Raw genomic sequence first — 103,985 nt, 5'->3', positions numbered from 1 at the left:
TCCCGCGCTTTGAAAAATCTAGTATAACATATAAGCAATGGTGGATCTACAAATATAATATTTATCGGTGGCAAACTTATAAACACAGTTTAATAACTTTATACAAAATTATACTAATTAAAAAGTATTTGGTGCACCCCTTCTACACTGAACATAGTTTCACCAAATAGGCCCGGTTTAAAAAATTAACTCGCCCTATGCATATTTTTTTTTCTCTTTCTAACAATGGTAAGCGAATTTTAAAATTGGACTCTCAGGGGGGTGTATTGAATCATGGATTTTAAAGTGTTTTGGTTTTGTTTTAAAATCCCCTGTTATTCAACTAATGATTTCTATTTTTTTTTCCAAATCATGTGTTATTGAATATGACATTTATCTAAAGTCACTAAAAGTTACATGTCATATACTGTTATTCAATTAACAATTTACAAAAACAAAATCAAATCTACTGTTATTCAAAAATAAACAATTTTGAAAGAAAAACCTATGAAAAGGATTTGAAGCAAACTTTTTATTATTATTTTCAGTCATAACTAGTTTAACTCAAATCCCACCTCTGTACCTGTTATTTGGAAAGACCCAAATTCAATATTAAAAATTGGCCAAAGGAAAAAACGATCCATATCCTTGACCACAACAATGACGATGAAGCTCACACCTCTGTACCTGTTACTCCGCCACCGTCTCTCCAAAATCAGTGGTGGCCAGGATTCAGCGTGATTTGGACTAGTATAAGATTCAATGCTGCCTAATTCTGTCTACAATGGAGCTAGTGTAAGATTCAATGTTTCTCAGTATTTATACACATAGTCCGATTAATGTTTATGTAGCAGCTTTGTTATTGTGCCATATCTACGGGCTACCACTCGTTGTATTACGAGGAAGATACACTGCTTCTGATCTTGTTAACATACAAGAGGTTTAAGATCACTATTTTTATGTCTTTACTATTTTTACGGCATTGACAAAGAAGACTAAAAAAGTTTGTTGTGGGGAAGTGTTGATGGCAGGTCTCTGTTTTGTATTGTTGGAATCACAGTTTCTATGTTTCTTTTTGTTGCAGGATATAGAAATTAGATTACTCGAACTCAATGTGTTTATCTCACCAAATAAGAAACTCTTTCTTATTAATCACTCTTAAGGAAAACTATCTCAAAAACCTTAAGCTCTCAAAACTCATAAGTTATGCTACATCTTAGCATCTCCTTATATATCAACTTATAAATCCTAAACTCATTAGGTATAACACTTTATTAGATATTTCCTAATCCCTTTAGATAAACACAAACTTAATGGGATTAGGTAGCTTAATCCTCAAGCTATCTTTAAGCTTATTCCAACATTCTCCCCTTTAAGCTTAAAGTTCTTCATCTCCAAATCTTTCATGCCAATGAACTCTCTCATTTCCTTGAATCGAATTCTCCCAAGAGCCTTTGTAAGTATGTCCGCCTTTTGTCTCTCTCCAGGAACATGCTCTACTTCAATTTGCTCCTTCTCTACACATTCTCTTATGAAATGGTATCTCTTATGAATGTGTTTACTTCTTCCATGGAACACTGGATTCTTTGTTAATGCAATTACCGATTGATTGTCGATCTTTATCACTACCTTCTCACATGGCCGTCCTGTAATCTCGCTTAACAGATCTTGCAACCAAATCGCTTGTCTTGCAGCTTCTGTCCCGGCCATAAATTCAGCTTCACATGATGATAATGCCACTGTATCTTGTTTCTGTGAACACCATGAGATTGGACTCTCACCAAGATAGAAGATGTGGCCTGTTGTACTTCTCCCGTCGTCTGGATCAGATACATAACTACTATCACTGTACCCGACGATCTTCGGTACCTTTGATGTTGAACGCTCGAATGTTAATCCATATCCAGTGCTTCCACGTAAATAGCGCATGATCTGCTTCATTGCGACTCCATGTGACTCCCTTGGACTCTGCATGTACCGACTAAGAACTCCCACAGCGAAAGAGAGATCAGGTCGTGTATGTAAAAGATATCGAAGACAGCCGATGTTTTTTCTAAACCGTGTTGCGTCTATCTCCTTCTCGTTCTCTGCTTTACTCAACTTCAGACCTTGTTCCATTGGTGTTTGAACCGAATTACACTTGTCCATTCCATCCTCTTCCAATATCTTTGATGCATATTGCCTCTGAACTAACGTGATTCCATTCTCATGTTGGCACACCTCTATGCCAAGATAATACGTTAATTTGCCTAGGTCGCTCATATCAAACTTTGTTGCCATGTTTTCTTTAAACTCTTTAATCAGCTTGATGTTTGTGCCGGTTACAAACAAGTCGTCTACGTACACTGCGACCACAAGTAACTCGCCACCAACTGACTTTCGATACACAGATGGTTCTTTTGAGCATTTCTTAAACTGAAGCTCACACAAAATCTGATTGAGTTTGTTGTTCCATGCCCTCGGCGCTTGTCTCAGACCATACAACGCTTTGTTGAGCCTATAGACCTTACTTTCTTCACCCCTCCTTTCGAATCCTTCTGGTTGTGTGACGTACACAATCTCTTTTAACTCACCGTGCAGAAACGCGGTCTTTACATCCAGGTGATGTACTTCCCATCCGTGTGTTGCAGCGAGATTAACAAGTAGTCGTATTGTCTCAAGTCTAGCCACAGGTGCGAACACCTCGTCAAAGTCAATTCCGTGTCGTTGTACGTAGCCTTTCGCGACAAGTCTGCTTTTGTACTTATTGATACTGCCATCGGAGTTGCGTTTGATTTTGAACACCCACTTTAGTCCAATTGGTTTTGCTCCATATGGTAGATCAACTAATATCCACGTATTGTTCTTCTCTATGGAGAGTATTTCGTCCTCACATGCCCGTGTCCACTCTTTTGACTGCTTCGCCTCGTTGAAATTTCTTGGTTCGTTGTTGAGATACAACAAAAATTCTTCTCCAAGTTCTTCAGCCAATAGTATGTAGTCCTCGAGGTACTTCGGCTTGACTCGTTCACGCTCTGATCTTCTCAGGTTTTGTTGTTCAGGTTCTGTTATCTCATCATCTTCTTCATTATACTCTGTTTCTTCAACCTCGGTTTCTTGTGCGTCACTTGCCTCTCCTTCATGCGATTGTTGCTCTGTTTCTATAACGATGCCTCTGTTTCCAAACCTTCCAAGTGTGACAGTAAAGCTTTCACTCTGTTTTGTTTTATCTGAGCTCCAGTTCCAGCCCTTTGATTCGTCGAAAACAACATCCCGATTTACTATGATCTTGCGTGTGCGAGGGTCTAATAGTCGATATGCTTTCGAGCCTGGTTCTGTTCCCAAGTGCACTAGTATCCTTGCTTGATCGTCAAGTTTCTTTAACAATTTCCCTTCTATCTTTGCATATGCCGTGCAGCCGAAGACTCGTATATGATCGACTCTTGGCTTCTTCATGCGATACCCTTCATATGGTGTCAACTCATTCAGAGCTCGAGTCGCGACGCGGTTCAGGATATAGGTAGAATGTCGTGTTGCCTCCCCCCAGAGCCAGTTCGGACAGTGCATGTGTTTCATAATACTTCTCGTCATCTCCATCAATGTTCGGTTCCTTCGTTCAACCACCCCATTCTGCTGGGGCGTGTATGGTGCAGTAAGATGTCTTCGTATCCCAACGTTATCACAATAATCATTGAACTCTTTGGAACAGAATTCGCCACCTCTATCTGTCCTGAAAGTGATGATCTTCTTTCTTGCTTCCTGCTCCACTATTTTTTTCAATTTTTTAAATTTGGAGAAGGCTTCGTTCTTCTCTTTCATTAACATACTCCACATATATCTCGTATGATCGTCGACAACAACAAATATATATTTGTTCCCCGCTGGAGTACTTGGACTTATAGGTCCACAGAGGTCTCCGTGCAAAAGTTCTAGAGCCTCGTTGGCTCGATATGTAGTTGCCTTAGGGAACGTTTTCCTCGCTTGTTTACCCAGTAGGCACGAGCTGCACACCTCTGTCTCAATACTTATGTTTGGAATGCCGAGCACTAGCTCCTTTTGCATCATTGCTTTCAAGCTATCACGATTTATATGGCCTAGCCGTAAGTGCCACTTTCTTGACTCGTTCTCTGTTGACGCTTGGAGGCACGTAGTTGGTTTTATTCCCATGTGAACTTTGTACAATCTGTTTCTTGATCTTCTAGCTTTTACTAGTAACTTCCCAAACTGATCGTGCATTGTTAGTTCTTCCCCTTTCAACCTAATATCACAACCTGCTTCTGTAGCCTGACCTAGGCTTATGATGTTACTTTTTAGGTCAGGAATGTAATATACATCCGTCATCATCCTGGAGTCTCCGTTTATATCAGTAAAGGCTATCGTGCCTTTTCCTTTGATGTCTATACGAGAGTCATCACCAAAACGTACTTTTCCAGTGATAGTATTGTCAATCTGAGAAAAATACCTTCGATCTCCGGTCATATGGTTGCTAGCTCCGTTATCAAGACACCATATGTTTTCTCCTTTTGTATTTGTCTCATAATTCTCAGGTAGAATATTCTTCTCGTTTAAGAACACTACCTCATGCATCATAAGTTCATCCGCCTCTTGTGTTTCGGTGTTATCATTCTCTTGAGCTTCTTGCAGCTTGAGTTTAAGCTCTGGACATTGAGCCACGAAGTGACCAATTTTATCACACCGAAAACAAGTAATTCTTGATGCATCTCGTCCTCCGTTAAAACGTCCTCGGCCCCGTCCTCTGTAGTAACTAGATCGACCACCTCTGCCTCGTCCTCTGTATGCTTCTCCATAATAGTCACGATTGGATTGGTCTTGGTATGGTCGATTAGATTGATCCTGTGAAGGACGGTTTGACTGTTGTGATTGTCCATCTGCCGTTGCATACATTAGCTTCCCTTGATCTTCTTCCACTTCTTCATCTTCCCGAATTCGTTCCTCATATGCTTTCAAGCGTCCCATGATATCTTCGAAACTTGTTATATTGAGGTCTAACACTTGCTCGAGTGAAGCAACTATGTGTATGTATTTCTTTCGAGGGAGACTAGTAAGAAACTTCTTTACGAGTTTCACCTCCTCGATGGTGACTCCAAGTGCAGCAGATTTTGCTGCAAGTTCCGATAGCTTGCCTCCAAAATCATCAATACTTTCAGTATCCTTCATCTTCAATCGATCAAATTCACTCATTAAGGTTTGAAGTCTGGCCTCTTTTACTCGCTCGGCTCCTACATGTCTAGTTCTGATTGCTTCCCATACTTGCTTAGCCGTGACAAGCTCCCCTACTTGTAGTATAAGCGCTTCCGGTATTGATTGGAACAGTAGCGCCAAGGCTATGTCATTCTTCTCATTATTTGTTGTCTCTGTCTCGATCACTTCCCATACCTTATGAACTCGAAGAGTAACTCTCATCCTCATAGCCCATACGGTGTAATTTGTTGTGTTGAGCATAGGGCACTTTATCGACGAAGAGCCTCCTCCTTCTTTCATCTTCAAGGTCGCGGGTATGATGTCACTCATGATATCGTTTTGCTCTGATACCAAATATAGAAATTAGATTACTCGAACTCAATGTGTTTATCTCACCAAATAAGAAACTCTTTCTTATTAATCACTCTTAAGGAAAACTATCTCAAAAACCTTAAGCTCTCAAAACTCATAAGTTATGCTACATCTTAGCATCTCCTTATATATCAACTTATAAATCCTAAACTCATTAGGTATAACACTTTATTAGATATTTCCTAATCCCTTTAGATAAACACAAACTTAATGGGATTAGGTAGCTTAATCCTCAAGCTATCTTTAAGCTTATTCCAACACAGGATATCTAACAAACTTATTTACATGAGTTAAACCTATTTGCGTAAATCCTTGCCTCTTAAGAGAGAAAAAGCTACAAGAAATTAGAGGTTTGGTTCACCCAACTTTGTCAAGTGCAGTTGAAACACTTTGCTTCAACTCTCAAAACTCAAAAGCTTGAGGAAGTATTCTTCTATGAGACTACTTGCTCCAAATATGCAAGCTAAGGTAGTAGATTAGAGCTTTCATTTTGTCCTTCCACCATAAAAGCGAGGAAGTCTCTGAATGTAACATGTAAGGTACACAGGCTAGCAATGCTGATTTTTATTTTTGTTTTGGATAAATATATATCTTGTTGATATCTTTAGGGGCTGCTCCTTAGAAATATATGACGGACTTCTTTTACGTTTAGTTGTTTAATTAGAGTTAGAAGCTATGAATATATATCAAAATAATATGATCGTTTGCAGAGATTCTTGGTCACTAAGTTATTAATATTAAGTATTGCTAAATTGCTATTTACCATTTATTTACCATATTTCTTCATCACATTAAGTTACATACATTAATAAGCTATAGTTAAGAGAAAATTATCATTTATTATATCACGCTCGCTAATAACTTGGATAAACCCTATAATTTGAACAAGAATGCAACACACCTTCTCCTAAAAATAGGGAGACAGAATAGGTAGAGGGCCGGTCCTAGGCTAAAGCCCATAAAGCAAGGGGTTTAGGGACCAAAATTTATATATTTTCTTGGGACGCCAAATGTTGACAATTTAATCATTTTAGCTTAGTGGTTCGCGTACTTGTTCTGTATTGTTTCAGGTAGCGAGTTCGGTTCTGGTTCTTTTTTACTACTTCTTTTGTTTTTGGAAAATAATAGCAATAAATTTACCCAATTTAAAGATATGACGATTTACTTACCATTTCTAATAAATTTGGTCTCTTTTATCCTAAATTTTATATTAAATGACATTAAATAAACAATTTAATAAAGCAAACGGTAGTTTTTGTTTGGATAGCAAACTTTAGTTATTTATTTTAAGTAGACGTTTTTCTTTTTTTTGAAAGAATGTAAAATTTTATTCAGTCAAAACTTTGTACATCTAGTGCATCTGATTTGTATAGAGATAATCTATACTCTAAAAAAAATTTCCTCATGGTGATTACTCCCTAGTAGCAAACCAAGTGGTCAAACTCTCTTCCAAGTATTTGTGTCCCAGCCCTTTCACCGATAGCAACTTAAGCCTGATGGTTTTATCTACAAACTTGATGAGGGTAGTAGCAGGCTGTGGCTGCTCTCCATTCCTGCGAGCGTTCCTTTCTCTCCACAACGCATGAACTGTCGCTTGGAAAGCGCAGCGAATAAGAAACTTCTCTGTGGGTGGCATCCTTGCGCTCGAGATGATCTCTACTAGGTCATTCCATGATGTAGTAAATGCTCTCTGAAGAATCCCTCCTACTAAGGCCTTCCAAATCTGCTTTGAGTAGTCGCAACTAAAGAAGAGATGGTGGCAAGTTTCATTTGTTACCTCGCAGAGTACGCAAGTTGCATCAACTGCCCCATTCCATTGTTGTATCCTGTCATAGGTCTGCAGACGTTGGCGGAGTGCAACCCAAACAAGAAAGGAGTATTTTGGTGTGGATTGCGTGAACCAAATACCCTTACTCCATTCGCAGATTTGTTGTGTAGATCGTATCTGTAGCCAGGTTTTCTTTGATGAAAAAACACTAGCATACTTCCCTTCTTTCTGTTTCCAAAGAGGTGTGTCTTCTTCTTCACTGGAATCAGCTTGAAGAAGTGCAATCTCATTTTCTATCTCGTTTAGGAGGCTCAGCCTGTGTCTTCTTCTCCGATGATTACCAAGAACATCAGCCATCACCGCATTTTCAGAGATGCCCATAGCAATGTATCCTCGTTCTCCCAACACGTCCTTTAGACATCCAAGTGGTGACCACACATCAAACCAGAATGATGTTACTTTCCCATTTCGGACTTCTCTTTTGAAGAACTGCTTTGCAAGCTCACGGAGTTTCAGTAGCTTTCGCCAAACCCATGATCCAGATGTAGCAGTTTCTTTTACCGACCACAGTGATCCCTTCCTGATCAGATAACAATGCACCCATCGAATCCAAAGCGAGTTACGCGCAGAGTGAATCCTCCAGATTATTTTCAAACCATGAACCACGTTTACTTCTTTTAGTGGCCTGAGCCCCAACCCCCCTTCCTGTTTCGGTAAGCAGACATCTTTCCAGCTTACTTTGGCTTTGCTTGTTTTCAGTTCAGGTCCTGACCACAAGAAAGCTGAGCAAAGCCGCTCAATTTCTTTCAGACAGCTGCTAGGGAGTCTAAACGCTTGCATCCAGAAGTTTGTGAGGCTTGCGATAACAGATTTGATAAGTTGTAAACGACCACCGTGTGATAAGAACCTGCCCGTCCATGCTTCATTCTTTTGCGGATTTTCTCGACCAATGGTAGGTAATCTTGAACTGTCATACGTTTAGTCAAGAGGGGGAGCCCCAGATAGCGGACAGGCAACTGTCCCGAGGCCAGAGGGAAGGTGCTTAGGATGTCTTCTTCTTCATTTTGAGTGGTACCCGCTGTGTAGAGTGTAGACTTCTCAAGGCTGATCTTCAGACCTGATATCGCTGCAAAATCATCAAGTACTCGAAGTATACCTTCAATAGAGCGTTTTGTGCCGTCCGTAAACACCATGAGATCGTCTGCAAAGCTCAAATGTGTTAGAAGGATGTTCTTACACCGAGGATGATAGCCGACCAAGCCCCTTTCAGCCGCTTTATCAATCATGTGAGAGAGAACATTCATGCAGATGACAGTGAGGTAGGGGGACAGAGCACACCCTTGCCTTAAACCTCTCTTGCTCTGAAAAATCCGGCTAACTCCCCGTTGATCTGCACGGAGAAGGAGGCCGTGCAGACACAAAGCTCAATCCAATGAATAAATTCCTCTGGTATGTTTAGTGCTCTCAATGTGTTCAAGAGGAAATTCCAATGAACTGTGTCGAAAGCTTTAGCAATATCGATCTTCAGAGCACATCTCGGCGTGATGTCTTCCTTGTGATAGTCTTTCACAATTTCAGTTGCCAGTAGAAGGTTCTCCACCAGTAGCCTATCCTTCACGAATGCTGATTGGTTTGGAGAGATGCATCGAGGAAGAGTGCCTTTTAGCCTGTTAGCTATGATCTTTGAGATCACCTTGTACAAGACATTGCAGCAAGAGATCGGTCTATAATCCTTCATCTCAGTCACAGATTCCTTCTTGGGTATGAGAGCTAGAATTGTTGAGTTCAGGCCCTTTGGAAGAAACCCTTTACTGAAGAAGGATTGTACTGCGATGGTGAAGTCCTTTGCAATTACACTCCAAGAGGCTTTGAAGAACTCAACTGAGTATCCGTCGGGGCCTGGAGATTTATTGCTCTGCATATGAAAGAGAACTTCTCGGATCTCCTCCTCAGTTACCGGCCTGATAAGCGAGGACCTCTCTTCATTACTGCACCGGAAGGGAACAATTTCTTGCAATTCTGAAACTGTCTTGTTTTGGATATCAGTCGGTTCAGAACTGAGAAACTCTTTGAAAAATCTCTCGGCCTCTGTTTTAATGTCATCTTGCGATGTCACCACTCTTCCAGAAGGACATTTGATTTCTCTGATGCCATTCCGGACTTCTCTGGCCTTGGCAGCATTATGGAAAGCCTTTTTGTTATTGTCGCCCACTTGAAGCCAGTGAAGTTTCGATCGCTGCTTCAGAACCTTTTCCTCAATGGCTGATACTCTCTGCCATCTTTCATTTGCCACCATCTCTGCATGAACATTGTCTGATGTTGGGTCTCGAAACAATTTCTCCTGTTTTTCACAGAGGTCCAGGTAGGCTTCCTTAACCTTTCTCGTTAGTTCTCCCAATTTGGCTTTACTCAGGTTTCGAATCAGGGGCTTTAGAGCTTTAAGAGACTTTGAAAATCTATAAAGCGCTGAGGTAGAATCAAACAGCGGTTGAGTATCTCTCCAGAAGTCCTGAACCACTGCAAGGAGTTCTGGCATATCAGCAAGGGCGTTTGAGAACTTGAACGGTTTCCTTTTGCAGGACAAGAGAGTTGAGGCACACTTGATTCATATGGTTTCATGATTCATAAGAGGATGTGTTTGCATGTGCAGCACAATAATCTCAAACCACATAGATTTATTGTTCAATATTGTTTACTCTCTGTTTCTCCACATGTTAAGCTGCCAAGTGATTTTTAATCTCCACATTTTAGTGTCTTTTCATGTCATGTACGAATTCATCTCTTAGGATTTGCTTCTCAATCCAAGTATCATGTTATGTGTCTTTTGTATTCCAGTCTCAGGGTTAAGCTATTCCAAAGTTATGATACTCTTCTCTACTATTGCTAACCATAGTTTAAGATAGTTTGCAAGTTATTGTAAATTTGTTAATTACTTAACAGATAACCCTCTACGTAAAATACATACTTTTCACAAAGAAAAACAAAAAGATGAAAATTTATTATAATATTATTTAATTTTTTTATCAAACTCAAGACAACTAAAATATATATGAATTTAAGCTGACATAACTTTCCCATTTTAATCACTAAACTCAAGTTTTGAAAAATGAATAAAAGGTAACAAAATTTCAATAAATGACTGATATATAATCAAAATAAAAATTAAAAAATAGTTTTAGAGACAAAAAAATAAAATAATAAAATTATCGAAAATACATAATAAATCCAAAACATACATAATATGACACTGAATACATAAATTTTAAGAAAAGATTAGAGAAATTCATAACAACAAAGAATAGATGAATTAATTTACCATAATGTTTTTTTTTGTGTTGCATCAAACCAAAGTGAACAAAAATTAAAATTAAAATTAAAATAGTTTAACTCATCGATTTTTCTTTTTCTTAGGTATAAAATAAGGCAAAGAAAAACTAATAAGAAATTATTGAAAACCATCACCAAAAATAATACATAACTAAAACAAAACTTTCCAGAAAGTCAGAAACAAGCAATAAAAATATAAAAATATATTTCCGTGAATAGTGAAAAACTCTAGAAATAGAAAAATATAATAGTGTAAAGTGCTAATCTAAAGTTATTTTTTCCATTTAACTATCTAAAACATACCACCATTTATTTATTCAAAAATATAAATATATAACTTAAGTTATGTTTTCCTTAATCAAATAAACATGATGCTAATGCATGACAATAAATAAAAAGAGTTTATATAAGAATAATTGATTGATAAATTGTTTTAAAAAAAATCCATATTAAACATTTGTGAAATGTAAAACTTAAATAATTAATTAATTTTCGTCCAAAGAGTGGACATATCCCTAGATACAATAATAACATTCATCATGTTTGATCATCCTAAACAAATTCAGTGTAAAATTCACATAATGTTTGTATATTTCATTTGAAACGTTTTAGTTTAGTATAATTTCAGTAATAAAATTTAAAATGTAGTAAATGTTATGTGTTATCCAAATGATACTTAATAGTATATTTATGTTCTCTAAATTAAATATATATTCACTACTCAAACCACAACGAGCTCATCATCAACATGGATGGCAAAATGTTGGCTGCTAATTTCATGAAGAATTAAAACACAAAATACTAATTTCCATAATAAACAATTGTACAATATAAACAAAATATTTATAAAAATAATAGGCAATTGTTCTCTGCGTAGCGCGGACACACTACTAGTAAGTTAATAAATTATCAAAAGGACAAATTTTTAAAATAGCACATTTCTAAGTTTATATCACAAAAATAGCACTCAAAAACTAAAATGACCAAAATAACATTTTATCTTTTGAAAAATTTAATTTTTTTTATTTTTCAAATTTGAAATCTTATCCCCAAAACCTCAATTCTCAACTCTAAACCCTAAAACCTAAACTCTAAATCCTAAACCCTAAATTCTAAATCCTAAACCCCACCCCTTGAGTGCTATTTTTGTGACTTTTGACTTTGAGTGCTAGTTTGGGAATAGAAACTTGATTTAATGCTATTTTGGTCTTTTTCTAAAATCAAAATCGCAAAACTATTAATTTAGGAAGGGGATCATATTTTAAATATTTAGAGTAGCAGATCTACAAGAGTTTTCCAAAGCAACCCCTCGAAACAAATTTGTTCGATGTAGTGGACCTTTTCTTTAATTTATTTTTGTGGACACCCAACCCTAATTCGTTTCTTCCCCACAACTCTCATCTTCTCGCGGCCCCAACCCTAGTCTTTCCAATCCCTCAGCTCTTCGATTTTTTGGTAAGCTAATCTCTCCCATCTTCGCGTTTAGCCAAATACCCCCCCCCCCCCCCCCCCCCCAATACTTTTTTTTGATTTACCGATTCAAAAAGTCGCAGACGACATAGTTTTGCGAATTGAGGGATTGTCTTTGTGTTTTATGAATTGCTGTTAGAGTTTTGAGGATCTGAATCTTACAATTGTTCTATTGCCCTTTTGTATTTTGTTTTCAATTCAAAGACAAAAAATTGCTTCTCTCTTTATCCCTTTAGTGAATGAGCAACACTGTAATAAAAAAAATGAATTTGTTAATGTTCATCATCTTAAAACGCTGTATTTATTAACATTAACTTTTGCTGTAATTTTACTAAAAAATGAATCAAGACAACACAATGTGCTTGTTGTGTGTGTATTCTTATGTAATTTTTTTCTGTTGTTTCGTCAGGATTTTATTTTTTGTGGGTATGGGAAAAGGTAAGCTTATACTGATCTGTCAATCTGGCGGCAAGTTTGTGACGGACGATGATGGGACAATGACTTATACTGGAGGAGAGGCAGAAGCTATAGATATTAATCATGAAACTTCTTTTCATGACTTTAAGCTCAAACTGGCCAAACTATGGAACTTGGACTTTGATTCTTTGTCCCTCAAGTATTTTCTCCCCGGAAACCGAACAACCCTTATCACCATGAGACAAGAGAAAGACATGAAGAGGATGTATGATTTTCATCTGAGCTCCGTCAGCGCTGAAGTTTTTGTAACAGGACAAGAAGGCTTCCACTCTCAAGCACCTGCTAACTGGTATGTTCTTATATGACCCATGTTCTGTTTCAATGGTTGCATAATCCATTTGATGAATTTAATTGCAGGTCTGATAATATAGCAGTGAGAGCAGACACTACACTTATAGCATATGGGAATGTAGCTAATGTACCCATTGAAGTTGCCACAGAAGACAACAGCCTCGTTGATGTTAGTTTGATATCTAGAAAGGTCGTCGCCCCCGGGTTTACTTCTGAATCCAGTGGTCTTGTTGAGATTCCTGTAACCGTATCGACTGGTCCAGTGGTACCAGCCAAATCAACTTCGAAGAAACCCAAGCGGAAAGGGAAGACGACCAGTCTTGCTTCCAGTAACTATAAACTGACTCCCAGAAGTTCCAAACAAACAGTGATGGGTTCAAAAAGCTCCTCTCCGATGTCCCCTGCGAGTGTTAGTAAACGAAGACGTGTGATGGAAGAACCCAGCATGTTGCTCCAGGATGAAAACGCCGGCGAGACAAGGAGAAGATCCTTAAGAAACAGGGGAGAAATTCGAAAGCCTGTAATAGAAACTGATGAGGATGAATATCTCTTAAGTGACGAAGATGATGCTCACGATAATCTTGATGTAGATGATGACAAGGACTACGTGCAGGATATTGATGCCTATTACCCTGAAACCGAGGATGTTGACTCTGAACCCCAGATGATGAATTATTCCATCGCTGGTGTTAAGGATGGTTCTGTAGAGAGCTTGGTAGCCTCATGGAAACTTTGCATTACCGGCGTGGGTCAGGGATTCGAGAGTGTCGTTGAGTTTCGTGACGCGTTGCAGAAGTACGCCGTTGCTTGTCGTTTTGGGTACAGGTTAAGGAAGAATGAATCGAACCGAGCGTGTGGGGTTTGTTTGGTTGGAGGCTGTCCTTGGAAGATTTATGCATCATGGGTACCATCAGAAAGCATGTTTAGGATAAAGAAGTTTAACAGGAGGCATACATGTGGGGGAGAATCTTGGAAGTCTGCTCATCCAAAAAAGAACTGGGTGGTGAGTATCATCAAGGAGAGGCTGCAGGAGAATCCAAATCAGAAGACTAAGAACATCGCCGACTCCATCTTTCAAGATTTTGGTATTGAGCTGAGTTATTGCACCATTAGACGAGGCATTGATGAAGCCAAAGGAGGGCTTCACACATCATTCAAAGACGCATATAAGCATTTGCCTCTTTTTGTGAATAAGGTTGTTGAGACAAACCCTGGAAGTATAGTTGATCTTGTGGTTGGTGAGGACAAGAGATTTCAGCGGCTTTTTCTGTCTTTCCGGTCTTGTATAAATGGGTTTCTAACTGGTTGCAGGCCGCTTCTTTTCCTTGATGCCATTCCCTTTAAGTCGAGGTATCATGAGATTTTGTTAACAGCTTCTGCCTTGGATGGAGATGATGGTGTGCTTCCAGTGGCATTAGCCCTTGTTGATGTGGAAACTGACGAAACTTGGCGTTGGTTTCTTGAACAAGTAAAGGTAGCTGTGCCAAGTTTACGACCCCTTACCTTCGTCTCTGACCGTGAGAAAGGCCTAGTGAGTTCTGTGTTGGAGATTTTCGAGAACGCACATCATGGTTATTCCATTCATTACTTGATGGAGGATTTTATGAGAAGCCTGAGAGGTCCGTTTCTTGGAGACGGGAAGCCATCCTTATCGTACTATCTACTGGCTGCAGCACGTGCTGATCGACTTGATGGGTTTAAGGTATACACTGAGCAGATAAAACGAGTGTCTCCGAAAGCTTATGATTGGGTAATGGAGATTGAAGGAAAGCACTGGGCCAATGCGTTGTTTGAAGGTGAACCATACAGCCACATAACCTCAGATGTGGGAGAGATCTACTCGAAATGGATTGAAGAAATTCAGGAGACATCAATCGTCCTGAAGCTTGTGGTGTTTGTGAGTAGAATCGTGGAGTTGGTTAACAGTAGCCAGGAGAAGTCAAGAGAGTGGTTCAGCCACCTTGTGCCATCTAAGGAGGAAAGTCTAGTGGAAGAATGCAAGAAAGCAAGCACGCTTAAAGTTTTCTTTTGCTCCGACACACTTTTCGAGGTTCACGATGGGTCTGTTCAGCTCGTGGACATGAGTAACCAAACATGCAGCTGCTTCGGGTGGAAGCCCACTGGTCTTCCTTGCCAGCATGCGATTGCTGTCCTAAACACCAAAGGCAGAAATGTTTATGAGTACTGTTCAAGTTTCTTTACAGTTGAGAGTTACCGTTCAACGTATTCAGAGGCTCTGGGGCCAGTTGCGATCGACTTACCTTCAGTGGAGAATGAAGGGAGCAGCAAGGAAGAGGAAGAACAAGTACTTCCGCCTCTGTTTTCGCGGGTTCAGGGAGTGGACAAAAGAATCAAGGACAGGAAAAGAGGACGATCCGTGTGCTGTACAAAGTGTGGAGGAGTAGGACATAACAAGGCTACTTGCAAGGATGATTGATCATTCTTGTGTTTGGCCTGTTTCTGGTCATTACATTTGTACAGAGGTTTGCATCTTTCTTCATAGATTTTGTTTGGAACCACAAGAAGATCCGGTAAGGATTTCTCTCTCCCTTTTCTTGCTCTCACCTTTATTTAGTGTATAAAGTAATAAACTCAGGAAAGTGTTATGCTTTGTGGTTATGTGTTGCTTTGGATACACTAATACCTTTTTATAGTCTTTCTAACAGTTATTTGACTACAGCTAAATTTTCTTTCTTCCCTTTGTATCATTGCTGATGCCAAACCTTAATTGTAATCCATAGCTAGCATCTGTTATTTCACAGAAGTAAAGAGAAGGCAAAATAACTTAGGAATTTCTAAAATATTATTTTAAAAAGATTTTCTGATCTTTAAATTTAAAGTTTGGAGACATTCCAAACTCACAACCTCAAATTTAATTTAAATGAATATATTTAGTGTTTTTTTTAAGTAAACTACATATTATACTTTTTTGTGCGACTACAGACTATATGAAAACTTCGTGAACCAATTTAGGAATTTTATGTCTATCTGGACAACATAAATTGTTGATTTGAATATTTCCCGTACAAAATTGCCCGCTTTTGAGTTCGGAACACATGTGTAATTTCACATGTTTTGATTTTTTTTTACTTTGTTGAAACTTTTTTAGATATATTGCAAAAGTGTATTATTTTTTTTAGTTTAGAAATCATCTTCACCATTTCAGTGTAATATGTTGCAAATGTCACATATATCTGCGGGAAAGTTATCATGCTTTATGTAGCTCATATAGTATTTGAATTCCAGATGTAGAGGTGACATGCAACTCTTTGTATTTCTTACTCTTATTAGAGCAAATTTTTTTTGTAATGTACTATATCATCATTGTCCGAAAAAATCTATGCTTTTCTATGAGTCATCAGCGTAACACCATCGATGTTCCCAATGCATTGGTTCTGACCCAACATCAGTTTGCAGAATGTGAACTTCGTTCTATAGCAACTATTATGTTTTCGCTAATACAAGTGCATCCCGAAGATTTCAGTCGATATTAATAAACAACTTATCATTCCTACCTTTAGTATTTAATATTTTAAAGTAATTTTTTCTATTTGGGATGAAACTTAATTATCAAATCCCGTTATGTAGCTGAATGCTATGGCTTTTGGTTTTATTGTGCCAATAATTATATAATCATACTAGCCCAAGATTGTTTAGGGTATCTTTATTTAGAGTCTGATTGGTAATGATTGTAGTTTTAAAAAATTCGTGCAGAAAAAATCTGTAGATTTTTTTACTGTGGTTTTAGATTTTATTGCTGTAGAATTTTATAAAAAGCCCCAAAAAATTGTTGTGGATATTTAGCTCTATAGAGCACTCGTATAGCTGTAGGTTATTTCAAAAGCTGTGATTTTAATTTTTTTTTACTAAAGCTTGATTACTGTAAATTTAGCGCTGTAAAATAAATGGGACTGTGGACAGCACCTACAACCATTACCAATCACACCTTTAGATTATGGCGATCGAGAGTTGAGTCACCGTGATCGGAACTCACCAAATCCGATCAACTTCTGTAAGACTAAAACCATTGACCATCTATCCACTTACATCTCTAACAAAGTACAATGATCTCATGACCTAATGTTTATCCGCCAGAAATTTAGAAGTTCACTATGTCAAAAGTATTCAAGAATATATATTTCTTAAACAATGCCCACGTTGGTCTCCAACGTCTACAAACATCAACATAAGTTTTATATCTAGATGCAATTTATTTATACGTTATAACCATGCTATGCAGAAGAGAGAAAGATTGGAAAATATACATTGATAGAATTGGTTGGAAGCAAGACTATGATGCGGAGGATCAATGTTGGAACCACATTAAAAAAAAGTATTGCATAGAATATGAGTTAAAAGACTTGGTTGTTAACTCACCGTTCTACAAATAAATGCTAGAATTTTATGTCACCCGAACAACATTAACAAGGGATGCGACCGCTACTATTTGTACAAGCAAATAAATAAGTTCGTCTACTTCATTAAAGATATGTTTATTAAATATTTAAATCTTAATAAGCTCGCAAGAACTATTATGTACTATCCAAATAATATTTAATAGTAGATTAGTTCACCGCAATTAAAAAAATATTATTCTTCAAGGATAACAATTTAGTTGCATTCTTTGTCTCCAATATATAAAATTCATAATGTCATACATTAAAAAAAATTACACTTTACCTTAGTCAATCACATCACATTATTTGAATACATATCCATCAACACTAACAGCTAAGTTTTTATGCTACAAACCAGCAAAATTTTTTTTTATAAATTTGCTGCACGTAACGCGGACACACCACTAGTATACCATAATATTCAAGTAATTGATGGTAATTCATATGTTCTTGAATTTACCAAAAAAATAATTCATATTAGCGAAGATTAAAAATATAAAAAATTTTCAAGGATTTGTCAAAGTTTTAAGAGGGCCCATATCTGTATTGTCAGAAGACATTTAAAAAGACATGACTAGCCATATAGTTGTCTTTGTGCTATAATGTATTATTAACTTCAAACTAACCATTGTTTGGTTGTTTGGTGTTAATTCTTTAGGTTCTTTGGGTTTTTTAAAAACTTTTTGCGGCCCCTTAAACCTTATCAGCTAAAAAATCATTTTTGGTTCCAATCACTTGTAACTGAATCTTCATTAACCTTCTTAATGATATTTACCATTTAGCAAACAAAAGCCAAAAAAACATGACTAATAGTTTATTCCTCCACCCATAACATGCATATTGTGTGTCACATTTTATTCTTTTTGATATTAATTATTTTTAACCACCAAGTTATCCAAAATTCTTTACCACAAGAATTGTTTTATTTTTTGTGGACATTTTATTTTTATAAATGGGCTTGTAAGTATTTGACTAATAGACCAAAAGGAGTAGCAAGTCTTTCTTTATCTACACATTAATATTCTGTGTGATTTCTTAATTTAACCATATATTTTTCGACTTTGTGAAATACCAACCGATCATTATTTGACATCACAATTCATTTGAAGACTCAATCAATACATTAATCATCTGTGTATTCTATATTGGATCAATTAGCTGATCAACCGTAAGAGTAGGTTTCCAATTTGTATTTTACAATTTGCTGGTTTTGGGTGAGTATCTTGGATCCATCAGCGAAAAGTAAACATCAAATCGGTTTATATAATAAACATAATTTAATTTTTTTAAAAAAATATTATATATTTTAGAAGTGCAGGCGAAAATCCCCTATATATTAGAAACATTTTTAATAATTAATCTTTAAAGTGTAAATTATTCACAAAATTTTTATTATGTTGATGCGCTATCACAAGAGACCTTCTCATATCCCACATTAAAAAAAGATTTCTCTGACTAAATTAATTACATGATATGCTGTGAGACCTCTTTTTTATTATTATTATAATAACTAGAAGTATCACCGCGCTACGCGCGGTTTGTTTGTCTATAAAACTTGCATGTATATTTTTAATATTAAACTTAAATGGCAAAAATTAATTATATAACTTATTTGTTTTGATATAATATTTAACAAATTAGAAGGAATGTTTTGAAAATATAAGTTTTTTCTTCGAAATATTGTTAATTTATATTTCAATATATATTTTAGATTTAAACATAGTTAAAAATTCTATTAATTTTTTAGTAATCATGTTAAATTTTATTAAAAGTTCAAATACTCTATATTTAATAAATTTTAAATAGTTTCTATTATTTTATGTTTCATATATTTCTTTATAAGTAATCTGATTTAATTTTTAAACTATTATTTGAAGAATAGGTAAATGGCCTTCATTTCATAAATGTATATATATATATTCATAAATTTGTAATCATTTTGAATATTTAAATCTGTAAAGTTTGATAACCAATAAAAATTATTTAATAATCTTGAATTTGAAACTATGGTTTTTCAATATTAAAATTTGTTTGGTATTTACTATTTTTAAATGATAATTTATTTAAAAAATGTGAAATCTGGAGATTTCATGTAGAATGATTCATACTACGTAAAAGTACTTTGGATAGATTATGTGTATTTCAAATATGCAGATGTTATTAGTCATTGTTGTTGTGTAGAAAATAATATATATATAACATTACAATATTGTTGGTATGTTAGAGTAGAAACATACTTCCATTATTATTTTACACTCTTAAATTAATTATTAATTATTAAACAGTTTAAAATGGAGTTAAAATAGCGAAATCAGAATAAATTTTTCGAGATTTGAAAAACTTTCTCATTTTGCATCGATTGGTGATATTCTAACCTAAATTGATCTTTAAGGAAATTTTTTTGATAATGCATTGATTGTTGACTAAATTGAACTTTACACAAAATTATTTGGTATAACATTATAAATAAATGATGAAAAATTAATCTAATGGTATATATATATATATAATGTATATATATGATAGACTGGAAATAACAACTAAAAGAATTACGGTAAATTTCTCAAATTACTCTTTTAAGATTTAATAACTCACAAAGATGAGCATGACTAAAACATGTTTCGTTAAAGAAGTAAAAGACCATTCTACCTTTGTTTTTATAGATTTAAATATAATAATTATTTAAATAAAAATACAATAATACTTTTTAGTTTTGACTAATACAGTTTTGAATTCAAAATTTTTTATTTTTTCATATTTTTCAATATTTTAACTTGAAATCCCAAATTATTACTGAAACTAAAAAAGTTTATGTTGAAATTGTGTAGTTTGTTTTAAAGAAAAATCATGTACACACCCCTCTAATTTAAACCATAATTCTATATTAGTTAACCATAGAAGTATAAATGTCTATTTATCTTTCAATGAAATCTCTTTTTGTCATTGTGACCCTTAAATGCTATATTTGTAACAAAAAAAAAAATTAGGTCATCCTAAAAAACTTCTCAGAAAAATATTTGTAATGAGCTAATCAAAAGCCACAAACATATTTTAATTTTTACTTTAATAGTATATGATGATTTGTTTCAGTGGTACACACCAAAAGCCACAAAGTTTCATTAATTATTTATTTTATTTAGTATATACAAATCTTGTATGTTCTGACAAACGTTTTACATAACTTTATTTTAACTTATTTTGATATCAATTTTACAAAACATTTAGAGTAAACATCAAAGTAACCCTTAAGATAATTTTTAATTTTATTTTTACTGAATTTTAATTTTTATTTATAAATATGATTTTTTTTTAACAAATTAAACACAATGTATTCATTTAGTTAGTTAAACGTTTTATGCTGTTTATCTGAAAATATCATATGAAGTACACTCTAAAAGAATGCTAAAATTGGCTTAAATCGTACAGATTTTCTTGCGCTACACCCAACTGCTAACTTATATATTTTATTTTGTTGCAAATGTGTTATGTATGTTTTTTATTTTCTGTTCCTCTTTTCTACAACATTAACTTAATAAGTTATTTTTTTCCGTAAGTGTTCTTACATGTAAATGTTAATTACTTTATCAATATTGAGGTTTGAGAGTATAATGTTATTCTATAAGAGTGGTGATTATATATTATGAATCTCAAAAGGTGTATTAAAGGAGAATATGGAAAATAAGGAGATGAAGATATGTAAGATATATAGTGAGTTGATAAAAAAAAAGATATATAGTGAAACGCCTGACGTTCTGGTTTTCTTTTAACCAGCGAAGTGGAGATCGAAGGAAGGAGGAGTATCGTATACGTCGGCTATGGTTTAATAAATTAATAATCAAAGTTTGTATTTTTTTTTTGCAAAGGAATATGACATGGCAATTTGAAAACATATGGTTAGCTGATTTTCTTTGCTGATGTGGACAGCCTCTCCTTTCAAATTATTCTCCTTTTAGTATAGTATAGATTTCATGTCAGACTATATGCAATGGTTTTTTTTATTCAACACTCGCTTTTTTACTTTTTAATTATCCATATCACCTGTTCTTTTATCTACCTAATCATTCAGTATTTATTCAACATTTGAATCCTACAATGGTTTATTTATAAAACAATTCAACACCCTCTTTAACTATTTTTATTGCAATTTTTTTCCTATTTTTTGTATATACATAAAACTATTTACTATACTTTTTTTGTAACACATAATATTTACTTATACAAAAAAAATAATTTAACATAAAATAATATAAAATAATAGGAAAAAAGTTTCCTACCTACACGAAGTTTACACTAATATGGTGGAAACCATCCAATATATGACAATGTGTCAACAACTACACGAAGTTTATGTTAAAACATGTCACATGTACGAAGTAAATAATAATATGGTGGCAACATCACAATCGGCTTTAACTGATTTTAAGCTAAGTTAATATGGTCAATCCGTAATTTACTAAACTTAATAAACTTAATGATTTTTCAAGTTTAATAAACTTAATTGATTTTATTAATAAACTAAGTAATTTAATAAACTTTAACTAAAAAAATTAATAATTTATAATAAATTATTAAACTTAATAAACTTAATAATTTAATAAACTTAATAAATTTAAACTTAATAAAATTAAGGGTTTATTAAGTTTAATAAACTTAATTGATTTATTAATAAACTTAGTAATTTAATAAACTTTAACTTAATAAACTTAATAATTTATTATACTTAATAAATTATTTAACTTAATAATTTATTATACTTAATAAATTATTAAACTTAATAAATTATTAAACTTAATAAACTTAATAATTTAATAAACTTAATAAACTTAAACTTAATAAACTTAATAAATTTATTAAACTTAATAAACTTAATAAATTAATTAAACTTAATAAACTTAATAAATTTATTTAACTTAATAAATTTAATAAATTTATTAAGTTTATTAAGTTTGTTAAAAGATTAAGTTTATTAATAAATGATTAATTTTTATAAGTTTAATAAATTTATTAATTTTTATAAGTTTAATAAATTTATTAATTTTTATAAGTTTAATAAATTTATTAAGTTTATTAAGTAAGTTTAATAAATTATTAAGTTTATTAACAAAATCAATTAAGTTTATTAAACTTAATAAATCATTAAGTTTATTAAGTTTAGTAAACTATAGATTGACTCTATTAACTTGATTTAAAATTAATTAAACCCGATTGTGATGTTGCCACCATATTATTATTTACTTCGTACATGTGACATGTATTAACATAAACTTCGTGTATTTGTTGACACATTCTCATACACCGGATGGTTTCCACCTTATATGGTAAACTTCGTGTAGCTATGAAACTTTTTTCCAAAATAATAATAAAAAATATGTTGATATAAAAATATTATTTTGAAACTAAATAAACCAAGTCTCTATTTATAGAGTATAAAAATGATGAATTTTGATATAATTATATTTATTAAAAAATTATGTATTATAAAATAATTGATCTATAAAAATTGAAACTAAACTTTCATCCACGAGTTATAATTTATAACGTGTACCAATTATTGAAGAAATTGTCCACAACGTTAATATGGACCCCATTTCTGCCCTTTCAACGGTGTTGAATATATTCAACCGATAGTAATCCATATAGATCTTTTGATTTCTTCAACACCACCACTGTGGGGATTCAGCAGTTGAATACCTTATTCAACAGGCTCATTGCACTTACCCTAAGATTAGGAGCAATGAGGTTGTTGATGAAAAATTCAACTACTTAATCCTTAGAATTAGGCTGTTGAATTCAAATAAAATCCAACATGGATTAATACATGTTGAAAAGTTTCAACTGGTTGAATACCAAATGAGTGCGTCATGCAGGAACATGTGTTGAAATGTGAAGAGAGAAAATGATGAGAGAGTGAATTCACACGTTAAATACATAGTGAATGGGTTCCAAGAAACAATTTGATTGGTTGTCAAAAACTATAAAATTTTTATTTATTTCAAATTACTGAAACTCAATTATTTTTTAGTAAATATTATTTTAAAAAAATTAAAATTTATATCAAACTTTATGATTTTTTATGATCTATAAATAGAGATTAGTCTCACTTCATTTGGATATAGAAAAAATAATTATCAATTTTATTATAATTTCTTTTATTTTTTAAAAAATTAGTTAAATATAATTAAATTTATTAAAAATATTTTATTTAATTATTTAAGTTAATTAAAATATAAACTACTATTAATACATTGTTATTAATTTGTAAAACATAAAAATATGAATTAAAATGGTAGGATATGGTGTTGATTTTTATTAAACAAAACTATTGTAGAATTAAAAAATGAGGTGGACGAGAGATAAGATGATGTGTAGTGTTAAGAAAAAAAATTAGGGTGTTGAATTTAGTAACTTTTTTTTAGTAACCATTGTAGATAGTCTAATGCATAAATGGATGATTCCCTTGCTATAGGAAATCATTGAAATCACACAAAATCTTTTCAAATAATAACTTCCGACCTCATGAAAATACCATTTTTCACAAACCTCATGAAAATTACATGTACTATACTATTATAAATATAATAACTTCACACAAGATAAAGTTTTCGAATAATAACTTCCCTTAAAAGTACAAACTTTGTTTCATGATAACATTATAGAAATTACTACATTCAAAAACAGAGAATTATGTAACAAATAATATAAGCATCACAAAGATTGAAAATTTAAACTTTGTATTCGCACATATAACAATTACATATTGTTTGTTCAAATGAAAGCTTTATAATATTTGATCTGCTATATGGTTTGCGAGAGTTAAATGTGATGATTCTTAATAGTTTTTATTATGAAATATGTGTTTAAACTCTAGACAATTACTCAAGGTTTCAAGTCATTTTATGCATCTAAAAGTAACTCTCTGCCATCGAAACTATTATACTCATATATATTAGTTTTATTTATTATTGATAGTGTTTTATATATTTTATTAAAATAACTATACACTAATATACTAAGCGTATTTATTATTGATAGTGTCCAAATATATATATATATATACGGGGACTGGATGAATACAATTAATTTACATATCAGATATTCCATTTATTTACAATTTAGACTTTGATTGGTAACTTTGCGGAATGGCGTATGAAACGTGATTCCGCAACTATTTAAGCAAACAAAAAAATATCGTGAAATGAAAAAAAAAACGCAAAAATGCAGGTTTGGGTTTTTGCTCACAAAAAAATATTAAGAGAGATTCTATTAAGTAGAAAAGTTAGTTTTAGTAGATTATAGCGGAAAAAATTACAAAATCAACATTTTCATATTGATACATTATATGCTAATACTATCTTAAATTTTAAAATACATAGCAATATTTTTTTATAATGGTAAATAGTTATGTCGTAAATAAAGTTATAATATAATTTGTATATTATTAAATGTCAATATATTATTAAAACATATTGAAAGATAAGCTAGATATTTATAATAAGAATTAAAATATTTTAAATAAATTTTATTTAGTTTCGCATTTTGTAATAACTAGTTTAATTATTGATATTTTTTATTATTATAAAAAATTGAATACCATATAAAATAGTTTAATCATTTTAATATGTATTCCACAATTCCACAACTTTTAAATTTTTCTATGGCTTAATTTTTTTTCGCAGCTTAATTATTTTTTCCGCGATTAAGCGATAGTTACCAATCAGAGTTTTAGCTGGAATATTGGCCAAATTTTTTAAATACACGTATATAATATACTTGGAGGAACGGTTATAGTTGCAATATACTAAACATGTAATATAATCTATGTATTAATGATAATGAATATATAAGCTAAAAATTTATATGTAATAATTGATTTTATATTCTAAAATTTTATATGTAATAATTGATTTTATATTCTTATACGCAGTATTTCAAAAGAAAAATTCTTATATGGCAATTTAATTTACATGTAACCACTAATTTAATCTATTCAAACGATAAAATTTGTTATAAACCAAAATAACTAAAATTTATTAACTAAAAAATCCATAATATAAAATAAATTTTTTTAACAAAATTTTATTTATGTAATATTAATATATTTTTTAAAGTATTTCATCGTGCGCAGGTCACCTAGTATATAGTTATTATATAAAGTATTAAGACAAGTATATTAGAAAATATATGTGGAATAGTTACGGACATTCTGATCTATATAATCTAAATCACATGGATTCCAAATAAATAGCCAATATTCTGATCCGGATCGAATCAAGAAGCCAAATAAAATAGGGACCTACATTCAAATGATATCGAGAAGACTTTTTCTTCCATATCTGTATTTGCTTCAAAAGAGGAAGGAGGCTTTTGCTTAGTCCGGAATAATAATCTCTCAACTTGGTGAACATTGGTTAAATGTTACGTTTATTATGCTTAAGAGTTAAGAGATCCAAATCCAGTCTGGGTGCATAAAAGAAATAAGCCAATGAGAAAGGTCCACGTATGTAGATAGAGATAGTTGATAAATGTGAGGGACACAATGCAGTGCATCATCATCGAGATCATCTCTCCTTCAACTTTACTTTGGTGGTATCAATCAATCACTTCCCCCTCCCCCCCACCTCGACTTTTTCTCAATCACGTCTCTTCCTCATTATCTTCGGATCGTAGAATAGAAAACGTGTTTCTCAGATCGATGTTTTGATTTTGCGACAGGTAGAACGAGTGATGATTCGGGGTATGGAGATTCATCATTTGCTGGTGGTGGTAGTCTCTGTGTTGTTGAGCTTAGTTTTACAAGGAGAAGGCGGGATCACAAGTAGCTATGTCCGGTCCGAATGGCCCGCCGTTGATATTCCACTCGACCACAAAGTTTTCAAAGTCCCTAAAGGCTACAACGCTCCACAACAAGTGAGTCCTCTTACCCACTGTTTTTCTTTTATTTGAATCGAGAAACTAAAGGTGATAATTAATTAAATTAAATTAAATTAGCGGATTTAGCGGTACGAGACAAGCGGTTCAACTGCTATGGGGTTTTTACAGTTATAAAAACGTATAGATATATGGTATAAGTAAAGATTTTTGTTACTGTTTCGGTGCGGGGCGGTTTATAACATTCAAAGCCTAACTAACAAACATGTAATAATTAATTTAATTAAATTAAATTAGGTACATATAACACAAGGTGATTATGATGGAAAGGCAGTTATCGTCTCTTGGGTGACTCCTGATGAGCCTGGCTCCAGCACAGTCCATTACGGCGCCGTCCAGGGCAAATACGACTTTGTGGCTAAAGGCACTTTCTCAAACTACACTTTCTACAAATACAAGTCTGGCTACACCCATCACTGCCTTCTCTCTGGCCTTGAGGTGACAACAGTACCCACATGGAACTGCATATTTTTATCTGATCTTAGTTTATATATCATTCAAATGCAAATTATTGGGGGTTAATATTGCAGTATAATACAAAGTACTATTACAAGATTGAAAGTGGTGAATCTTCTAGGGAGTTTTGGTTTGTTACACCACCCCATGTACATCCAGATGCATCTTACAAGTTTGGTATCATAGGTATGTCACTTATTGTCTCTCAACTGAGTTGATCTTCTGCTACTGCTGCTCTTTCTTATAAGATTTCATTGTTAGGCGACCTGGGCCAAACGTTCAACTCCTTGTCCACGTTGGAACACTACATGCGGAGTGGAGCTCAGGCCGTCTTATTCCTTGGAGATCTCTCTTACGCTGACAGATATCAATATAACGATGTTGGTGTCAGATGGGATACTTGGGGCCGTTTCGTGGAGCCCAGTACCGCTTATCAACCCTGGCTCTGGTCTGCAGGCAATCACGAAGTCGATTACATGCCATACATGGTAACATATATATCTTGAGACTCATCTTAGTACTCTCTTAGTTAGTTGTAACTTGTTACTCTATTCTGTCTTTTTTTACAGGGGGAAGTGACACCTTTCAAGAATTACCTTGAGCGTTACACTACGCCATACTTGGCTTCAAAAAGTAGCAATCCTCTCTGGTATGCTGTTAGGCGTGCCTCCGCGCATATCATTGTCCTCTCCAGTTATTCTCCTTTTGGTAATATCATCATCCTCTCTGCTTCTAACACTTGTCTTATAAATAAAAGGTTGGTTTATACCACTGAGTAGATGTGACTGTTGTGCAGTGAAGTATACCCCGCAGTGGAGATGGCTTGATGCAGAGTTCAAAAGAGTTGACAGGGAGAAAACTCCTTGGCTAATTGTTCTGATGCATTCCCCTATTTACAACAGTAATGAAGCACACTTCAAGGAGGGTGAAAGCATGCGAGCAGCTTTTGAGGAATGGTTTGTCGAATACAGAGTTGATGTAGTCTTTGCTGGACATGTTCATGCCTACGAGAGATCGGTAACATAAACTTCATTTAACTTAAAACTCTCCTTAGTGTTTTTTTTTGTGTATGCTTCATTATAAAATCTTTGTTTGTTTTAAATCATCAGTACCGAGTATCAAATGTGCGGTATAATGTGTCAAGTGGAGATCGTTTCCCGGTTCCTGATACGTCAGCTCCTGTTTATATCACAGTTGGAGACGGAGGAAATCAAGAAGGTCTTGCGGGAAGGTGCGTGACATGATCATATCTGACAATGAGCCTTGGAATGTGATACAGTTAACCTACAACTAAAAGACTAAAACTTGAGCTGAGCCTCTTTTGGTTTCAGGTTTATGGAACCACAGCCAGATTATTCTGCATTTAGAGAAGCTAGCTACGGGCACTCCACTCTGGACATAAAAAACCGAACACATGCGGTATACCACTGGAACCGCAATGATGATGGGAAGAAAGTAGCAACAGATGAGTTTGTGTTATACAACCAGTACTGGTGAGTTTGCTAGTTCACTTCTTTACTAACGCTTAAAGTAGTAACTGCAGAGCTAAGTGAAAACAAAAATGCGCATGAATGCAGGGGAAAGAACATTAGACGGAGAAAGTTGAAGAAGCATTATATCAAGAGTGTTGTGGTTGACTGGATTGCCAGTTGATTTGCTTACTAAGTATAGGCGAAGATATTCGTCCAACTCTTTGCTCTTTTTCTTTACTACCTAAACCAGATCTTGATTACTTATATGCTTCTAATATTTGTTTGTGCTTATTCATCCATGAACTTAAATATTTAATATAAACGGGCTAAAACGTATACACTTGCCTGTAACATTGTTAGTTAAACTGTCAACAGTTGTAGAGCCAGTGATGTGCTCAGAGGTTTACGCTTGAATATTCAAGCAAGTGCACAGCAAAATGCATTAGTATGGTTAGGTAACTTTGCTATTTTCCTGTGTTTTTTCCTTAACATGCAAACATAAAAGCACTGACGTAAATAGCTTCTAAAAGGCTCAAAAAGGTTTATAATTTATCTATGGATAACCTATTTGCTGTATAACGCTCTTTGATGCTTTCTAGGAATGAAGAATATTAGTTAAGAGAGTTACTTCTCCAACAACCTCATTAATGTTCGTTCTAACGAAGAACACAATAAATTTTACATGGGGAGAAGTCGCTGTGGCTTTGGTGACGAGAAGAAGCTTTTCTTGTAGCTTCGTTCTAACTCTCTAGTGGGACCGTCTGTACAGTCCCAACCAGTTTGAAACTGTTAAAACAGAAATAAATTTTTGAAAAAGAAGTGTTTGGAAATTATTTCATTGCGTTTATTTGGTCTATAAAGTTTGTTCTGAAAGATAGGTACACTTCTTTTTCTAATCAAATAATTGAATGGAGCTGTCATAAAAGTCCAACATGCAGCAGCTCCCCTAAGCACATGCAGGTACAACAACGTTGGGCATATGCACAAACACAATAGAATATGGAGCTATTGTTATTGGATCTGTTGAGTTTACATGTATCGGTTCCAGTGGAGGTATGTCACCTATCGAGTTAACCTGCAGTGCATGACCGTTGAGTAGCATAGTCTGGCTGTGTAAATTTGCGTCCTTTGCTGTCAAATGGTACTCTTCTCTTTGGGTTTCACCATTAGAGACCCAAGGCATCTGGGAAGTCCTTGCTATTTTCTGAGACGTCTTCCTGTGTCTTAGTTTGTAAGTGTTATTTAGCTCTACGTTCGCCACAACTGTTGTAGTGTTGTCCAGGTTCATCAGTAACACTGTGATCCCTTTCTGCATGATTAAAAATTAAATAGTTACTTCAAGAAGAAATAATGCGTTTTTTTTTTCTGAGTTACATGTATGGAAACTATGACTTACCGATTGTCTTGCACAATGGGTGTATGAACGTATCTTTTTGGTTCCGGAAAAGGTTGTGAACAATGCATTTCTTCCCATAAGTCGTCGCCAGATCAGAGCACTGCAGTTTGACAAGCAGCATCACTTGGTTAAAATTTTAAAATTTGTTCACAGGTTTCATCTTTTATACTCCCTCCGTTTCAATATAGATGATGTTTTAGGTGATTGTTTTTGTTTCATAATAGATGATGTTTTCAAACATATCTATGTAATTTTAACTTTATAAAAAACTGTGTAACCAATTGTGTTTTTATAATTTTTGTTTATAATTAAATAAAATAGTTTAAAATTATATTTTATTGATTTTTTGTTTAGAAAATATAATTTCTTAATATGTGTGCAAAGAACCAAAACTTCATCTATTATGAAACAGAGGGAGTATTAATTACCTGTAATAGTCAGGATTGGGAGTGAAATTAGTAGTATTTAGCAGACCATAGTTTCCTCCGATCAGAGACTGTCTACAATAAGTTTTTGTATCATAAACTGATGCCATACCAAGCTGGTCCAGGTACCTACCATCGTGCAATATAATATCATTTTTGAGTAAAAGTCAAGCTAATATGTTTATCTTCTTCTTCTTCTGGTATGATGTCCTTTTCTTACCAGAAACTATAAACGAACGCATTAGAGACAAGATTACGACCGCTGTTGTAAGCGCCACCAGCCTCACCAACCCATGCCACAGCCTTTGTTGAGGAGTTGTTAATTATGTTCTTTAGGCTGCGGAACGTTATTGCCTCTTGGTCCAGGTACGAAGGGTTTAGAATCTTTTCTATCAGATGCTGGTCCACTCCTAATCCATCATTAATGTAATTCTTTCTTTTTTTTCATTCAGAAGATAAAAAAAAGGGAAAATGGAGAAGCTAAGCTGCTTGATGATGTGAAGCCTTTACCTGGACCGAGGTCGTAGATGTGACGAGTGGTGGCATTGAGAGAGTTTTCAGTTTTGCTCAAGTATTCTGTGAACCAAGCAGCGTCAAAGAAACCACCAGGGCCTATCACCAGTGGCATGGGACTCACATCCTTATAAACCCGGTTCACAATGTCTCGAAGAGCTATGGTGTCCGTAGCATACTGACTTGCTGCAACTCTTGTACCAACACCACTTCCACACAGCTCATTGCCTATTGAGGAATTTTTTAAAAAAAGATTAGAAAATGTAAAGATATTTGCATATTGTTATGTCAGGTGACATACCGAGCTCCCAACCATCGACCGTGTGGTTGTTCTGTACTATATATTGGATGAATGATTCAGCATTGGTGTAATCCCAGGCTCCTACGGCTTCGCCATTAGATTGTATGCTCCGACCAGAGAGTGCATTCAGCCCGAAGATGACTTTAGCTCTGATTGAGACCACACAAGAATGTAAGAGAGGATGTAAACACATAGTCGAAAGAAAGAGAGAATTTAAAGGTTACCCGGTTTTGCTAAAGAAGTCATTAAGCTGGTTCCATCGGCGCATGGGCAGACATCCTTGTGTGTAGCCAAAGAGAAGGGAAGTGTTTTGGGTGAAAGGAAGACAAGGCTGTTTCTGATCTGGTGTCTCATATATCACCAAGTCTTGTAATGTTCCTCCTATTCTTATTTTCAATGGAGCAAATTCTGTTTTTTTTTTTTGAAATTGAAAAATGTCAAATTTTGAACATTAAGATTTAGAATTATCAGAAATATGATATGGTTACATACCTCTGATTGCATTCTGAAAAATAGTGTTATTCAGGTCCTGCAAGAAAGATCAACATATATCCAAGTTAAAGTACGCTTCATTTTACTAAAATGGCATTGGATTTGGATCTTGGTACATAATGATATTTGACTTCACGTTCCATAAATGGTAAAAAGAGTAATAAATGGAGTTCTATAAAATATCTACAATGTTCTTTTCTATTTTATTAATTCCATTTCTAAAAGAAACAAACAAACAAAAAAAAATCGTCTCAAACAACAGAAAAGAGACCACATCAAGATCTTAGCTAATAGTCGGCAGATATATGATTTCCAGAGATAAAGCCAGAAGGTTAATCACCCAACATCCCAAAAACATGAAAAAACTGCAAATCCACCTCTTAAAGCTATACTAGCTCAAAAAAGCTATACTAGCTCACCATACAGAGTGAACCTCTACTAAAATAAAATAAAATAAAAATAAACTTCTACTGTTTTATTTCTTGGTAAAAGATTTTCAACAGAAAGTAAAGATTTTCAAGAAAAAGCCTGCTACACACCGACTTATAATACACGTGAAGTGTTTTTCTTTTTCTTTTTTTCTTTTTAAAATACACAAGTTGCATTGTTTTCGACGGAAACAAGACGGAAAAAATTGTAAAAGAGAGGGAGAAGAAAACCAGGTTAAGAATCGAAGCATGGTCCCAAGCACAAGTTCCGTAGTCACATTTCTGAGGTGGCCACCAATCCAAAGTGGCGCAGATGAAGTCTTCGTCTACTGTTCCCACGGCCGCTCTTCCGTACACAAACACCGTTCCTTTCTCTTCTACGGCCGAGCTTACGACGGTCTTGTCTGCAAACTGGAACACCCAAAGGAATAAAACTATCACTGATATTTGACGGCAACCCATTTTTCTCTTCCTTATTTTTTCAAATAATAAAATGGGATCTGGTTTGGTGTTTTTATATATATATGCAAATGGAAGACAGAGACCTTACTGAAAAAGTAAAATTGTTTTAATTTTTTTTAATTTAAGTTATTTTATGTATTTGCTTTTGTTGTTTGAGTTGTTTACTTTGAAGTTGTTAAGAAAAAGAGAGTTGTTTACTTGACCTTTCATAAAGTAAATACATAAAAAGATGATCTAATTAATAAAGTATATTGAGCCAAAAGTTTAATAATAAATAAATAATAATAAAGGATACAATCTACCTGCATCTACCTGCACAACTTTGATATATTATTGCTTTAAGTTACATGAATATTTTGCTTACATGCAAAGGGTTTCCACCAAATCAAACTCTTAATAAAGCCAAAATATAAAGGACATAGCCTAACCACCTTAGATTACGAATCATCCGAAAGGGATGTTTAATCTAATAACTACTCGTGTCCTGGTGGTGCGAGCATGGGTCAGTGTCCAATACTCGAGTAGTTGCACCGAACTTATATTATAAGCACTTCAACATAGAGGGCATGTCAATTGGCATTACAACGCAACTCGTAATTAAGAAGAGAGATAAATTCCCTTATTATCAAAGGTTCTGAAGCCAATAGGGATGACCAAAGCCATATCCGACTCAAAAAAATCAAGCCAAGTGAAGCTTGAGCAATGATATGTTGGATATTCTATCATTTAACCCAAAACAAGCGATGGGAATGGTTTACCTATATAACCTATGGCCCAAATTAAAAACCCAAAAAGATGTTGAAGAAAACTTTAAAGTTATGAAGAAGTGGAGCTGTGAAGATGAATTATCATCATAAATATTAAGACAAGGGGATACTAGTACATATTATCTAGACAAATAGACTTGAGAAATAATCTAGAAATGCTAAAATGTATATATAATGTTTAGAGATTATTTTATAATAAGTTTAGCCTTTCACTAGTATAAATATAGGTGTTTGATGGCATTTGTATTCATCCATCCAAGAAGCAAAACATATAAGAGTGTACCCAAATAACTACTCCCGTGATAATCCATTTCTTAATATAAAATATTTTACTTAAACTTTTAGTTGCCTACTTCCCTCTTAATCACTAGAAAAAGTATTATTGAATAGTTTTTTCAACAATGGAAATTTCAAATTCTTTTGCAAATTCAATCAATTCACACAAACATTAAGAATATGTTTATTTTGTTCATCCCTAATATTTTACTCGGAACCAAGCATCACCAAACTAAAATCCTTTGCTTAGAAAGTTCATATGTCACATAAGATGCGTAATCTTATATGACAGTTGATAACTAGACATATGACTGTGACAAAGAACTTGACACTACGTCATATGCGAGGTGATAATTATTATCTAAGATTTCGAAAACAAGATGAATCTGCTAATCATGCCACTTTTAGTGTCCCTCAGCATTATAGGCATGGACCTTATCAGCTACTCTTTCTAGCACATAAATTTTCCTAGTTTCAAATATCTTCACAAATACGGATTACTTTTTATGGAGGAAAAACAATATTAAAGATTCGACATTAGATGAAGATCCAAATCCGTAGATAATTTGATATTTCTGGAAAGTTTGGAATGATAAATTATTTCGAGCGATTGACATGGATCCGTCATAAATAATCAGACATGCGAAAGGGGAATTTCATGCTTGGTATGCAGCGAACGAAATATGTTCTCAAACCCAATAACCAGAATGTGTGACAAGCCATATGCTTGCAAAACATATGTTTAGTGGATGGTGCTTGAACTTCTACAACGCAATTTAGTGGTTATGAATGGGTGAAAAAAACATGACATGACAAACCTAATTAATGGGCATAAATAATCAGATAAGAAGAGAGTCTTCATTGCACTTTGAGCTCAAACCACTTTCTTGGTATTCTACATGTCAAAATTTTGAAACAAATTACAAGAATTTGATTGCCATGATACTGGAGCCTAAAACATGGCAAACATTTTAATAGAGCTAAAGGAGATAGAGGCGCGACAACAAAGATTCCACAGCTTTAAGATTTTTTACATTCCTAAAAGACAAAACGTTATTTCTGATTTTTAGCTAGAACTGCAAGAGTTTTTCATAGGATTTTATATTTTGTTGGTTGTTTTATTCCGATCTTGTTACCCAAATTATCTCAAGCGTGAGTAATAAAATGATTTTTGATGACAAAAAACTTTATAGTTATGTTTTTTTTTATAATTTGGAGTATGCTCATCGAATGTGGGGGATGGGAAATCATCTTTGCATAGATGTTTTCTTATTTTCTGCAAACATATGTTAATAAATAAGAATTTGAAAGTTGAAAACATTCTTTTTATTCTCAAATCTCTTAAGATATATTTTAATTATTTCATATATTTTCCTCAAATCCCATATTTCTTAAATTTTTCTTGAATTCAAGATATATTAAAAAAAAAATCATCAAAGCAAAGTAAAATACTATTTCCAATAGCCAAATAGAGATAGTTTGATATTCAAAAGTTAAAGGAGATGATCTCTAACTGAAACCACAAAATACCTTAATTTGTTTAACATATAAAAACATAATTTTTTTACCTTTTCATTTTTTGGTTTCTTTTTTTGACACTAAACAATTATTCTATTATTCAAATTTGAGGTGATCCAATAACCATACCGGAATAAAACAATCAACCAAATACATATCCCTATGAAATGTTCTTGTTATTTTTCTAATGAATATGCCAAACTGCTCTCTGATTAGGGTGTTATAAAATTGTGAAGTCTTGGAAATTTTCTTTTAAATCTGATAATTGAAAAACTGGTCATACTTCTTGGTCTTCAATCATCTATATGAGCTCCATGCTATTACTCATTCTAAAAGGCTGACATATTGAAAATTCAAACATACTTTCCCTTATCCCGTGGTACTGCGTCTAGCTCTACTTGTAGGGATGCCACTCATTGTCTTTGGTTCTTAATAACGTAAATTGGACTGAACCTATCAAGTCTTTCCAAGTCCAGCTATAACCACTAAAGAATGAATCATAAGTCTAACTAGACTTTGACCCGCACGCCCGTGCGGGTATATTTTATAAAAAAATATGATGTTATTTGATTTTTATGTCACTATTTAGGGTTGGGCAAAAAACTCGAATTCGAAGAATTGAACCGATCTCAATCCGAATAAGTAGTACTAAATCCGAATCGGAATTGATTAAATATCTGAATTATTCAAAATTTTGGTATTTAAAGAACTGAAGTATTTTGGATATCCAAAATAGATTTATATACTTATATATATTAATTATTTTTAGATTTAATATATATAAAAACATCCAGAATATATATGATACTTTTAAGTTTGCTTAAATGCTTGAAAATATATACAAATAATCAAACGTAAATATCTTAAATAGTTAAAATATACTCAAAACTCCAAAAATACTTAAATTATTATTTATCCTCTATCCAACTATTTAAACCAAACCTACTTCAATTGATTATCCAAATCCGAATCAAATCTTCAAAGATTTAAACTGAAGACGAAATCCAAAAAAAACCCGAAAACAAACCCGAACGCCCACCCTTAATCACTATTTTATATATCCTATATGTGTCATCATAGGTTACAAAATACGTGTTATCGTATAATTAATCGAATTTTATGCGTACCATCAGATACGTTTTTTTATAATTAATAATATTTTATACGTACAATCATATAAATAATCTCATATATTTTATTTTAAAATTTAATGTGAAATATAAAAACCGTAATTTAAGTTGGTGTTTGAAATTGGACTTTGTATTGTATTTTTCTTATATATATTGAAAATATTTTTATAATAGTTATTGGAAAATATGTTAGTAAAAATCAAATTTTGAATATATGTATATTTTTGAATGAATTTTTGATATAAATCAATTTTAAATTATTATTTTGATTTGAATATATATATCAAGTAACATAGACTCATTAATTTTTAATATAATGTAATGGACTTTCAATTTTTTAGTAGCATAAACCCATTATCTTTTTTCCTAATTTACTGCTATTCATGTTTCCAAACAATACTATTTTTTTTAACTACTATCCATATTGCCAAACAATCTCAATGTGTACTTCAACTTTAATAATATAGATATCCATCCACCATTCATATTGGCTGAAAGCTTACGTCTTATGTAGGTTGTGAAGCTTGTTGTGTTTCTGCTTACAGCTTGTGTAGGTTGTGAAGCTAGGCACTCGCTCTCCGCCTCCTCAAAATTTCTAAAAGATCTTTGTTGATTGAGTTGGTTACACTAAAGGACACTTTTTGTCTTTCCTTTACAATGAGAGACACTTCTCACATTTGACACACTTTCTGGTGAAAACTATGTGATTTTTTGACAATTTTACCCTTTAATGAGAAGGAAGAGATGTTTGTGGACATGGATGAATGATATATAAATATTTGTGGACATAGATATATAAATGTTTTTGTTTGTGGAGAGAGTAAGTTATGGACAAACAATTTTAACGTACATATCTTTTATATCTATATTTTGTATAAATGATATTGATTAAATAGTAAGAGTGATATTGTTTGAATCAATGAATTGTAGATATACAAACTGTGGATGGATTAATCGTGGATATCATAGATCCACTATCAATAGATTGATAAAACTATTTTTGTGGAGTAGCAAAAACAAAGTACATTAATAAAGCAACAATTTGAGATGATCATTCATTATATTTGTACAATAAGAACCAATGAAACAAGAAGCACAACAAAAGATGAACATATTTTACATCACCTCTTAACTGAATCAATAAAGGTGGAGTACGGGTATCAAATCAACAACACATAAGCATGACATTGGTTGTGGACGGCTCACCTGCAACCACTTCACCAAGCAAGACATCACTAGAAGTCATCTAGTCACCAGAGATCTATTCAACCATCTATACATAACCCATCCACGCTCCAGCTATCCACACACCGCCTATCCACGCAACCCCCATCCACACGCTACCAGTACACATCTTTTGCAGATCTGGATTTTGAAATAAGACTTTCCAGATCTGGATTTTGAAATCCACAACAACACTAAAAATCTAACAAAACAAAAACGAGAATTGATTAACAGAATTTTGAAATCAAACTCATAACAACAAAAAGATCCTAACTTTTTTAACAGAGAAAATGTATAGACGGAGAAAGAGAAAGAGGTTACTGGAAAAATGAGGAGAAGAGAACCATGAGGCGGAGCCGTTCGTGGAAGAGTAAATGACAAAGAATACATAAAAAGAGGAGATGAGAGTGCCGATGATTACGTCGTGTAGATCGTCACGAACAGAGGTTTCAAATTCACCGCCTCTCGAAACCCATTTCGCCAAGCCTCCACCATTAATCTCTCAATTTTTAAATATCTCCTTCAAATCTTCATTACAAAAGATTTGTATTTGTCATAATTCTTTCCTTTTCAAATCTCAATAAAATAGAAAAGAAATGTTTCGGAGAGAAACTTGAGAATGATGAAGACATGATGAAGAGAGGAAAGAAGAAGGTTTGTTTAGGTTGATGCCACTTAGGGATAGTATTCTTGATTCAGTAATTTGTATACCCAGTTTATTTATTGATAACGACAGATGCATCCAGACTTAGAGAGACAAGAGAAAAAGTAATTTTTGAGTTGAAAGAAGGGTATGATGGACAAACAATACTAAGAATGTGCCTCTCAAGTGGAAAGTGTCTTTTATTGTAAATCTAAAGTCATAAAGTGTCTTAGGGAGTAAAAAATTCTTCTTCTAATAGTTTTTCATTACGGGCTTTCCTAACTTAACAGACTATCTTTCTTTCTTTTTTCGTCGATAACAGACTATCTATGAGTAAAGATCATACATGTATTTTCAAAATAATTCATATTGGTATACACATTTATATCGAATTTTAGGTTCATCTTAGCATATGGATTTTTTAACATATGCACACAATAAATATGTGTTATAAACTCAAATACAAATTCTATAATAATCAAAAATTAATAAAATAAAATCTATGAAAAATCTAGTCTTATGAAATGATTGCGAAATCATCCACCAATTCCATAAGATTAAAGGATACGTTTCAAAAAGTTTAATCCCAAATATTCCCTTACTAGCAAATGTAATATTCGAATTCAAACAAAAAAAAACCTCATTTTAATTGGAAACTTTAATACCCGTAAATAGTAAATTTTCAACTTCTTCTCCGAAGTTTTAGTTTAACATTTGATTTGTTCTTCTTTTAACATTTCCTTCTTTTCTTTTGGCTGTGTTTCAATGTCTCTCCTTTCTCATTCTATTCTCTTTGCATAGATCATAAGCCAAACTAAAAAAAAAAAAACAATGAGCGAATCAATGAACCATCATCACATGTCTTTTACAAAGAAACTCAAATCAACGTTTTCCATCGCCGGGTGTTTCCGAACGACCAACCATCCCCAAAGTCTCCCTGAACAACCACCATCTCCGACAACTCCAAATGAGACATCTACACAAAGCCCCACCAAGACCAAATCTCCTAGACTCACTCGAACCTTGTCCAAATCGCACGAAAAATGCAAAAATCTGATCCACCGGATCGGGGAAGGCGGACACGGTAAGCACATTAGACGTCACACGACGGATTTTCACTATGATCCGTCGAGCTATGCGCTTAACTTTGACAGGGGAGACGAGGATCAAAATGTTAATCGTTTTCCACGTTACAATTTCTCCTCTAGGCTGCCTCGTTCACCGCCTTCCTCCGCCACGGCAACAGAATCGTCGTTCACTATTCATAACCTTTTGCGGTGATCATTGTTTGACTCAGATTTTTTATTTCGTTGTGTTGTTTTTGTTCTTCCAAAATTGTGGATTCTTTTATGTTTCAAGAAAGAAAAACTTACGAGAACTGAGCAATGATATCGTAGGCCTAATAAAAACAAATTTGTAAATATTGTATTTTATTTTTATCAGTTTCAGCGGGTTTCAAAAACTTTTGATTGATATCCTATCTCTCTCTTATGTAACTTGAGTAAAAACTTCTTTGTAGTAATAACTCATAATCTTATGGTATGGAGAACTCCACGCGGCTTATCAGTACGCGTACGTTCGTAGTCTGTTTTGAACAGGAGACCTGCTCCGGTTAGCAACATGTTCTAATCAGCTCCGCAACTCAAACTTTGTAATAAGGGAACAACATGTGTTCCTTTACTTTCCGTTGCCCACATAGCGCCGATTTTTTTTTGTTCCCAAGCTCTACTTTTCTGATTTCAAGAATTTTCTCCAGAGGACTGTTCTTTGGCTTCTTTGAAAACGCAGAACCTGTACAGAAAGACCCTGAACACGATTACTCAAACCGCAAACAGTCATTTCCCGTTCGTGGTTTTCGTCTTTTTGACCATTACATTTTTTGTTTCTTTGTAACTTACTTTATTTATCATTTAGCAAAAAAAAACAAACTTACTTTAGTATTTTCTATATTCACTAAGATAAAAACAAACTTACTATAGTATTTTCTATATTCACTAAGAGTTTTAATTTTTGACAATTATATACGCATTTAAGTAGTTTTAAAAATGCGTATATGGCTGGATATTCACTAAAGTTGCTACACATGACAATATTCTTTGAAGATAGATTATTTCAAATTTACAACCATGCGTCTTCCACTAGCAGGTTAATTCCAGAGAATAAGTCAGAACCCCCATAAGCTCTTAATCTTAAGCTACTAGCTGATGAAGAACTTGAGTAGGATTAAATAATAATGGTTTAGAGTACAAGCATGATTGTGGAGGATTACTATATGTGCAATGCAATGAAGGCTTAGTTATGCTCAAGTGAGGTTAGTGAAAGTAGAAAACAAACATAAAATCTGAATATCTCATTCAACAAGGAAACTAGAATAGAACCAGTGCCATGTGCGGCTAAATTTCATTTGAACATTTATTTTGTTCTATAGATTGTTTGAGTTCGTTTTTTCTATCTTCTAGAAGTATCGTAAGTTGTCACTGGGATCTGAAAACCGAATATAAGTCTTTGTATATGAAGTGTCAGCCAGAAGTCGATACCAACTCTAACTCTAAATTAGTCATCTTAAACTACTAGTCCTAATCTTAATTTTCCATCCAGTTTTAAATAGTTTGAAATCTGTTAAAAATATTTTATATAATAAAATTTAGATGATTTAGATGAACTCGTGTTTGATAGTTCAAAATTAAAATATAATATATGAGGTCCAAAATATGAGTCTAATTTAATAGATTAGATATTTTTTAATTTTTTTCAAATACAAATGAATATTTTTTAAAAAATTCTAACAAAATAGTTTAAAAATTTATTTCCAAAAAGCAATCAATTTGAATTTAAATTATCAGTAAAATATAATGAAATATTTTATGTGATTTTAATTTCAATTTTTAAATCAAAATTAAATTAATTTTAATTTTAATTATATTTTAATGATAATCAGAATTTTAATTAATTAATTACGAAAATAAATTGCAATAAATATTTAAGATTTTGTTAGAATTTTTGAAGGAAAGCTGTTTATTTGTATTTCAGATAAAAGATTAAGATATTAAAAGGTATTGTAATTAAATTATGTGTAATTTGATAAAAAATTTAAGGAATGGTCAAAATAAAAAATCACACGTAAAAAATCGTAAGACTCTAATTTAATAGATTATATATAAAAAAAAATTAAGTTTGTCTTCAAGAAATGAAAATACCGAGTGGTTAATTAATGAATATTCTTGAGAAATGTGCTCTTCTCCATGCCGGCAAACAATTGAAGTATTCAATGAACATCCTTGCTGAACAACTCTTGCCAAAATTCACTAAGAAAATGTATCTCGATCACTGACAGTTGACCTCAAAAATTCATGTAGCTAGTAACCTTGATCCAATAACATTTGAACAAAACAATAGATGTAACAATATAAGGATCCAAATCCATGAGATGAGCAGCCTTGCTCAGCCAATCTCCATGTATTATCTTTCTTTTTAACCAGGACCACCGATGAAGCATATGGATAAGCAGTATGCTGAATTGTCCCTTCAATAACTCTTGAGCCATGCAATCAATTTCATCTTCTAATACACAAAATATATATAGGGTTTTGGTTCAGTGGGTTAGCTCCATCCATGAGTTGTATCTTGTGATTGTGGTTATTCCTGAATCGAGGCAACTGTACTAGTTCCTCAAAGCTATCCTTAAACTGCATGGTTAATTCATCCAATGGGTCATTATGATATTGATTGTCGTTGTTACCATCGATTGACGGGTTAATATTGTTCATATGTAACTGAGCATCTCATTCCTTGATATTTTCCAATGATATGGACTTACCTCATGTATTGATCCTACCTTAATGTCATGTAGTTATTCTTTTGTTCGCCCACTGTATTTCCAATTCGTAAAAATTACTAGTTATGCGGCCAAACTTAACTTGTGCAACCATTGTATTTTCAAAACAATGCCATGACATCCTCAATGGTATTACCATCATGAAATCTTGAAATTGATAATTTCGGAACTTCCATTTGAACTACTCCACACACTGCAATCTTACTGCCATCAGATATTGATACCTGAGACACTTTCTTTTCTATAAAGTTATGTGTTGACTCAAAAATTTTGAGGATATACGACGTCTTATTCTCATACATTACTATTACTCTCATAGTAGTTTAATCATTGACACCTACAATTTGGTTCACTGAAATATGAGTATATCACACTCTTCCAACACCTCATATGTTCCTTCTGCATCCTTAGTCACATTGCTTTTTTCATACTCCTCACACTCCATTAAGAACAATTGTTGTTTTTTTTTTTATTCAAGAAGTGTTCCGGTGCATACTTCTCGTCACAGTAGTAACACATTCCTTCTAAAATGAATTCACTCATTTTGCATTGAAAAAAAAATTTCCTTAAAGGTTGTCATTGCTCTTTAGGCTTCACTATATCTCTAGTGTTATCGACTTTCATATCCTTCTTTCAAGGTAGCAGATCTTTGCCCTGTGAAACAACTGTCTGGCCCTTATTAAATGATTATCAAAATTGAAAAGGCTTTTGTGAAGATGAGCTTACTCATCATATAAACGCCCCAAAAACTAATCATTGTCTTGTCGTTTCAGGTCTAAAGGTACGAATGTGCATTTGAGTATCACTTCTCAACAACGTCAAGTATGCACTCATCAAAAAATCATATGACATATGAATATGTGACTTAATCAGCTCAAATTTAGCATGATACTATAGTATTCCTTATGTCTCTTTTAACTATTTCAACTCTGCAATCAGATAATCAAGAATTTCATCGGATCTCCTCTAATCAACCATTTATATATGTTCTCCAACTACACATCTCTTTGTTCATCATCATGTATCACATAGTGATGCCAAGTAGCTCCATCTAAATGTAAGGATGTGATTCCTACCTCAAATTCTTCTTGAGTATTATCAACACAAAAATGTTAGCTTTGTTTACCATTTCTCACTATCAAATCTCAGAAAATCAATTTTTGTTAATTGTGTTAACTTGTATAATGATTAGGCATTATTCCTTGAAAATTCTAATGAAGAAGATGTTCACTTTGGATATTCCGTGTCGCTGTTATTGCCGACAATTATTCTGATCCTTAGTGTTAGATGTATTCCTCACACTATGTGACATCATCTTGATCGCTTCAACCATATCAGCAATTCTCGAGCAATTAAATAGTTATGTGATGCTACTGTTCTATCCAGTGACAGAGCTTGATCCATAATTTGATTGAATCAGTGCACCATTGCTTTCTCTGCTTTGTGCATCACTTTTTTCTCAAAAGAGCTTGTGCTTGTGTTTCTACAATGGAATTCGCCAAGATCGTTGCCTCTAATACAGTGACAGAGGTAAACACAATCTCCATATATGAAGATCAAATTTCTGTTCGTAAAACAACAGCTCGTAGCTCAAACATAAAAGGTTACAAATTAAGAAGAGCCTTCAAACAAAATGAAACGAAGTACGGATTGTATTAGATTTCAAGAGAAGAACTACGATGGATATTTCTGATTGAATCTATGTACAAAAATGAATCTACTATTTATCTTCTTTGAACGAGTTGTAGTCATTCAGTTATGTTATAGCCACATTTTGACCAAATGTTGGTTGCTCCCAACTGCCTCAACCGGCATACGGCTAATACCAACAAAACCACTCAACTTCCTTCTTTTTATTTACTCTATCAAATTACCATACTTAAGAAGACTCACAAGAGTTGAAAAAATGATATTGTATGCGTAATTGATAAACTGTACATGTGTATTTTATTTGAATCAGTTACAGTAATGTTTTGAAAAACTTTTGATTAATCTCTTATCTCTCCCTTATGTAACTTCAATTAAACTTCTTTGTAGTAATAACTCATAATCTTATGGAGAACTCAACATGGCTTATACCTTCGTCTGTTTTGCACCAAATATTTGATCATCCGTCAGCAGCTCTGTTAAAGTAAGCTCCACAACTCTATCTTTGTAATAAGGTAACATATGTTCTTTTGCCCACATCAAGACAAAGATTGGTTGCAAGTTCTATTTTAGTTATGAAGAATATTCTTTGGCTGCTTTAAAACACATAATCTGTAATCAAAGACCATGAACACATCACTTAAACTGGAAATGGTTATACTTTTCCTTAGTCTATTTTGCACCTAATACATGATCATTAGTTAGCAGCTATGTTCAAGTTAGCTCCACGACTATATCTTTGTCATAAGTAACCATGTGTTATTTTGCCCACATAACGTTTAAGTTTGGTTACAGCTCTAAGAAATGTTCTCTTGCTCCTTTGAAAACGTAGAATATGTAACCAAAGACCCTGAACATATCACTCAATCCGGAAACGGTCTTTTTTCCTTTTTTTTCCATTTGTGGTTTTCAATTGGCAATTACATTCTTTGCAAATGTTTACAAATTTACAACCATGCACTTGAACTAAATTAGATTTTCATCTTCATTTGAAAACACAAGATTATGTAAATTATAACTACATTCATAATTTATATACTTTGAGTTTCTTATAATTTTATTTAAATTTGCGCATTTTTATATTAATTTTTTTTAAAGTTTAAGCTTTAAATTTGAAGGAAATTATAATTACTACTCTATGTGGATTTTATTAATTTAAATATATAAATTATATGAAAATAATTTATGAGAAATGTTAACTTTCAGTTTTATTACATGTGTATAAATTTAGATTTCAATTTTTGAAATAAACCAAAATCGTTAATTTGAGATGTTAATATATATTAAATGTTTAGATTTGATGAAGAGTAATTTTTAATATAGAATGCAAAAATATTTGTAATTATTATATTAGCTAACCCATATTATTACACTATATCATAATTTAAAAATATTTTGCTTTTATAAAGTAGTCATTAGAAGTTTAATATGTATTGCGTTAATTTATAATATTTCTCTTTTATGGAATAACATATGTTCACACTAAATTTTATTTATGTATTTAATATTTTATAGTCTAGTTACATTTATATATATAGAAACTATATAATAATAATAAAAAAAGAATAATAATTGGTTTCTTAGTGTGTCTGGCATTGTTTGAAACAGAAAAGTACCCCCTTTTAATGTCTTAATTCGTCAATATTTGGTTCTATTAATATAAATGAGTAAATGTATTTGCTAAATCGTTTTATATTTGATTAATGTATTGTATGATTGATGAAGTGATCCGTAAAAATCTATAATTGTAAGAATATCAACTTTAATCCGTTTCACTATACTATAAAATAATATAAATAAAAGTTAAATCTTAAATATTTTACTTTTACAAAGTGAATATATATTTATCTAATTTTTAATATCTAATTTTTTTAAAAAAAATATTTTATAAATTATAGTTAATTATCATAGATTTAAATTTTAATTTTTAACTAAATTTATAAATGAAAGTATATTGTAGGGCTTTTGTTATTTTGTGCGTATATGTAATTTAATTTTAAAAAGTGTAATTTAATTTAGTTTTATAATTTACAAATTAATTAAGAAGTTAAATTAGTTTATTTTATTTATTATTTAATTTTATATTTTATAACAGAATAAAGTTATATATAATATAATAAATTTTATATTGCATATATAAGTCAAAGTTAAAATAATATTAATGTATAATAATTAGAGTTTTATCCAAATCAAATTTATACCATTATTGAATATCATGTTATTCCAAATAAACATCAACCAAACCTACCCTTGTTTATTCTATTTATTATTTGGAGAAGAGTATCTACGAAGACTCACACCGGAGGAGTAGAGTATCTACGAAGACCCACACCGGAGGATCTTTAATGACTGCTCGATATTGGAGAGAAACGCGGGTTTCCTGGCATGGTCGGAAGCATTGACTGTATGCATTGAGAGTGGAAGAATTGTCCAACCGCTTGGAAAGGACAGTACGCACGTGGATCAGGAAAACCGACTATTGTCTTAGAGGCTGTGGCTTCACAAGATCTTTGGATTTTGCACGCTTTTTTTGGTCCTCCAGGTACCTTAAACGATATCAATGTCCTCGATCAATCTCTTGTTTTTTATGACATTTTAGAAGGTCGGGCCCCAGGGTAAAGTACGTGGTCAACGGACACACGTATAAGTTGGCGTACTACCTCACAGACGGTATATATCCAAAATGGTCAACATTTATCCAATCTATCACACTCCCTCAAAGTCCTAAACAAGAGTTATTTGCTAAAGTTCAAGAAGCAACCCGAAAAGATGTGGAGCGGGCTTTTGGAGTACTACAATCCCGGTTTGCGATCGTGAGAAACCCGGCTCTTACAATGAACAAAGCAAAGATAGGAAAGATTATGAGAGCATGTATCATACTACACAATATGGTAGTCGAAAATGAACGAGATGGATACATTCATTACGATATATCTGAATTTGAAGAAGGAGACGTCAACAGAAGTTCAGAGGTCGAAACCGAGAGGCCTACAAATCTGAATAATATGTTTCCCAATCGGAATGATCTTCGTGATAGGCATATGCATGAACGATTGAAGAATGATTTAATCGAAAATATTTGGAACAAATTTGGTGATGAAGATTAATAATTAGTGTTTCTTGATTTCTTTATATTTATCATTGTATCTTTTTTTTATCATGCAATTAATAAAATTTAAATTTCAATTTATAAAAAAAAAAAAATTTTGATTCGAATCCTTAACTATTCAAACAAAAACCAAAAAAACAAAAAATTACTATAATATTCTTAAGGATTAATTTTGTGAGATGTTTTTGTGGGAAATTGTTTCTTATATTTCAGGACGAACCGGGATAATGTCTTCTTTCTCATTTGACTACTGGTTTTTGGCTGAAGTCACTGCTTCAAATCTAAAAGAAGACAAATTTGTGAGTCAATTTAGTTAGTAAAATAAATGGTTTAATCTATTATGTGTCTTTACGTTATTTGTTTGCAGTATCTTCCTGTGGGAGCTACGAGTTCTACTGCTTTGCACAAACAATGCCAAGAGACGATACTGGTGAACAAAGAGGGAGATTCATGGAACGTGAGTTTGCGATTTAGCGAATCAGGCGGCAAGTATTACATCACAAGAGGCTGGAGAAAGTTCTGTCTCGATAACAGATGCGAGATAGGAAACTTATTTGCGTTCAATGTGGTTGGAGATGGAAAAACTACTCCATTGATGTGTGTATGTCCGGAAAGAAAATAGTGCTCTGAAATACTGAGCAAATACTTGAGCAGAAAGAGTGGTGAGTCTTCATTAGGTGGTGATTCATAATCATGTTGTATTTTAATATTTAATCATCTTATAAACTCTTATGTGTAATCTTTATATTTAATCATGTTTTTATTTAGGAATTTTTCTATCTTTATGTAAAATTATTGTTTTTATCTTTAATTGTTATATTTTTATGTTTAATTATTGTTTTTATGTTTATTTCTTGTATTTTATGTTAAGTTATTCTATTTAATCATCCAATATATGAAAATTATATTTCACTAAACAAAAAAAAAAAAATTATTCCTAAAGATTCCTACTTCGAGATCATCATTGTACACACATTTTTCACAAGAGTCCTTAGCTATTCAAAAAAAAAATAATAATACTAATCTAATCCTAAAGACTCCGCAATGGGTATCACCATGGAATAAAACGACATCAATAGTTCTCTTTTTTTTTTTGTAACACAGACTAACAATAGTTCAATTACAAGAAGACAGCAAAAAAAACATGAATTTTAGCAAAAAAACAAACAAACAAAACCATGTAGAATCAAAAGGTAAAAAGCATAACAATTCTGGAAAAAGCTATGATTTTGATTCTTCACGGGTTTTCCCGATAAATTTGTCATGATAATATAATAATATAATAGCAGACACCAAGTAAGAACCACCACAACATCAAAGGTTAATACTAAATTCAGATTTTATATGACAAGGTGTTTCAGGTATATTTCTCAGTGTTTTAACTATAAGTTCTTGTATATTTTAATCTTTAGCAACCAGCAGAAGAACTCTCGAGTAGAATTGAATTATAATTGTTGAGAGTAGAAGAAGCAGAGGATTACTATAAACACAAAATAAGAAAAGATTTGACACAAACAACATATATACTCAAGGCAGAGACGGAGAGAGAGAAGGCTTAGTGACCTTAAGCTCTCCACAGTCACTAATGAAAACCGTCTTGAGAGGTCTGTTCCACAATGATCTTGCGTTCTGAGCTCTTTCATCTCCCAGAAACTCTGCAAAATCGTTGAACTGTCGAATCTTCTCCGACGGCTTAAACGTTGGCACTGCAGCTATACTCGTCACCACATCTAACCCTGCACAGAGATTTTGATTTCTTGAAATTAAACTCTAACATTAAGAAAAATGTCAACTTAATTATATACCTTCAAGCACAGTTCCGAAGACAATGTTGCCACCGTCGAGCTGCGGACAAGGACCAGGTCCTGTAGTGATCAAGAACTCGACATTTCTGTACTCAGGATCGAGTCTGGTTTCATCGTCGTCGTCGTTTTCAGACAAGCAAAGAGAGACGAGTCCAGGACGAGCGTGAGGGAGGAGGAACGACTTGGAATTGACGACGTCGGTGTTTCGAGGCAAACTAAGAGGACCAACCTCCGCCGTGTCTCGCCGCAATCCTTGCCTTCCGGCGAGGAAAAACTGACCGGGGAAGATTTTGTGGATGGGAGTGTTTTTGTAAGAGGTAGAGGAGGAAGTGCACATGAGCTTGAAAGAGGAGACAGTGAGGGGAACATGACGGCCGTAGAGACCGAGAACGACGCGGCCGAGAGGAGTGGAGTCGGGGCAAGGCGTGGTGGAGGAGAGTGTGGCGGAGGGATCGGAGCGGAAGTAAGTGGGACAGAGGGAGAAATCGAGGAAGACGCGGTCGGTGATTGTTACGTCGGGGGAAGGAATCTGAGGGGACGGGGAGACGGTGGCGATTGTGGTGGAGAGGAGGAGGTTGCGACGGCTGATGGAAGCGGAGAGAATCGGAGGGATGAGAATGGATGATGATGATGCCATTGGTGGAATGATTGCAACGTCTCTCTCTCTCTCCTCTGATATTTAGCTTTCTTCCACGACGCCGTTTAAACAAGGTACCGTATGATTGATTACTGGACCGGGCCGACACGCTTCGTTCGCTCTTTCTTTTTTCTTTCTCTTCTAACCCGCATTTCTTATGGGATTCGCCTGATTTGTATTTTAACTATTTGGATCATATTCCAATCAGAATTTTATATTTTTTATCATATATCAAAATACTTGTAGACATCGAATTTTTCCTTTCAATATGGAAATAGTAATATCATTAAAATAAAATATAAAATTATATAAATATATATTACGAAATATAATGCAATATTATAAATGATTTAATATATATATTAAAATTATTAATGATATGAAATTATATATTTTAAAATTATATTCTGATTTTAGATGTTGGAAAAGACCTAAATCAAATTTTTAATGATCCACATTCTACCATTAAAATTATAGTCTGGAAATTTATATATCTGAAATTTGGAAGCCCCCCCCCCAGCCATCTTCCCTAAACTTCATGGCTCTGTTGTTGAGAGACGGCTGTGAGAATGGAATGACCCGCTTGGTGGCCCATGTCTCCACCACTCCCCGTCTAAAACCTATTCATAAACTGATTTTCCAAAATCAAAAGCTCTTGGAAATTAAAGTTCTAATGTCATTCATTTCTCACCCTTGGTTGATTTTCAGGAAAGAGTTGTGAATATGGAATTGTCAGAGAAGATTTTGTTAAGACTCTGAACCATTATGGTCAGCGTATATTATGGGACATTTTGTGGGACGTACTCTCCATGTAGGTAATTAGGATTTAGTCCTTACCAGACAAACCTGTTAAGATCGATGATGTAGTCCTTAGTTTGAGAAGGAGAATGAGAAATGTCAATCCAAGTTCCACATCAGAAGTTAAAAAAGAGAGTATCTGATATATAAATAAAAGTTCAACTATAATTAGCACAAAGCCTTTAGAAAAGGAAGCCAAAAAGTAAATCCAAGTGGGCTAGTCTCTTAGTGCCAAAATGGACAATATCGTACTAATCAGACATTAAAGAGTTGGACATGGAATTTCACAGTCCTAACAATTAGTATTAGAACACCAAGTTTGACGAAGATCTGCAAGAAGACAAAAATACCCTTCAGGTAGGAATGAAACCCTTCAAATCGAAAGAGGAGGTCTGTGGCAGAAACGTTTGTGGGAAAAACATTCTCAAAGGAAACCCTGCGATTACTGGTACAAGGTGGTACCAAGATGATTCACTAAAGCAAAAACACACAAGATGTGTATAGTCCTAAGTTTGAGGAGAATAATGAGAGATGTCTTCCAAGTTTCACATCGGAAGTTTAGACAAGGAGTGTCTAATATATAAAGAGAAGTCTAACTCTAATTTGTACGAGACATTTTGGGAAAGACACCAAAATATAAATCCATGCGGGCCAGCCTCTTATGTCCAAAGTGGACAATATTACACTAATCGGATAATAAAGAGTTGGACATAATCCCAAACAATCACAACAGATGCATAGTTCATCAGCCTTATGACGATCTTGTTTCACATAGACAATCCTTAACTCAAAGTAAGGTCCTCAAAAGAAACTTCTGGCATATTACAGATGTCCCTCTGGTTGTACGGGAATGAAACCCTGTAACAACTTTCGATCATCCCGACATCACAACCGTCCCTTGACCTAAGAGGAGTACCAGCTCATCTTTTCTCCCATAATGACCTCACATTCTTTGGTAATTTTATCGGGAAGACATTCAAACTTCACCCAAACACGGAGTGTTGTGTTAGACTTGAGGTTGCTTGCTTAGTGCTTGTATTGAATCTTGAAAACTCCCTCCTAGTGAGTATTTCTTCCTTCGTTCAGGGGTTGTTATCCATGTTAGCTATCCATAGCTTCCACCATAGTGCTAGGGATGCCAGGAATGGGGAAACACATATAAGACTTGCTCCAAAAATAAATAGATCAAGAAAAAATTATAGAATAAACAACACAAAAAAAAAATTAAAAGATAAGAATGTGGGGACTATACCATGGAGAAAACCTCAGATACTGAGGATGCAATAGCCAGTGAGAATTCAAAGTTGATTGACATAAAAAAAACTGTGCTGGAAGTGGCAAAACTAAACCTCAATACGGATAAAAGCATCACCCAATATCCTGCAATAGTGGCAACTCATGATCAGGAAAGTTCTCCAGGAACTGGATACAATGGTGAGGTCCCAGTTAAGGAAGTGAATGATAATGTCAAAGTTCAGAAAGACAATGAATAATGGTCAACAGTACCTTAGAATAAGTCACCATCTGGTCGCATAAAAATAAGCAATCTAATAAGTATACTGACATTGATCGTACTGCTACTAGCTCACTGTTCTAGTACCATCTGCTCAGCAACGACTTGGAAGAAGGAGAGGTTGAGGAAGACATTTCTAATGAGGATATTTAAGTGGAGTCTCAAGCTGCAATAGCCAAGAGAAAATAAATGGAAAACAAATAAAGGGGACCGTAGTAAGGAGAATCAGAAAAGCAATCCAAGTGTGAACAATGGAACAAATAAATATCAGAATAAAGGTGTCAAGAACAAACAAACAATTCAAGCCTCCTCACGGAGACACTATATATGAAGATATTGATTTTCATCTTCGAATACCCATGGTTTCAGAAAAAGGCACAAACATACGGGTGTTCGATTTTGGATTCAGTTTACCAAACCATCTTTTGGTTGTCTAATTGAAACACATGTTCAAGAAGATTATAGTGTGCCTGTTCTTAACTCTGCTTTTTTCTAATTGGAACTTTCTAAATAACTATGATCATCACCGTCTCGTCAAGATCTGCTGAGACCAAAATTTTACTGTCTCACTGCTGTATAAGAGGTACCCAATGAATTACCGTTTGGGTTACTTCATATAGAGGTGAACAATTTCTCTACTGTTGTGTCTACGCATCAAACTTCTTATTGGATCGACAACAGTTTACTTGTGTCTACCGTTAGGAAGTAATCCACTGTTTCCCTTTTGATGGCGGATGAATCAGTGAGAATTGCATTTTTCTGTAAAATAAAGAGATTAATATTGTTTCGGACAATCCGTTCCTGGCAGGCATTGTGATAAAAATTAATGTTCTGATCTCCCAAGATCATTCATTGAATTATAGACTTATGCCAATATAACTGCTCTTCAATGCATGCTAGATGAAGCCATCTATCTATTCATAATTTCTAAAAGACTTCCATTCCAGCATAGCTGAATTAATCACTGCAACATGATTGTCAATGCATTGTGATTTTTGTTTTCTCTATCAAAACACATTAAAATTATTAGATGAATCTTAAAATTCAAATCTTAAAATATTTTCAGTAACAATAGATTTTGAAGTAGTTAATAACACCGAATTTTAAAGTAATCTTTTAAATTAATGTTTGAATAACATGAATTATCATTTTAATAAAAAATCAGCTAAAATTTTCAATTGAATACACCTTTTAAAATATTATTTTAGAAAATTTAACGATGTGGATGTGATTAAGAAAAACTAAATTTTGTTTTGATTGAAGATAGAACTTGGATATTTTATAAAATAAAATTAAAAAGAATATTATTGTTCTTAAGCAATAAATTCAAATTTGACCAACACTAAACATTATACCCTTGTAGTGATCCGAAAAAATAATTAGAATATTTTAAAAAGTTAATAAATTTAGAAAACTAGGTGTTTAGCCCGCACATGCGGGCATAAACTTCTTATGAATACTTATTAGTTTATGTTTTATTAATCTAAAACCAACATAATAAGTTATTATTTATGGTTTTAAATAGTTAAATCAAATATCAAAGTATTTATACATGTCAAATATTTTTTTATCAAAATATATACTTACTATTGTGTTAATTTTTTTAAAACACTAATATCTTAGAAATAGTTTAGAAAATATCTTTATATAATTTTTTTGCTTGACTAATATTTAATTATCAATTGTTTTTTTTATCTTAACTTTTTTAACTTTTATAATAAAATATTATCTTCATATAGCAACACAATATATATAAGAATAATCTTATTTTTTATAATCAATATTTAATGTAACATATAACATACAAAACTTTATACTATTAAAATAAAATTCATTTTTAATTATGTATAAAATTCAGTAAAGATATTGTTTAAAATTCGTTTTTAATATAACATAGAAATTTAATATTATTAACATTCATTTTTAATTATATACAAGATTCATTAAGGATAATTTTAAATTAATATATTAATGATTCAGCTAATAACAAATAATAAATCAATGATTTAGCTAAAACCTACTAATAAAAACATGACAAGTAAGCAAAATTACCTAAAATCATGGAGAACATGACAAATAAGCCAAATCACTTCATAAATAATAGTATAGATTACAGTGACATAATAAACATACTTGAAATTTATTAATAAATTTATTGTCAAACTGATGTTTAAAATACACATTTTAACCATGCTCTCGAATATCAGAACATCTGAACTACCCTCTACACAAGCATTTCCAACATCTCTTTTTCCCTTTTCATTTTCTTCATATTTTGTATAGAGCATTTTTGTATTTTTTTTAATTATTTGGTTTGTCGTAATATGCTTTGAATCTGTGTGGTAGGGATCGGCCGATCTGATTGTCGAGGACTGTCAATCCCAGGTGATTATTTACGAAATTTTCTTTTAGATATTTTGCTTTGGTTGGCCGATCGGTAGCACAACGATCAGTCCATCCTTGTCAAAATCCAAAAAAAAAAGTTAGACAAAAAAATTCACTTATATATATTTATATCTGTAGGGTTAAAAAACCTTAGTATGTAATTTGTAGAAAATCACTTCCAGCCCACACTAAATTTTACTATGAAAATCACATCCATCCTAGTAGTCACACATAACGTATGACTTATTCATATGTCAGGTACCCGATTAGTTCCAAGTTTTAATCCGAACTGAATCGGAATCTCTGATGAGAAAGTCTTCGAGTTATTTTGTATAACCGAACTGGAACCAAACCTCTTTTCTGGTTGGTTGGGCTTTTCGGAGAGGTCAGGTTTTTCCTGGGTTAGGATATATCTATTTGACAATTACAAATTTTATTCACATATATTTGACCGTTACAATTTATATTCACATATTTGACCATTACAATTATAAATAATAAAACAAATGATATTCAAATTCTTTTTATTTGGGAAGCAACCCAAGAAACCTTTCTAATTACACAAGAACGAAAAAAATCATTTGACTCTCTTCAAAAAATGGGTAATTGAATGTGTTAACTAATATTTTAAGCCTTCAATGGAGGAATCAATATCAGACATGGTCAAAGAAGCTGTAGAAGATAACGATGCAAGCGTAGAAATAGATGAAGACGATGAAAGCGAGTGGAGATTAGAGGAAGATGAAGACGAGGTGAGATGCAGAGCCATACTATTGCCTTCGCTCCAGGACCGTGTGATAGGGAACCAGGCAACCTCGGACCTTTTGTGGCGACAAGATCTTTTATGAAGCGCGCAGCTGCAGTTTTTGTGGTATGGACGTCGTTCGATGGAAGCGTCGCAGCTAGAGATGCATCCTTCGAAGATGTTACGGAAGATCCCATCCACTGATCCAGCAGCCATCATTCACCGTGAAAGAGAATCACTGTGAACGCGTTGTCGTTTACAAAGAGAGTTTTTATTATTGTCAAAGATGAATGAATTCTGATTTTGGGGTTATTAATGTTTTTTATAGTTAAGCAGAAATAGTGGTTGAAGAAGTTGGCGATCGATCGTGAGAAGCGTGTGCGTGTGTGTTATGGCTCTCTTTTCGGGATCTTTGACCAAATTAAGGCCATCTTCAAAGGGGGAGCACATGGGGTGTGCTTGGGCTTAATATATTTGGATTTAATCCAAAAGTGGGCTAAGAGCAGTTTGGGAGGGCTTGTCGAAGAGCTGTGCTTAAGGGAAGTGCTGGTCGACGTGGCAAGTGTGTATTGGTCGAAAAAAAGAAAGGGAACACGGGTTTTTCTTTTCCCCATTTCCTAGGGTTTGCGATCTATCTCTCTGTCTCTCGAATCCACACACGGCGACGAACGGGAGAAGCCAGTTCCGTTCGATTTCCGACCGAAGCACACCGTGAATCGATCTTTTATCTCCTCCTCACCGATCTTCTGTATCACCCTTGAAGGTATGACCGATGTTTTGTCTCTGCTCTTTTCTCTCCTCGTCTCCTCGTCTCCTTCGTTTATCGTTCTCATCGATTTAGGTTTGTAGGTATGGGTTAAGCATTTTAATCGATATTATCCATTGTTTACGGTTAGATTCTTAACAAAATTTTGTCTCTGATCTTTTCTCTCCTCGTCTCCTCGTCTCCTTCGTTTATCGTTCTCATCGGTTTAGGTTTGTTAGTATGGGTTAAGCGTTTTAATCGATCATATACATTGTTTACGGGTAGATTCTTAAGAAAATAGGAAGTCGATCTTGTTTATGGCTTCGTTTAGGTTCTTAAGAAAATTGGAAGCTGAAGATTCTCTTTTGTTTTGTTTCTGAGGATTGAAGTTGCGGATAGTCAGGCCGAGAGTTAAACCGGCTAAGCAACAACAAACAAGCCTTTATCGAAAGTAAAAGGTTAGTCATATGTGTTTTCAATAGCCAATGCTTGAATTGAGTTGTTGTTGTGTTTAGTTGAATAGTTTAGTTAGCTTTTGATTTCGTTTTTCTCTTCGCGTGTATCAGTTTGCTTTGAGTTAACTAGTTTCATGGTTTAACTCACAAAACTATAAAGTGATATGAAAGCTAAACGAAGATGTGAAAGCTAACCAACAAAACTTAGACTTAAATGATATTGTAAGCTTTAACAAAACACTCTAATGTCTGCAATAAGTGTCTGAGTTGATGAAAGTAGGTAATGGTTATTAGCTAAGAATTAACTACAACTACTACCATTTAAACCCGAGATTGTGAACTCAATCTCTCTTCATCATCTTCTTCTTTGTATGAAATCGTTTCCTATGGATTCAAACAATAATCCTAGTCAGTCTCAATCATACTTTAGTCTTCTTAACTTCCCTTATGATAGATTCTCTCCCAGTGTAAACTTCTCCTCTTCTCAAACCCAAACCCCTTTTCTTAGTTCACAACCGAGTTCCCAGCCGAGTCAACCTCCTAGTCAAGCAGAAGAGACACCAGAAGAGCGTAGAGAGAGAAGGATATGGTCCACACAAGATGACTTAGTCCTAATAAGTGGCTGGTTAAACACATCGAAGGATTCCATTGTTGGCAATGACCAAAGGGGTGGGTGCTTTTGGAAGCGTATAGCCGATTATTATGCATCAAGTACTCATGTACTTGATGGTGCTGAGCCAAGAAACCATGAGCATTGTAGACAACGGTGGCAAAAGATTTCTCGCGAAGTGAGCAGGTTCTGTGGAACCTATGCAGATGCAAAGGGTGAGAAAGCAAGTGGGATGAATGATTTGGACATTCTGCAGAATGCTCACCAAATCTTCACTTTGCTGTATAAGAAGAAGTTTGGTTTGGAGTATGCGTGGAATGTCCTGCGGTTTGAACAGAAATGGTGCGACCACACCCCTATGAACCCAACTCCGAAGACAACCAGCTCTAACAAGAGAAAAGCCGATGATGCAGCACCATCTACAGAATCTGTTGTTGGTGAGCATGAGAGCAGGCCTCCTGGTATAAAGGCCATGAAAAGGTTAAGGAACAAAGGGAAAGACAAGGATGCCCCAGCTTCGAACATTAGTCAGATATGGGAGATGAAACAGATAGATTTGGACGTGAAGAAAGAACTTCAAAAGATGTCACTTCTTGATACCCTCATTGCCCGCAATGACACTCTTGATGAAGATGAGAAAGTCATTAAAAAGAGCCTAATGCGTCAACTATTTAAGGAACTTTGAACTGTCTGTTGCAAGTTTGTTTGCCTCTGTCTTTGATATGTTTTATGCTTTAGGAAACGAGTCTTGTAATGAACCAGTTTGGTTTCTGGATATGTTTTAATGAATCAGTATTGTCTTCTCTTGTTTTGATGAATTATGTTTTAGTTTCATTCTTGCACAAGTGTAAACTTCAAAACTAATAACAAACTCTGTTTTTTGGTTTCAGGTTGAAGAAGACATGGGACTTGACTCTATCTACGACTATGGAATAAACAGCCCATTAGACTATAGTTCTGAAGACGAGGCTGATAGCAGTTACTATGCTCTGCAACTTGGTCTTGCTGAGGTTGGATACACTGGCTGTGAAGAGGAGGCTCAAGCTGAACCTGATTACGGAACACAACTGATGCAGCTCAGGGATCTGCAAAGCCTTGCAGAGCAGAGGGTGGTGCACCTGGAGAGGGTTTCAGAGCAGAGGTTGGTCAACCTGGAGAGGCTTGTTGGTGAGAAGAAACCATTGATGTGGGCGTATTGTATTTGCTGCATTGTGGTAGCAATGGCTGTGGCGCTATTGTATTTAGTTTAAGAAGGTGAAATGATCTATTGTATTTTGTGTATCATGTACTGTCGGTAAGGAGATGATGTAGTGACTTGTATTTTGCGACATGTACTGTCGGAGTAGCAACTATCACGTGTAGTATGAACTGGTGTTGTATGTCGGATCTATTGTCATGTAATGACATGTATTTTGGAACCTAGTATAGTAGCAACTATCACATGCATTTGGATTGTTGTGTGGAACTATTTTCAGAATCACATGTAGTTGGCATGTAGTTATAAACGAAGAATCACTTTGAATCAGAATCACATCGACTTGTCCCAAATAATTGAGCTTCTATAATACCTATAAATACAAGTCTCTTCTTTCCTAATGAACATACAATTCTCTTCTCTCACTTACTCCTTTCTCTATCTTAATAATATTTTGCTTTCATGGCATCTTCTTCCAACAATTTTCACTATCATTATGATGCAAATGATGATAGTTTAGATCAAATTTTTCAAGAGCAATTTGATAAAGAATTAGAAGCTGCTGCAGAGGAAATGCCGGCCCCAAAGAATAAACGTATCTATATCGATAGAAAGCGGGAAGAAGGTCACAATCGGTTATGGAACGATTATTTTAGTGATAATCCGACTTACCCGGAGAAGTTTTTTCGTAGACGATTTCGAATGAACAAATCATTGTTCTTGCGTATTGTCAATCGTCTCACTGCAGAAGTTCCATATTTTCGACCAAAAAAGGATGCAACCTTCCGGGATGGTGTATCACCGTTACAACAATGTACTGCAGCTATCCGACTATTAGCATATGGGGGTGCGGCGGATGGTGTTGACGAATATATACGTATTGGCGAAACAACGGCTCGTGAATGTTTGGAACACTTCGTCGTCGGAATAGTTGACTTGTTTGGCGATGAATACCTACGCCGACCCACAGAAGATGATCTGCGAAGGCTACTCTTTTACGGAGAACGACGGGGTTTTCCCGGGATGGTTGGCAGCATCGACTGTATGCACTGGAAATGGAAAAATTGCCCAACCGCTTGGAAAGGAATGTATTCACGAGGCACCGATAAACCAACTATTGTTTTGGAGGCGGTGGATTCAGAAGATCTATGGATATGGCACGCATTTTTTGGAGCGCCAGGTACTTGTAACGATTTAAATGTACTTGACCAATCACCAGTATTTAATGACATTATTTACGGTCGAGCTCCCGAACTGAAGTACAATGTCAACGGAAGGGAGTATAATTTAGCTTACTACCTGACGGATGGCATTTACCCCGAATGGGCGACATTTGTTAAATCCATCCCACGACCACAACACCCGAAATATCGTTTGTTTGCAGAACATCAAGAAGGTGTGCGAAAAGATGTTGAGCGTGCATTCGGAGTCCTCCAATCTAGATTCGCGATAATTAAAAATCCATCTCTTTTATGGTCGAAAGGTAAAATAGCATATATTATGCGAGCATGTCTCATACTCCATAATATGATTGTTGAAGATGAACGAGATTCATACACTCTCGAACAAGAATTGGAACAAGAAAATGGAACCGGAACTACTCCGGGTCGTTCGTTTTCAGTAAGTATGGCTTCAAATCTCGAGGGTTTTGGTGATGGTCACACAAGAATTCGTGATAGACAAGCACATCACCAATTGAAAGAGGATTTGATTGAGAATATATGGAATAAATTTGGATATTAAACTTTGTATTAATTAAATAAAATGTTTGTTTGTTTAATTAAATAATATGTTTGTTTCATACAAATTTCCAATTGTATTTTGTGTTTTTTTTTTTTTGGAATCAATTTTAAAATAAGTTTTTTTGTTACATTATTTAATTAATTTTATTTGGTTAAGCACACCCTTAATTAAGTGATCTCCCTTTGAGGATGTCCCATGTTCCTAGCCTAAATACAATATTATACTACTATTTTCACTCTAAGCACACACCTAACTGCTCCCCCTTTGAGGATGCCCTTAGTATTTCTGCGTCTAATTTCAGTCTCTTTCTTTTAATCAAAATATTGTTGAAATTTTAATTTTTTTTGGTGAAAACTAATGGTCTAAAAGTAACCGAGTATCTGGTAATAGAAAAATTAGATTGATAGTTGTATACAGTTTAACAAAGGTTCAGGTTGTAGAAAACAAAGGTTCAGGTTGTAAAAAAAATCAAAGTTTCATATGTTGTGTAGACAAATGCGAATTTTAATGAATAAGTGATCAATATCATATGTGATTAGTAAGAAAATATCTATATTATTTTTTCGACTTTGAGTACTCAAGTTAAAAGTTATATTGGTTAAAGTTATTAATACTTTTAATGAACAATTAATTTTTTTTATATAACTACAATATTATAATTAAACAATTTCTTCCAAAAAAATAAAAACGTGCTTTAAAAGTTAGTTGACTAAACTATAACTAAAATATACGAAGGTTGACTTACTAAACCTACTATCATGATTGAATAATACTAATATTATTTATGTTTGCTAATATATAATTAAACTAGTATTCTATCCCGTACTGCGTACGGGGAAAGAAAATGATTGGAGTTAAAATAGTATTATTTGTAGCAAAAATTGATTGTCGATCGGATGTTAATTCTCCGTGTGGTGCAATACTTGAGTTCTATTAGAATGATACTAACAATCTGTTCTTCTTTTTCTTGACGGACAAAGTGATATTATAATTTTCAAATTCATTTTATTTGATTGCAAGGTTTGTGTAGTCTTTGGTATGTTTCTCTTACAACAGTTAACAGTGTTAGTTCCCGTGATCATTATGCTTATATATACATAAACTAATTCATGTATTATAAAGCATTACTAACCGTGGAATTTCATATATATATAACACACACGTTGCCGATGTACTTAAATTTAACTAAAGAAGAAAAAAAACTTGATTTTCAGCTCCACCAAAGAGTTGATTTTTTCTTTGTTCACACCACCAAAGAATTGATATGTACTTGCTTGATAGATACAAAGCCGTCTTCCTCTAACAGTACAAACTTTTGGTTCTTGGGCACAAAAAAAACACTATAATACGGAAAATCCATTTGCCGTCAACTCTTCAAATGTCTTCTACTTTGGACTCTTCATATATTCTTGAATTTTTTGTTTTGAACGTTTGAAGACATTATATTTTATATAGAAAGGAATATATTTCTAGTTATATAGTATAATTTAAAAAAACCAATAAATAAACGAATAATATATACTTGATATTCAAGTAGCCTTTCAAAAGAAATCACAAAATGATAGTGTTATCTCATGACTGTTATTTTAATTTTGCAAAAAGCAAATATTAATCAGAATGAATTCATGTAAAATATGATATTTTTTAGATAAATGTTTAAGTAGAATACAGTACTTATACCTGTAATTTCATTTTGTTAATAGTATTTTTTGTATAGAGATTTTCTACTCTTTCCCCATCTTTTAAAATCTGCATGAATCAATCATATTTATTAGTCATGTAATATAATTTCTTCTAGCATGCAAATGCTACAAACTAAATAGAGATTTTTGAAGACCAGCATAAGAGACATAAAATTTGTAGTAAATCCAAAATTATTTGCGTAAACTGATAACATATACAAACAAAATTATTCACTCTTCTTTTGGAAATAAGAGATTAATGAAGCAAGTGAAGATGAATGATGAGTAGAAGTATAGGACACTTGGAGCTGTCAATTCATCCATTCCAATAGATTCAACATCACAGAAACCTGAAAATCATACAAAAACTCAATTGAATATGCTGCAACGTGCAAAGTTTACAGAAGTCAGAATGTTAAATAGTTGAAAAAGAGCACTTAAGATTATTCAAAAGGATTGAACATAAAACCAATTTGATGTCTGAAAAGTACATAACTAATATAAATTGGTCATACCAAAATATCTGAGACTGCTCAGTCGCGCCTGCTTCTGAAAATTTCCACTCACCATACAAAGCATCTTCTTGTTCTTTTACACTGCACAAAAAGTAAAGAAGTTTTAAGAATGATCAATTTCCTTGTCTGGTGTCTCCTGTTCATTAGCACATTTACAATTAAAAAATTGTGTACATGAGGAAAAAAGTATAACCTTGACCTTTTCGAAGAAAACATTATGTGAGCAAGTGAGGTCTGAATGATAAAAATCATAGCAAAAATAGAAAAAAGAGTAAAATCTAAAAAGATTAATGGAGAGTAGAATAAGATAAAATATGCTATGAATTAACAAATTTTCTCTGAGAATAAGCTTTGCATGTCCACATCGAGTTTGTGGATTACTGGATTAGAGAAGGAGAAAAAAGTGTTTCTTAAGCAACCTGCAATAAAAGAATAACCTTGCACAAGTCTAAATGATATAGTGGAAGTAGTTAGTTATTCGGAAAATGCTAGATCGTGGAGGTGTGGACTTGAGAGAATATTTTTGATTTTCTTGTAAAAACTTATATTACGTAAGTGAACGTTTAGCCATTTACATTTTAATTTTTTAATTTTTTTAAAAATTTTAAATTATGTGGCAAAATGCTAGAATATAATTGGTTGAGTGACTTGTGCTTTAGTATATAAAGGATTGAATATTGATCATTTTTATAATTATCATTATCTAAAATAGTTTATATTGTGTTACCAAAGTGTTATTTTCTATCACAAATTTTTAAGATAGTTTCGTGAATAACATAAAACTCTTTTGATAAATACGTACTTACACATGATATACACATTATTCTTTCACTAAATCTGATTTTACACAGGGTTTGACGGCTCCGTGGCGACAAGATTGGCGATTTGTTAAATGGTTCATTTAGCACGCAGTTGAGCTTTGTCCAGATTGACCATTTTAATTTTGAGCATTAATGTGGTTGAGAATGGGCAATCGTCCAAAATATTTCCGAAGACCAGAGACAATGTCATAAACACAGATCCATGAACGTCCAATAGTATTTATTATAATTTTAACTATTAATTAATAATTTTTTATCTCCAAAACATTGAAATTATGTTTTAAAACTATTAACCTATGTTTTCCGTCAAATCTGTAAAATAATATTTTCCCGTTAAAACTGTAAAACTACATTTTTCGCCAAAAACGTAAAACTACATTTTCTCGCTAAAGAAATTGTTTTGCCGTCAAATCCGTAAAATCATATTTTCTCATCAAAACTGTAAAATTATGTTTTTTTGCCAAAATTAAAGAATTATATTTTTCCATCAAAACTATAAAATTACGTTTTTCCTTCAAAACCATAAAATTGTGTTTTCCGCCAAATTAATAAAATTTTCTTATCCCGTCAAATCCATAAACTACATTTCTCCCCCCAAAACCATATAATTATGCTTTCCCGTCAAAACCAAACAATTATGTTTTCCACCATAACCATAAAATTGTGTGTTTCTCGCCAAAACCGTAAAAATACGTTTTTCCTCAAAATTGTGAAATTTCGATTTTCATCGAAACCGTAAATTTTGATTTCCCACTAGAACAATGTTTTTGGCCAAAACCGTAAAACTACATTTACTTGTCAAAGCTGTAAAACTAAATTTTCTTGTCAAAATCATGGAAGTATGTTTTTGAGAGGCTCATGGACACCCATTGTCGATTTGGTCTTTGCCGAGTTAAACCATGTACCAGTTAGTCTTTTCTCCAATTAGCCCATTTTTTAATTGGGCACATCCACAACCCGTCCAAAATGAATTGGATTGGGTTAGCCCACAGACGGCCTGACCATTTGATAGCTCTAATCACACTTTTCTTTATGACTGTGTTGACGAAAGCTGCAACAACGAGCTGACCTAGTTGATACGGAATTGCGACGACTCCCTCTTCATCTATGCCATTTGTTCTCTTCGTCAATCTAAAATTCCTTTGGATGTAGATTGTGTGTTGGATATGCCCTAGAAGCCTTCAACCCTGTCTCAAGAATCCATTAATTCTCCTAGTTTTTTCAGACCATCGATTCCAAATAACAAGATTGTGTTTCAGTTGGGAAAGTCTCAATCCATCTCCTGTCGCCTTCTTTCAGTGGATGTTTCAATGAATTCAGTGTCTTCACCGCCTTTATGATCTAACACCTCGTTGTTATCTTGATTTGCTTATTTTACGCCATCAATGTGAAGTACATTCGCAGTGGTTGCATTGGTTCACTTTCATCCTCCTCTTCCTGCAATATATATATATATATTGTTACGAAAATCAAGTCCCACCTAGTTGTTCAAGGACGAAGAGAGTAGTGTTTCCCATTTATACCTAGTCTTTCCACACTGTATATGTAGTGATTTCAGTTACTATCTACTTCTATCTACGTGAAATATGTACCGTTGCATGAGCTGTCACTATGGGAGAGCTTTCAGTCGGTTCCACTGAGAGAGGTTTCATTCGCCCCCACTAGGGGAACATAGATGGTGACAACCATACAACTCTTTTGCCCTTTTCTGTCACACTCTGATCTGGTCGGAGAAATCAGTTCCGATATGAATTTCTTCGATACCCCCTTTCTACGACTACAACACATACACCCACCAACCATGTATTTTCCCTTTTAGAAGTTCAAGTCCACAAATCAAATAGGAACACAAAAAAAAACTAAATCACTGTCGAAATGATTTATGTGGATGAGGGAAAGTGAAGAGACAAGTAAATAAGGCTTGGAATTTGGGATTGGACTCGACCGAGTTGGATGGTTTTACTTAATTTTGGGACCCAATTGCAAATTTTTTAATCGAATGGGTTGGATTTTAATTTTATTTGTTGGTTTTTGAAATGGGTTGATATTTTCTGGTTGGATGATGTAATATCTTCAAATTTTCATGGTTGCAACTGTCATTTAGCACTTTAATTGGGGATATTTAAAATAAAATTTTCAGTTTGAGGGGCATCCATCCAGTGTTCGGGTAGTTATTCTCACAAGTATGAAGTTGGTGATTATTTCACTTGTTAAAAATAATTTTCTGCTGATAAAAAAAAAATTTCTTACTCCAATCGAAATAGAGATGCTTTTTAGATACTGTAGTTACAAGTTATATTGGTCTCAATCTTGAACTCTCTTATGGTCATCACTTTCTTGACGAGTATTTTCCTTGTGATATTCTTGAGGACTGGTAGGCAGAATTTGACCCGTTATGAGGAGCTGGACAAGGATGCTCAAGCTCATATGAACGAAGAGTTGTCTTGGGTGATGTTGTGTGGGCTCCATCAAACAATTCGCTCTTGTGTGCAGATTCTTGGCATGGTTCTTGTAACTATCTTGTTTGATATTCGTTGGTTCACGTGGAACACGTTACGGGTATACTCTTCTTATGCATCATTCTTGGTATTGATGATGGTTACGTCTCTGTTCGTCATTGGCGAACACCCTGGATGAATGTTTGTTGCATGGAAAGCTGCTTGCTTTTTTGGGTATTGCGTTTTCTGATACATCCCTCTATGGGTTAGCCACAATACTGGAGGACATTCCTTTTTTTTTTCTATTTGTCATCCTCATCCTCATGTGGTTTTGCATCTCACTCTAATCAGTGGTTATTTTGGAGTCTCACATTAAATTTTCATTTCGAACCAAATAAATCTCTCAAAAAGTCGCAGTCCAAAAATACCCATCATGGCTTTTCGTTTTTGGCGCTGGAACACTTCCATTTGGGACCTTATTCATCGAGCTTGTTTTCATCGTGGCCAGCATCTAGATGGGCCTTTTCTACTAAGTTCCTCTTTGTTATCATGATCCTTCTTGTGGTGGTATGTGATGAGGTTACATACATTCATTTATGTGTAGAAGACTACAAATGGTGGTGGAGATCTTTTTTGCATTAGAATATGTACAGCTTTATATATTCTATAAATTATCTCGGTTTCAACATCAAGAGCTTGAGTAGACCCGTTTCAGCGACTCTTTATCATGGATATTCTCTCGTCATTGTCTTGGCTATTATGCATGCGACAATTACTATTGGTTTCATGTCGTGATTCGTGCATTAATTGTTTTTTTTTGGGTGAAACTTTGCTAAGGATTGGAGGCTCACGGTTTAAGGAGGCTGTTTAAACTTCTTGAAGATGAGAAATACTATGCAATCCAGAGGTTCATAGTAGATGTCATTTTGAACTTTTAATTCTTTTTTTGAATTTTCATATTCAATTCTTTTTTTGAATTTTCATATTCAATTCTTTTTAAATATTAAAAAAAAAAATTGATTTGAAAATGAAGTGGGGAACAAGGTTGATTGTTTGCAGATTCTAAACTAGTTTTTGGTTTTTGATTTTGTAAAAGCCATTATTTTACCAATCAAGATTTTATAAAAATAGATTTCCTAAAAAATAGGGAAACCAGATTTTGGGTTAACTACCTATTTTCAAGTAAAAACCAAAAACCATGTTTTGTTGCTTTTCTAAACTATGTACGTGGGTTTTGTAAATTTTTTTTTTTTGTTTCTTATTAAACTATTTCCATATTTATATATTAATATAAGCAAATATTAATAAGAAAGGGTTAAAGTGATAAATAGTAATTATTCCAAATCATTAAAGTTAAATAAAATATTTTACATCTAGAATCTAATATGAAAAATAAAATTCTTATACAAAGTTTAAATTAACATAATTATTTATTTTTAATTTCAAAATAAACAAATGTAAATATTTTTACTGATAATATGTAGATATTTATTTTTGATTTATTAAACTAAAAGATTCTCTATATTTATTAAACATCACTTTAAGATCGAACTATTGATATTTATTTATATATTTGAATTTCGTAAATTTATTTACTTCTAGCACAATTTTTAAAATGTAATTAATTTTTATTTAGTTTGTTTTTAAAAATAATGATTAATTGTGTATTGTCATATAATATATATGAATGTAGGTTCATTCATTTATATCAGTTCAAGACAAAGAATAAAATTATTTTATTATTTTTTAAACATTTTCTAAGATAAATAAATTTATCTTACTGTGGTAAAGTATGTAATATTTCTTATTTTTATAGTAAGTCAAATTTTGTTATTAGTATTTAGTATATCTCAGCTTGAAACAAAAATAATAAATTAATATAGTTAAACCAAAAATTAAAAAAAATATTTATTATTTTTAATTTTAGAAAAACCAAAAAAATTACAGAAAAATAACGATAGAAATCAATGAATAAAAAATATTTTAGTATTTAAACACAATTTTATTTTCTGTTTACAGTTTTTTTTTTAAATACTATGAATAATATTTTTATTCTATTAGTTTTAAAATCAAAATCAAAAACTAAAAACTAAAATCTAAAACAACCATTCATGCTTTTCAAAAAACCAAAATCTACTGCAAAATCAAAAACCAAAAACTAAAATCTAAAAACTAGAAACTAAAATCCAAAAACCAGAAACTAAAATCTAAAAACCAGGAAAACAATCATCACCTAAAATCCAAAAACAAGAAACTAAAATCCAAAAAACAGGAAAACAATCATCACCAAAGTCATTTCGGGAAATCAATAAAAATTGGAATGATACTGAGAAATGTTCCATCTTTTAGAACAAAAAATAAACTAATTGGTTGTGGTTGTGGGAAAGACTCTGTTTAAGAAGGAGGGGCCTCTGCCAAAAATATATGTGGTGGCCGTTAAATGAAAGATTTTGTATTTGATCAAAGGGAGGAAGAGAGAGAGAGAGAGAGAGGCTTTGACGATGGCGTCTCTTTCTCTCTGCTCCGCTCACTTGTCTTCAACTCCGTCTCGCTCCTCTCTTCCCACTTCATCGCTGCTTTCTCCTCCTCTGTCTCTTTTCCAATCACCGATCATCCGTCGCAATAGTAGTATCTTCTTCACCGTCACCCCACGCCAGATTCCTCAACCCTTCCCAACATGCACTTCTCTGGTTACCTCTATTCAATTATACAACTCAATTTCATGGCCGAATTATATAAACGTGTTTTTTTTTTGGGATTTCATAGGTAAAGTGTTGTGTAAAGGAGCCATTGAAGGTGATGATTTCGGGTGCTCCAGCTTCAGGCAAAGGCACTCAATGTGAGCTCATCGTTCAAAAGGTAAAGCATGCTACTAAGAATGGTTTTAGAGTCTAATCGCACTTGTCATAACGCAACTCTTATTTATTAAAACATATTCTACCACAACGTGTGTGTGTTTGGTTAGTTAGTTGACTACATATGTTTTGAACGCTTCTGTAACTAATCCTTTGAAGAAGCTAAAACAGCTTCAAAACACTGAATTAAACCACTGGTATATACTCTTCGATGGTCTCTTGTCTTATAGTTTCTGACACCTGGTAGCTTCTCTCTGGAGTGGCGTGACTATGCATATGCAGTTACAATTCTCTATGATACTGAACAATGCACATAAAACGCTTAATGTGCATCATTAAATATTTTTTTGAATATTGAGCTGCACCATGCAGTTTGGTTTGGTGCACATATCAACGGGGGATCTCTTGAGGGCAGAGGTGTCATCTGGGACAGAGATTGGGAAGAAAGCAAAAGAGTTTATGAACTCGGGTAGTTTGGTTCCCGATGAGATTGTTATAGCGGTACTGATGATTTATTACTTGATTCCCATGTATAAATTGTTTTTACTATTCTTCGTCTGATATCTTATCCTCCACACTTTTTCTATAGATGGTGGCAGCAAGATTATCACGTGAAGATGCTAAAAAGAATGGATGGCTTCTCGATGGATTTCCACGGACTTTTGCTCAGGCGCAAAGCCTGGACAAACTAAACGTCAAACCTGACATTTTCCTCTTATTAGATGTACCTGAAAAATCACTCTCCTCAATTATTGTTAAAAGGCAATATATCAATGGATATATGTATCTTTGCTTAAATGCCAATTCTTAATGACAGGTTCCTGACGAAATTCTAATCGAGAGATGTGTTGGTAGAAGGTTGGATCCAGTGACTGGAAAAATTTATCATATTAAAAGTTACCCTCCCGAATCAGACGAAGTTAAAGCAAGACTGGTTATGCGCCCTGATGATACTGAAGAAAAGGTTTTTGCCTTTTGGATTTGTTGCTTGCTTGCTTTCTCAAATGTTTAAGCCTTACTCACGAGGCTGTTTTTGTTGAAGGTAAAAGCACGTCTGCAGATATACAAACAAAATTCGGAAGCTATTATTTCCGCTTACTCAGATGTTATGATCAAGGTAGTGGACTATTTTGTTTCTTTCTCACTTTTCTGGTTCAATAAAGTGTTAGGAACTTATTATTGATCTCTGTTGAATACAGATTGATGCAAACAGGGCAAGAGAAATGGTTTTTGAGGAGACCCAGACTCTTCTGTCTCAGATAAACCTAAATAGAATGATAAAGACTGGCAAGTAGTCACACATTTCTTTATAAATATATGTTTTCAGTACCTGCAGTCTTAACTTTATTAGATCATTCAGAAAATACTTTTTCTTCCTTCCACAGAAAGTCAGAAACAACCCTCTTTTTGGTGTTCTTACCGTTTTTGAATCAGGCCTTGTTAACAATAGACTCTTAGATACGTTTGATGGTCGATCTTTACAATTTTAGGACTAAACTACTCCTTCTATTTCTTGTTTTCATGCTAGCGATTCTAATTAATAAACAGGTCCTTGCAGATAAAGCATCTCCTGTTCAGGTCCTTGAACAATACCCTAGCTAGCAAGTAAAATTTGAGCTGATCTTATTTATCTAAGATTTTTTTTCCTTTTTTTTTCAGGATAACTGGAGAGGAATACCGACAAGATTGAATAACATTCCTCACTCGAGGGATATCAGATCTTATTTTTATGAAGATGTTCTGCAAGCCACAGTTAGGTCGATCAAAGATGGAAACACTCGTCTTCGGGTGAGGACAATCCTCAGGAATCTTAAGTTTGTCTGTCTTTATTTGACAATTGACTGGACTGATGTGTTAGAAATGAATAGGTAGACATAAATATCCCTGAGCTAAATCCTGAAATGGTAAGTTATTCGTTTTACTAGCTGTCTTATTATATAGTTTTTAATTTTATTTAACAATCATGAGCTATTTGTGATATACGTAGGATGTTTACCGGATAGGAACCTTGATGGAACTGGTGCGAACTCTTGCTTTATCATTCGCAGATGATGGAAAAAGAGTGAAGGTAAGACATGACATGGTTGTCTGAAGACTTTTGAAATTATTTGTTTCATTAAGCTTCTTTCCTCTTCCAGGTTTGTGTTCAGGGGTCAATGGGGGAAGGTGCACTCGCTGGAATGCCACTGCAGTTGGCGGGCACTCGAAAGATTTTAGAATATATGGACTGGGGTGATGATGAAACTTTGGGAACTTTCGTCAAGCTTGGCGCAATTGGTAACATCCGAAACTGAGAGTACTTTTCAAGATAAAACCATGTTTAACCACAAGAAAATCTTACAGAACTGCACCAATCTTCAGAATTTGTTGTGTGTGGAAAATTTTGATGCATAATCAAGTTGGATACAAATGATCCTGCTATATATTGATTCTCAGGTGGTAAAGAAGTTGATGAAGAAGACGACATTTTCATCTTAGTGGCTCCACAAAATGCCGTTGGAAACTGTATTATAGATGTAAGGAGCTTAAAACTTCTACTCATTTTCATTCACTTCAACGTATTAATTACTACATTTGGTTAGGATCTACAAGCGATGACTACTGCTGCTGGTAAGAGGCCAGTTGTACTTATCAATCCTCGCCTCAAGGTACATTTTTCTACTTGCATTTTTTGATAAAGAGGGCTATCTGGTAAACATCACTCTCTTGTGGGTAATATACATTGTTATTCAGGACTTACCCGCTTCAAGTGGCATAATGCAAGTAAGCACACACATAGTGATTTACACAAAACCATCTGAAAGTTAGGTTGCTTATCGTTATTAGTTTTGTGTCTCAGACAATGGGCAGGGAAAAAAGGCTGGAATACGCCTTAACATTTGACAACTGCTATGTATTTCGGCTACTTTATTATGCTGGAACACAATACCCGATTATGGGCGCTCTAAGGTACCTTTTGGATGTGAATATAATATCAAGAAACCCACGAAAATCGAGTCTGAATCTTTTAAATTTAATATGGTAAGGATGTCTTATCCTTATCGGTATGAGCTTTACAAGAGGGTGACTGAGGAAAATGGAAAAGAAAAGTATGTATTGATATCAACATACTCGGAAAGGCCAACCCCTGACCAAATCAACGATGCCTTCTCTGGAAAATCTCGGTAAATTATTGTGTACCAATGGTGCTTGCTGTTCGGTTTATTAATAATTAACTAATAAGGATTTTCCACATACAGGGAGGAAAGCAAGAAGCCTTCAGGAATCTGGTAATTAAAAACTCCCACATTACTTAAAGCATTTTAAATAATGATTCATGTATGTGTTCGTGAAGCTGAATGTGAATGTGAGGAATACTTTTGCAGGGGGTTCCTAGGCAGCGGATTTTTCTAGAGGAGGGGAAGCTAAATTTGTGTGATACTACTTTTGGCCCATTTTATTAGGTCTCAATGTTTTGATGATCTCAATGTAGGCCACATCAAATATTGTGATTATTAGTCTCACACAACCAAAGAGTAACCTAACTTTGGTTCACTATGGCCGAGAACTTAGTCTACAAGTTTTCAGAACCTCCCCAGTTATGCTGATAAGTTTTCATTTAGGTCTGTTGCACCATAGACTACAATCCAGGAAGTGGGAAGATTGATCTATAAGTTTACTGAGAAGAATATGATCTTAAAGCCGTTACTTGTCATTTCTATTCGCAGACGGGTTTTAAGTGCTTTGTTGTTGCCAATACAGATTGATGCACCAGGTTAGATATGGCTAATTTTAGCTGTAGCTGACTTACAAAAATCATTGGTACCAGAATATGTCATTTAAGACAAGGGTGGTTCAAAGGTAGAAACTGTGGTGAGATATCTATGGCTTCCACCAAAGTGTAATGTGTGTCAGAGGGCACAAAGTAACTGTCTGTTTAGCAAAGTATCTGACTATTTTACAAAAGAATTAAGTCAAGGAAAGTGCAAGTTGCAAATGTTTTCTGTTATGGATCAGCGTGGTTCTCCTCCTTCTTGTCTTGAACTCATAGTCTCCAGTTACAATGAGGATCATCACTCATAAATTTGGACATTTCCTAGCCATTTGTCCTCTTCCCTAACATGTGATAACATTAGGCTAACCGCAGCCATGGCATCTTTAATGGCTTTGAAACTACTTTGTTCCAATGTAGTTCCCTTTTGGGGTTTAGGCTTCTTGCTTCTTGAATCTTGATTTAACATATATTATAGCCTTTACTTTGTCAGTGTTCTTGGTTGGTGTTTGAATGGGAAAACTGCCAATTTCGACCCAAACTATTTCAGTCGTGCCAAATACGACCCGAACAATTGAGCAGTGCCAAATACGATCTCAACTCAATTATAATTCAAAAAAACTACCCGAACTTCTTAAAACGTGCCTAAATCTACATTGAATCTAACAGAAGTTAGTCAACCGTTAACAAGATAAAACGACGTCGTTTGATATACGAAGAAAAGAGCCAATTTCGACCCCAACACTCTCAATCGTGCCAAATAAGACCCGAACAAATGGTCAGTGCCAAAAATGACCTCAACTCAATTATAATTTAAAAAAAAATTATCCAATTTTTTCTAAAACGTGTCTAAATGTACATTAACTCTAACAGAAGTTAATCAACTTTTAACAAAGATAAGACGATGTTGTTTTGATATATGTATTTTTTAAAAAAATATGTTCATTTCGGGATTCAAATCCGTGCTGGGATATCCTTTTAAAGGGGCACACTAACAGGGTAAATTGAGTTGAGGTCGTTTTTGGCACTGACCATCTTCGGGATTCAAATTAAATTTGTAACACGTTAATGTATTTATATCTAGTTGTTAGTGTGCCCATTTAAAAGGGTATCACAACATGGTTTTAAGATTCCATAAAATACTATTACAAATTTGAAATTATATAAACTATTATTATTCTTCATCTTATCCAATCTAAAAATTTTGGTGACAATTTTTTCTGATTTATATAAATACATTAACATGTTTTTCTTATTTATCATATCTTTAATAAAATTATATCTTACTAAAATATAAATAATAAATATTTATTATTATACGATCTTAAATATGCTTACAACTTTGAATTTATTTATACAATTTTCTTATATAAATTATTTTTAATTTTTAAAATTAAGTGGAAATTTTTTTAGTTTTCAAAGTTGATATTATATATTTTGATATTTTGTTCAAAAATGTTAAGAGGCCTTTTACCTTTCTTTCACTAAGATATGTTGTACAAAATATTAGACAAATTAAACAATAACTAAAATATATAAAGCAATCACCAAAGTTTTAAATTAGATAAGATGAACAAGAATAGTAGTTTATATAATGGAGAATTTCAATTTGTAATAATATTTCAAAAAATTATTTTAGTCTAGTTGTTAGTGTGCCCCTTTAAAAGGATATCCCAGCACGGATTTGAATCCCGAAATGAACATATTTTTTAAAAAAAATACATATATCAAAACAACATCGTCTTATCTTTGTTAAAAGTTGATTAACTTCTGTTAGAGTTAATGTAGATTTAGACACGTTTTAGAAAAAATTGGATAATTTTTTTTTAAATTATAATTGAGTTGAGGTCGTTTTTGGCACTGACCATTTGTTCGGGTCTTATTTGGCACGATTGAGAGTGTTGGGGTCGAAATTGGCACTTTTCCTCGTATATAAACGACGTCGTTTTATTTTGTTAACGGTTGACTAACTTCTGTTAGAGTCAATGTAGATTTAGGCACGTTTTAAGAAGTTCGGGTAGTTTTTTTGAATTATAATTGAGTTGATGTCGTATTTGGCACTGATCAATTGTTCGGGTCGTATTTGGCACGACTGAAATAGTTTGGGTCGAAATTGGCACTTTTCCCTTGTTTGAATCCATGTTGATTTGGCTCCACTTCAAAATCCTAGCAAGGTTGTCTCTTCACTTTTCTAGCTATGCGTCAGGCCGTTCAGGAGCTGTGCAACGAGGTGCCCTCCATAATTCTTACTTCTATTGTCTGCTTGAAACCATATGAGGGATCCATGCTACCACCAATAAATTTGCATACTCAAGCAACACCAATTTAGATCCTTCCTTTAAACCTCCATTCTAGATTAACTTTCTCCCTTGCTTACTGCTTACATCTTCTCTAGTGATGGTGATTAGCTAGGCCTTCTGCCATGACGACTCCACGCTTTAGCATATGGGAGATTATTAAGTAAAAGGAATCTCTATTCCTTTGGTTCGACAAGAAGTCACTATTAAAACCTGATGAATTTTTTATTTTTTTTTGGGAACAAGGATACTGGGTTTGTATCTTCTAAAATTTGAGTAGAAAATATTAAATATTGTTAAAAGATAACTACGAAAATAATCAATCCAAAAAGAAATTAACAAATATATAAAATGAACTATGCAAAACTAAACTATCTTAAAAACTTAATTTATGTCCACTTATTTATTATATTAATCTATTTTATACATTATTTTAATTTATATTAAAACTTATTTTAGTTTAAATGAATGCAAAAGAAAAATGATTGTCCACGAAACACACATGATCACAAACTTTGACATAATTAATGTATATGGAAATAATAATTTCTATTTTTTTAGAAAACATTAAAATATTTATTTAATTTTATATATCTGTAGAATAGGGATACAATTATAATTTACCTCTTTAATGAAGCATATTTTTGTCATTTTTACTTGAGAAAAAGACTAGGATAGCACCAAACCAAGTTTTTGTTCCCAAAGTAGCACTCAAGGCTCAAAGTCACAAAAATAGGTTTCATTAAAGAGGTAAATATGCACTTATACCCCTTGGATTAATTAATCCAAACCTTAGGGTTTAGAGTTAAAGGGGTGGGGTTTTGGAATTAGGGTTTAAAATTTTATAAAAAATAAATACTAAAATAAAAAATAAAAATTTTAAAAACAGTTTCAAAAAGTATTTTTAAATTATAAAAAAAAAATTTGAAAAAAAATAAAAAAAAAATTCGAAAAAAAAATTCAAAAAAAAAATTATAAAAATTTTGAATCTAAAAACACATAATCTGAAACTATAAAAAAATAATTTTTTTTCATTTTTTTTATTTTTATTTTATTTATTTTTATTTATTTTTGTTTGTTTATTTAATTTTAAACCAAGGTACTAGGGATATTTTACCCATAATGAATGTCATTTTGTGACTTTCTCCTTCTAGTGCTATTTTTGAGACATAAACTTCAAAATATGCTATTATTGACAATTGCCCTTTTTACTTTCATGTGTTATTTTGATGAAAACATTATCGCTATATTTTGTAAAATTAATTATCATTGATTTAACAATTAAAATTTTATATAATTAAATATGTAGTAAATTATGAATTTTTGTTATATTTAATTTTATATTATACTTATTATTTCATTAAATATTTATTAGTTAATTATATATATATAAGTTAATATTAATTTATCATAACTATTTAATAATATTTAAATATTTAGTTAAATCAGTTAAATAACTAAGTCGTTAATTACCAACAAAAATTAATTTAAAGGTGTGATTATGATTTAGTAGTGATCTGAGAAATGGCAAAAAGCAAACAATAAAATTAGCTAACGTGGCTGATTCGGAGTGGATGTGAGTGAATGATCGTATAGTAGTAGTAGGATAGGAACCAACCAACCTCCATAATTGAGAGCCAAAAAAAGCAGAATCAAGGCGATGACATCGCCTGGGTCGAAGAAAGTGGTTCCCGGGGACGGATCGGAGAAGAATCATTCAGGGAACCTGGGAAGAAGGGGGGATCTCAATGAAAGTGGAAGCAGCAGCAGCGGTGGCGGTGGGGGAGAAGGAGGAGGAGGAGGCACGTTTGAGTATTTCGGACAGGTCTATCATTTGGGTTCGAATAAGATCGGGCACGACTACTGTCATCTCCGTTTCCTTTTCATCAGAGGCAAATACGTCGAGATGTACAAACGGGATCCCCACGAGAACCCAGACATTGTATCATCCTCCTTTACTCCTCTTTTTTTGATTTTGAGATTTACTTTTGGAATTGAAGCTGGCCGCATTTATCATATTTTTGAATTTGATTTATTAATAATTGATTCATTCTGCAATCTTTGATGGATAGTAGTCTCTATCTTTGTCCTTTGTGTAAAACTAAATGTGTTTTGGTTTTCTATTATCTTTTTGTTTGTCTAGAAACCCATAAGGCGTGGGGTCATAGGGCCTACAATGATGGTTGAAGAGCTTGGACGTCGCAAAGTTAGTCACGGGGTAATGCTCTCTGCTTCTCTAGTCAATTGCAGTGTCTGTAGAATACACATCTATTGAATTTGAATTTGAATTTGAATGAGAGTCAGTGATACAACCATATTTTCTGACTTTTTACTTCTTTTATATTTTGTAGGATGTCTACGTCATTAGGTTCTCTAACCGGTTGGACGAGAGGAAAAAAGGAGAAGTAAGTTACATTTCCCTCTTTCCAATAGCTTTGTGTTGTCTGAATCTTTTTCTTTGGAGATGGCCACTAGAAGTTTGTTTAGGAAGGCCTATTGATTTTTTTGTGCGTATTCTTTTGCACACTTGCATGAACCAAACGGTTATATTGTAGAGTAAATGTCTTTGAAGCTACATTTCAACATATAAAGTTAGATGGTTACTGATATGTATGTTTGCCAGACACACTTGCATCATGTAACTTTTTATTCTTCTGTAAACTGTTCTTTAGATTGCTTGTGCTACCGCTGGAGAAGCCATGAAATGGGTTGAGGCTTTTGACGAAGCAAAACAACAGGTATTACGACGACTTCTCTGAAGTTTTCTAGCATCATGTAATGTATGAAGTTTTGTAGTTTATATAGCACACATTTGGCTACTTTTTCAGTGTTCATCTTGTTTGTTGTTATTGGAGCATTATTGGGATGAGGTATCACCAGTTATTTTGTTCAATTCTGATTATTTCTTTTCCGGTTTGGAAGGCTGAATATGCACTATCCAGAGGGGGAAGCACAAGAACAAAATTGAGCATGGAGGCCAAGTATGTTATAATTATCATATGATTAGTGCCTCTGACGTTATTTTTAGAAGCTACGTAGTTCATGTTTTGGAAATATGAGGATCTCTCCAACAAAATATGAATAACAATGTCCTCTATTCTTAACATGTTCAAAGCGTTTTAAATAGTAGAAATCCACTGCTACTCTACGATTTATGAATCACTCTCTATTTTCTTTTGAAGCATTGATCTTGAAGGACATCGACCTAGAGTAAGGCGTTATGCTTATGGGTTAAAAAAGCTTATCCGAATTGGGCAAGGTAATATGCTGCCTTTCAATATTTGTGGGCTCTCTTAGCATCATAAGCATTCAAAAGCAGCAGTTAGATGCTGGTGTCATTTTTCTATTTCATTTTAGTACATCTACTAATTCTGAATGCTTCAAAATTGAGCGTCTAAAATGTCAAAATTTCATTGGTCGGTATCTACTGTATAGTTATGGGTGTTGTAATTCGCGCTTAGTATCGTGCTCCCTGAAGATTGTATTTATTTCTTCATAAAGAGAGATCAACATTGGGTTCAATAATATGTTTTCTTGTATGTTAGTGACATTATGCTCCTATGGCTCTCGACTTTGATAGTCCTGAGTTCCATGCTATGGTTATAATTTAATTTAATTAATAAAGGTTTTATCTAGTAGTTATTCATGTTTCAAGACATCGGTTTCACCTGAAAATTACTTTTCTTTCAAAACAGAGATGTGTGAATATGTTCTTAATTTACAGGTCCGGAGACTCTTTTGAGGCAATCCTCTACCTTGGTTAATGATGTCAGGGGTGATAGTTTCTACGGAGGTGGAGACAATGGAGATGCAATCGAGGCACATGAATGGAAATGTGTTCGTACAATCAATGGTATGCTTGCCGGTAATCTGTATAGCTTTGATATCAAACAATCCACACATTACAAATTATTCATCCAGAGAACCAGAAATGCGCCAGTAGAATGTCCCCACTTAGTTTCATCTACCAATTTTGCATTAAATGTATTTTCATGGTTTCTCCTTTTGACTTTGTATACCTCTCCATCAGTTATACATATGTGTTTTTACAAGACTTAAAATAACCAAAAAGTTGCGACAATACTTGTCCAGTGTTTTTTGGTTGGCCGTTTTTCATTTCTGTAAATCAGAAGGTTATTTGGCAGGATTGTAGTCTTGGGTGTTCAGAATTTCAAGACTATAAGGCCTAAAAGCATCGATATGTTCTTATGATTTCCTTGGTCTTTGGTATATAACTTTCAGTTAAATCTTTTTCTGTATATTGTTTGCAGGTGTTAGGATTTTTGAAGATGTGGCTAACTTCAAGGTATATTTACTTTTATTCTGAAAATATATCTTTAACTATATAGACAGAATAAAAAGATTAAAACCAATGGCATAATAGATTGGTGGTCGATGAGTTACAAAAGGAAGTCATTCGTAATCTCTTTGTACTTGGACATGTGGTATGGGTTAAGTCCATAGCAATTTGTCCGGACCTAAATTCCATGCAAGAGTGCATGTTGCAGAACAGCCTGATCTTAAGAAAGCTATCAAATAAGGGGGAAATTAAGCTGGTCCGACTGAGAAAGCCATTTAGAATGAGTTAGGAGTGGGTTTCCTTGGATGTTAGATTTGAAAGCTGGTGTTGTGTTTGAATCCCATGATGGCCAAGTGCTGTATTGGTTTATAACTTGTAAATGAATGGGCTTTATGCCTTTGCAAGGGAGCTCTCAGTGACTTATTTCCTTTGTTTGCGATGATTCAGAAAAGTCAATTGGTAATTATTACTAAGTGTTGTAAACGCTAGAACAGATTGCACCAGAATAATTGCAATAATTTATGCTAAGGTGTGACAACTAGTTTGTTTGTTTTTTGTTTGCAACTTGTAGTGCACTTGAAATATACTGTAATTGGTTGTATTCAATGCCTGTTTGAATGCTTCTCAGATTGGTCAAACTGAATTTTTCTGTAGGCTGGTAGAGGATTTCTTGTGAAAGCAGTTGCGGTAGTTGAAGCTAGTGCGGATGCTGTGTTCGAAGTGATTTCAAAGCTTGACAAACACCAAAGATACGAGTAAGATCATATTCTTACAGTTATAAGTATCATTTTTTACTTAGATGTTTCTAATTATCAACACAGGTGGGATACAGTAACAGGTGATTCGGAATTGATAGACTCATACGAGGGCCACTATGATGTCATTTACTGCGTATATGATCCTAAGTATCTTTCACGGTATGTTCGTCAACTGAAATTCTGGTTGTCCTTAATGTCACACTGATCGCTCTGTATTATTTAGTGAGAAGGATGTATATATTTTAATGTATTGGTATCTTTCCTCTATGAGGTCTCTGTTTTCACCAGTTTGGACATGTACATATTTTCCGTGTATCACTTAATTCAATGGGTAGATTTACACTTGAATTAAATAGTATATTTTTCAGATGGCAATCAAAGAGAGATTTTATCTTCTCTAGACAGTGGGTTCGTGGGCAAGATGGAACATATAGTAAGTTTTACTCTTTTGTTCTTATATTTCTGATGATGTCTGTTTCGCCTATGCACAAAGGTGGATATTGATTTAAACCCTGACACGTTTAATTGTGAATTGTATTATACTAGCTTAATTTTCTATGTTAATGTTGTTCTTTAATTGCTGAACTAAATACATAAAACGTCAGTTCCCACCTATAAACTCTGTCCCATAGGTTGCAAGATCAAATGCAAAAGAGAGAATAGTAATGTAAAGGAGAATCAATATTGTATTGTTTATTTCATTTTCTTTGAGCTGTAAGGATATCAATAGTTAATCATGTAAGGAAACCTACATCTAGAATCTGAACTTCACAGTTACAGATTTTTATAAATATCTGTTAGCTCACCACTGCCGTCTCGAAATCTTAGTTATTCATCCGTCTCACAGTATCTTTTTTGGACTCATGCGACCTAGAGTCTAATTTAATTCATTATCATTCTTTTGAAAACAGCCATCCATATAATAGAACTACTCCCTTATTCTGTAACTTTGTATGCAGCAATCTTACAGTTTCCAGCAGTGCATAAGAAGCGGCCTCCAAAGTCCGGATATCGACGTACAGATATAACTCGTAAGATATTTTCTTGTGATAGCATTTCTCTATGTAGCATTACCTTCTTTGCTATGATGCATGTCAAGATAAATTCTTCTTGTTAAGACATTTCTACCAAGTGTACTTCGATAGCCAGAGGTTCTTGGTCCTTGTGATTCCTCGTCCTTACATCTCCGCAATAGTGTTAAGTTCTGCAGCTACAACTTTCAGTCAACTAGCTGGTTTAGAGACTAAGTTCTTTAATACTCACAAAATCTAGAACTGACTCGTTAGGCTTGTAAACCATATTGCCTGTGTTGCTGCTTTAGTATTTCATTCTTCTTTCCTATTCCATTTTGACTTTCTTCTTTCTCACTGGATCAGATAATATACATTCTTACCATAGACTTACAGAACGCCTAGAAAGGCATTTTTCCCTCTGCGTTTAAGACCTTACATCTCTCTTCGTTCCTGGTGATTGCAGCATCTACTTGGGAAATCAGAAACTTGAAAAAGCGATCAGATGCAGAACCTCCAAGTTGTCTTGTAACACACATGCTAGAAATCCACTCTAAACGCTGGTGCAAATGGAAGAGAACTAGCTACTCAAAGTTTGAAAAGACTATTCCATATGCATTACTCCTCCAAGTGGCAGGTTAAATGCATGCCTTATCTTCTGTCCATTCATATTTTAGAGTATGAACACTAAAAATGAGTAGGAAGTCGAGATGTGATTTTGTTTTTTTTGTGGTACCGGTAAATATTTATTGAGGGACGGAGACTCATGTGAGCACATCCGAAGATATATCAGTGGAATGATGTAGATTAGCAATCGCAATCCGCACGTGTTTGGGATAAAGGAATGTATCATTTTTCTCTGTTGTAACAAATGGGAAGCTTTTTTTGTGGCACAGAAGTTTATACAATATAGTTGGAACGCTGTTTATAGTAACTGCCTGACCTCCGATTTACATTAGAGATGTCACAAGTTCCACATGAGTTTTGTTTCAATTTCTTGTTAATTGTATATCAGGCCTGAAGGAGTACATTGGAGCAAACCCGGCCTTCAAGTATGAAGCCTCCTCAACTGTTGTACAGTCCAAGTTATCAGATATTCCGAGTGGTGAATATGTAGATGAGGAAATGGAGGAGCAGTTTTATGATGCCACAGACTCATCATCTGATGAGGAGGAAAGCGATGAGGATGATGAGGAGCAGGACAAAAAGGTAACTTGGTTTTGCTTTCTTCTCGTCCATTTATAATATCGTAGTCACAACTATAGAGTAAATAATCACGAATAGAAATACAAATCCCTAAAGCTCTTCTTTATATAAATCAGAATGATTACATTAAAACACCTAAAACTCAGAAAGTGTTTCGCTTTGTATAAAAAAGATAAATACTTCCGAAGCACTTTCTATCTTAGATGAGTCTCGTCACAGCCGAGAATTCATCCCTACTAAATAATATCTTAAATCAGAACCGCCAGTTATAAGCTAGTATTTAAAGTCCATATAAGTATTTGTGTACAGCCCATGAGGTGTGCAACTTGCATGCGAAGTTAGTAATCTGTTGTTTCCATGTTCAAAATAGGAGATAAAAGTCAAACTCAAGAATGTTTCATGGGCAATCGCCAGCCTATCTTTGAAGCAGCCTAAAGGTTCTCTCTTTGCATCTTTTTGTCTAGTCCATTAATCATATCAATGGCTTCATGAGTTGTGTTACAGATTAGAATTTACAACCTCCTTTTTTATTTTGTTTCCAAATCTCAGCGAGTATTGTTAATATATCAGCTCTATTTTGACATCAGCTCCAGGCGCAAGTAATGAATTAGACACTAGTGTTGATCCTGTGGATATCGATCCAAGTCAGATCCAAGGATCCCTGCGCAAAGGAAATGGTGATAAGGACTCAAATTGCTGGAATTCTCCTAGTGGCATGGGGTTTATGATCAGGGGAAAGACCTACCTGAAAGATAATGCAAAGGTAACTTTAAATGCATCGTCATCAATGTGTCAATAGTTGATGTTCCGTAGATGCTCAGGTCCTCCCTGATCCAACCATGTTTCTGAACTTGTTCATATATTTCCATAATGTTATATTTTTCAACTGCATGTATCTAGTTTCCAAATTGATATCTGGTTCTGAAAAATTGAGCTCGTGAATTGGATTATCTGTTTTCATTGAGGTTCCCTCTGTGTTAAACTGCGTGCAAATTTAATAAAATGTTTGATAAAAATTCAAGGTAATGGGTGGGCAGCCCCTTCTGACACTTGTATCAGTGGATTGGCTTAAAGTTGATAAAGCTGTAGACAACATCGCTCTGCATCCGAAATGTCTTGTCCAGGTACCTCAATTTTACTTGTACTTTCTTAGTTAAGGAGTAGTTAAAGAGTGTTGAGAAAAGAATAGACATACAAATTTTGTCTATATACTCTTCCGTGGTTGAAGGAGCCCGATTTGAATTTTTTTTTTGCGTATTTGTAGTCAGAACCGGGGAAAAAGCTGCCGTTCATCCTAGTCATCAATCTTCAGGTGTGAATAATAATACTATATGCAACATAAACTCTATATATCTGTCAATCTTTTCCGTATTATGTGTCGATACATATTTCTTTTGTGAGCTAAACCTCTTGTTCATCTTTGTTTACTTCCTAAGTTACAATATGCCACACGTATATAACTAAAAAGTTTTTGTGTTTTTTTTTTCTTTGCAGGTACCAGCAAAGCCGAACTATTGTTTGGTCATGTACTATGCTGCGGATCGACCTGTAAGCGAGTCTTCCTCGCTTGGAAAATTTGTAAATGGGAGTGACAGTTACCGCGACTCAAGATTTAAGCTGATTCCAAGTATTGTTCAGGTAATGAAACTCTTCTGGCTGTCTCTGAAATATAGTAATTTGATTACATGTTAACAGTCATGGTGAATCACAGGGGTACTGGATGGTCAAACGGGCTGTTGGAACAAAAGCCTGCCTGCTTGGTAAAGCTGTAACCTGCAAGTACCTGAGGAAAGATAATTTTCTGGAGGTATATTAGAATTTTTTTAAAGTGCATGTCGTCCAATAGACACACATGTCTCATGAAATGATGGTATTGCAGATTGATGTAGATATTGGATCATCGGCTGTTGCCCGGAGCGTTATTGGTCTGGTACTTGGTTATGTCACAAGCCTCATTGTTGATCTGGCCATCTTGATTGAGGTTAGTTTTCTGCTAGACTTTATCATAACATCTTTAAAAGGAAAGTGTGATCGCTTTTGAAATTGAACATCTTTCTTCAACTACCAAATGCAAATGCAGGGAAAAGAGGAAACAGAGTTGCCAGAGTATATTCTTGGGACGGTTCGGCTTAACCGAATAGAGCTAGATTCGGCCGTCTCTTTTGAGGTTCGAGACTTGACTGAGTAAAAAACATTTTATATAATTGCAACAGTCACATTGTTGTTCATTGACTCAATTGAAATTAATAACGATGCAGGAATGAAGAACACAGACAATGACTACTAAACATGTGTCTTACGGATCGCTACTACTATTACCCACCCTTTTGGCGAAATATAGACAAACAAAGGGATACCAAAAGATACTTAAGATTTATGTTTCTTCCAAACTTGTGGATTGGATCAGCAAAATTTAATTCAGGGAATATCAAGTCTTCACTTTGACTCTTTATTTAAAACCTTCGGTAATAATACAAAGTGGTATTTTTAAAGATACCCTATGTATGTTTATAAATTTAGAAAGTACCCTTTCTTTATCTTCTTTCTAATAAATAATGAAGCTCTTTCTTAATTAAAAATAAATATTTTTCTTTATTTCAATTAAAATTTACATGTACAATTTAGCGAAACAATGAATAAGTATCATACTGAAATAAATAAATATAAGTGTTTAAATATCTTTAAGTATGCTAGTAGATAAATTAATGAAATTTTAAAAATTATCTTATCAAGCTAAATCTCATTTATAGAAAAATCATTTTACTGTTATTCACTCAATATTTTTTAAAGAGAAATCATTAAATATTTAAAATATTATGAGAATAAACTTTTTATGGGAAAATTGCATTCAAACCATGAGATTGTAAGAAGGAAGCATTTTAAATATTGATGCTCAAAATTTCACGCTTCAAATTAGCCTTGCGATTTCAGTTTTCCGAAACCGAACCGAGCCGTCGGTTTTGGTTAACTAAAATTTTGAAAACCAATTCCGAAATTAATCGAATTAAATTTCGGTTCGATTCATTTTTTGGTTTTTTTTATTTTCACTTTTATTTCCGAAAATAACAAAAAAAAATGGTTTGTGGTTAATTTCGGTATAGTTTTCTAAAAAACTAGGATATTTTTGGTTAAACTCGGTTATTTCGATTAAATTCTGATATTTTCAGTTTTATAATTGAACATCTTTCTTCAACTACCAAATGCTAATGCAGGAAAAAAGAAAAATTAGAGTTGCCTGAGTATATTCTCGAAACGGTTAGGCTTAACCGAATAGAGCTGGCCTTAGCCGTTTCTTTTGAGGTTTGATACTTGACTGAGTAAAAAACATTTTATCTAATTGCAACAATCAGATTGTAGTTCATAGACTCAACTGAAATTAATTATGATGCAAGAATGAAGAACAGCCAATGACTACTAAAACATGTGTCTTATGGATCACTTGGCGAAATGTAGACAAACAAAGGGATAACAAAAGATACTTAAGATTTTTGTTTCTTCCAAACTTGTGGATTGGATTAGCAAAATTGAATTCCGAGAATATAAAGTCTTCATTTTGACTAGTTATTAAACCTTCAGAATAATACAATGGGGTATTTTGAATGATACCCTATGTATGTTATAATTTAGAAAGTACCCTTTATTTATCTTCTTTTTAAAAATCTAGCTCTTTCTTGATTAAAAATACATTTTTTTAATTTAAAATTTACATATTCCATTTAGCAAAACAATAAATAAGTATCATACTGAAAGAAATAAATAAATATAAATGTTTAAATATCTTAAAGTCTGCTGGTAGATAAGTTTATTAAATTTTCAAAAAATATTTTATCAAGCGAAATCTGCATTTATAAAAAGAATTATATTAAAAGAAAAATATTTGAGACTAAACAACTGCTCTCTATCGTTTCTTCTCAAAACACTGTCACTCTAGTTTTCACTGGTTATTTTCGTTACCTGGTGGCTTCGACAGTCGGAATATCTTGTCTATTTATTTATAGTTAAGTAATCAAACAAATTCATGTCGAATTCGACATCAAATATTTTGATTTGGAGAAAATTATGTCGCGTTTATATTTCGATTTGGAGAAAACTAAATCGCGTTTGTTGCCGTCTCACCATTTGTGATCATCCTCGTGTCTTCACCGGTGAATATCAACTATGATGTTAGTCAGATATATATCATCACTTATTCGGACAATCCTTAGGATTTGATTTGGGAGAGAAAATTAAATGATTTTCGTCGATCATTTGACGTGCGTCTCTTCTCCCACCGGGATTGTTATTATCTGATATTGCAATTCCTAGTCCTAAGGAGTTACAAGATCAATGGATTTTCATTGCACATATTGCAAGATATTATAATTCATCGAGGATCTTGACTCGTGCACCTAGAGAATCAGCATAAAAACCGCCATGTCCAGGGTATTTTAATAGATTGACGCAAGATCTACACTCGGGGTTGAAGACATGGTATGCTCTTATTGGGGGTTCCTTTTTGGGTCTGTACGATGGCAAGTGATCTTCATTTTTTTATTCGACTTGCATTCCTTCAAGATCCCCTGGAGTTGAGATAGTGGAAGATGTTAGATTTTGTTACCAAACGAAGAGTTCACTACCAGATACAAAGGGTTTACTCTTCTATGATGAATTGAGGGACACATCTTCTTCAGCCGAGATTACGATACTGAGAAAAGGATGGGCGAGCAAAGGATTTAAAGCAATAAGGAGTTCATAGATTTTTGATAACAAAACATATTGACAATATGGCTTTATTGCTTTCAAAGCGGAAAAAAATCAATGCCGTGGACAGTTACAACAAAGTATGTTATCTCCTGCAGAGGGAGTGTTGGGGATGAACTATGATGTAAAAAATGGATTGCATCCTATGATCTACTCAGAGATACAAGCATTTACTTACAACAATTGAGAAGCACAAGAAAGATCGTACAAGATGAAGAACAAATTAAGGAAAACTAGCGAATCAGCTCATCCTATGAATGAGTTAGACAGCATTGTGTTAATGTTGTCTATGTTTAATGTTCTTCTTAACATATTTTTTTTTGTAATTTATGTTTAATGTAATTAGTTACGTTGATTTGCTATCAATAAAGTTAAGATGTTAAACAAATCATGTTATTCTTATTCACTAAATAGTTTGATGAATCAAAGAAATAAAAAAATAAATGAACATATTTTCATTTGAGGAAATGAATAAATACATAACATGAATGGCGTTGATTAATTACTATTTTTTCAAAAAAATCATTAGTTCCTCATCAAAATTTAGAAGGAATAAATTTCTTCATTAATTCATATAAACAATGAAGAAAGAAGTGGAATTAAGTGGGACCTAAATGTAATTAAAATTACAAAAAAATTTAATATAATTGGTATAAAATTAGAAGAACAAAGAATTCATGATCTCTTTTTTTCTAAAATATGGTCACCAATTGGAGCCTAAATATTTGGAATATAGTGAGGAAAATATTTTTTAATCTAATCTTATATTTCAAATTAAGTAAATTGTAATGTAACATATAAATTTAGTGAATAATTTATATATGAAAAAATATAATATATTTTACATGTTAATATAAAATCAAGAATGTATAATTGAGAAATGGATGAGATATTCTTACAAACTTTTTTATTTTTAAACTATCACACAAAAGTCAAAATGATCCATTTACATTTACTTAATGGGTCAAATTAGCAAAATATCATTTCCTCTAAATCTCTAATTAGATACATTTAATTTTAATTTAACATTATTTATCTTTCAGCGAGTTTGTTGTCGTCATTTCCAGCTCGTCGAATATCACCTCCTTTTGATCGTAGAGATTGAGAGGGTCTCTTATGGGCGATATTGTTGGTGTTTCCATCATCTGTAGTTTCGTTTAAGTAATATTCTCTTTTGATTTTATTTATAGGATTTTAATGTTAAAACCTCTCAACTAAGTTTGTTTTGGGTAAAAACTCACAAACTAAGTATTTAACGGAAAAAACCCAAACAAACTTTATTTAATGAATTAAACCCTCACATGTCATAATTACCAGGATTTTTAACGTTAAAACTTCTTAACTAAGTTTGTTTTGGGTAAAAACCCCCAAACTAAATATTTAATGAAAAAACTCATAAACTAACTTTATTTAATGAATTAAACCCTAGTAGGTCATAATTACCATTACTACCAGTAAATCTTTAGTTTAAGAGTTTCTACATTAACTAAATATAGTTGAGGGGTTTTATTTCATGTTCGATTGCTTTCCCAACGAGCTATTTCTCTACGAGAAGTATCGCATAACATCAAATGTCTCTTATACTATTGCCACATGCTATAACTCCCCGAAATAAAAGTTTCAAATGTATTTCCCCATAAAAATAAAGTTACATATTTATCTCTCCCTCTAATCAAAGCAATCTTAAAGCTAGAGATGTTTATCTAAACTATTTTCTTAGATAAAATAAATTATTATATAGCATTTTTTGGAAATTCTATATATATATATATATAAACTTTCCTGATTTGCACAAATTTTCAAACAAACTTTTTGAATAAATTGAAAAAAATATTGTTGAAGATGGACTTTAATACTTCCAAGTTAATCAAAACAGGTGCACTTAGTAGATGAACTACATGAATTTCAGAAATTGGTGACAAATTCCGGAAATGGATGACACACCAGTTTTAATAAAATTTTATAGGAGAGAATAACTTAACAATCTTCCTACCAAAAATACAAGGAGAGGTTAGCACAACATTTCCTATGATTTTTACAAAACCAGAAAATAGACTATAAATTAGAGAGTCATGTCATTTGTAGAGGGACCCGCTTCTTATTAAAAAAATGCGCTAATATGTTCTTGAAAACTTAAACATGTACTAATGCAGCTAGTACAAAACGAAAATACTGTGATAATTTCTCTCTTAAACTCACGCCTAGCTTAATTTTAAATCTAGGGTTAAACTGTATTATATTACAACAAAATGTTTACAACATTTTGTGATATGTTTATGATAGACATCGGCTGTGCTGAGCTGGCAGAGGAATGGCACCAAACGCAGAAGGAACTCAAGGAAGAAAGCCTCTACTTGATTCAGTAGCTTTGCGGTTGAGAAGACTCACGATACGATATATAAATATTGTTCTTCTTCTTCTTCATTTGATCTTTATGCTTTGATGTTGTATGAGATAGACGCCATGAGTCTTCTTTTCTCAGTTACCATGAGACTGATGATCGTATGTTCGCCATGAGCGCATAGTTGTTATCGTACTAAAAGCTTCATTCATTCTTGTAATTGGTTAGTGTTATTAATAAGACGATGTTACGGAGTGTTTTAGAGAGATCGGAGTTCAAGACTATCAGTTTATCAAAACCAAATGGTGTCCTCAAGAATCATATATTCTCTCGCTTACAGATACATACACACACATACAGAGACGTAATGTATGTATTTACTCAACAACAACAACAACAACAACAAAAAAGAAAGAATCTCTCTAGCTACAATCACCTCACAACATATACTTGTATATATATAGATTGTACACAAAAACATACATTAGTATCACATCTTACATAAGGCTAGAATATGGATTGTAACCTCCTTGAACGGAGCCATACGGTTGGTGTGGATTACCATTCGAGACAAACGGGTTGCCGAAGGGATTCATGTTCTGTTGTTGTTGTTGCTGCTGCTGATAAGGCTGCACAGGTCCCATCATCATTCCTGAGTTCTGATGCTGAAACCCATACGGCTGATGATATTGATTCGCCATTTGAACAGGAGGAGGAGCTGAGACTCCATTAGATGCAAAGAAAGGCTGGTGGTGCATCATGGGACCGTTATGAACTGGATGATGCTGTTCCCATGGATTGTGGCTCCTGTTTTGCTGTTGATTCACTCTGATTGCATCCTCGTATAGGCTGTCAAGTGTCAGCTTGTCCAATCCACCCGCCTTTTCATACAGGAAGAAATCTAATGTCACCTTTTCCAAAATAAATATAAGACAGAGAGAGAGAGAGGGAGGGAGTTATTTATTTACCAATTTGCTATTAGCAGCAGCAACTTCATTTGAGCTTGGGGCAGTCACAAGTGCCAATTCCCAGCCAGACGAATTCCCATTTGTGAAATCAATTGTAGAAACTGGTTGCTCAACTGAAAAGAAACAAATATATGTGATGAGACAAGATACATACATACATGCTGATGATAACTTCATGCAATATTGAAAGTGGTTTTACCCGTAACAGGGACAATAGCCAAAGCCAAAGCATTCTTCTCATCAAGTTCAGATACCACTGGAGCTGGATCATCCATAGACTACAAGCGAGAGAGGAAGTTTAAAAGTCAGCAGCAAAATCCAAGAAATAGAAAAATAAATGTCTAGTAACTAGTTAGCAAATGGAAAAATACCAGCAAATCAGGTTGTTTCTCTACGGGCTTCTCTGCTTCTGCTTTAACCGGAGGTTCAGGTGATTTTGGTTTCTCTTCAACAACTTCTGGTGGCTTTTCGTACTCTATGGCTAAGATCTCTTTGGGAGCTGCAAGCTTCTCCATTGCCTACCATTATCGTTAAAGTAAGCATTAACAGCAGCTTGGTGGGTCAAAGACCAAGAAACTAACAAAGAAACACTCTGGTAGTACCTGCTCCTTCTTGGCACCTGCTGCTAATGGTGCTTCTTTCACATACTCTTCCATTGCTTGTAGAAAAGAAGTTGGAGGCTTCATACAACGAAATATATATAGGTGAAGACGCACAAATAACCGAACTAATATATGCAAGACATGTATGAAAAAAACAACCAACCTGCTCAATCTTGACAAAACTATCTCCACGTCCAACATAAACACTTTTGCAAACTTCGTAAAATTCAGAAAGCCTCTCTGCCTGAGAGAGACAAACCAATCAAAGTAACCCCTATTACAGTGGTTCTTATGAAGGAGAAGCCACCATATATCAAGTAGTAGAGTTTGTTGGGTCTACCTGTTTTACAGCCCTTCTGTACATATCCAACGCCTTAAGAGCATCGTTCCGTTGCATCTCAAAGAACTGTCAACAAAGAAACTTTCAGGAAAGGCCCAATAAAAAAACCATGTAGGCACAAGCTTGAAACGTTAGCATACCTTATCAACCAAATTGTCAATGCCATCTGTCAGTGCTTGGTAGATTTTAGTGCTCTCCGTTACAACCTAGTTGGTGAGAAGCAGATTGAAAATCATAAATGCTTATTATAATCCACAAGAGCGATCAATACCAGTTAACTTCCTTTAATCATACCATTGAGAGCGCCAATTGTATAATATGGTTTTGAACTGCTGCCCCTTCAGGCTGCAAAGATAACACCAATGTTAATATTGCTAACAGAATCAACTCAAAAGACTACTCAAGTTTGAAAGAGTGGAGATGTCACCTGACAATCAAGAACACGGAAAAGAAGTTCTTGTAGTGCTGGAAGTTGTTCGAGCAAATCAGGAGTGTCCAACTCTTTGGTTCTCTGTATTTTATTTTAACAGCACATGCTTGTGATTTCTAAAAGGAAAGCAAAACTGTGAGGTATCTCGAGTTGGAAAACAGAAACTTACTGGTGGGTCGATCTCAACATCGTACTTGAGAACACGGAAACACTCTAGTCGCTCCTCTAAGAATAGAGCATAGAAACGGACCCAAGTAGAGTAAACCCATGCTGAAAAAAAGGAAAGATAAGTGAACCAAAATAGCTTGCTCTCTCTAATACAAAAGATTCAACAAAAAGACACTAGTGGTACCATTGGGACTCGAATCATCTTTAAAATGAGACATGTTAAGCATATGACTCCTGCTTCTGCTATAATTAATAACTTCCTCATGAAACGTCTGGTCCACTTCCCTCAAGGCCCGGTGAATCACTATAAGAGTTTTCAGAGCAACCTGAAAATAAAAAACAACAATGATCAATGAGGCTGAAGCAGCTCTTACAGATTTAACAATGATAGACAAAATAAAAGCAGAGAACAAAAGAGCAATACCGCCCAGTTATGTGTTTTTGATAAGCGCCTAGCTAGAGCATGGATGCAATAAGCAACATCAGCACGAGGCCTTGTTGCAGAAATAGCCATGAAAATAGCTGCACAACAACAACAAGAACTTGTGTTTAAAGACACTTCTGGTATAGAGAGAAATCAATTAGGACACTAACCTCTGATGTATCTTTCTTTAGAAGGACGCTCCACATGATTAGTAGCCTTCACAATAGCAATATCCAATTCCTGAAAAAAAAACCCCATCATTCACACCGTTGGTTCCACTTAGAAAAAGGAGTTTATTTCATGTGTTTACCTTGTAACCACTATTGACTTTTGCTAATGAAACTGTTGTTGTATCTTTGATAGCTCCAAGATACCTTCTTAAACTGCTCTGTGATCCTGACATTTCCTTTTGATAAACCTGACAAAAGTTGAAACCTTTTAACGTTAGATTGCATCAAAAAGCCCTAAAGATGTCAACTTTTAACTTCAATCAAATCACAGAAGAACCCCTTATGCCACCAAAGAGCAACTTCAAGAAACATGGGTTTTTTTCTCAAGAAAGAACAATGAATCCAGATCCCTAAGAATTAGACAAAATCAGAAGAAGACAGACCTGATCAAGGTTTCTTGCAAATCTCAAGAAAAAACAGTAGAATTTCAAGAAGATTCAACCGCCTCTTTAATCACAAAGGGGTTTGGAAACTGGAGAAAGAATATAAAGATGGAATCGAATCGAATCGATGTAGTAAGAGAGAGAGAGAGAGAGAGAGAGGTACAGAGTCAAGAGTCTTCGTTGTATGTTCCGCAGACGGAGAGAGAGAACAAAAAGTGATAGCGAAAATGAGGTAAGAGCTAACGTGGTTCGCTTTAATTTGGTTTATTGCCTTCGGCGGCGACTAATATTCTTTTGTTTTTTTTTTTATTATAAAAGAAACATCTTATTATTAGAAAGGTCCATCGCTTGACTTTTATGTTTGAAAATACTCGTCAATCTTTGCTAATTAATCTGCATTAAAACTCATTTTTAAGCATGGTATTAGCGTTTATTTTGTTTTGCATCATTTATTTATTATTACTAAAAGTAAACCAAAATTGACCAAATCCTAACGTTAACCTAAATTCTCTTTGGGATGGGAAAACCTTCCCTGATATAGGGTTTTTTAAATTCATGGTTTTTTTTGTTGGTCTAATTCTTCATTTTAATCTAATTTCAAAAAATGTTGGTGTTGCTTTGGTTCCTGACTCCAACTTATTAACTCAGTTTCTAATCCTATTAGTTAATCCTGAAAGTAGGATAACCTAGATTTATTTTTTGTTCTAAAATGATAGATTTTCTAAAATTTTAAGATACTTTTAGTATTTAATGTTAAAAAGTTGTATATTTTTAAGAAATATTAATTGAAAATGTTTGAATTGGTTGAATACTATTGGTTGATATTTATTGGAAAATGTATAGTAAAACAAATAATAAATTCAATTATAAAAAATTAATTGTTTTTTAATATGCGTGAATACTGTATAAAATTACTTTTTTGGAACAGATGGAGTATTACATTCTCCTTTGTGAGAAAAGATAACAACAAAACAGAAAAAGAAGACATGGGGTTGAGAGAAGCGACAAATTAAGTTACTAATAAGATATGTAAATAGGGGGAAGATGATGATGAGAAGGTTCTTGAAAAAACAGCAGAGTTGGACGAAATGATTTGATGGATAGAGACAATTATAATGGTGACGATCTTTCTCATTGTATACACTTGCAAGATATTGCTGTTCTCTTGTGATCTTATATGTTAGTATCATTTGAAAAAGATCTACAATCATTGTTGTGTGGTCGCCTTTGATATATAAGCCTTTCCACTCTGGTGATACTTTTACTTCATTTCAAGAATCTAAATGATAGATTTTAGGCCTTTGCCATGTTGGGTCAGGATTCAGATTTACACCCCCAACACCACCCAATTAAATGATATTAGTTTTTTTTTTAACGCTTTGTAATCAGTTTATAAGAAACAGAGCAACGTTGTTCAAAAAAAAAAAGAAACAGAGCAACAATCTTAAAAGAAACAGAGTATGGTGGAACCAACAGGGCCCCCAACTCCAGAAATTAAATTAAAGAAACTACTAAGAACCAACATCATCTCCCTTGCGCGCACCGATCACCGTTGAGAGAGTAATGAAATGATTCAAATGAGCTGTAAGCAAAACACCAGTTCCTTATTAATACCCATTGACTGCTCGAACAGCATCTGCATGAATCATAGGCAATAACCAAGAAGGTCCATCTCTCCCCACATACGAAGGATAACGCTGATCCCTTGTAACACTACGAGCAATGGCATCCGCGCACCGGTTCGCTCCGCTGTGTACATAAGCTATGGACCACAGTTATATTAGTTTTGTGTATGGAAATGTTTTATCGTTTCGACAAGCCTATGATTTTATTGTAAGTTCCATATTCCGCTGAGCCGTCCTTTCTCTACAAACATAATATTGCAACTATGATTTATATCATGTAATGTGTATTTTTTTTTAATGCCTAGAGGTTTTAGATCCGAAAGCCCGTACATCCTCTAAGGAGAAGTCTAAACCATTTTAAATTAACTTCCATAGGGAGCAGACCCCTACCAACTAAATTGAACCCATGACTCATTAGATAACCTTTACAGGTTAAGTTTTTATATAGTAGTATAGACTCCCTATTTGGAAACTCTACGCGCTATCCGTGCAGCAACCACGAGCCTAGCGAATTACTGAAAAATCGGGAAAAAGTCGTACGCGGAAAGTAATTTTTAACAAATTATTAATTTTAATTATACAAAAAATATAGTTACCAACTTAAATCATATATCATAATTTTGCTTTTTCATTCATAGATGTCATATGTGAAATTTATTCATACACCATGGCCTAAACTTGAGAATGAGAAAAAAAAAAGGTTTTTTTTTTTATTCGACAAAAGGCTAAGAAACTAAGAAGATTCCTGATCCGAGAGCCACCTCGGAGGAACTGAGTCAACATAAACCATAGCAGATGGCGAAGTTCTAGCACCTCGTGCCAGCTTGTCCGCCAGAGTATTTTGCGCCCTTGGTATATGCTGGATAGTAAAGTTGAGATAGAATTCCTTACATCGCAGAAACTCCTCCATGTGTGTAGTGAACGCCGGCCATTCTGTCGGTGTAGACACTATCTTCACCAATTGAGAACAGTCTGTTGCAAACACCACCTCTGAGATTTGTAGGGTCTTCATGCACTCCATCGCCCATATCAACGCTTCACATTCACCATGTAAAGGTGATAGACTCCTGCGAATAGACATTGCACCCATCATAGTATCATTTGATCCATCTTTTCTGTAGACCCATCCCTGCCCTGTATAAAGATCATGTTCCTTCCATGCTCCATCTATATAACACTTGTTAACTCCATGTGGAAAATGGGTCTCTGTAATATGTAGAGATTCACGGTTTATAGGTTCCTTTGTCTGGGCTTCAGCCCACAAAACACCTTCTATTTTCGCCATTCGAAGAATATCAAAAGAGGTTTTTATCTGATCTGAAAAACTATAGCGTTTCTATTCTTCCAAATATACCACAATATCCATGGAAAATAATTCAAATCTGGTTCCTTAGGTAACCGCCAGAAAAGATAGTCCATATTTGTGAAAAGTGACGGGGTGGGAAAGACACCTGGGCATGAAGGAATATTAGATAAAGCCCACGTTTGTAGTGCTAATGGACACTCAAACAGAACATGATTAATAGATTCTTCCTCTGCACCACATATTTGACATTGCACATCACATTTTATCCCTCGTGAATGAAGATTCTTGGTTACCGGTAGACTACTCGAAAGTATCTGCCAAACAAAATGTTTCAGCTTTGATGAACATTGAAGCTTTCAAGAGTGAGCCAATAGTGGCTTAATATCTGGTCCCAAAACTCTATCATGAGATCCCATATCCGGAAATAATTTATCCGTACGATAACCTGATTTAACTGTATATCGACCATGGTCCGTAAAATGCCATCCATATGAATCTGGTTTTGGGTTACGACTAATAGCTAAACTCCGTATAATATCCACATCGTCCTGGTGAATATATACTTTGAGTAAATCCAGATTCCAAGAGAGATCGACTGGATTAATTAAATCCTCCACCTTAAGTAATGGATTCAAATATTGATTCGAACATTTTGGTATTGCTGACATCGGGCGAGGAGCAGGGATCCAAGGATCATTCCAGACTGAAATGCTTGAACCAGTTCCCACTCTTTTGATTAGCCCTTTATTAACCAGAGATCTAGCTGATGTAATACTTCTCCACCAATATGAGGGAGAATATGATCTGATTGGATCCAAAGGATCAGATTTTCTATAGTATCTTCCTTTAAAAACTCTTGCAAAAAGAGAATCAGGTTTATCGATTAACCTCCATAGTTGTTTTGCTAATAATGCCGTATTAAAATTTTGAATATCTCTAAAACCAATACCACCGTCCGGTTTATCTTTGCACATTTTATCCCATGCAAACCAATGCATACCTTTTTTATTACCACTACCACCCCACCAAAAATGAGCAACTGTGCTGGTAATTTTTTTCGTAACCGTTTTTGGTAACCGAAAGAAGGACATAACATGAGTTGGCATAGGGGATGCTACTGCTTTAATTAAAACTTCCTTTCCTCCTTTCGTAATGAATCGAATAGTCCAATTATTAACCTTATTATTGACCCTTTCATTAAGATAACCAAATACTTGTGTTTTAGAGCCACCAAGACTTTCAGGAATCCCCAAGTATGTTCCCATACCACCAATTGTAGTAATGCCCAAAACCTGTTGCACCTCTAAACGTGCTACATCCGGTACCTTATGGCCAAACTGAATTGAAGACTTCTGAAAGTTAATTTGTTGCCCCGATGCTTTCTCATAGTCTTTCAAAATCTGTATGATAGTCTCACATTCTTGCCTATTAGCTTTGTAAAAGAAGAGACTATCATCCGCAAATAATAAGTGTGTGATTACCAGACTACCACGCGCGATTTTTAACCCCGTCAATAATTTATCTTCTTCCTTTTTCCGTATATTTGCTATTAATGCTTCAGTACACAAAATAAACAAATAAGGTGATAACGGATCACCTTGACGAAGTCCTCGGTTTGGTATAATATGTCCTTTTGGTTGACCATTAATCAAAATTTTATATTTAACCGACGTAATACAAGACATTATCCGAGATACCCACCTTTGTGCGAAACCCAACTTTAATAGCATCGCCTCAATAAAAGGCCATTCGAGCCTATCATATGCTTTGCTCATATCTGTTTTTATAGCCAAAAATTTCTCCTTACATGAATTATTCGTTCTTAATCCATGAAACATCTCCTGAGCAATTAATATATTATCGGAGATCAGTCTCCCAGAAACAAAAGCGGATTGTGTTTCTGATACCAATTGTGGTAGTAGCCTCTTTCAGCCGTTGACAAAGCACCTTCGAAATAATCTTATAACCCACATTACATAAACTAATTGGCCTTAATTCCGTCATTCTACTTGGTCGCACTATCTTTGGGATGAGGCAAATATTGGTCATATTCATCCTCTCCTCCAAATATCCAGTCCTAAAAAATTCGTTAACCATATTTGTGATATCTGATCTAATAATCGACCAGGATTGTTGGAAAAATAAAGCTGTCATTCCATCCGGTCCTGGAGCTTTTTCAGGATGCATCATGAATAAAGCTGATTTCACTTCCTCCTCTGATGCCCAAGAGGTTAAAGACCTGTTTTGATCCTCTGTAATCAAAGTAGGCACCTCACTTAGAAATTCTTCATAGCCCGAAGGTGATGTCGTTGTGAACAAGTCATTAAAGTAATCTATCGCAACACCTTCTACCTCAGATTTCGATGTTACCCAATTACCATCACTATTGTGCAAACCCACAATTTTATTTTGTATTCGTCTCTGCTTAGTTAGGGCGTGATAGAATTTTGTATTTCTATCCCCTTTTGCATGCCAAGTCGTTCGACTTTTTTGTTCCCAGTATAATTCTTCATCCCTATAAGCTTCTTTTAACTTCCTAGAAATTTCTAGCACCTCCTCATATGTCTTGGTATTATCACACTGAATATCCTCCAAAGCCTTCTGAAGAGAATTAATCTTTTCCTTCCCATATGGCGGATTATTTTTCCTCCAAACCGAAATTTCATGTCTACAGTTGATAATTCTATCTACCACTCCCGAATTATGACTTGGCCTTTCTGTAGACCAACCTCTCGAAATGGAATCCATAAGACCATCCATACCAATCCATCTCTTATCAAACCAAAATTGCCTTCTCGTTCTTACTTGTTTCTCATCTAAATTCGTTATACCAAAAAAAGGTTTCCTACAAATATAAATTATTAGTTTTAGAGAATTCCTTTAAATTAATGGTCTTGGGGAAACGGCAAAAATCTAACGTCTCTAAAAAGACACATGGACTGAGTTAATGGGAACTAGAACCCATTGAAAATATTTAAGCCCATATAAAAATAAAACTCTAACAAAAATAAAATAATCACACCACTTTCTTCTAACTCCTCTTCTCCGTCCTCCATTGTTTTATGGAAAATGAAGACTGTGAAAACAATAAGCAGAGGTGAAAAAGAGAAGAAATCAAAAGCTTTGTGTAAACCAAAACACTATCTCGACCCAAATTGTACAGATGGGAACACAATATAACCGACTTTAACTCACACGATTTTCAAATTCTACGGCCGCGTAACACAAAAATAACTTCTAGGCGGATATAACTCGGTCTGGCGTAGAACCCAACTGTATTGGCTCAACTCGCCACAGGGAGTCTATACTTTCACGAGTTAGCGGCCGATTAAGCGGCTCATCGCCCGCAATTTAGAACAGGCAATCAATCCACTGCTCATACTTAAAAATTTGAAGAGAGATGCATTGACACTTTTAATTCACTTATATATTTACATGCTAGGGAAAACCCACCCTACGGTGTACGGGTGAGTAATTAAAAAACAATAGAAAATATATTTGTTTTAAATATTTTCATTGTAATGTTTATTTTACTTATATTATGAAAATATAAAGTTCAATACATAAATAAGGAATTAATTTGAAGTTCAATGCATAAATTAGGAATTATTTTCTATCTTATACATTTGTTTCTGAATGTATTGTTACTTTTTTTCTCTTATATATTTTCTTTTAAATATATCGATTTAGATAATACTCACTCCGTTTCTAAATGATTCATGTTTTAGAAAAATATTTTGTTTCTAAAAGATCAATATTTTATATTTTCAATGTATGTAATAATGTAAAATTGTAAACTTCAAAAATATTAATTATATTTACTGAATTTTAATTGGTTAAATGTTATAGGAAATAACTAAACACGGAAAGTAATACATTTATTATCAAAAATTTACATATTTTCTTAATAAGTGTGAAAATTCTAAAACATAGATCATTCTGAAACCATTTAGGAAATGTACATGAATGTGGTATGGGTAAATTTGAAGGACGTCACACAGTGGAAGAAGGAGAATCAACGACATTGATTTGGGCTATGCAAGCTACATTTTCCTTGGGTTACAAGAAAGTTATTTTTGAAGGAGATAATATCCATGTGAATAAATGCATCCAGGGTCAAGCTTTCAACTTAATCTTTGCTCAATTTATTCATACCATCGCAGCTTGGAAGGATCATTTTGAAGCAACTCAATTTGTTTATAGGAATCGAGCCTCAAACTCATGTGCTGATCTATTAGCTAGGAAGTCAGTTAATTCTGAAAATCTATGGAGTGTGTTTGGTACTTGTCTGAAAATTTTAATCTCCAATGTAATGACAGATCAATCAATATAAACCATTTTAGTTGAAAAAGATCATTCTGAAACAGAGGGAGTATTCAAAGTGAATTGATATAAAACAAAGTACTATGTCATGCAAACTGATTAGATTTTTAAATTAGGTAGATAGTATAACAATCTAATATTTATTGTTGCTATTTTAAAATATACAGACTTCTGGAAACTTTTAAATGAAGTACTATATCATGCTAACTGATTAGATTTTTTTAAAAAATATTATTGCTAGATTTAGAGTATGATTGATTTTTTTACTTTTATTTAATTAGATTTTACAGAATATTTTTGTACATTTGTCTTATCCAATATATATAATTAATTTATTATTTACTTTAAATTTTTGACCATATTTATCTTTTTAAATAATTTTTATTTTAATAATATATATTTTATTTAGAAGATATATTAATTGTGTACTACATTTGAATCGCTTTATTAAAATAGAAAGTTTGAACTTCAAAAATATTTTTTTTTTTTGTCATCAACAATAGATTCATACTGACTCTGTAAACTAAACCGGGTGATCTGAATCCATGTGAACAACAAAAGACGGTTGCTTTCTAGCACTGCGCGCTAGACGATCCGTCTTTGAATTTTGCGTCCGTGGTACATAGATAATCTCTGATCGGGTGAAGCTCTCTTTCAGGGTCTTGATATCTTTCAAATAATTTGCAAAAGCTGGCTATTCTTCTGGTTCGGAAACCATCTTCACCAATTGAGAACAATCCGTTGCAAACGTAACTTGAAATTGACGTAAATTCCTCATACATTCCATTGCCCAGAGCAACGCTTCAATCTCTGCATGAAGAGGCGATAGACTAGCCCTAACATTCCTAGCCCCCAACAATCCATCAAAACCTTCCAAAGTACTAAGCCAACCTTGTCCTGAAAAACTATCCCCCTCTTTCCACGAGCCATCTGTAAAACACCATCGTCCTGGGATCGACGGTAATATCACATATATTATTTGTGGTGTCGTCCTCTGGTCATTCACTACTTGTGTCTCAGCCCACAGTGTAGACTCTGTATCAGCCAATTTAAGCGTATCCATAGGATCAATATCCAAATTGCTGAAAACTTTATTATTCCTAGCTTTCCAGATATACCGCAGTATCCATGCAAACTGATGATCTTCCATCTGCGGGAGAACTCTCCAGAATTCATGATCCATATTTGTGAAGAGGGATCTAGTTGGAAAATATCTTGATTTGATGGTATCTTCGAAAGAGCCCAGACCTGAAGAGCTGGAGGACATTCAAAAAACACATGATTTGTCGATTCCTCATGAGCTCTACATCTGGCACAACAAATATCCCCATAGATCCCCCTCGCTTGTAAATTCTTCTGCACTGCTATACATCCTGACACCAATTTCCATAGGAAATGTTTTAACTTTGGTGGGCACCGTATTTTCCAGCAGTAAACCTTCAAAACATCAACTGTGGGACCAATCAGTAGCGGTGGTCTTTCTCTATCTGGATAAATCCGCTCGACCTGATATCCTGATTTGACCGTATATTTTCCATTTTTTGTAAAGTGCCATCCATCTTTATCCACCCTCTGAGTCATGCTCAATGGTATGCTTTCTATAAGTTTCGCATCCTGAGGATCCACCAATGTCCGAATTGCCTCTAAATTCCAAGTACGCGAAGTAGAGTCAATGAGGGACTTTACAGTAAGGTCTGGGTATAAATTGTGTTGAATTTTTATTAGCTGGTCTCGGGCGAGTGGTTGGGAGCCAAGGATCATTCCATACAAATATAGAAGACCCTGATCCCACCTGTTTAATTAGTCCTTTGCTAACCAAAGATCTAGCAGAAACAATACTCCGACAGCCATATGACGGAAAATATGAACGAATCGGTTCCAAGGGGGAAGCATTCCTATAATATCGACCTTTGAAAACTCGAGAAAATAAAGTGTTTGGCTTTTCTATCAGACGCCATAGCTGTTTACCCAGCATCGCCGTATTGAAATCAGTGATGTCTTTAAACCCCAAACCTCCTTCATCCTTATTTGCACATACCTTGTCCCATGATTTCTAATGCATACCCCTTGTGCTTCTCCCTGGACTCCACCAGAATTGTGATACCGCACTCGTTAGTTTCTTTACTGTTGCTTTTGGTAAACGGTAGCAGGACATCGTATGATTTGGTAATGCTGTAATCACTGATATAATATTAAAATGTCAAATATAATATTAAAATATTAAAATGTCAAATATAATATTAGATGACATATAATAATATTAATTGATGTACACATAAATGATGAACCATACATATCACTGGTTTTGGCCATACACAGCATACATGCTATGTTTAATTCATGTAAACATACAACATACACTATGGAGTGACAGTCAACGGGTGGAGGTTGATGTCATAGATTTGATCGTCTGTTGCAGCTATGGCCGAACCAGTGTTGCTTGGATAGTGTTCCTTTCCATGGTGCATGAGAAAAGTGTCAGTTAATGTAGACTTTAATTTTTTAGGGGGACTTTCCAGGTGAGAGAGACTGTGATGGTGCCCATGTTGACTTATGCAGAAGTGTTTTCTGAATCTATGATGATGTATGGTTTCTGAGAGTTGTGGTATTTATAGGTGAGTGGTGAGTTGCTTACGTATTTATAGATTTTACCTCCAAGATGATGTTAGCTTCCGAGTTTTTTTTATGGATTTTCTAGCACTGCTGGAGATCTCATCAACTCTTCATGTGCATCTTGATTACCGTTTTTCTGATTAATTTCATTTTTTTCTGTAACCAGACCCTCCTTTTCTATCTGCAAAAGGCTTCAGTATCAGATATCATAAAGCATATTAGTTGAAGAAAGTAAGGGAACGATGATGATAAGTCTGACTCAGATAGAATCCGGCCTTATCATTAATCAAACATCTAACTATTATGTAAAGTCTGACTCAGATAGCCAACATCAAACATAGTAGAGATTTTTTTTGTGTGTGCATAAGATGATGTTGGGAGATATGTGTACCTTCGTAAGCTATCAGAAGCAGATGATCTGCGAGGAGGGTCTCAATACTCAAGGCTTGATGAAGACTCAGTTTCTGATTCTCTCCTTGATGGTCTCAACATTCATGGTCTCTGTCTTGCTCTGTAAGAAAAAAAAAGAAAATTGAGATCACTGAACCAGAGCAGAACACAGCAAAGACAAAGAGTAAAAGGTTTTTACTAAGAAACATGATTCGTATGTACAGGAATTCGGGGCTTGTTTCTTATACCTCTCAAAGACTTTTAATCTCTAAGTAAAACAACTACGAACAATATTTATTTATGTGCAAAGAGATGAGATATTAACTACAAAGTACAGGTTTGAGCTTTTCTTAGAGGTTGGTGTTTGTAACTTTTGTTACAGAAAAAAGAAGACGATGAGCAAACGACAATCGGGCCTAACTTTTGTTTCCTGTTTCCAACCCAATTGCCCTAATTTTAAACTTAACAATCAAAACACAAATTAACTACTAAGACCATCGTTAACCCTAGCACCCCAAGTGGGGGTGCTTATTTATTTATTTATTTATTTTTTGGTTTTTTCTCTGTTTAAAAAAAATATATTAAAACTGAACCAATCGCGGACCGCCATGTGTCAGTGGGGCCCACGAAATAGCTCAAACAGCGATGCCTAATCAGACATTTTAAGCACTCCCTTTTCTTCTTTTATGGTGGGTTCCACCAAGAAGCACCCCATCAAGCACCTGCATTGATTGATGGTGCTCTTAGAGCCCCAAAATGATAACGTTAAGGCCCAACATGAGATGAAACCATGAGTTTTGCTCGCCTCGGACACGTGTCACGCCTACATAACTCGACTTTTTGACATGTTTGTGTGATGCGCCCAGAATGGAGAAAATATTTTTATATATATATATAGATAGATGTGGTAAAATCTCTATAAATTAATAATGTTTGTAATATGATAATTTATTAATTTATAAAATTATTAATTTAAATAAAACTTCTTTTTTTAGATTTACATTTTTAGATTTTTTATTTAAAAGAAGAAAATAATACTTTATTTCACAATATTATATATTTGTTAAAAATTGAATTTCATGTATTTTATATAGATTATTTGAGATATTTTATGTATGTTGAATATGTTTTAATGGAATATAAATGTGTTTTAAATGTAATTCGATAAATTAAAACTAAAATATTGAAATAAAAATAAATTAGAGGTGAAACTTATTTTTCATAAAAATAAATAATAAAATATTTTGTATCTGCTTATATAAAGATATTTACATATAGTAATAATTAATTTTTTTTATAACACCTGATTTTTTTTTATAACACCTGAAGTAATAATTAATTTATAGTTTTAATGAGACTATATATTTAGTTAAGAGTTTTCAAAATATTATTATCTTATTATTTTATCAAATTCTATCATACTTTACAACGATCCAAACAAAGACTGGAATTTATTAATTTATCGTGTTTTAATAGTTTATCGAGTATTAGTTTATATAATTTGTATTGTAAATTGTTCATTTGATTCTATTTTCAAATTCAATAGTTTCCATTTATATTGGATAATTCTTATTGTTGTTATGAGTTAAACTTAATGGTGTGAACTTTAAAATATACATATAATTATAAAAAATAAATGTACTAAAAATTAAAATTAAATGTACTATTGTGGAGATATTCTCTGGACTGCGGAAATAGAAAGTGTCATGTGGGCTGAATCTCAGACCAAAAATTCTACAACCGGCATCCCACTACAAGAAAACGTAAGTTTAACGAGGATAATTAACGAGGAAAAATAATCCTCGTAAAAGTACGTTGATTTTACGAGGAAAGTACGTGGAAAAAGAGAAGCATCGTTATTTCGTCGTAAGGTAACGACAAAACAATTTCGTCGTAAAGACGATGTAAATTGACGTGGCTTTTACGAGGAAACACTATTTCCTTGTAAATACCACGTAAACTTCGCGAGTTCTTTACGACGAAATACTTTACGTGTACTTAACGAGGAAATTTTGAATCCACCAACTTGGTAGGTAGCTCACGTTTTTTTTGGCCATCCAATTAATTTTCGTCGTAATTTCACACGAGGCTATACTTTTCACACATATGAGTATGGTAGACAGCGACGACCAGTAACTATGGAATATGTGTGAAAGGGGAAATAGATTTCTACGGGATCTTGACGGAGATTATTGAAGTCGAATTTCCAGGGATATTGAAGCTGAAATGCGTCCTCTTCCAATGTGAATGGTTCGATTCCGTCGTCACAGAGGTGTTCGGTCTAACAAATTCGGTGTAGTTGATGTCAACGGTGGACGAAGGTACAACAAATTCGAGCCTTTCATCTTAGCTTCACAAGCAGACCAAGTTAGCTTCCTTCCATACCCTCGAATGAGAGATTCGGGTATAAATTGGTTAGCTGTGATCAAAGTTACACCTCGAGGACGAATTATCAGTGGAGAAGAACCACCATTGCAAGAAGAACAGATAAATGAAGTCGAGGAACCTGAACAAGAAATTGATGACATCCTTCTCATTGATCCGCATAATCACG

The 103,985-nt window shown here is 33.8% G+C and overlaps 10 protein-coding genes across 18 annotated transcripts; 6 read left to right on the top strand and 4 right to left on the bottom strand.

The window, feature by feature from the left end:
* The first annotated feature begins 11,897 nt into the window (after window positions 1-11,897).
* LOC103833747 lies at window positions 11,898-15,564 on the top strand. The gene is made up of 3 exons (XM_009109817.3): window positions 11,898-12,082; window positions 12,507-12,863; window positions 12,932-15,564. The coding sequence occupies exons 2-3, from the start codon at window positions 12,526-12,528 to the stop codon at window positions 15,300-15,302; spliced, it is 2,709 nt and encodes a 902-aa protein (XP_009108065.1). The 5' UTR covers window positions 11,898-12,082; window positions 12,507-12,525; the 3' UTR covers window positions 15,303-15,564.
* A 10,032-nt stretch (window positions 15,565-25,596) lies between these two features.
* On the top strand, window positions 25,597-28,483 carry LOC103833746 (bifunctional purple acid phosphatase 26). 2 transcript variants are annotated; one of them, XM_009109816.3, is made up of 10 exons: window positions 25,597-25,848; window positions 25,975-26,169; window positions 26,428-26,628; window positions 26,721-26,832; window positions 26,908-27,134; window positions 27,216-27,354; window positions 27,443-27,663; window positions 27,756-27,877; window positions 27,978-28,139; window positions 28,224-28,483. In XM_009109816.3, exons 2-10 carry the CDS (start codon window positions 25,987-25,989, stop codon window positions 28,297-28,299), a joined length of 1,443 nt encoding a protein of 480 aa, XP_009108064.1. In that variant the 5' UTR covers window positions 25,597-25,848; window positions 25,975-25,986; the 3' UTR covers window positions 28,300-28,483. The 2 variants fall into 2 exon arrangements, with proteins under 2 accessions (XP_009108064.1, XP_009108063.1); XM_009109815.2 differs by having other exon boundaries at window positions 25,784-25,900.
* Window positions 28,484-28,831: 348 nt separating this feature from the next.
* On the bottom strand, window positions 28,832-32,377 carry LOC103833744 (heparanase-like protein 3). Its single transcript, XM_009109814.3, has 9 exons — window positions 31,905-32,377; window positions 31,246-31,282; window positions 30,978-31,161; window positions 30,754-30,902; window positions 30,450-30,680; window positions 30,160-30,349; window positions 29,943-30,068; window positions 29,515-29,614; window positions 28,832-29,427 (listed from the first exon to the last, which is right to left on the bottom strand). The coding sequence occupies exons 1-9, from the start codon at window positions 32,133-32,135 to the stop codon at window positions 29,065-29,067; spliced, it is 1,611 nt and encodes a 536-aa protein (XP_009108062.2). The 5' UTR covers window positions 32,136-32,377; the 3' UTR covers window positions 28,832-29,064.
* A 3,061-nt stretch (window positions 32,378-35,438) lies between these two features.
* LOC103833743 lies at window positions 35,439-47,295 on the top strand. The gene has a single exon (XM_033276403.1). It carries the CDS (start codon window positions 38,525-38,527, stop codon window positions 38,972-38,974), a length of 450 nt encoding a protein of 149 aa, XP_033132294.1. The 5' UTR covers window positions 35,439-38,524; the 3' UTR covers window positions 38,975-47,295.
* A 403-nt stretch (window positions 47,296-47,698) lies between these two features.
* LOC103833742 (peptidyl-prolyl cis-trans isomerase CYP28, chloroplastic) lies at window positions 47,699-48,784 on the bottom strand. The gene is made up of 2 exons (XM_009109812.3): window positions 48,090-48,784; window positions 47,699-48,020 (listed from the first exon to the last, which is right to left on the bottom strand). The coding sequence occupies exons 1-2, from the start codon at window positions 48,724-48,726 to the stop codon at window positions 47,812-47,814; spliced, it is 846 nt and encodes a 281-aa protein (XP_009108060.1). The 5' UTR covers window positions 48,727-48,784; the 3' UTR covers window positions 47,699-47,811.
* A 5,126-nt stretch (window positions 48,785-53,910) lies between these two features.
* Window positions 53,911-54,438, bottom strand: LOC103833741. The gene has a single exon (XM_009109811.3). It carries the CDS (start codon window positions 54,384-54,386, stop codon window positions 54,042-54,044), a length of 345 nt encoding a protein of 114 aa, XP_009108059.1. The 5' UTR covers window positions 54,387-54,438; the 3' UTR covers window positions 53,911-54,041.
* Window positions 54,439-54,763: 325 nt separating this feature from the next.
* On the top strand, window positions 54,764-58,231 carry LOC117127101 (glutathione S-transferase T3-like). The gene is made up of 2 exons (XM_033276396.1): window positions 54,764-54,930; window positions 55,302-58,231. Exon 2 carries the CDS (start codon window positions 55,739-55,741, stop codon window positions 56,660-56,662), a length of 924 nt encoding a protein of 307 aa, XP_033132287.1. The 5' UTR covers window positions 54,764-54,930; window positions 55,302-55,738; the 3' UTR covers window positions 56,663-58,231.
* Window positions 58,232-66,787: 8,556 nt separating this feature from the next.
* LOC103833738 (adenylate kinase 5, chloroplastic) lies at window positions 66,788-70,891 on the top strand. Of its 4 annotated transcripts, none has more exons than XM_009109806.3 (19): window positions 66,788-67,061; window positions 67,138-67,230; window positions 67,599-67,727; window positions 67,816-67,950; window positions 68,044-68,190; window positions 68,269-68,343; window positions 68,426-68,513; window positions 68,785-68,804; window positions 68,886-69,014; window positions 69,095-69,130; window positions 69,214-69,294; window positions 69,365-69,503; window positions 69,663-69,742; window positions 69,809-69,874; window positions 69,960-69,989; window positions 70,066-70,175; window positions 70,253-70,390; window positions 70,466-70,495; window positions 70,592-70,891. In XM_009109806.3, the coding sequence occupies exons 1-19, from the start codon at window positions 66,873-66,875 to the stop codon at window positions 70,617-70,619; spliced, it is 1,743 nt and encodes a 580-aa protein (XP_009108054.1). In that variant the 5' UTR covers window positions 66,788-66,872; the 3' UTR covers window positions 70,620-70,891. The 4 variants fall into 4 exon arrangements, with proteins under 4 accessions (XP_009108054.1, XP_018509518.1, XP_033132264.1 ...); XM_018654002.2 differs by having other exon boundaries at window positions 68,755-68,804; XM_033276373.1 differs by lacking the exon at window positions 69,095-69,130.
* Window positions 70,892-74,859: 3,968 nt separating this feature from the next.
* On the top strand, window positions 74,860-85,334 carry LOC103833740 (protein ENHANCED DISEASE RESISTANCE 2). Of its 3 annotated transcripts, none has more exons than XM_009109809.3 (23): window positions 74,860-75,216; window positions 75,418-75,492; window positions 75,626-75,679; window positions 75,947-76,012; window positions 76,197-76,255; window positions 76,457-76,533; window positions 76,999-77,127; window positions 77,546-77,580; window positions 78,229-78,329; window positions 78,396-78,491; window positions 78,689-78,765; window positions 79,292-79,363; window positions 79,809-79,979; window positions 80,358-80,551; window positions 80,919-80,985; window positions 81,136-81,311; window positions 81,571-81,672; window positions 81,813-81,860; window positions 82,043-82,186; window positions 82,260-82,355; window positions 82,428-82,529; window positions 82,629-82,715; window positions 82,807-83,085. In XM_009109809.3, the coding sequence occupies exons 1-23, from the start codon at window positions 74,935-74,937 to the stop codon at window positions 82,810-82,812; spliced, it is 2,316 nt and encodes a 771-aa protein (XP_009108057.1). In that variant the 5' UTR covers window positions 74,860-74,934; the 3' UTR covers window positions 82,813-83,085. The 3 variants fall into 3 exon arrangements, with proteins under 3 accessions (XP_009108057.1, XP_033132258.1, XP_009108058.1); XM_033276367.1 differs by lacking the exon at window positions 82,807-83,085 and adding an exon at window positions 83,941-85,334 and having other exon boundaries at window positions 74,935-75,216; window positions 82,629-82,716; XM_009109810.3 differs by having other exon boundaries at window positions 74,935-75,216; window positions 78,701-78,765.
* A 2,566-nt stretch (window positions 85,335-87,900) lies between these two features.
* Window positions 87,901-91,483, bottom strand: LOC103833737 (putative clathrin assembly protein At5g35200). Of its 3 annotated transcripts, none has more exons than XM_009109805.3 (16): window positions 91,338-91,483; window positions 90,872-90,979; window positions 90,732-90,801; window positions 90,562-90,659; window positions 90,322-90,463; window positions 90,139-90,239; window positions 89,967-90,050; window positions 89,834-89,884; window positions 89,680-89,745; window positions 89,540-89,605; window positions 89,363-89,443; window positions 89,200-89,277; window positions 88,969-89,115; window positions 88,797-88,875; window positions 88,598-88,710; window positions 87,912-88,510 (listed from the first exon to the last, which is right to left on the bottom strand). In XM_009109805.3, exons 2-16 carry the CDS (start codon window positions 90,962-90,964, stop codon window positions 88,127-88,129), a joined length of 1,653 nt encoding a protein of 550 aa, XP_009108053.1. In that variant the 5' UTR covers window positions 90,965-90,979; window positions 91,338-91,483; the 3' UTR covers window positions 87,912-88,126. The 3 variants fall into 3 exon arrangements, with proteins under 3 accessions (XP_033132265.1, XP_009108053.1, XP_009108052.1); XM_009109804.3 differs by having other exon boundaries at window positions 91,175-91,411; XM_033276374.1 differs by lacking the exon at window positions 91,338-91,483 and having other exon boundaries at window positions 87,901-88,510; window positions 90,872-90,998.
* Window positions 91,484-103,985: the final 12,502 nt, after the last annotated feature.

This window comes from Brassica rapa, chromosome A08, assembly GCF_000309985.2.
Source record: "Brassica rapa cultivar Chiifu-401-42 chromosome A08, CAAS_Brap_v3.01, whole genome shotgun sequence".
Taxonomy (NCBI): domain Eukaryota; kingdom Viridiplantae; phylum Streptophyta; class Magnoliopsida; order Brassicales; family Brassicaceae; genus Brassica; species Brassica rapa.
The sequence above is the reverse complement of the archived record's forward strand: the minus strand, read 5'-3'. Positions and strand labels throughout refer to the sequence as shown.

Coding starts and splice junctions, on each gene's coding strand:
- LOC103833747 (XM_009109817.3), top strand. CDS start 12,526: ATGGGAAAAGGTAAGCTTATACTGATCTGTCAATCTGGCGGCAAGTTT. Junction 12,864..12,931: donor TCTCAAGCACCTGCTAACTG/GTATGTTCTTAT, acceptor ATTTAATTGCAG/GTCTGATAATATAGCAGTGA.
- LOC103833746 (XM_009109815.2), top strand. CDS start 25,799: ATGCAGTGCATCATCATCGAGATCATCTCTCCTTCAACTTTACTTTGG. Junction 25,901..25,974: donor CTCGACTTTTTCTCAATCAC/GTCTCTTCCTCA, acceptor ATTTTGCGACAG/GTAGAACGAGTGATGATTCG. Junction 27,135..27,215: donor TCGATTACATGCCATACATG/GTAACATATATA, acceptor CTTTTTTTACAG/GGGGAAGTGACACCTTTCAA.
- LOC103833744 (XM_009109814.3), bottom strand. CDS start 32,135: ATGGGTTGCCGTCAAATATCAGTGATAGTTTTATTCCTTTGGGTGTTC. Junction 30,903..30,977: donor GACTTCTTTAGCAAAACCGG/GTAACCTTTAAA, acceptor GGTCTCAATCAG/AGCTAAAGTCATCTTCGGGC. Junction 29,428..29,514: donor CCCATTGTGCAAGACAATCG/GTAAGTCATAGT, acceptor TTAATCATGCAG/AAAGGGATCACAGTGTTACT.
- LOC103833743 (XM_033276403.1), top strand. CDS start 38,525: ATGAGCGAATCAATGAACCATCATCACATGTCTTTTACAAAGAAACTC.
- LOC103833742 (XM_009109812.3), bottom strand. CDS start 48,726: ATGGCATCATCATCATCCATTCTCATCCCTCCGATTCTCTCCGCTTCC. Junction 48,021..48,089: donor CTTCGGAACTGTGCTTGAAG/GTATATAATTAA, acceptor ATCTCTGTGCAG/GGTTAGATGTGGTGACGAGT.
- LOC103833741 (XM_009109811.3), bottom strand. CDS start 54,386: ATGATGGCTGCTGGATCAGTGGATGGGATCTTCCGTAACATCTTCGAA.
- LOC117127101 (XM_033276396.1), top strand. CDS start 55,739: ATGAAATCGTTTCCTATGGATTCAAACAATAATCCTAGTCAGTCTCAA.
- LOC103833738 (XM_018654002.2), top strand. CDS start 66,873: ATGGCGTCTCTTTCTCTCTGCTCCGCTCACTTGTCTTCAACTCCGTCT. Junction 69,295..69,364: donor ATGATGGAAAAAGAGTGAAG/GTAAGACATGAC, acceptor TTCCTCTTCCAG/GTTTGTGTTCAGGGGTCAAT. Junction 70,176..70,252: donor CCGATTATGGGCGCTCTAAG/GTACCTTTTGGA, acceptor TAATATGGTAAG/GATGTCTTATCCTTATCGGT.
- LOC103833740 (XM_033276367.1), top strand. CDS start 74,935: ATGACATCGCCTGGGTCGAAGAAAGTGGTTCCCGGGGACGGATCGGAG. Junction 76,534..76,998: donor GCTTATCCGAATTGGGCAAG/GTAATATGCTGC, acceptor CTTAATTTACAG/GTCCGGAGACTCTTTTGAGG. Junction 78,330..78,395: donor GACAAACACCAAAGATACGA/GTAAGATCATAT, acceptor TTATCAACACAG/GTGGGATACAGTAACAGGTG.
- LOC103833737 (XM_009109805.3), bottom strand. CDS start 90,964: ATGTCAGGATCACAGAGCAGTTTAAGAAGGTATCTTGGAGCTATCAAA. Junction 90,660..90,731: donor TAAAGAAAGATACATCAGAG/GTTAGTGTCCTA, acceptor GTTGTTGTGCAG/CTATTTTCATGGCTATTTCT. Junction 89,606..89,679: donor TTGACAATTTGGTTGATAAG/GTATGCTAACGT, acceptor CTTTGTTGACAG/TTCTTTGAGATGCAACGGAA.